The sequence below is a fragment of the Sphaeramia orbicularis genome, chromosome 21 (assembly GCF_902148855.1).
Source record: "Sphaeramia orbicularis chromosome 21, fSphaOr1.1, whole genome shotgun sequence".
Taxonomy (NCBI): domain Eukaryota; kingdom Metazoa; phylum Chordata; class Actinopteri; order Kurtiformes; family Apogonidae; genus Sphaeramia; species Sphaeramia orbicularis.
The window spans coordinates 49,905,787-50,015,893 of NC_043977.1; the positions used below are offsets into that span (position 1 = coordinate 49,905,787).

General features: G+C 37.6%; 2 protein-coding genes across 2 annotated transcripts; one reads left to right on the plus strand and one right to left on the minus strand.

Moving 5' to 3' along the window:
* The first annotated feature begins 6,581 nt into the window (after positions 1 to 6,581).
* LOC115412195 (G-protein coupled receptor 39) lies at positions 6,582 to 65,955 on the plus strand. Its single transcript, XM_030124545.1, has 2 exons — positions 6,582 to 7,731; positions 63,611 to 65,955. The coding sequence occupies exons 1-2, from the start codon at positions 6,948 to 6,950 to the stop codon at positions 64,111 to 64,113; spliced, it is 1,287 nt and encodes a 428-aa protein (XP_029980405.1). The 5' UTR covers positions 6,582 to 6,947; the 3' UTR covers positions 64,114 to 65,955.
* Positions 64,321 to 94,306, minus strand: LOC115412196 (ly6/PLAUR domain-containing protein 1). The gene is made up of 3 exons (XM_030124546.1): positions 94,136 to 94,306; positions 92,628 to 92,759; positions 64,321 to 67,294 (listed from the first exon to the last, which is right to left on the minus strand). Exons 1-3 carry the CDS (start codon positions 94,182 to 94,184, stop codon positions 67,050 to 67,052), a joined length of 426 nt encoding a protein of 141 aa, XP_029980406.1. The 5' UTR covers positions 94,185 to 94,306; the 3' UTR covers positions 64,321 to 67,049.
* Positions 94,307 to 110,107: the final 15,801 nt, after the last annotated feature.

Sequence of the window (110,107 nt, forward strand, 5' to 3'; positions counted from 1 at the left end):
TAAATAGAATTAATTGTTCTAGAAGACATTCCCTCATTCTGTGTTTTGATTATTATTGTCGACATCCAAAATCTGTAGGTCTTCAGTTGGATTGTGACCTTTTGACTGTAGGACATAGTGTTGTTGTGTTGACTGAAAGCTAATGGATAATTGGAGAAATGTTCAAGGAGATTTTCAGCTGGGTGAAACCAGTCACATGTCAGGTATTTGGCTATTTACACCCATAAGCACATACACTAAAAATGAACCAAAAAAACCCACTCAAAAATGACTATTATAACAAGGGTGAATGGGGCAAACACTTAAAGTATAAAACAGAGTTTTACTGCTGCTTTGTACCCAAAACTAATTAGCTAGGTATAGGAAAAGATCATGGTTTGACTTAACGTAGACCCTTTCATGACATTTACATTTCTCTCAGTTTTGCTCTTTGGTACAGCTACAATATTAAATGACATCAAATATTATCTGTCATCAGCTGATAAATGTTTACGTCAACTCAATATCTACATTTCAAACACAGTCTTGACCAAAGAAACCCGTTCAGTAGGAATACGTAACACTAAATTTACAACTAACACAATAAAAATGTAACTTTGATTTCTAATACATTTTTCTTGGCCTTATTTTAGGCTAAGTAACTGAAGTAAATAGTCAAAAAAAGCCTGATTTTCCCTTTCTCTTTAATATTATTTAACAAAGGCAATGGTGACAGAAGTCTTTGAGGCTTTTGGAAATACACCCAGAATATTCCTTTTAAATAACCTGTAGAAATTATGACAGAGCTCCTTTTCAATTTAGCCTAAAATGTCAGAGAGCAAGGGAATTCTCAAAACCACAAAGGAGACGTGTTTGACCTGATCACTACGTACGACTACGTATGAAGAAGTTTCATAAAATATATAGTACTGTTGAGTGGTATGAGATGTAACAGTAGAGATCAGTTGAATTCCTGCACACACTGAAAGCCTTGCAATGACTTTTTAAACTCCATTAAACACCACTAACATTATAGAACATAAAAAATATATTTTCAAACACTTCTTGAATTTGTCCTTTTTAATGTTTTCAGTAGGGACTTTAGTGAATTGGCCATTGATTGAAATGATAGAATTTGCTTAAATATGAGTTCTTTAAACTCTATTCATAAAAAGCTCTTCTGTAGAGGCCCATGTCCTTGTCAGATGGCTCAATGGTTGATCTTCTAATATAAATAGTAAGACATGATTGTAGCTACATAAAACATTTTTGCATTTGTAGGATCGTGCAGATTCTATATTAACCAGCTGTAGGTGGTTAATAGTGTAAAATATATAGAATAACTCTGCCCGTGAAGTGTTTCAAAGTCACAAAGACAATTTCAAGCAATTTCCTTCTTACAGGAACATCTGACAGCTGATTACACACACTCATCCACATATAACAACAGATGACTCAGATGAGTCTAAAGATATACATTCAGAGTTCAAGAATTATAATGAACAATCAATCTTAATTGTACTGCCTCCACTCTGTCAGCTAACATCTGGCTGATAATGTGATGCCATGTAGTGTGTAACTGGCTTTATCAGAGAATATTCAATCACAGTGAGAGGGCACTAAGAGCTTTCATGTAATCTGGTTCAGCCCATCTGTATCGACTCAGCTCTGTCTCTGTTGAGAATGTGCCTTAGGAAGTCAGAGGAGAAGGGTCTCCTCTAAGAATGACAAGTGGGTGCTTTTAGGATTACAGCTAATGTTTCCCTCTGTGTTTTAAAAAATGGTGATGTAAAATCAATTACTGATTATCTTTAAAATACAATGAAACCCCTCTCTAAGGGCTCTTGGAGTGTTATTATCACCCAGATGATGCCAAGTGTCAGTTTGACCTGCAGCGACTGCTCTTAAACTGATATATTTTTAAGTGACTCACATACTGGTTTTACAGCTGGCCTCATCTGCAGTGCCACAATAGCCTCTGTACCAGTACTCTACGTGCTTCTCCATAATGGGGCCATGCTGACCATGATCTATTGTAGGGAATACACCGACTATGGATAAGTACCTCATACAGGCCCATTTCAAATATTTCGCACTATCCCCTTAATGGTCCCATTTTAACACATGTGGTTGTGTCTCATAAAGACTTCTATTCAAGTGCTTTCTTGATTTCCCCCACTTTTCTAGAGACTTCTCTCAATGTATGTCATTCAGATTTCGCTGAGTTTTTTTTGCACACTGCTCTGCCCTAACAACAGCCTCGCAGCCACTCTTACTTTTGCTCACTTATTCCACCAGTTTACTGTTAGCTGTACACTGCTGCCAAAACACGAGTGATACCTGTAATCGTCTTTGGTACAGCTGTCTGTCCTCATATAATGTTAAAATGTTCACACGTAGTCAAGATGTCATGCACACTCCCACAGGGCTACCAATCGCTCTAGGAGGAACATAGTAGGTGTAGCTACGTAAATATGTATTTTAAATTTTTAACTTTAATTTAATGATTATTGGTTATTTGGTTTTGGTATAGAAATTGGATCCAATTGTTAGTGCTTGTAACACTTGGAGGCAATGTCACTGAGGGGAGCCTAAACTAATGGCAGGTGTATGGAAATTCAGATTGGCTTTAAATTATCAGCTCCACCTTATAAAATAAGGGAGGAATTCAGAGAAAAGCTGCTGCACCGCCACATCTAGAGAAACCAGTTGACGTGGTCTGGGCATCTGGTCAGGATGCCTCCTTGATGGTTTTCTGGTGAAGTGTTCTGGATGTGTCTACCTGGGAGGACACCCAGGACACACTGGAGGGACTACATCTGTCGGCTGGTCTGGGAACACCTCTGTGTCCCCCTGGAGCCGGTGGAGGTGGATGGGAGAGGGAGACCTGGGCTTCTATCACCAAATAAAGACCTAGTGTTGCTTTTGTGTCATTTCCCAGATGAATTTTTCTCTGTATTTAACCTTTCTTAAGTTACTTATCACTATTTATTATAATATTATCCTCTGTATTTTGCATTTTTCAGTGTAAATCATATATTTTTTCTTGTATTTAATTCACTGATCATACAGATGATCAAGAAAACTCAAAGCAAATTCAAAGGTTATTATTTTACAGCAGGGAAAATTGAAGAAAAAGGGACTTTTTCAGCAAACATGTCAACTGAACATAAAAACATGCAACTCTATCTGCTGTCATGTATCAAACTCCATGGGTTTTTCTGGTGAATCAATGTTGCAGAAGATGACGGTGTTTCCACGTTCACTATGGAGCCTCTGAGTGTCCAAATGGGTCATATCTGATGACCATGAAAACACTGACAAACTGCATTTCCACCAATTATTTACATGTATTGATATGATTAGTGGATCAACAGGTATTAAACGTTAGAGATGAGTAGATGCTTTTGGTCACTGTTTGGGCCTTTATGGGATAAGCCAGTGTTTTTCGACCTTGGGGATCGGGACCCCACGTGGGGTTGCCTGGAATTCAAATCGGGTCGCCTGAAATTTCTAGTAATTGATAAAAAAAAAAACCAACAACTTACAAATAAAAATATATGGTGAGTTGACAGAGACAATCCCAATACATAAAAGACATAACAAACTCTGAAGCTGAAACTGAAGCACTGTGGTACTGTTTATGTTTCAAATGTTCATTGTGGAAGATGCTGCAGCTCTTTCATAATTCATTGTTTGAGTTATTGTTTGTTCAGTATTAATTGTCAGCCTTGTAAATACAAGCTGGACTGACTGTACATATCCTAACCCAGGAAAATAAAATTCTCAGTTTGTGCAGTAATCTACACCTGGCTTTTCTGCCTCCGTCCATAACAACATGATTTAGCCTAAACGTTGTTTAAAATTAACATTTATTTGCAACATAGTATAGCAAACTATTACATGATCAAAAACAAATACATTTTAGCAAAAAAAAATTGTCTCTGTTTTGAATGTCTGGGGTCGTCAGAAATATGTGATGTTAAAATGGGGTCACAAGCCAAAAAAACCTGGGAACCACTGGGTAAGGCTGTGGCTGATGTGGCCTGCAACCAGATGATGGATGGATGGACAGACGGACGGATGGTTATTTTATGACTCCATTTCAAAGTTCATATCTGTCTTCATCCATGTTAACAGTGTACGCTGATTTTTATGTAAGCAAGAAAACCTTTTCTGTAAAACTCCTTGTGTTTGCACCCATGTACTTTATTACATTCTCTTTTCCTGCTCTGCAGCCATTACGATGTGCAAATCTACCTACTGTTATCCTGAAATAAAAACTAAATTTTGTCCATCCTGAAAACAGCACCACCACTCCCTCACTCAGTCTCACTCACTCTGGCAGTTAACCATTAATAAGTCACACAGCAGTTGAAACAGATCTGAATGAGATTTTTATTTCTACAGCAGGGGTGTGAAACTCATTTTAGTTCAGGGGCTGCATTCAGCCCAATATGATCTAAAGTGGGCCAGAGTAAAATAATAACCAAAAAAGTCACATTTAAGTAAAAGTTACATTATGAAAATATTTAAATCTACAATGTTTCCTTAAAAATGTGAATAGTATGAACAACTTGAAATGTCTTAAGAAAAATAAGCTCAAGTTTAACAATATTATGCCTCAGTTTATCATTTCTACATGTGCATTACAATTTACAGATCACAGTGGATCTACAAATACACAAAACATTTAGATACAGATATATTGTCAAAATTGCATTTCCTTCTCTTAAGACTTTTCAGGTTGTTCATATTTGTTCAGGTTATTCAATTTTTTTGTGAAAGGATAGTTTATAAAATCAAATATTTTAACATAATTGTACTTTATATATATATATATATATATATATATATATATGTTTACTTATAGGTGTTACTCACCAGGTCCTATCCCAGCAGCAGTCATCGGTGTGGCCATTAGTAGGGCCAAATGTCTAATCTGTGCATCAGTACCTGCGGACTCGACAGGTGTGTATGTGGCCTGGAAGGACGCTGGCATGACATCAGGTAAGTAAACCAGGCTGATGAGTGCCTAAAAAACAAACAGATTTAGGTTGAACTGAACAAATAGTGTCAAACAGAGAGCAAAGGTGTAAGCTATTCTAACGGGATCTGAGAACCACCATGCAACACAGACCCAAAGATTATGGTCTATATCAGGGGGCTGGGTCAGTAAAATAATTACACAGTAGCCCACAAACCTACAAATAATGTCAACTGAAAAAAAATGTATACACTTTATGATATATACTGTGTGTGTATATCATAAAGTGTGAAGTATGCACACACACACACACACACACACACACACACACACACACACATTTTACTATACATTATGAAAAAAGTTTACATATACAAACTATCTTCGAAAAAATAAAAAAAAGTTAAAATAAGAGCCACCTGAAATTTCTAAAGAAAAATAAGAGCAATTTTAACAATACCATGCCTCAGGTTATCATTTACACGTGTGTTACAACTTACAGATTACAGTGGATCTACAAATATACAAAACATTCAGTAACAGATGGAATATTGTTAAATTTCCACTTATTTTTCTTAAGACTTTTCAGGTTGGTCTTATTTGTTCAGGTTATTTACATTTTTTGTGAAAGGATAGTTTGTTAATGTAAATATTTTCACATAATTGTACTTTTTTGCACTAAAACAAAGAGAAAAATTTGGGGTTGTCATTAATTATAGGTTGTTATGATAGTATTTTACTGGTCTGACCCACTTCAGATTAAATTGTGTATGTGGAAACTGAAATAAAATGATTTTGACAGTGTAACTTTTGCATTTCACAAATTCATCCTATGAGCCAGATTGGACACTTTGCCGGGCTGGTTTTGAACCACAGGCCGTATGTTTGACACCTGTGTTCTACAGGAAGGATGTTCAGTTTTCTACTGATAACAAAATCATATTCTTCACCACATAATGATATCTAATCATCATTACTTGTGTTCTGGTAAGACCTTTTTCCTCATATGATCACTATCTCCTGCAGGCCTGGTGAGTGTGGAAAATATGTTCACAACATCCATTTAGCTACGCCTGGCTTATTTCAGTGCAGTCCTGTTCCTGTTTGTTTAGACTACAGCTTCCCTTATAATCAAAAGCTTCCTTGTCCATTTTTATTTAATGTGGACTTCATTGTCTTCCTAAATGGTTATTCCTTGATTTAACATCTTAAGTTTACTTTATGAGGTGATAGTCACATTCTTATCAACATTATTAACATTAACGCTAAACCAGAATTACTACATCTTATTACATGAGGCCATTACATCCTATTCATATGTTTTCTCTCTTATTCCTGTTCAGTTCCCATCATAGAGCTTTTAAATAGGATTTTTAAACATACCGCTTATCTGTCCAAGAAACCGAAGTAAGACAAATGCCTCTATGAAAGGGCGGCACATGCTGATAAGAAATGAAACCAAACCAAGCAGTCATGCAGCCTCCCTTTGCTGTTTAATGTTTAACTACCCTGCCGTCACAAAAGGGAGGAGGAAACTTGTATGAGCTGACTGTTGGCTGACAGTTGACTCAGACTGTGGTGAAACTACATGACTCTGGACGAGGAACCTGTGAGAACGCTTCAGGATTTCCTAGGGATCCTAAGAAATGGGAAAGGATGGACCAGTCTCAGCGGCTTAGATGTATCTGTGAGGTTAAGATTCTGAATGCTTAATAATAATTTTTAGAGCATAGTATTCTTTACAGGTGTCCTCAAACTTTTCACTTTGAAGTGTAACTCACTGTTAAACATACTGTGAGTTGCAAATCTCTTGGATGCTCCTTAAGATTTCAGACAAAGGAAAATCTTCAATATATGCTGTTACCTCGGGGAAACGCTCACCACCAGATCTTGGTTCTAATCACAGACTGCGCCCAGTACTGCTGATAAGCTGAAGGACAAAATCAATACCTGGAAAATCTGTGCTCACCACTCAGCCACCATGAGTGAGGAAATAGAGATAGGAGATGAAAAAGACTGGAGTCAGCTTGAACCAAACTATCCGATCAAAATATTCCTGACAGTCTTTTACAGTCTAATCCTAGTGACGGGTATTGTGGGTAATGCAGTCACTATCCGAGTGACCCAAGTTCTGAAGCGCAATGGCTACCTGCAGAAAAATGTGACTGACCATATGGTTAGCCTGGCCTGCTCAGACCTCCTTGTGCTTCTAATCGGCATGCCAGTGGAGCTCTACAGCGCCATCTGGTTCCCATTCACATCTGAATCTGGCAATGTCGCCTGCAAAATCTACAACTTCTTGTTTGAAGCTTGCAGCTATGCTACCATCCTCAACGTAGCAACACTCAGTTTTGAGCGCTACATCGCCATCTGTCACCCCTTTCGTTTCAAGGCTTTGGGTGGGAAGCGAACCTCTGGCCTCATCACCTTCGCTTGGCTCGTGTCTGTGCTTGTGGCCCTGCCATTGCTGGTTGCCACAGGAACACAGGGCCACATTCCCTTCCTACAAGATACACCTGTCCAGAATCTAACTTTCTGTACAAACCTGAGGGAACACTGGGTGATGTACAGGGTCAGCATTTTTGTAACTTTTATTGTCTACATGATTGTATTGATCTGTGTGGTCTTCATGTGCCGGGCTATGATACTGGTCTTGAAGAAACCCTTGGGTGATGTGGATAGAGGGACCAAAGAAACACAACTATCACCAAGGCATGAAAGTTCCAAGATCAAGACAGCAAGGAAGCAGACCATCATATTTCTTGGTAAGTCATTTGAAGAACCTTAAAATCCATCAGGTAGAGTTAGATTTGAGCCATGATTGAACTGATGTAGTTTGGTTGTGTTTTTGCTACATGCTAAACATAGAAACTAGAAGTTTGGTACATTTTGACCAAAACCTTAACCTGAACCCAAATCAAAGGAACACATTATGTTTGATCTTACACTCATAGGCCTAACCCAGTGGTTCCCAACCTTTTTTGGCTTGTGACCCCATTTAAACATCACATATTTCTGGCAACCCCAGATATTCAAAACAGAGATGTTTTTCTAAATAAGATTAATTGGTTTTTTACCACGTAATATTTTGCTATACTATGCTGCAAATAAACAAAAATTTTAGATGACATTTAGTCTATATAATGTATTTTTTAATTATTATGGATGGAGGCAGAAAAGCCAGGTATAGATTACTGCACAAAGTGAGAATTTAATTTTCCTTGGTCAGGTTATGTACAGTCAGTCCAGCTTGTATTTACAAGGCTGACAATTAATACTGAACAAACACAAACTCAAACTATGAATTATGAAAGAGCTACAGCATCTTCAACTGGCCACAAAGAACATTTGAAAGATAAACAGTACCATAGTGCTTCAGTTTCACCTTCAGAGTTTGTCATGTCTTTTATGTATTGGGATTGTCTCTCTCAACTTACCATATATATATATATATATATATATATATATATATATATATATATATATATATATATATATATATATATATATTTTTTTTTTTTTTTTAATTTATTTATTTATTTTTTTTTTCTTTTTTATCAATTACTAGAAATTTCAGACGACCCCATTTGAATTTCAGGGGATCCTATGTGGGGTCCCAACCCCAAGATTGAAAAACACTGGCCTAACCCAAACCCTAATCCTGAGTAAAAGTTCCATGTTCTTTCACATGAGGTTTGGTTTCCATGAAAAACATTAATGTTTGAATGTTCATTACTCCCCAAAACCACTTAGAGTTGTGTGCGTCTGTCTATGTTGTGTATAGTACGATCATGTGGCCACGTGGAAGCAGAGGCATGAATGTGAATGTTACGGGGAAGAGTGTATGGTGTTACCTGGGATACTGTTTTATTACCACCACTGCCCAGATGTGTCAGACAGCTCTAAAACACCACTATAACTTTGTGTCACAAGTAGAGGTGAGAAAACACCATTCCAGACTGTTTCCACTGTTATGACCATTTGATGATTGATTTTACACATAGACACACACATGCTGCTTTTGTTTAGGGTGTGCCCTTGAACTAAAAGAAACAGTACAAATTCATGTTTAAACTTGTTTACCTAACATTTAACCTTGATGGTTAATTCATTCCAGCTGTCAGCCAGAACTGAGTAAGAATATCTGAAGCGTCTCCATGTTACAGAGCAGGGCTGGGAAAATGCTTGTGCTAAAGCTCACAAAATTTTTATAAAGTCATTTTCAAATATTGCAATTTAAATGGTTAATGTGCGTATTATATGCTACACCTGTGAGCTAAATAAATGCAAAAATAATATACCAGACGTATAAATATATATATATATGTATATATATATATATGTGTGTGTGTGTATGTGTGTATATATATATATATATATATATATATATATATATATATATATATATATATATATATATATGTAAAGTACACTGACTCTAAAGTAATATTAATACATTGCATGTGGGAGTGCAGAAAAATATAAATATTTTGGAGGGAGATTAAGAATATAATCGCAAAAATTATTTCCAAGTGGATTACATTGGGCCTCAAGTTATTTTTATTAGCCATTTGCCCAGAAACTATAGTAAAATAAGGCTAAAGACGTTCATTTTGTCTTCTGTTTATGTAAATATAATCTTTTCTTTTGTTCAGACAAGGAATAGTTTTTAGTTTTTAGATGTTACCTGCTTGACAGTTTCGACTGTGACTCCAGTCTTCCTCAGAAACACGTCGGATGACGCTTCTGAGGAAGACTGGAGTCTTCACATGCACTCAGTCTTGGTAAGCAGATTCTGATTTTCATTTAACTGAATTACCTCTGTTAAAAAAAAAAAGAAAAGAGAAGCTTGATTTAATGTTCTATTTTTTTGTGACGTTACCATTATTTTTGTTTTAATCAAAATGATACAGTTATGTAAATGAGCGTAAAATATTATTGATATGAATGCTGTACATTCATGGCTATAAACCTCAATATAATCATTCTGGCAAAAAAGAATATCTGAAACATCAGTAACATCCTCAGTGCTTAAAGAGAACTAATTCAAACAACCTTTTAAAGGAGCAATTTATAATGTATGCACACACTGATTTAGCAAAAATGAATCACTCATAACAATGCTTGCTGTGAGAAAAAAATCCTAGTGGGGAGGGTTTTTTTTCATAGCTCACTGCTAAATACTTTTCATTGAAGTGATTCACCCTCCAGTGGTACAGAAACTCAAGCAGAGAATGTGCTCTATGTTACTTTTTTTTTTTTTTTTTACCTCTGGTATTGGAGGTATTGTGATCACCTTGCGTTGTGTGTTTGCGTGCGTGTTTGTTTGTTGTTAGCAAGATGACTCAAAAAGTTATGGACGGATTTTCATGAAATTTTCAGGAAATGTTGATACTGTCACAAGGAAGAAATTATTAAATCTTGGTGGTGATTGGGGGGGGGGGTCTGTCTTGGCGAAGGTCTGTGCTCTCCAAGTGCTGTTCTTGTTTTAAATGTATTTTTGAATAACCAGGGCAGTTTTGAAGTAGCATCAAAGTTAGCTTGATAATCAGATAACCCTGGCATATAACATCTGAACTTGAACTTAAAAAAAAACCCCATAAACCTAATATAATGTTGCATTGCAACAGAAACGTTTAACCAAACTATCTTTCTGCCATTTTAGCTTAAAAGTATTTCTTTAAAAGCGCGAGTTATGTTTCTTATATAGTCTCTGTGACTATACTTTTTACTGCTGTGAATGTCTCTTACCAAATGATAATTTTCCTGACTACCATCACCACCCAAAGGCATTAAGAAACTGCATTTAGATAATAAGAAAAACAATAGTCAGTTATAGAATCAGAAAGAGTGTTTCTCTCAGTTTGGTATTGAGTCTGCAAGAATTATTTTCAAAGATAGTTATATAAGAAAAGCTTATAAAGATAGCTAATTATCTACAATTGCTAACACGTTCATATTATTGCTAAGTTATCTGCTTGCTGAGACACTATTCAGCAAGTTATCTACCGTTGTCACAAATTTCCTATATAATTCTGGTGGCTTTGTTGACAGTATTGATCTTAGAAATTGCCCCTTTGAGGTAAAAGGGAGAATTCAGACATATTTCTCTTCCTGGCAGGTCTGCGTAAGATCAAACAGAACTAAAAATCTGAATAATAAAATGGGAAATAACAAAACCATTCTGGTCTAGTGGACATCATCTAGCACTGGGTATGACAAGGCACGGGTCCAGAGTGTTGACAGGTGCTGATATAGCCAAGTGTAGGGAGACAAAAATGAAAACAGATAGGGGACACATCAATATATACTGGAGACAAACTCCCAAGATCCCTAGGCCATACAGCAGTCAGCAGCCGCCACAGATAGCAGCCACATGGATGAACACCACATTGTCAGGAAGCAGGACACAAATGAAATTTTTGAAAATTGGAAAGGAAGCTGAATCATATAAACAGAACCATGTTTTTACAAAGCTGTCAGAGAAAACACATACAGTTTAGACTATCAATATTTCTTATTCTGGAGATTTTTTTTCTTTTATAATTCAGATGATATTTATGGGCTGTAAAGTGTTTGAGCATCTTCAGCTCATTGTTCATTCCACAGTTGAAGCCCATTATCACCCTTCTTATCAAGCTCATTTCCATCTGCGGCAGCAGACAGTTGTTGATGACTAGTAAGTACCTGGTGAAGAGAATTTAACAAGTCAAATACTTCCCTCAGGAGTGAGCAGAGGTCAAACCAGATGCAAAGCAGAATCAAGATTGGACATTTAACAGTTGACTAGTGGCACAACAAATAAATACTAATAATTAATAAATAAATACTAATTTTTGCTAGAAGTTTCAAGAGGACCTATCACATTCATTTCCAGGTCCATTTTTCTTTCTTTTTTTTTTTTATGCAATATTTACAATTTATAATAAAATATACTGACCTTTTCTGACACACAGGAGGTAGTCTATTGGATTAAACATACCATTGGCCAATTATATCAGTCTACACCCTCCTTTGTTTGAGCTATCTGTATGAAATTTGTTATAAAAGCCCCCCCCTTGCTACAACCTAGCAACTACACTCAAAAAGGCCAAGTTCTATAAAGATCAGGATTATTAAAGGATTATTATCACGTATAATACTAGCAGTTCCATCAGGTAACTTGTGTCCTTGCCCGTTGTCAAGTACACGTAAGTACTAAGTCACTGCTCTGTCATCCAGGCATGGTCAGAGACATGTTGTCTCCTTCACAGGCTGTTTCAGCACCGGTAGTGATGAAGCCTTGCTGATTTGTCCAATTACCTGGGCTGTAATGGACTGGTCACTGACCCCATGCAGCAGACACCAGTCTAAGATGACACATTATCGAACGGTGCTGGGTTGCGTCTCTAGGACAATGGTGGAGTGCAAAGCTTACAGCTGCACAAACAGCAAGCGCGAACACATGTTTTTCACTCAGTCTGCTCACTGACTACTGCTTGCTTACTTGCACTCCATCACCCTTGCTAATACACAAGGCACAATTAATGTGGTAAGCATTACTACTACAGGTACACTTTAAGGCAGGCCTGCTTGGTTCTTAGTGGTAGGTCAGGGCCAGTGCTGGTGCTGGTGTCTAAAGGTCAAATCTCTGATTGATTTGATAAGATGGAGCCTACTTGAAAACTTGTCCCTAGTGTTATCGGAGATGTGTTACCACTTTAGCTGCTGTCATTAACAGGTAGCTGGTGTCTAGCAGGACAATCCACATACCTCACCGGCTGTCAACTTACAAGACCCAATTGGTCAAAGTTGGTTTTACTACTGTGAGAACAGCTTTATTTTGGCAAATGATTTTGAAATAATGTCGCTGGCTCTTATTAGACTGTGGTGATCAGCAGCATCTGTCCCACTCTGAGCTCAGCTTTATCATGATAGGTTCTGTTGAAATGTATGTCATGTGACTTTTCTGTGTGAACACTTTCTGCATCAACTCTATGTCTATACTGGTCTTTTCTTGTTTAAGATTATCCCCTTGAAGACCCAAACATCCACTGCTGACCAAAAGCATCTACTGATCTAAAATGTTTAATAACTATCAGGCCTGTAATGGTACATGTACCGAACTGAACTGTTTCGGTACACACCTGTTTGGTTCGGTACACAGCTGTACCGAAACGGCACAGTATGATGAGAAAAAGAAAAAGGAACTAAAGACGTCGGTTGATGTGGAACTTTAAATCCGCGCAAGTTTTACACGGACATATGGAACTAGCGCACAACGACCCGAAATATGAAATAGCAGCTGATATAAGGTTAAAAAAACAACAAATATGATGTGAACCTGGAAGGAAGAGACTGAAGACCCTCCACCATCATTACAGTCCAGTTTAGGATCACATCAAGTCCCGGTGAAAGACAATAACGAGGAAAGAGACGCTGATAAGACGAATGCTGTTTGGCCCCTATGAACTACGGTAGTTGTAAAACACACTAGCTCTGTCTGTCTGTCTGTCTGTCTGTCTCACACACCCACACACACACACACACACACACACACACACGCTGTATAACATGTAAAGTATGTAAAGTTTCACTTTCGTTTCACGCCAGCGTTAGTTACGTTGGTCATGGACCATATCCTCCCTTGGCTCCGACAACCCCACCGCCGTGTTTCTGATGAATCGCACCCTGCACACGCAGACACAAGTACACAAAGTGGCCTAAACAGTTTGTTCAATGTCTTAAAATAAATAATTTGGTTAATTTTGTTGTCAATGTAGCTCTTCAGTGTGTTCAAAGAGAATATGAGTTTGTCCTCTTGTTAATATTGCACTTCATGTGGAATTTTTTTATTTTTATGCAGAATGTGAACTGACAGAACTGTGATTAGATTTTTGTTGTTTGTTCAAAACTACCTTTCAGGGAAAAGTGCAATACTAATGTTTAAAATACATTTAGTAATATTTTATTTATTTTATTTTCTATTTGATTCATAGGAGCAGAATTATATTATTCCTGTTTTTCTATATTCTATTGTCTCCAAAAATTTTGGGAAAAATGTTCAAAAATTCATAAATGCATTAAAGACATTTTGAGGGGTTTTCTTTCTTCCCCTACTGAACCGAAAAAAAAAAAAAAAAAACGAACTGTGGCTTTCAAAACCGAAAACGTACCAAACCAAAAATTTTGTGTACCGTTACAGGCCTAATAACTATTAATTCACTAATCTTATCAATACATGTAAATAATTTGTATAAAATACAGTTTGTCATCTTTTCATGATCCTCTATATTATAAAAGCCAAGTTGCCTCTGTGTATATGTGTGTGTGTCTGGGGATTGACACAAAATCCGGAAAGAGCTGACTGCTGTATATGGCACATGTATATATTTTTGGTCAGGGAAGACAGTAGCAAAAACAGCAAGTTGATAGGACCAATATTTTGGGAGATATTAGTAATTTTGGAAGACAGTAGCCTTACAATCACATTGCTATGGCCAGAATGCTTTGGCAGTGACTGATGGACAAATGCAGTAGGCTACAGCATGCACGAATACATAACAACATAAAAACTACCACATCTAGAACCTGTGGATCCCCATGGATCAATGCGCTAGTCAGATATGACCCATTTGGAAGTTCAGAGACTCTGTAGTAAATGTGGAAACACCGTCATCTTCTACAACATTGATTCAACAGTAAAACCCATTCCAATTCCATATTCTGTCTCTGATTTTGTCTAATAACCTTATAATTTACTCTGAGCTTTAATGAATATCTTCAGTATCAGTAAATTAAATATAAGAAAGTACATGATTTTCACTGAATAATACAAAATGCAGATAATGCTATAATGAATGGGAACTTACTTGGGAAAGACAAAAGAAAACCATGTGGACATTGTGACAAAAATAGTTGTGGTCTTCAAAGGTTGCATCAGCCCTGAACTAGCCCTGGAACCACTTCAGTAGAAAAGGAGCTTTTGACATGTGAAATGACTAACCTCACCATGTGGAAGGGTTCCATCTAAACAGGCTCCCCCCAGAATTCATTGAAAAGCCACTGATGCTCTATCCTTGTCTTAGCACCAGCCAAGGTGAGTGTAATTGGTTTAGAGAAATACAATCATCATTTAGACCATGGATGATAATGGGCTCAGCCAGACCTTTCTACAGCACTGGCACATCACTAAAATGAAGTGTGGTGGTGTGGCTATGCAAGACTAACACTGGTCTAATGTGCAGCCTGTCATCTCAGAAAGAAACCAATTTAGCTCCAGCATGTGCTATTAAAGGCTTTATGATCTGTGAGGGAGGGAAAAAAAGTTTTATCTCAGAAAAACTTTATACTCTGCTGTTAACCCACTTTTTACCCACTTACTATAAGCTTGAATATTTGGATATACTTGAATATATTTCTTTTTTTCTTTTTCATGTTAATTCTTATCTTAAAGGGGATCTATGCAGTATTACAACTTTCAAACAGTAACAAAATGACTGTAAAATATTAATTGAGTGTTTATGATAAAGTGCTCTGTAGTTATGCTAAAGATGCCATCAATGTATTGGATTGTAGAGACATGCACCTAAAATATTTATAGTGACGGGGGATTTATGTGACCACTAAAGGAAGTAGTGAGTTATTCTGCCATTTTCCTATGGTGAAGTAAGCAGCCTTTGACCAAAGCACCAGAAAGTGACCGAGCATAATAGCAATAATAATAATAATAATAATGATAAATTCTATTCATAGGCGCCTTTCTTGGCACTCAAGGACACCGTACAGTAAAACAGGAGAGTATAACTGACTATAATTGACTTTTAAAGTCAAAGAAAGGGATGAAGTGATCAAATTTAGCATTGTTGTTTTCACCACTGGACACAGCTCTAAATGAAAAGAATGGAGTTTAATGCTAAAATGGCACCATTTATGTAGATTTTCTCTTACTATATTGTTTTTTTAATCCGTTATGCAAGGTCTCTCCCTCACATTTCACATGATCTGTCTGACGTTTACCTTTATGAACTCTTTCAGAGAACATCAATCTACTATTTTAAGAAAATGAATTTGCATGTCATGTTATTGTTATCTATTTTTTTTTGCCACCCAATAAAATTTAAAATAAAAAATTTTGGGTAATGACCCTTAGTCAGTTAGAAAGGCAGAATTAGTTCAGTTTTCAATGGTATGGTATATTATGTTCAAACAGAGAAGAGAACAGATTTTGAAGAGTCTTTACTTAGTCTGATTCATAATATGAGAAAAAATACCCATAATAAAAAGCAGAAAACCTGCTATATTGCATGTTTTTGTGTGACATCTCAAAATACATTCTTATTGATTTACATGTTTATGTGGTGTGGATGGCCTTAAAAAGTTGTAAAAGAAACATCTTTGCTACTTAAATGCAGTTTTTTTCTGCTGGTAAAATCTATTGCTGATGTGAAAATGTCAACTGACAAGAGTCTTAACATTCAGGCCTCAAGAATGTGAATGTATTTATATCATTTAAGTTTTCAATAAAGTTTGTAAAGGTTTTCATCCAGCAAAATTTTAAACTAATGATTGATACATGCAGGCTTACTGTTTATCTTTTAATAAAGTTCCCTGAACTGTACTCCAATTCCATCCATTAGACATCAAACATCTGCTTGTATATTTTTCAGTTTTCTTCGCTACAGAATGACAACACTGTGGTTCTTCATTTGTTCTGTGATTCAATTATCAGTCAAATGTAAATCATCACTGGTTTAATTATGTATTTAGTAATGGACAGCGTGAGAATCAGATTGAGTTTCCCTGCTCTGATGACCTCAGATAGATTGGAATCTGAGGTATCAGCTGCATTACAACCAGTGCTTCAAATGGGATTTTATCCATTTGTCACACTCACTATGTAGCTTAATTGCTTGGTTTAACATGATTGTGTTGTGCTGTAAGGATGTAAATTCATACCTGATTACATAGATTCATCCTGATTGTTTTTCACTCAAGAGTCTGGAGAAATACTTGAGATGATGGATAAATTACACATTAGTGCTTTTAAGTGTGCCTGTTCTGGTCATGCTTACGACATTAATTATGCTTTGTGTATTATTTACTTACTTATTGAGTGGAAAGCACGTGTTCGCAAATGTTGTGTGTGCATTTGTAAGCTTTGCATTACGCTATTGTCCTAGAGACGTGAGCCAGTGCTGGCCGATAATTGGTCATCTTAGACTGGTGTCTGCTACATGGGGTCGGTGACCAGTCCATTGCAGCCCCGGTAATTGGACAATACAACAAGACTGCATCACTAACAATGCTGGAACAGCCTGTGAAGAAGGCAACATGTTGCTGACCATGACTGACTGACAGAGCAGTGACTTAGTACTAGTGCGTACTTCATAAGAACTTGGCTTTTTTGAGTGTAGTTGCTAACTTGTAGCAAGGGGGGACTTTTATAGGTACCCTTTAATTACAGTATAAAGTAATATTATTAGATTTATTTCATTTGGATACTTAAAAACATTTAAAAGGTTTTAAAAGGTTTTTAAAGGCAAGGCAAGTTTATTTGTATAGCACAATCCATCAGGGGCGTAGAATTGCATAGAGATGCTAGGGGCATGTCCCTACCAATATCCATCCACTACGGTGTTGTTCCTACCAATCCAACCACTGTCTGTGGTGTTTAGTCAATGATTATGGCACACAAAGGGTTAATAGTTGGTCTCTGCTAGAAGTCCTGCCTCTAACCTAATTATCACTCTCTGATTGGCTCTGCTGTTTTGCTATCGTACATGTGATTCGCTGTCCCCGCTGTTACTCCATCTACTTGTAAACGCTACAGTTATCCGCTAGTTGGACAGGACAGGACAGGACAGGAAAAAAAAAAAAAGTTGGAGGCAGTCCATATCTCCAACCACTAAGCGTAAGTTGTCAACATGTTTGCATTTGTTCTGCCTGGGTCACGTCAGCTAGACGGATTTGATTATCAGAGGTGTCATTTACGTTTACATTTGTACATGTGTCTGTGCGTGCATGCCTATGCGTGCCAGTGCGTGCAGGGCCAGTTTGTGGCATAGGCTGATAACTGATAATATGATAATTTCTCATTAATTGTCTTAAAAATAAAGAAATGACAGTTAAAAAACCAACCAACCAACCCCCCCCCCATAATTTCTCAGGTAAACTCTCCCAGACCAGTGCTCACTGTGTGTGTGAGTGACAGAGACAGAGCAGAGCTGAATGACAGTCAGACAGGTGTTGAACTAAACATCCAGGTAAAGGTTGGAGAGTTTATCACCATGAAAAGGCCTTCCAAGGCCTTAGCTGCACAGTTTAGAAGCAGAGAAAAGAGGAGGCAGAAAAGTAATCCAATTATAGAGGAATGTAACCTTTTATAATGTTAAAAAACATTTTATGTTGCTAGCAACAGCTAGCTGAACTGAAATGAAGCAAAGTTGGCAAATAATGGAACTGTGGATGATTAAGATATGAGATATCTGCTAAGGTGTGTGGTTTACTGCTGCTGAACTGGTTTATATACAGGGGTTGGACAAAATAATGGAAACACCTTAAAAAATCAACAAAATATAATTTAATATGGTGTAGGTCTGCCTTTTGCGGCAGTTACAGCCTCAATTCTCCGAGGTATTGATTCATACAACTTGTGAATTGTTTCCAAAGGAATTTTAAGCCATTCTTCAGTTAGAATACCCTCCAACTCTTTTAGAGACGATGGCGGTGGAAATCGACGTCTTACTTGAATCTCTAAAACTGACCATAAATGCTCAATAATGTTGAGGTCTGGGGACTGTGCCGGCCATACGAGATGCTCAACTTCATTAGAATGTTCCTTATGCCATTCTTTAACAATTCTAGCTGTATGGATTGGGGCATTATCATCTTGAGGTGAAGGTGTTTCCATTATTTTGTCCAACCCCTGTATGTTTCTATGTGGTTTATCTCTGTTTTTATGTGGTTTATATATGTTTCTCTCTGGTTTACTGCTGGTTGGCTGATTTACATGTGTTTCTATTTGGTTTATAAATGTTTCTACCTGGTTTATATATGTTTCTATGTGGTTTACTGCTAGTTGGCTGTTTGATATATGTTTCTATGTGGTTTATAAATGTTTCTATCTGATGTATTTATGTTTCTATGTGGTTTACTGCTGGCTGCTTTGTGCACGTCCTCTCATGCTTCATGTATCTCCTCTCCGTGCCCCCCCCCCCATATGTATGTGTGTGTGTTTGTGTGTATGTGTGTGTTTTTTAAGGGGGGGGCCCACCAAATTTATATCTCGCCTAGGGTGCCAAAATGGCTAGAACCGACTGACTATGATTGTTTGCTTGTTTGATCAGCTCTACATGACGTGAAATTATGATTGCAAATGCAAAAAACATCAACTTTCAGGAGTGCTGCCTTGGAGCACTTTTGTGTCCCCACCAATGTCAGAATCAAACCTACTCCCTTGCAATTCATACACAGGGCAATTCACAGCGCTTTACAAAAATGAAAAAGAGACAAGTTAAAAACACACAATTACAATTAAAACATAATCAATAAAACATAAATAATAATCAATTAAAATAAAGTAAAAGAGAAGAGTGCAGATAGAATCCTCTCAGTTGTTCTATGGACAGTTGAATAGAGCCATTTTCAACCTGGACTTAAACATTGTCAGAGTAGATGCCTGTCTCACATCATCAGGAAGACTGTTCCAGAGTTTAGCTGCATGGAACTGAAATGCAGCTCCACTGTGTTTAGTCCTGACTCTGGGCACCAGCAAAAAAACAGTCCTTTAGGTTCTCAGGGTCCGAGTTGGTTCATATGAGGCCAACATGTCACAGATGTACTTTGGTGCTAGACCATGGACAGACTTACACACAAGCAGAGCTGTTTTAAAGTGTATTCTCTGAGTGACAGGAAGCCAGTGCAGAGATCTGAGCACAGGACTAATATGGTCGTACTTCCTGGTTCAAGTCAGGACCCAATCAGCAGCGGTCTGGATGTACTGCAGCTGTCCTACAGTTTGTTTAGAGAGTCCAGTGAGAAGTACAGATGAGGGAGTTACTTTTAGTAATATTTTTCTTTGCAGAGGAGGAATAATGTCATGTGGTCTGATGAGTTGAGACTGATCCTGTTCCACAGTAATGGGTGCAACAGCACTGCCCATTAGGCCTAGTGTCATACCTACAGTCTTCTGCAGTGAACACAGTAGCAATGAGAATTTGCCGATTTAACTGACAAGGCACTTTTTTCACACTGACATTTACTGCAATTAGTGCTAATATGAACATCATCTGAAATCATAGTTATGAGACAGAACAAACAAACCATTCCCCACAAGAATGCTGATGCTGCTATAAAAAGGTTTTAAATAGATTAAGATGTTTACATAGGCAGGAAGGTTGATTAAATGAATAAATCCCTCCAGTAACTGAAGATATTTTACCTTTGAATTACACAGTATAGGCATTAGAGAGGAGATCAGTGTATTGAGTTTGATGCTCCCTGGTTTCATTAGAAATACAGTTAGCAAAACATTCCAACATCATCCTGTTGAAGCTGTCATTTACTTTTAAGACACATGATCTTAAACACACCTACAGTATCAGAGCAAAATTAGCATATAAGTATTTCCAGAACATATTAAATATTGTTGTGGGCTTTTCTACTATTTTTCATCTTTTCATTGCATATGTTCTAATATTTATTCCAGTCATTCATTACACATGTTAAGGACACCTTAAACTGTACTGAAACACTGCTATTAAAATAAAGTAATAAAAAAAAACATGCTACCTGATCCAGATGAAAAATGAATGTTGATTATCTGCAACCTCTACACCAGAGGCGATTTCACATAGACTGCAAGGGAAGCTCGGCTTCCCCTAAAATTACGAAAATTAAATGTTCAAATATGTACGGTTGTGTTGACATTTCATTGACTACAAATGTGTTAGAACATGTTCATCTCACAGATGAGTTCGTTCAGAATCAGCCTTATCACAAATCAACGGACTCGATGTAACTTCTCATACATTCCCGTTGTGCTGTTTTCTCATACGATCTCTGCTCAGTGCATTTGCCTGTAGAAGCCTGGCATCCATGTACCTCAATGGGACTTCATGGAACAGTTTTTTTTCATTGCCTCAAAACTGGACGGTAACTGGATAAATGCCACGATGTTGTCCCGCCCCCTGGGGGTGAATGGAGCTGTGGGGCCTCGGCTGGGCTGGATGCCAGGCTTCCACGTGCTGATTGGAGGATCAGTCGAAACACTGAATCCCATTTGATTGACAGCTGTTTTGAGATATACTCCTTCACTTGACAGAGTTCAGTTTAATACCATTGTGCATTCTGCTATGAAATTGAGAGAGAAACCACAACGAAATTACTTGTTCATTTCTTGCACTGTAAGTAAAACACACTCATTGTACTTCCTTGTTTCAATTTAACATAATTTCAATGTTTTCTTGTTTAGTTGGTATGATAAGGTCACTGGCCATTTTCTTAAAAAGGAACAGAGGGCTGAATTTATGTTTAAATAGCTTGGCTTTTTTTTTTTTTAATGTAAGCCGACAATGAGCTTCCCCTCTCTGAAAGATGAGCAGCTGCCACTGCTCTACACCTGTCACTCAGATACCTGTTACTGCTACATAGAGCAGCTGGTTGTGCTGTTGTTGACATTGGCACTGTTATCTCATCTACACTTCTGCAAACTATGACTGCACATCAGCCTGGCATCTTTGTTTTACTGTATTAGGAATTGAACAAGTAAAAGGAAAAATATGATCTTTTCATAATAATTACGTTTGTTTTTACTATTTTTATTTAAAGTGAAAAAATACTGTGTGGCTCTAACGACATATTTTTTCTGAGTGGTACCATCATTGCCTGTCAGATCATGTCAGTGTGTCAAATGGGACAAATGTCTCCAATAACAATACATGATCTGCATTATATAATATTGTGAGAAAAAAGGTAAGGTCCACACACAAGATTGTTTTCATGTATGAAACATTTCAATCATGAAAGACTCAAAACAGAATAAAGAGAAGCATTATGTGCATATTGAATTATTATGACCATGGCAGGAAGATCAACGTGAAGTGATCATATGAATGAAGAGCTACAGTTATGGAGAAAACTCCTCCAGAGCCTAGAGGTTGGGGGTGGGGATGATGGAGATGGATAGAGTTGTGGATGTAATACATTTGAGAATTAAACCAGGACCAGGTGATAGAGCAGAGGTGATGATGGGATGGAGAAAAGAGGAAGAAGTAACACCTGAATGAGAGCAGTGTGAGGGATAACATATGTTATTGAGTAACAGGGAAGGTGTCAGGTTGCGATTGAACGAAGACACAAATCAGCTGATTGAGTTTCATGATCGTGGGAAACTCCAGTTATGATACTTTTCTAATTCCTTGGATGAAAACTTCTCTATAGATGATTTGCACTTTATATTCAATGTCACCACCTACAGATAGTTTGCACCCGTCCAAAGGATAATGACTGCAGTGATTAATATGTTTCAACTGCGACAAGTTCTTTAACCCTGTAACTGATGCAGTGAGTAGCTTCTCAGTTCCGAAACCATCAGTTTGATAGAAAGCATAAAGATTGGACTGCATTTCAGTAGAACAAGGTCATGTGGTCAGATGAGTCCCAGTGAGAATCTTGGGGATGTGATGGAGACATTACACAGCGGTCTGACTCTCCATCATCAATACAAGATCTTGTCCAAAAATGAATGCAACTATGGACAGAAATAAATGTTGAGACATTTATTGTTACATTGCATAAGCATTGTGTGGCACAAACATTGCCAAGGCAAATGTGTCCTTAAATGACAAGATGAAGGTGATACAACCCAGTATTTCATGTAACTGTTTTATGGCCAGGCAGTACATGTAAATCCATATTTTTGGTCACATTTGTGCTTCTTGCCTGTGACTACCAACCTAATTTTCTTCCTCTTCCTCATCAAACTCATCAAAGCTTACAGCACATCTTTCACAAACATCTGTTGGAAAAGTTCACACTTGTTCAGAATGAGTTGACAACCTCCCTTATGCATCACAATCCACCAGCTGGGAAAGGCGGTACTACAGTGAAGGTGAACATATAGTGCTGCATGTGTGGATAATACATGGAAGTTTTCAAAATAAATCTCAGACCAACTAATGGAAACACTGACTGATTTATAATGAGCTGAAGACATTCCTCACTGTTCATAGTCTTTTATGCAAACAATTGCTTGTCTCAGCTCCGGCTGTGTGCTGTGTGTACATATCTCATCCCCACTCCCCTTCACTCTGGATTTATTGTTCTATGTATAACAGCAGATGAGAATATTAATAAATATTAATGAGAATGTAAAGTGACGTGTATGATTCTTGAGCATGTCACAGTGTGTGCCTTATTGTACGCAAAGTTGAAAATATGTGAAGTCATTGTAAAATATTAAAGAAGTTTTTGGTCGAACAGAACTAGTGAATATGCACAATAGAAGTTATTACTCTTCAGGAACAATGTGTTCATCACGTCTCACCTGCCCTTTCCTCTTCACTCCACTGCAATCATCATGTCTGTCGGAGCTACTTCAAAATTCATAAGAGGTCAGCACTCATAAACACAAACTCAAATAATAACACTCTGCAAAATGGAATTAATCATCTTCATAATGGAATATTATAGTTTTACTGAATATTACTTGGGGGTCACAGCACAGTCTGCTGGCATCAACAGTATTCAGTCACATTCTTATTGAACTGCACGAATAATCCGAGATTGAATTTGAATATCAATTGGATTGTTATTGCTTTTGGCAGTCACAATGTCCTCGTGCACATATCTCTGAGTTCCACTCTAATGCATGTTGAAAAACAGTGCTGCTTCCTGTTGTAATCAGTTATCTCTCAAGTGGCCACCTTTCTGTCTCTGCTTCACTTTACCTTGAAATAACTTTTAATCCCGGTTGGGCTCTGTGACTTTGGAGAGTAATTAAAAGCCCAGAACATCCTTGTTAAGTTGGCCACACATCACGAACAGGACAGAAGGTTAATTGCTTTATATAGTTTTTTCAGTCACTGCAAGCCAACATTTGTGAAGAGAATATTAATTTTGTTTTTCTGCCTTCAGCCTTGGCTTGTGACCTTTGACTTTAGTGGGCCAGTTGTGAAGGCAGCCCTCAGTGAGGCTGAATTATTGCAACAAGAAGTCGAGTGGAGTCAGAAGTATAATTATTATTCATCAATACTTTTATGACAAGATGTCTGCCCTGCTGATCTAATCTGAATCTGTGGTATCACTGCTGAGTGTAAAGAAACACAAAAAATGGTTGTGGTACCTAGAACTCTGAATGAGCAGTTGTGGAACCATATTAATGCATTGTACAATTAATGCAATTTAGAGATATTTTCACTAAGTATATTCTTTACCACAAAACACTTTAAATAGGGATGCTGATTGCTGATGCCAATACCAATGCTTCTTTCTTTATTTTATGACCCCGCCCCCTGGAGGGGAGGCAAGGGGTATTGTTTTTGGTTTGGTTTATTTGTTTCTTTGTTAATACTTTAGCAGTAAAACTATTGGTTGAATTCATACCAAATTGGGTTTAAAGATTGCCCGTGACCCAGAATAGATCTCATTACATTTTGAGAACAGTAGGTCAAAGTTAAAATTTTTGATTAATTTTTTAAATCTCTTTTTTTTTTTTTTTAACCCCATTTACTTATAATGGGCAAAATTTCAAATGTCTGTAGCAGCAAAACTATTGGTTAAATTAATACCAAATTAGGTTTATAGGCTGCCAAGGATACAAAATAGATATCATTACATTTTGGGTAAAGTTGGTCAAAGTTAAAATTTTTTATGAATTTTTAAATTTTTCTTTGTCTTCCCTCATTTACTTATGGGCGAAATTTCAAATGGCTATAAAAACATCAATTTTGTTTCAATTTACTTCAACCTTGACACGCATGTAGAGGCAATTGATATGCTGAAGTCAGCACATGCACAGACATGATGACATCAGCTGGATCGATGCCATAATAAGCTGCAATATGTGCAAGGGTGGGGTTTGTTGTGCCTGGCACCACTTGTTGAGCAGTTGAAATGAAATGCTAAAAACAGTTTCTAAAATGGTCAGTAGAGGGTGTCTCTAAAAGTGACTCAATTGCTATAGACTTCACAGCAGAAATAAGGTTCAATATTTAATTATAAATAAATAAATAAACTAGAAAAGCACTCGGAGAGCGCAGACTTCCGCCAAGGCCAATCAGCACCCACCCCCACCCCAATCACCACCAAAATGTAATCATTTGTTCCTTGTGTCAGTATCAACATTTCCTGGAAATTTCATCCAAATCCGTCCATAACTTTTTGAGTTATCTTGCTAACAAATAAACATGCAAACCCTGATGAAAACATGACCTCTGCTGTTCCTTGGCAGAGGTAATAAGCATGTTAACAGCCATGTACAAAAAGGGTTTTGGTCTATATAACTAATTTCACCACTTGTGATAATTATATGGGAAGTGAAGTTTTATATTATTCACTCAGTCACACAAATCTTAAAGTTACATGCAATTTAAGGCAGCTTTATTTGACAGATGAGTGCCATGTGTGTCTGCTGTGGGCTTTGATTGACAGCTGAGCGGTTAAGTGGGAAAGTCAGAGCTTCTGTTTATTCAGTAAAACTTTTTTTCCTGCCAGATGGCTCTGCTGCACTTCTATCATGAAGTTTGCTAGTACTAAATGACAATATGTCGTCTACTAGGGTGGCGCAGGGGTGTGGTGGTTAACACTGGCACCTTAAAGCCAGAGGGTCCTGAGTTCAATTCCAACATTGGAGTTTGGATGTTCTCAAAGTGTCTGCGTGGGTTCTCTTTGGGTACTCCAGCTTCCATCCACCATCCAAAGACACGCACCTTAATAGGATAACTGGTCAGTCTAAATCACATGTAGGTGGCCTGAAGGACCTGTGAATGTGGGGGTGAATGATTGTTGGTCTGTATGTCAGCCCTGTGAAAAACTGGTGACATGTCCAGGGTATACCTGCCTTTGCCTGTTGGTAACAGGGATACGTTCCAATGAATTAATGAATGAATCTGGCCTGCTGGTGTAACTTTGGTACATGAGCTAATAATAGCATTAATATGGTTCTGCGCTGACCTACATAGTTGATCAGCTAGCCTACCAATAAGACGAGCCAGTGCTAGGTAGTTTGTTTATACAGTAGTAGTAGTAGTAGTAGTAGTAGACATTACTGTTAACAATTATTGTTAACAATTATAAAAAAACAAACAAACTGGAATCACATACTGATTTTTAACATTGACAACAGTGTAGTCTGTGGTCAGTGTTTTCAGTTAGCTAGCAGGAAGTTAAATTTTCCCAGCTTCACCTTGTCCTAATAAAGAGCCAAAGTTCTGCCTCTTCCACTGTGTCCCATGGGACCTAACTTAGGAAAAAAAAAAAAGAATGCCAGTCAGTGGAGAGAGACAAATTTTTGACTGTGTTTGAACAGTTTCACCATTTACATATATGATGCATGGCATTTTAAAATCTAATTTTATACACCAAGAAAGTCAGTCAGTGAAAAACATCAAGTTTTGTCAGTCCAGGGTATATGGCAGTATACAGCATATACCTACTTATTTTTCTGTCAGCATTGTGTATACCCACTTCTAAATCCTCCTGATGCACCATTCAGTAGTATCTGCGAGCCAAATTGCTTATTTTTTCTCCTAGGATGGTGAAGCCATGGCCCGCCCTACTCTGCTTCTAATTGGCTAGTACTTGCTGCTTTCACTGATTAGATTGGTTAACTTCATGCATGAGGACTGATAAGCCAATCAGAGGCAGAGTAGGGTGGGTCGGACACCTCAGGTGCCAGTGCCACCCCCAGTTGAGTGACAGGTCACTTTGTGTCTCTTTGAAAGATGCGCGATTATTGGAAGTGTGAACAAGAAAGGCAGAATAAACATCTTTCAAATGAGTGACACATATTGAGAGAACCTACTTTCATGGAATACATAATTCTGTGGTAACTTTTAAGGTGGTTTCCGAATGTGTCACTGTATTAAACTACTGGCCGTATGACTGCACATTTAGAGGAGAGATTTTGTCACCAACAGTTCAACTATCCGTGGAGACTAATGCTATGAAAGGTTAACGTTATCCTATGTTTGCCTCATGTTGAATACATTTACATTCATGCAGGCTGCTCTGACCAGTAATACCTATAAACTGCTCCTGATCAAGTCTTGATAATTTTATAATAGTGAGCAAATACTACTGACAGATTTTTGGGTCAACTAAACAGAGTAGTTTTACACGTCACTGTTTCTAAAACAGGGCGTTTTTTCTGGACTACTTAAAAAAAAAAAAAAAAAAAGGAAAAAATTCTGAGTATACCCACTTCTCCAGGGACCAGTACACTACTGAGATTTGTGTTAAACAGGTCAATAAACTCCATCTTACATTGCATGTGATACATGTCATCAACAATGAAACCAAAACACTAAAACAAGGACTGCTTGAGCACATTTATTTAGTTTTAGAAGAGGTTTATTTATTTATTTAGTTTTTCATGTATTGTGAGATTATAAACAGTTTCTTCAGAAGTTGAAAGGATTAAAGGTAGGATTAAAGAATGCATGTTATCAAATATGTTTATGCAAAGCCACATCACTGACAGTGTATTAGGAAAAGGGTGGTTAGATTTTACCTGTTGTGACAGAACGTGCACAGTCTGTCACAGTTTGACATAAGTACAAACACTGAAGTTTGGGTTTACCTGTGTCTTCGTGGTTGTGTCCAGCGGGCAAATCGGGATGCAGGGAGAGAAACTTTTTCATATGTGCAATGCGTGCACTTCAAATGGGAGTGCTAATTAAAGCAGGGAGGTTTGATTGTTCTAAGTTTTATTTCTTACATACACTGTTAAGGACTAAATTTTGTGCTATTAGGTTATGGAGAGATAGCAGGGCATGCAATAGTATTTCCTCATAATGTATTTGTGGGAGTTAAGGGATTTGTGTGGGATTTCAACAACTATAGTGCAGACACACATGAGCCGGGAGAGACTTTTGTTTTGCTCAGCCTATGAGACACCTCTGGTGAGAGAGGATGGTCTACTCAATAGCAAAGGGTTAGAAGCAACAGCCTAGCATTTTGGGCCTTGACCCTGTGTGGGGTTTTTTTTGGGTTGAAAGTGTTTTTTTTTTTTTTTTTTTTTTTTATTTGATTTGATTTTTTTATTTGTTTGTTTATTTTTTGGATCAGTCAATATCTGTGTCTACTGTATCTAACCCTGTCGGCAGCCTAAAAAAAAAATTCTAAATATTTTTGCAACCTCCATCTGTCACCTGCCTATGCTTGGCACACTCTATTACACCTGTACTTCTGTTTCAGTTTAGCACAGGTTTCATTCTTCAGTGTTCTTTTTCTGTACATTTTGTGTGTTTTTGAAAACTGTAATTTTTATTTTTATTTCAACTAACAAAATGACTTTTCATTGCTAGTTTTAGTCTTAGTTTTACATTGAAAGTTTATTATGTAAAATTGGCACATGCTTGTATCTGTGAAGTTTGTGTTGGAGTCTGTTATTCTGGGAGCCAGCTGTTTGTTGTTTGTCCATTTCTAAACTGTTTTAGTTTTTGATACAGACTTGATATTGATTTCTGTACAGAGGATTATGCAGTACAGTTTTTTTTTTCTATGAACATCCTTATGCCAGTTCCTGATTATTTCAATGCTCATTGTTTATTGTACGATGGCAACGGTGTGTAACATTACAGTCACAGCCAATAGCACTGTCAGTGACACAAAATGATACTTCCCATAAATGTGATTTATTTGCCAGTAAATGTCTCTGAAGCTTAAGTGTTATTACTATATAATCAGTTTCTCTTCAGTGTACCTCAGAAACATATGGAAAAAAGTCTAAATGGAAATAGAATCAGTTGATGTCAAGGTTTCCACCACAACACAAACTCCAACACAAACTGAGCCATAAGTATCTACAAATCTCACACATTGACCCCTTTCACTACAGTAAGGCCTGATGATTTAAACCATCAACATTTCAAGTGTAAGCCTTCAAGTGTGTGTCAAGTGCTGTATCTATTTTTCTTAAAGGAATTCATAAAGTCTGCAGCCTTTCACTGTCTTACCTGTTCCCTTCAGCTGCACCCATCAGCCTCCTAGAGCATGGCCATAGCTCTCAAACTGCAGCGACAGCCCAATTGCCTCCCATGAACCTCTCTCCTTCTGATCGATGGGGGCTTATTTATTATGTTTGACTCAAGATCGTGACTCCCCATCAGACTATTTTTGCTGCATGGGTGGCCTCTTCCAAACCTTTTTACTATCAAATATAAAACAAACCTCGGGGGGATTTGTTGAATGTCTTCCGGCAATACGTCTCACCGTCCCTCCTCTCTTACCCCTCGGCATCTCTCGGCATCCACTCTGCAATGAGTGACAGCTGCATAGTTTAGTAATAAGCTCCAGAGCCCTCTGGCCCCTTGGCAGCTAATACAGCTAACGGCAAGCTTTCCTACGAATGACAGCGGGCACTTATCAAGTCACCAGGGAGACGACCCTGCAGATGGTTGAGAAGGTGACTGAGTAGCTTCATGGCGTGTTAGCGCTCAGGGGGAAATCGCAGGTTACACTGTGTGGGTGTGTGTACTGAACTGCCTTACAGTGCTGTACAGTACAGTACAAACATTAGAAAAAGTTGATCTTGATTTTACAAGATGATGAAACTGACATGAACTTTTTATTTTTAGATGCATCCACGCATTTTTAGAAGAAGCTTTGTCCCTCGGTCAGTTTCAAGATGATTAATATTACTGTTTCAAGTTTCAGATTATTTGAGATGCTATTGATACAAAGATATTAGCTGTATTTTCCATTGTGTAAGATTTAAATGATCAAGGATTTAAGAGGATCTTATTACAGAAATTAAATATATTCATATATATATGTATTCTCAGTAGTTTCATGTAAATATCAAAAATTGTGTTTTTGTCCACCATGTTTCCATGCCATAACTTCATCTTTTTCCATTTTTCTAGTGGGTGGTATCCACTGGTAAGGTCCATTAATGTGTATATTGCAAATCCACCAACTTCAACTTAGAGGAAAGGGAAAAAGAAGATTTGAATATTGAAAAATGCAAATATGACTTTTTGGTATATACTTAGCTCATAAAAATCAATATTTAACACAGGGACATGGCAATACAACTTAGGAAATGTTTTTCACAATTTTGTTGCTAATTTATTGACTTTTATGTGCTTGGAGGCAGCAAAGTGAGCTGTAAAAAACATTACTGTATAAGCAGTTAGCAAGTAAGTTAAACATGTTAACAGTTGCTGTCACGTCTCCTTTTGGTTGTTTTTAGTTACTAAATGCAACACTATTTCTTTTCAAGTAAGTTACCCTTGTCTGCCATTTGCCTACAGACTATTAGACGACTGTGTGGTGAAGAATGCTGATTGGCAGAACACACTTGCAGCATTCTACACTTACATTCACCCACTATAGCAGGTGTGTCTGCAAACTTGTTTATTACATTTATACAGGCTTCAATTCATTTGTGTTTTGATCATTTGTAAAATGGAGCAAAAGAAGAGAAGCTGCAAGAAGTGGATGAATGACAGTCCATTTGCTGAATACACTTTTTCAGCAGTACATAAGCACACTTTAAGACTTGGTTACTTATGGGTTAAAACTACTCTGTCATTTGGGTCAGTGATAGCAGTAATGTTCACAGCCTCAACACAGCATGCAGCATTAAAACCATGAGCAGAAATTAGATATATGACTTACTAATTTGCCCTCGTTCACTTGCTCTACTGAATTCACACTGCAGGTGGCTCATCAGACTTCAACATTGTTTTAAGTGCTGTAATTAGTATTTCATGACATTCTGAGGCATTTCATGACATATTAATAATGCTCTTTGGTTTTTCTAGGCAAGCACATGAGGATGTCTTAAGGAAAGACAATAATGACAAATGACAGTTAAACCACAGGTCTGTGATGATGGAGAGACATTGGATAATCACCTAATAGATCAACTAAAAACAAAATCCAAGTTCAACTTGTGTTAATTGCCAATATTTCAGTTATGAGGATGAATAAAACAGTGTCTCTACAGAATATGAATTAACTATATTTCCTCCGGTATTTAAGAGCTGCAGTCAAACAGCATTTTACACTGTTCCTTTTCCTTATAATGTTTTGATGTCTAAACAAGCTGAATCATTCTATATTCCTGTAGAACACCATTAACAAATGATGAAGCCACTGTGGTTTCATGTATAATGTATAAGGCAACTGAGAATTAACAAGTCCTCCTGCTGAAAACATGTCCACAGGCCATTTAAACAACATGATCCATATTTACGTCCTGCTGTTCAGCAGCATTTACTAATTGTAACCTCAAATAGTCATACTGTATCTGTATATTTGACAACCATGATGACAACATTATTATTGTATCCATGTTTCTATTGTTGCAGTGATTTTTTCCCAACCATAACCAAGTGCATATTTTAATATGTCTTGCAACTTGCCCCAAAAGATATCTCTATTGTATATTTGGAGCTTAAACTTTGGAGTTTATTTAAGTTATTATTATTAAGTTCAACTCAGCAGTCTAGCCAGCTGTCAATCAAAGTCAAACGTAAGAACTTTCTACTCACACTAAAATCACATTGACAGAGAAATAATTTATGAAAGAACCACCAGTACATTAATTGACTTACTATGTCCAGAGAAAAGTGGCCAGTTTTGTGAGACAGCATCTACTGGCTGTCAGTGGCATCAAATTGTATTAGTTGTTTCAGTGTCTGTTTCTATAAATACAAATTTCTAAAATTTTCTAAAATTTCTAAAAAATTCTTGCTGCCTACTCGGTGTCGATGCCATGGATACCATCATGTAGATACCCATGTAAATCATACAAGGGTGTCAGGATGGTCCTAGAGATCTGATGTAGTTGTGACAAATATAAAGAACTCCAGTTGGCTTGTTTCAGGCCTGGCAATCAGAAAAGGGACTGCATGCATTTTCACACTGAATGTTTTAAATCTGATAATAGAAAAAGGCTCTAGACATTATCCCCTTTACTTATCACAAGTCATGCATAAAATGTATAATTTATACTTTACATTTGTGGCCTGATGAGGAAATGTATTGATGAGAATTAGAAAAGAGAGGAAAGCGTAACGCATAAAAGAAAGGTTTTGGGCCTTGAGATCCAGATCAGACTTAAACATCACTGCACTTCCTGCCTTCAGGATTCAGAGCAGCACAGTTGGAGTTGGAAAATTGCTTTCTTCTCTAACGAGAGGCCTTTGTCATGTTGGATGTTGCTGAGGGTGAGCCTGTGGGCACATGAGGGAGCAGGTGGAGTTGGAGAAGTTTTCCACTGCGCTGCAGGACCAAACACTTGAAGGAGCGATGCCGTTTGCAATTAAAAAGCAGGAGATGAGAGCAGAGGATGTACTCCTGTAGGATGACTGATAAACCACCATAACATGTCACACCGCTAAAGGACTATTTTTGTAATCTCTTTCTTGTTCCAGCATGTTGCCATGATGAATTAGTACTGCTGCTAATCCACAATTTAACATGCATACACTTACCCAGAATTTAAATATACAGTAAAGTTAGATCAGATAAGCTGAAACAACAAAACTTTTAACTCATATCTACCATCTCAGTCAGTGACTACCTAATGCTGCAGAGTCTTATTTTTAAGATCATTGCTTTCAATTTCAGTACAAGAGTCTTGTCAACTCCAGTAGCTCTGCCTAAACCTTGAAACACACTGTGCGCAGGTATAGCAGACACAACAGGGCTGTCTTCTAAGTATGTGTTGTCAGAAAGGTTGAGAACATTATGTGGACATATGAAAATAAATTAATACGTGCGATAATAATCCACTAGTATCACAGTTGCTGTTGTTTTTTGTGGACTAGTGACTAATATTGATCATATTATCATAGCATTCATTTTATGTTCCCACTAAATTTTTATCTCTTTCAATTAAGATTTTTCTTGGGAGGTGTCAATGTCATTTTAATGTCAGAGTACATATGACATCGTTGGGAAATGGGTCCAATATTTGTTTGGATGAGTTTTAGGGCGGTGCTTGTCTCCTGTAGGGGCAATGGAGAAACCATGTGACACTGAAATAGGAAGTTATTTTCCAGTAAACTGTCTTTTTTGAAAGGGTCTTTGAAACATCCACAATAACTGCCTGTTTACTGCTTTATATGTAAAGGGTCTTCAGTTCCTCCTTTCTTCCTTTACCACAGCAGCATTGTGCAACACTAGCTTGCAATGGCTTAGAAATGGAGTTAGCTAAAATCAGCAAGTGACTGACCAAAAACAAAAAGAAGAGAGGTATTGTAGAACTTAGCAATGAACAAGCATTTCTCCAACAACCTGAGTCCTCTATATGGAAATCAGTGCACAAACTGTTATCATGGATGTATTTTTGATAACATCAACAAAGGACCAGTTCCAACACAACACTGTCTCCAGCACAAACCTACTGTAAGCACAGCAGTTTGCATGAATTTGATGTTGAAGTTTTGCAAATCAGCTGCAGCGTAGTCAGTTCCAATGCACCTGAAACTGACTGCAATGACTAAAACACTGAGGCAACAGAAACATAGTTTATGTTGCTCTTCCTGTCTGCTCTTAGAGGAGGAAGACCAGAAATATCATTGAACTGGGATCGTTGCCATGTTTCTTCTTTTCCGTCTTGTTTTTCATCTCAGACTGCTGAAAATAAAGATCTGTCCATTCCCAAACCCATTGTTTGTGTGCTAAAACCCCCAGAGGAGCTGGCTTTCACTGGATTTATGAACAATGAGAGGAAAACAGAGCCATTGTGTTCAGCCTGCACCCTGTTTCTCCACTCAGCCAATAAATGAAGTAGTTAAAGGACACCTCCATTTAATCAGCATAAAACCAACATCTGCTTCAGGCTAGTCTCCAACACCGGTGTGATTGATGCAGGCCCATGTGAGATGAAGTGACTGGGGATGTGATGCTAGAAAGAGAATTTGTATTGCCCCTTTTTTTTTATTCTTTATTCATTTTTTTTATTTCAATTACTTTCTGCCAGGTGTTATTCAGACCTTAAGTATAGCCAATCTGTTCTTGAGTTTGGATTCAGATCCTTTCTTTCATTTTGACTGAAGTGTAATGAAATTGGTTTGTATTGATAATTAAATAAGTTTGTATAAAAGTCCTGAAAAACCTGTAGGCCATTAAAGGGATGGTTGATTAGGGATCTGGTTTGGATTCAAGATTCAGGACCTTTATTTGGGGCCATTCTTTCTTCCCCAGTAGCAATTAAAAAACAAAAAAACAACAATGACAATAACACAGTAAGACACAAGACGACAATCACTTAAAAACTGGTGGTGCAATAAGAACACATACAAAATAAAATCTACACTAATGATAATGCTACCTGTGCTGTACAGAGTTGAGCACAGAGATGACTGAGGGTATGATGGAAAATTTGTATCAGTTGGTTTTGGTTGGTGGTTGTTTGAGGCAGGAACTTAAATTCAGAGCGCAGAGGGTGAGTGCTGTTGGACAGAATGGAGTTTGTCTTCTTTGACCCTGGTTATGCGCATGGTTCTGAAAGAGGTTTTTTTGTTGAGTGCCAGTGATTTTACTGCTGATTTTAATTATCCTGGTTAATGAGTTTTTTTGTTTCAGATTGATAGATGCAAACCAGCAAATGAAAGAGACTGTGATAATGGACTCAGTAAAAGATCCATAAAACAAAGTCATCAGGGATCTGTCAACCTGAACTTAACTAGTCTCCTCAGGCCAAACAGACGCTGCTGACTTTTCTTGACCAACATTTCAGTATTGTTGTTAAATGACAATTTGCCATCAGTTATGGTGCCCAGAAACAGCCTCGTCATTGATTTTGGTATTTGCAGGTTCAATGCACATGTCCTTGGTTTTTAGTGACAATTGACTGTACAAAGGCTTCAGTGCACCAGTTTAAAAGTAAAGGAAAGTAAAGACTGTGATTTTGCTGACATATTAATAACTACATTTATAGTCATTTTACATGTCTTTGTGAACCTTTTATCTGTTGTACTACACCAGGGTTTTGCATCTTACCCTCATGAGGTGTTGCCAGTGTCTAACCATAACTGTAAAAGCTTAATAATGCTTTAATTAAACCATGAAATACTGAATAATAATAGCATTGGATTAGATTTCTATCGCGCTTTTCAAGGTTACATTATTGATCCATTATTCATTCACACTCTGGTGGTAGTAAACTACGTTTGTAGCTACAGCTGCCCTGGGACTGGCTGACGAAAGCTTGGCTGCCAATCTGTGCCAAACAGCCCCTCCAACCACCGCCAAACATTCATATGCATTTATACACCATTGTGAGTGACACTGGAGGCAAGGTGGGTGAAGTGTCTTGCGCAAGAACAAAACAACACATGACTAGGACAGAGCGGGATTTGAACCACCAACTTTTCGGTTATTGGACAACCTGCTCTGCCTGAGCCACAGCCACCCCAAAGAACAAAGATGGACAAAATCCATACATTTGCATTATCTATAAGTATTTTCCTGTTAATTTAAAGGTGCAGCTTGTAAATGTTGCATGTGTTTATTTTGTGTTTTCATTTATTGGCATTAATCAAGTGCAAAAGGTGGCAAGTACTGCTGCTGTAGACGAGCAGAAGAGACACCGAACAACCCACTTGTGAGCATAAGAATTTCTTCATAACCCCCCCACCCCACCCAAAAACAACAACAACAACAACAACAACCCCAGTATACAGGCTGTTGTCATTGATGTGATGAGACAATTGCCGGTTTCAAAATAGTGTCACTGTGAATGCACATGACCACTAGAGGGAGTAATGATTCTGCCAGTCTCCCGTGACATTGAAAACTAACACCAAAGAAAGGTCATCTGTGGTTTTAGTGTGGCTGTGTTATGTATAAAACCAGAGCTGAGCCAATAATGATAAAAGACAGGTTTTGAATATCAATATTACACCGAACCCCATAAAGTTATGTTTTTTTTTGTATTTTTCATTTGGAAATTAGGTTGATTGACACAATAAGAATAAATTCAGGATGGGTTGTCATGTTTTTGTGATATATTGCAGATGATGAGACATATCTTAAGCAGGTTATATACTGTATCTGAAAAACAATGTTTCCATAAAATTTAAAACAAATGAAAATTTAAAGCTTGCTTCTGAAAAGTTGTAGTATTTTGGAAAGATTAAATGAGTCTTAATGTTGTCAGGAGGCCCTATGGACTATGTTACCCATGATGTCTATAAACAGAATGGAAGAGGCCGAGCATTGATCAGTCATCTTCTGAACTGCTTTTTCCTCAAGAGGGTCATGGGGGTGCTGAAGCCTCTCCCAGCTACCTATGGGTGAAGGCCAGGGCTGACATGTAGAGACAAATGGGCAGCTATGGACAACTTTAGGCTGACCAGTTAACCCATTAGTGCATGTCTTTGGATGGTGGGAGGAGGCTTGAGTAATTGTTAGCTATGTCAGAATTCATTTAAAAAACGTAAAACTTCTGAATATGTGTTAAAACAGTTTTGAGAAATGCAAAAACCTTTTTTTCTTTGATTTCCACTGCCCATTATAGCAGAAATTAGTCTAAGGAATTAGTCCTTAGCTTCTTATTGCATGTTTGGAGTAAAAGAAGTTTTTGTTAGATGTCAATCTGACAGAGTTGCCTAGGATTCCTCCCTACCCACAAAATCTTCCAAATATGTCATTATTATATTGTGATCAGTGCAACAATTGAAAAACTTTGAAAACTGTAATCTTTGCATTCATTTTGATTTTTAACTCAGGTCATTTCAGACATCTCTTTTATCACCTCTTCTCGTTCCCTCTTGTGGATAACCATAACTTTTTGTTTTTAAAAAAACAAGGTTATGCTTGATTTTGTTGTGAACATTTCTCTTGCTATCTTTGGCTCTACATTGTGTCTGATCACAGTGTTACATGAAGATTAGCTTGTGCATGTTGGAGGGATTAATTGGGGGGTTTTGGTTTACAGAACATCTATATACACGTGAAAGTCCTTGACCCCTCAATATGAGGGTGTATTCATAATAAAAGTTAATAGCTGCAAATAAAACTCTGGTAAACACAATATGTTCTCTTCCAAGCTTTCAAATGTATACTACACAATGAACACATATGTACAATAAGAGCAGTAGACATATTAGAAAAGATGATGCCAGTGCAGTACATGTCAAAGTCCAAGTGCAATGGACCTGCATTATCAGCAGGCAATTTATTATACTGTGGATAATAATACAAGATATGTGACCTCAGTGTGTACTTGAAGAACATCTGCATTCATGTTCTGAGGCTGGAACATACTGGGAGCTGATAGTGAACAGCTGCTATAAAGCTGCTTAGCAAAGAGAAAACAACTGCATACATTAAAGGATTAATTATGTGATTAGAAAAAAACAAAGAAAACAAACGCAATTGTTGCCCTAACAAGTAAAACACATACGGACACTGACATGAATGAGTCTATTGTGCACATATAGTTTGTGATGGATGTTTTATCCAATGATAGATTTCAAATTGAAAAAAAGAAAGGTTTTTGGGCATGAAGACGTTACTTTGTACAAACAGCTGTTACCATTTTTGATTATTTCTCATATTTTCCAAATAAGACAAATTATTGGTCAGATTATGAACAAAATGTGACAAATTGAAAGTATCTGTTTTAGTTTACATTGTACCACAGTATATTGGACAGTTAAGGTCCATCACTTTTATCACACCTATAACAATAAAATGTATAAGAATAACAGTTATTTTAATCAAATGAACATTTCCCATAGGGAAACTTATAGATTAGTCTGTCTTACATACATAGGACTTATTAATGATTACCCGTCCATACCCTAGTTAGCCATTAACTAACCATGCTTGGATCTACAGTCTCAACAGTAAAAAAAAATCGCCATGTAAATTTCTGAACATGAAGAACAGGGTGTTAAAATATCAAAGGAAAAAGATGAAAGAAGTACAAAACATGAAAGAAACCTCATGGAGGAGATACCAAACACCAACATTTCAAATTTCAAATGAATTTCAAACATTAAAGATATTCCAAACCTGAAAAAAAAATTAAAAATAAAAAAATAGACATCGAAGTTTAATAAAGAAAAAAGATGAAAGAAGTACAAAACATGAAAGAAATCACACGGAGATACCAAACATCAAAATTCCAAATTTAAAATTAATTTGAACCATCAAAGAAGTTCCAAACATCTACATTCCAAATTTCAAATGAATTTCAGACAGTAAAGAAATTTTAAACTTTGACATTCCATGTTCAAAATTAATTCCAAACATCAATTTATTAAGATGACTTAAAATATTAAAGGAAAAAGATGAAAGAACAACTCCACATGAAAAACTCCTCATCAAAGAGATACCTAACAACAGAATTTTAAATGAACTTCAAACAAGACGTTCCAAACACCAAGCATCAAAGTAAATGTAAATGATCAAAACGAAAAAGATAAAAGAAAAACCATGAAAGGAAACACATGAAAGGCATACCAAACATGAAAATTCCAAATTTCACATGAATTTCAAATATCAAACAAAATTAATAAGCAAATAAAACGTTTTTTTTTATTTTTAATCTTGGTAAAATCCTTATTAACCCATAAAGACCCAAACAGCCACTGGCGAACAAAAGCATTTACTGATCGAAACTGTTTAATATCTATTGATCCACTAATCCTAAAAATTTATGTAAATAATTGAGGTAATATGCAGTTTCTCATCTTTAAATCACATTCAGATATGACCCATCTGGACTTTCATCTTCTACAACATTGATTCACCAGTAAAACCCATGGAGTTGGATCAGTGACAGTGGATGGACACACTGGGTTTATGTTCAGTTAGTGATATCTTTGCTGAAAAAGTCACTCTTTCTTCAGTTTTTTTCTGTTTCTGGTATAATAACCTTTAATTTTACTCTACGTTTTCATGAACATATACACCTGTTTAGTGAATTAGATATAAGAAAATACATGATTTACATTGAAAAATGCAAAATACAGAGAATAATATTATCATAAATGGCGGCAAATCACTTAAACTGTTATATAGAGAAGAAAATTAACTTGGGAACTGCCATAAACGTAGCACTGGGTCTTTATGGGTTAAAAGGGGACACGATTGCCCCATAGGAAGAAAGTCCTAGGGTTGATTCCAGTTCTGACCTTTCTGTGTGGACTTTACATGACCTCCCCATGTCTGCATGGGTTCTTTCCAGGTACTCCTGTGTTTCATCCAACTGTCCACATGCATGATAGGTCGATCTAAAGGTGTGAATGTGGGAGTGAATGGTTGTTTGTATATGCCATGTGCTGACCTCGTGACATGTCCAGAGTGTACCCCGCCTTCATCCATAGCTGGACATACAACTCTCTTGAGGGCTAAACAATTTGGACAATGAATGAATGAAAGTCCTTATTGACATTATTATGTGCTGATAAATCAATTTAAGTATTAAAATTAGCATCATTAAATTAGTCATTGTGTTTTTTAAGACACATGATTACATCTAATAATAAAGTTAACAGTTTTATAGACTACTTAAGCCTTATGAATATTGTGTAATTGTTTTGTAATACCATCACAAACAACATTGTGTTTGTTTATTAAGATAAATACTTAATACTTTATAACAGTTAACAGTGAGCTTGTAGACCACCTGCTTTACCTCATATGCAGTCAATTTAATGAAGGATTTATCAAAGATTTATTTCTAAAACTATTTTAAACAATTATATAACAACCTTTTGTATTAACTTGTGGAAGAAGTGCTCATAGACCTCATGCATCTTGAGGAATTGTAAGGACCTTATTACCTATTAATTAACACTCGTTACAAACACCTACATATATAGCTGCATATATATTTGTTTCTGGAAACAGTACTATTTGTTTGTCCAGCAAATGTGATGAATATGACCTGCTTGACTGTAACAGCACAGCTCTGTTCAGTTACATCTGTACAAGTTGAAAAGCATCTCAGAAACAAACAAGGATCCTTAAAACTGGATTATCTATCAACAGGCACTGACATCACCATGAGAAAATCTCACATAAGATGATGAGATTAGTTCCATTACGGATGATATTCCCCTGAGACTTGCTGAAGTTGTTCAAGTGGTTTAATGAGTAAGGATCTTCTGTTAGCCTTCAAATTAATTCACTCACACTCTTTGTGGATTTTCAGCCCAACATTACTTAGACTTTTTTCTCCTTTTTTCGGACAGGAGAAAATCACTCTATTTGTGCTCGACAGACTCATAAATGACTTGAGGTTTTTCCAGTGTGAGAAGCTTTTGTGGATAAGAATTAATGAATTCAGTGCAGTTGTCAGAGAGCATGAAGAAACCTTAATTGACCTTTGTCAAAAACTATTTGCAATTACTCATCATGGTTTAAATTAACCTTCCAGGGAAAACAGAAAGTTTAAGGATTCATTAGACAGTCTTTGACTATATAAAATTAAGAATGTTTCTAGGTGATTTATGTATACCTGCCGCTGTCTGAGTAGGCCTTCTAGTTAAAGCCAGATATCTGGTAATGCAAATTCTCATTATTGTGGGATTGATGCGCCAAAAATCCAATCTACAAAAGGCTTCTATGGACTGTCTGTGGTGTAAATCATCCTCAGTGTTTCAGACTGCTTTCTTCTCATTGTGTATGTGGGTTCAAGGGATATGTGCTGTCACTGTCACACACTTTGATCCTACTTTCTTTCATCACTGGCTAATTCTCCCAAAGGACAGAGTTTGAATACAACTCTACCCAACATCCAAAGAGAAAATCGAACCATATCATTAAGACTGTGGCTCAATTATTTACTTGTGTGCATCTCCATGGCATTTATTTCCATTCCCTTCATGACACAACTGGTTTGTATTAATGAGCACAGTCACTCTAATGTAAAGTGATGCCAAACAGGGGGAGAACTACTCATCTTAATAAGACATGAGCTCCCTTGAAACCATGATGGGTAACATTCAGAGAGGTATGTAAAATATTGACACAGGCTGATTGTGCCACACATTCGACTGATTGATTGATTAATTGATTGATTGATTCATTTATTTTCTGAACCCTTTAATCTTCTAAAGGTTTGGGGTGAGGTGAGGTGGGGTAGGGGTGGTGAACAATCATTCATTCTTAAGGCCCACGCATGCACACTTTACGTACATAAATAGGTTTTTTAAACTGTGTAACTGCCTTCATACTTAGATCCGTCCATTGTGTTGGAATGAACGTTTATCAATTGATCAACCAGACGGCACTGCTCTTTGTTAACATACTGGCCCATTCCCTTGGATGGTGGGAGAAAGCTGCAGAGAACCCACACAGACATGGGTAAAACATTAAAACCATCTTGACATGAAGCAAGAAGGTCCAGTGTCTGTTATTTTCCTGCAGCTGTCAGTACCTGAAAGATTACCTGTCAGATCTTTGAGGGATTGTATCCACTCATCTCTCAAAATAGAAAAAATTCTGGACTATGATATATATATATATCATCGTCATTAATTCAGTTGTTTAATTAAGTTGTTTTTAGAACATGCTAAGCAATGTGTGTTTTTCTCCTTATTAATTCACCATTATTAATTATTATTAATTCACCATTAATTCAATGTGTGCAGTGCTACAATCATTAGTTTCCCCAGTGCACCCTATTAATTTCTCTACTTATTTCTACATATTCTACAAACAACAGAACTACTCCAGGAGTACACAGGAGAAATTCTTGACCCTCTTGATTTTTTTTTTTTTAATGTATTTGTAATTTTAATAAATATCAGTACCTTGCGATCACTGTCCTCATTCATGTTTTAGGATGCCAGGGAATGTCAGGCCGAGGGTTTTCAAGTACGCGTACGTTATGTTTTACTATTGAAATGGTACTCTGATCGATGCCAAACAGTAAGACTGGGAACTTTGCTTATAGAGTCTCAGCTGCATTTACCCTGAACACTCTATGACATACATTCAATCTTACATGAAAATTATAATTTAAAGTAATAAGGTAGTATCCTCAGAGAGGCCATTACCATATTCTCTTCCGTCATTCCCTGAACTCCATATTAATGTTGACTGAAATAAGCAGCTTCAGACGGTTGCACATAAGTTGCCCAATTTGAGGAAACTTTCTCCTCATCATGAAAATCTGATGATTTCATCACACACTTATCTCCTTCTTCATAAAGACTTCTTTTTGACAATTTTATAGATTTGACATGTGCTCTAAATCAATATGCAACCAAAAGCATCGCACAGTGGCAGCTGCAGCTACCGGACTAATTCAGGCTTCAGTCATCCATAACATTCGCAGGAAATATTTCACTTCTCTTGATTATTCAGCTTGAGTCTAGAGAGACATTTCCAATCATGGAAATGAAGGGCTTCAATGATGTGCTGATGCCCTCTATTTTAAAAGCTCCTCCAAGAGTTATGAAAGAAATTCCTCATTGAAAAAAAACATGCAGGTGAAGATTTATTCAACAGCTCTAGTTAGGCAGGCAAGACATACTTCTAGAACAGATGTTCAAAGAGTCTACTAAATGAATTGATACAAAACTAATAGTGTTTGCTATTTGTTATCATCAGAGGACATTTATTGTAATTATTATGTTTGCTGCCTGATTTTTTGAGTTTTTTGGGCTGAAGTTGAACAATGCTATAAAACATTCTGAATCTTCAGAACTGCCATACTACACTTTCAAAATCCTCACAGTAAAAGTCCTACCTTTAACTAGACAATCACAGATTGAAGACCTCTTACACTTAAGGTCATCTTCATCCCCATTTTATCAATCAGAAACTGATCACATTGATAGATAGATGCAGTGTGTGTGATTTAATTTTCAATCAAAGCATGAATTTTCTTCATTTCACAAAAATGTCAGAAACAGTCCTATCTCCAGATCTGTATCTGAATCACCTTTAAAGAGTACTAAAATATATAACATATAGTCTCTGAGTTACAAGTACATACAGAGTCCAGACTGTTGTAATGAAATGGAAGAACAGAAGAACTGTCAGTAAAAACATAGATAGTCTTTTCTGATACAATATCAATCTGTAAACAACACAGTAATACCCAAGGTCATGGAGGCTATTCTGCTGTTTATATTGTGGAATAGGATAAGACTACATGATATAAGATCATCTAACCCATTTTTATACCTAAACCACAGAATAGGCTGATTATCAATGAACCACAAACTGTATTTCTGTAAAATCTGAAGACACGGTTTAGGTGGAGGTATAAAACCCTTTTGGTTATGGGCCAAAAAAGATCCAGAAAAAGAGTCCACAGTATTTGTTGTTGAGGTTGAGTTAGATTAAGTGGTGAATCAATTTTGAAATTAGGACAGCAACTATTTTAACTATCAATGAAATCCAGATGTTTATGTTTTATTCACATAATATTAAGAACATTATAAGTGATTTTTTTTTAAAAAAAGTTCTAAATCCCTTAAATATACTCATTTTATAAACAACCATCTATTATCTGAACTGCCTTGCCCTCGTTGGGGTGGTGGGGGTGCCAGAGCAGAGGCCTGATCCTGGCCACCAACAGTGGCAGTATGGTGGTGCAGTGGATAGCACTGTCTCACAGCAAGAAGGTACTGAGTTCACTTCCAACACCAAGAACCTGTCTGTGTGGAATTCGCATGTTCTCCCCCTGTTTGTGTGGGTTCTCTCTGGGTACTCCAGCTTCCAACTGCCATTCTAGCAAGTTAATTGGTTAATCTGATTGGTTTGAGTGAATGATTGTTCATCTCTATATGTCCTGGTTTTTAATGAAAATGAGAATCACTTCTAAACTAATTTACCTGGTTAAATAAATAAACGGGTGAAGGTGGGGTACACCCTGGACATGTCACCAAGCTGGAGTACAAGGACAGAACCCATGCAGTCACTGGGAAAATATGCTCACTTTACACAAACAAAAGCTCATACCAGGACCCAGGACCACCTCTGTAGTGAAAGTACTAACCTCTGCATCACTGTGCCCCATATTTTACCTAGAATACATACAATACAACTGAGAGACAGGATGGAGTGCTCAAAAACAGTCATTCATTCATTCATCCTTTTTAGGCTATCCCAGCTAAAAAGGGTGAAGGTGGTGGGAGCCGGAGTACCCGGAGAGAACTTGGGCGGGTACTTGAAAATAAATGAGCAGACGCAGTGCAGTTGTATAATTTCTCAGGTTAACATAAATGAATCAATGTGTTTGGTTACTTTCTCTGTCTGAAACATGTCAATTGGGCTGAATTGAAATATTAACCCTTTCATGCATGAATTATGAGAACCTTAGTCAATATTTTTTTCTTGAGTGTTTTTATTCCTCTTTAGGCATGAAAAAAACAGTGCAAATGAAGTGACATACTGTATAAAAACTATGAAATAAAAACATTTTTAATGCCGCTAGTTGCTAAATCGTTAATGTTTTCTCACATTTTATCATACTCTAATATTAGTTGTTACTCATTTCATGGAGATAATATCCTCCTGAGACCCAGAAATTTGACAGTTTTAGCTTTTTTACATTAAAAAAATTGTCTTGATTGGAAACTGCATAATGCAACAGTTTTTTTAGATACATTTTTAAAATAATTTGTATTGATTGATTGATTTTTTTAATGGAATTTCCTGTGTAATGCACAACATTTTTTTAAGTAAAACTGTCAAACTTTTGTCCCCTACAGAGGACAAAATGCATTGCTGGGTCTCAAGAGGATATACAAAAAAACAAAACACTTTTTGTTTCAGAAAGCTGTTAATTACAGTCTAATAACAATTAGCAACTGATTTCCACTAAAACATGTTACTGCAGATCAGGTTTATCATGAGCAGCAAAGTTACAATAATTGTATGAACTGCAGTGTATGGGATGATGCATAAGCATCCACTATGTTGGCTGATATGGAACTAAAACAACAAAACCCATGAATATACAAGAGAACAGCTGTAGAATAACTGTCCACTGTAGTGACCACTATGCATGAAAGGGTTAAAATGGATCTTTTCAGCAGAACTGGGTTTAAAAGAAACAAGGAAGCATAAATTATTAAATACAGAATTTTTGTGATAGTTTAAGACACATTCCTGTGTAATATTTTACATGTAAAAGTGCCATTTGGTGTGTTGTTAGCACACTACCAATGGAAGCTCACACTAGCCTGCTCTCCCCTACTGTGAGCTGCAACCAGTCAACCACTCCATCAAACACACTCCAATTACAGCAAAGACAGGGAATTAATAGTTCCAATAATAAGCTTTAATTACATTCTAATTAGCAGGCAGTTATGTTTTGCCAGTGGCAGGCAGACAGTGGATGTATTTGTGTGTTTGTGTGAGTCAGTGTATCCTCACTGATGACACTGTTAGTTTAGATTGCAGCTATCAGGTGCATTCAGCATGACAAAAGAGGAATAATAATAACAATAGACAGGATGTGAATGTTTCACACAAACCAAGACACAGACTTAGACAGTTTAAGCTGCACATACGGCTCTTTGATTGGACCTTCCTGATCCTGTGCTCAAGCAATGGCAATTTTATATATGAATGCCAAGCAGATATTGCATTCAACAAAAAAAAAAGAAAGAAAAAAGAAACATTTAAGGAGAAGAGCGACGCTGCCATTTCATACTGACACTTAACTGCATTACATGTGTCACCTTAATCAGATTTAAACCACATTTAGAAAAGGCAGTCTTTCTGACTAATCTAAAACTAATTAAATCATCCTTCTAAGTTGCATCTCTTTAAGCATTTAACTTAAGTACATGCTGGCATACTGCAGATATATCATGTTTAATGTACTATAGACATTAAACCCTCACCGGGACAGCTAGCAACATTTATGAGCATCTTTGTAATAATGTGTATCCATCAGTCTGCCCCCACTACATTAAAAAATATGATATCTCATGAACATACTGACAGACTGTTCAAGACTGTCAAATTTGGCATAAACATGTGACAAAATGCATTTTTGCCCATATCTCTAGAATTCATTAATATGACTCAGTATTACTCTACAATTATTTTTTAATTATCAAAAAGTTGCAGGAAAATCTATGATAATAAGCATTCAGTCATAGATAGTACAGCTATGAGAGAGCTGCATGAACAGATTATGAGGGACTGTATTTGCTTGTTTGCTTCTGAATGACCCACTGTTGGATAGATTTTTTTATGAGTGTATTTAGCAAACAAACACTTCTGTCATTCACTGTATTTGAAACAAGGGTGTATGGGATGGATGGAAGTTACAGGATGCAGGACTACAGAGATTAAAAGAGCATTCCAGTTGTGTCTGTTACTCCTTTTCCACTACTATTAGTTTTGAAATGGTTGTAGTTCTGGTTCAAAGTTGGTTTGATTCATTAATCTTGTAAAAACCAGTTGGAATCCTTTAGCTAGAAACTCCCTTCAGCCACATCAGTACATAAATGGCAATTTCACATTGTAGAAAGACACATGCTATTGTTACCAAGCTGGCTAGCAATGACTTGTAATTTCTGAAATCCTGTTGTTGGGTCATGGAATAGATTATTTCAAGGGGGGAATGCAGTGCATTGGTTGTTCAGTTGTTTAATTGATTGGCTGGCCTCCATTATTTTTAGAATGCTATATTTCAGGACAAATTTGACAGAATATTGAATACTGACAGAAAACATTTTAGCATAAACATTTGCTTGGGTGCAAGGATGAACTGAAATTATCTTGGTGCCTCAATTTCTCTGACCACATATCTGCTCATTATTATAAACACAATATCTTATAAACTCTTCATATTTCTTCAGATTTGGTAAAAATGTTCATTTGGTCTCAAGAATGAGCAGCCTTGACCTTTGACATTTTAGTGGTCAAAGGTCAAAGCTGCTGTGACCTCATGTCTGTTCAATCTTATGAATGAATGCAACATGTCATTAATGCCTTGAAGTTTCTTTCTTTCTTTTTTTTTTTCTAATTTGGCATAAATATTAACTTGATGTCAAAGATGAACTGATTCCATTTTGGAGGTCAAAGGTCAAAGTTGTTGCAACCTCACAGAACACTTTTTAGTCCATAACTGATTATGATTCCAGAATAGTGACCACATCTGATTGAATATGTGAGTCTTGTTTAACTGTCAGATTTGTGAATGAAGCAGGCATATGTGGCAAAAACCAATTAACACAACTGAGTTGAAATCATTAATCAGTTAAACTATTAATCAATTCGCAGGAAAGTAATTGCAAACCATTATTAGTACAACCACAAATCATTTTAACCACTTTTCCTGCAAATATTACATTTCTGGGTTTTCTTTACTCTATTTTGAAAGGAATAGATCTAACTAGTGTTAACCAGACATTACAAATAATTTGTAAATGACCCCAGTAGATTAATGGTATCCATCAGCTCCTGGGATAAATAGTTACACATCCACTCACTCACCGGCTGATGGTTCTTTATGTCGTAGGTTTTATACCTTACTCTGAGCTTTTTCTGTGGAAATGCTTAAATTTAGACTGACAAAAGAGATACAACGAAAACATATTTCTTCTGGGTGCAAAAGTTGAACTAGAGATAGGTTAAAAGCTGTATGAAGCTGCAGGGAGGGAGTAGATTCAAAGTAGGATCAGTTACAGAACCCCCACTTATACTGTAATAACTCAGATCATTCTTTATACCTCCAGTCCCATCTATGGTTGTAAAATGCTAAAATGCTCACATTTACAGTATGTCAGACTATTAGATTATCATTTGTCCCATTTAAAACTTGAAGTTTATCTTTTTCAAAGGGACAGTGCATATTAATAAACATAATATATGCCAATACACAAGATTATAGCCAAGGCTAATTTCCATCTTTAGTCCCTACATAAAACAACATAGCTCATATAAAACAGTCCTGTCCATTTTATTCTTTCAACAGACAAGTAAAACTATCATGCATTTATCCTGAAGCGCACACAAACATGCACACACAATTAGAGAGTGCCAGATAACTTTTTATCAGATTATAACTGAAAACACATATGTGATATGTGTTATATTACTACTTCGTCAGTGTTGCCTGCAGATAAATCATCTTTTAAGGTTCAGTACGTAGGAATTGCATGTGCTCAAGTGTACTTTATGTTGGAGTCTGTTTAGTTTTGATATTACCCGTCTCAAGCTAAACTAATGGCTGTTATGTATATCCAAGATCACAGCCTGGATGCTGACTTCACATTCAGTTCATAGGTTCATGCATCAACTCCTCTACAGTGGAAAGAGTACACCGTACTAGCTACCATTAGCTTAGAGTTAGAGATTGCTCATTTCGACAAATGACTGGCTCACAGAATAAAATTGACTCCAACACAAACATATAAGCACACTCTGGCTCTGCAACTTTTTTTCACTCTGATAGTCATGTATAATTTATGCACAATGGAAATATTGATCACAATTACAGTCAAGACACAGCAGACAATGGCCTAAAATCATATTAATGGAGGAACATTTTGAAGGGCGTTAGCGGCGGCGGTGTGGACTGATCATATAGTAGGTTTTTTTAGGCAGGTAGGGGAGTATAACTGTGATATTTTGGCTTTACTTTCCCACAGCAGCAAGAACAAATGTTTATTTATCCATTGGATTTGTACAGAGATGACAAACCTGCTGAAGGATGGTGGATGATTTCTTCCATTTGAATTTTTAGCACTTCATTCAATGCACTGAAGAACAACCATTTAGATCCTTGTATTTTTCATTCACATTTATAGTACTACTATTTGTATACTAGTCACATGTAGCTTCTAAGATCACAGTGGGTGACCAGATAATACCTGGGGTTTCTAAAAATGTCACTGAAAAAAAAACAAAAAACATTTTGATACTTGAACGTACTCCCTTCAAACGTGTCTTTAATTATTTACTGAATCAAAGCTTCAGGGAAAATGAGGCTGAGCAAAACTGATTAAAGTGGTCTTTATCACACACAGCCTGCATCTCTGCTCTCCTTTGTCATTCATTTCTCTCCACGCCTTCTGAAACTCATCTGTATTCAAGACGCATTTATTTTTAGATTTTGCTCTTTTCTCCTCTTCATAATTCACTATCATCTCAATTTTCCCATACTTGCTCCATCTTTGTACTTCCCTCTTTTCCCATCTTTATTGTCCTCCCAAACTTTAGACTTCGGTCAAGCTGAATGACAGACTACTCTAATCTTCAATTATCATATTATTCACTGGGAGTTGAGTACAAGCAGCCTCAATTAATGACACAATGCATTTCTGTATCAATCAATTCTTTTGTGTCTGACATTTCTATTCACTATGTTTAGTGGGTATGAGTAGAATGGCATTAGTTATTTTAAAGGTTCAATGTGTAGTTTTTAATGGCATCTTGGGTAAAGTTGAAGTTTGCAACTTCTTTCTTACTTAAAGGTGGAGTAGGAGATCTTAGAAAAACGGTTCGAGCAAGCGACATTTTGAAAATACAGAATTCAAAAGTCCAAACCCTTTTCTTCAGACATCCTCCCTGAAGCCACGCCTCCAGAGTACTGGCACGCGCAGTGCTTGTTCCTGAGGGTTCACAAGTGCTGTACAGCATCAATTCATTCTGGCCCCAGCTCCGACCCCGACCCTGGCTCTGGTTCGCGGATCCATGTGTATCTCATTCAGTCTCCTCCAACACCCCCACTCTTACAGAACAGCCCCAATTCATGCCTATCTGGCTAACGTTACATTTTCTAGTGATTTATGTTAGTAACAAAACAGTTTGCCGGTGAACCTTCCATCCTAATATAACTAATATAGCCAAGCTCTGGCTCTGGCTTTGTTTCCTGAACAAGTGCTCCAAGCCTCTGAGAACACATGATTCATGCACGAAGAGGGGTATGGACGGAGGGGGGATGGATAAATGGGAGTTGAGTTTGATAGACATATCACCCTTCTATCATTTTGATGGGCCGCTTAAAATGATTGGATGGTGTTTTTTCAGTCCTGTCCTTTCCACAAGTGTCTACACTTTTAGGTTACCGGCCGACAGGCTGTAAGCTATTGTCGTCATGTGCCGTCCGTCTTTGTTGTCTGTCCTTGTCTGTCGTTGTCCGTTACAAAAATTTCAATTGTCTTCTTCTCTGAAACAACAATTCCGATTGACTTCAAACTTGGTATACAGCTTCTATGCTTCTTATGATGATGTCAAAAAGTGAAATTATTTGGATCTGGATCTGATTCTGGATTTGGTGCGACTTTGAAAAATTTCCCCATTATAAGAGCTAGGAAGTGGATTGATGCAATAACTCAGTAAATATAAATGATATCAAGTGTAAATTTCAACAGTACAGCCCTGATGGGGAAATGACCCAAACATAATGGTCACATGCTGATCAGGATCTTCTTCTGGATCCGGGAACTTATGGAAAATTTAACATGGGCTCTTATGTGGAAAGCATTTCAATCGTCTTCTTCTACAAAACTACAGTTCTGATTGACTTCAAAGTTGATATACAGCTTCTTTATGATGATGTCAACACAAGGTATTGAAATTATTTCAATTCGGATCTGATTCTGAATTTGGTGCAACTTTGAAAAATGTTCCCATTTTAAGAGATACAAGTGGATTGAAACAATTCATCAATGATATCAAGTTGGAATTTGACTTGTTTACAGATCTAACTGGAATATGACCAAAACATGGCCTATTTCTGTAATATAATAAATACACATAACTGGGTGATAATAAATGGCATCTGGATACATTTCCCAAAGCTTTTAATTTGGCCGGTAAACTACAGGGCCATTGGTCCTATTTTTTTAATTTTTGTGTTAGAGCATTTAATTAATTGGTTGTAATCAGGGTGTGAATGACATTTTAAGCAATATAGTAAAAAATACTCCAGGAAAACATCTTCTGCCCCACCTTTAAGGAAATGTTAACTCTACAAGCACACTATGTGAGGGTTAAAACTGTAAGAGAAGAGAAGAGCTGGTCCTTTTAGAGCTGTTATAGAAACATCATGGCACAACATGGTGTCTACCTGGTGCTTTTGTAGAAATAAACAGCCCACTGTAAGGTAGTCAAAACATAACTATTCTGATTTTAGGATGAGTCTGCAAATGCAAAAAATAACCATGAATTAAATGTACCAGATCCTTTGCAAACACCCTAAATCTTACACACTCAACGTCAAGTGTCAACTTCATATCACGCTCATGCTTCTTTTCTAACAGCATTTAAGACCTCAGGGCAGTACCAACAACATTTTCAATATGTGATACATTAACTGTGTTTTGAAGGTGTGTGAACATTTTTAATCAGTTCTTTTGAAAACTGTCAGAATCCAGTGCTGATAAAATAGACTGAGAATTTTCATGCATTTGTCTGATTTTCATACTTCTCATAATGATACAGGTGACTTCAAGCAGGTGATAGCAGATGTTCAGGCATATGTGGACTGATACTTTTTCAAAAAGGGATTATAATAGTCATAATACATTGGTAACATAGCCATAGACAATAAATAAGAAGTGTTCGTTTGAAGTACTGTTTCAACATCATGGGCTTACATACCATTTATTAATACATGAGCCCTGGTGATGGCTGACGTACTCCAGCCCACTGAAATGGTAAAATACAATGACACAATTTCCCACTGGGACTAATTAAATATTCTGACTCAGAGTCTGAAAATGCTAAAATTTATCCAGTCTTGTTCAGTTTAACTTATTAAACACAACTACAGCAGAGTTGTCTCTCAAGATTTTTTTTTTTTTTTCCAGTAAGCAGAAAATCTGAAAGTCTGACTGAGCAAGTGAATGAGGTGTTATCAAAACCCAACATGTCAGACACCAGAGCCTTGTATTAGCCGTAAACCATCACTTCATTTCAACACCACACCACTTAAAAGTTAGGGCAGGACAAAATAAAAGAAATAAGACCAGAATGACTCTGGGAATGATGTAGGGACCACAGATGCAAATGAACTTATGGTTAACTCTGGCTCAACAGATGAGCTGTGTATGGCTTCTGTTAAATAAAATAACAAGCCAAACTAATTTGAAAACAATGTTTGCCCTTGGCACTATTCTCAGCCCCAGTAAAGATAAAGGAAATAGTTGATAGCATATATTATTAGAAAGTGAAATAGCCTCACTTTGCACCACTTTGCACCACTACTACAAATACAAGTATTAATAGTGGATGTACTACCACTATAAATACAAGTATTAACAGTTGATGTAGTATTATTACAAATACAAGTATTAATAGTGGATGTACTACTACTATAAATACAAGTATTAACAGTTGATGTACTATTATTACAAATACAAGTATTAACAGTAGATGTACTACTACTACTACAAATACAAGTATTAACAGTGGATGTACTACTACTACTACTACTACTACAAATATAAGTATTAACAGTGGATGTGCCACTACTACAAATACAAGTATTAACAGTGGATGTACTACTACTACTACTACTACTACAAATACAAGTATTAAACAGTGGATGTACTGAGAAGCGAGAACCTACCTTAGTTAATCGCTGAAATGGATGCCACTTGGCAATGAGGCAAATCTGAGCCTGCTGGAATGAAGATTTATGATAGTAAAAACTTCCTACAGTCTGTAATTAAAAGGGTAATCATGCTTCTGGATGGTAAAACCCACTGAGCTGATATTTGAATGAATTGAACCAGTAATAAAGTATGATATATTTTTCTGCTTAAATTTCTTGACTGGACTGGGCCCAGTTTCCAAAGGTTAGAACAGCAGTAGTAGTCAAATTACAGTGTCTTATATCCACTCAGACGTGCCTCCGTACTTCATTCTAACCATAGACTGCTGCGCCATTGGAGAGGCTGTTATTACAGTCATGAAAAGCACAGAGGAGCATTTTAGACTGTTTTTTTTGTTTGTTTGTTTTGTTTTTTTAGTTAAGTGTCAGTCTAAAATGAAGCTGTACTGCTGTATATTTTAATCTGAAGGCTGATAACTTTGGAAATACAACACTTAGTGGTTAGCCATGGCTATCCCCACCGACACTACTGCACCCATTCAATCTGTGGTCTTCATACAGTATTAGCCATATCTTTAACATGGCACTCTACTGCCCCTCTGCTAACAGTGACTGGCCTTGAGCCTCCCATTCTGATATGTTAATGTGTAAATGTGTAGGATTGGTTGTTCTGTTGTCCTTTATTTCTCTTCATTTTTTGATTAAATGCAGGTAGTTATGTATTTTTTGACCCTGATGAAGGCCACAAGGCAAAATGTATTGGTCTAGGTTTAATGATGTTCTTTATTACAGGTTCTGCTGGACTTCTTGAGCTTCTTACACTATATCACCAGAATTTCCATCCAAAACAAAGGGCCTTGAAAAGAAGCACATGCAGAAGTATAGTATCATAGTGTATTATCATGCCATTGATAGTCTTTGGATTTGTTCATTCTACCATCTGTGATTCATAATCATTGGGACGGTATGACCCCTGAGAATGAGGTGGATTCACTATATGGACAAAAGTACTGGGACATGTTGAATTCAGGTGTTTCTTTTCCAGTGTTGTATAAAGTACTGGAAAGTCACACTTGAGTGGAAGTACAGGTACCCTACCAAAAAATTACTTTGGCAGAAGTTCAACTCAAACTGAAATGCTACTTGAGCTAAAGTCTTTAACTATCTAGTATGTACCACTGTACTTAAGTATATCAAGTAATCTACAATTAAATGTACTCAAGTAATGAAAACAAAAGTACAAATACATGTTAATAACAACCAAAGGCAATCAGAATTTGGAATATTATAATACTTTTATTGTAATTATAATATAACACAGTAAAGTAATAGAAAAGCAGTCAAAGTATTGAAAATGACGCATATATCATGTACTTCCTAAACAAGTTTTCAAATACCTGAATACTGCTGTTATTAGAAATGTCAGAATTAAAAAGAAAGAAAGAAAGAAAGAAAGAAAGAAAGAAAGAAAGAAAGAAAGAAAGAAAGAAAGAAAGAAAGAAAGAAAGAAAGAAAACTTTGAAGCTTATGTGGCACCTCCAAACATGGAGCCTACATTACACTTCTTAAACAAGGAATCCAAAGTCTAAATAGTTTAGGTCCGATGACAAATCAGCTTCCTGACTTTGTTACAGTCCATGGTAATCTCAGTGATGAAAACACCAAATTTCCTTTAATTTACTTTTTGTAACAAGTAACAATACTGTGCATTAAAAATGTATGGGAGTAGAAGTATGCAATTGAGTTAGGAAATGTAGTGACGTAAAAGTGAAAGTAAACAGAATGAAAAATACTCAGTAAAGTACAAATTCTCCTAAAACATACTTGAGTACAGTAGTGAAGTATTATTACTTTGTTACTATACAACACTGCTCTTTTCTAATGTGGGTCTGGGCTACAAAACAATAATGACAAATGTCATAATATACATTTGTTTTATTTTGTGATTAAATTGTTATCTTTGCTTCAAAAATGCCTCAGAGATGGCTTTTTTCTCTCAACATTGATTTTTTTTTTTTTATCCATAACTATAATTTTAAATGCTCTACCTCTAAATTTCTAAAATATTTTTTGTGCTCTGACTGAAAATAACAATTTTTGACCACAACTAATCATTTACTATTTCTATGTTTATTAACTACATGGACAAAGATATTGGGACACATGGTTACAGTTCGTATGATGTTCAGTTCATCCTGATTTGACATATAAACATCAATAATTCCTTAAAGTTTAATGGGAGATTTTTCTTCCTAAGTGACTTGTGAATAGAATAGATATCCATATAGTATTGGTCTTTGGTTATTAACTGCTGTTCAGTACATAAAATAGTGCTTGTAGTTGAGATACACTACCGTCAGTATGTGTTCAGTACTGTCAGTAGTGAAGCTGCCACCAGTAGTGGCTGATATAAAGCCTCTTAATTGGAATAACTGACTCTGATGGAAAACAATAGCTAAACTAGAAAAGCACTCGGAGAGCGCAGACCTCCGCCAAGGCAGATCAGTTGCCCCCCCCCATCACCATCAAACTTTAATCATTTGTTCCTTGTGCAAGTATCAACATTTCATGTGAAAATGTCATCCAAATCTGTCCATAACTTTTTGAGTTATCTTGCACACGGACAGACAGACAAACAAACAAACCAATGCCGGCAAAAACATAACCTCCTTGGCGGAGGTAAGAAAGAGTAAAAAAAAACACTCCCAGCCAGAGTTTTTATGGTTAGTTTGACATTCAGCTCTACCTTTATTATATTGTTGTTGTTTTTCTTCTTTTCTGAACTTTTAAACTTACACTTCAGGAAAGATGTGAAAGTAATTTCAGCTACAGAACAGCCAAAGCAGGTGTGTTTCTGTTTGGGATATGATTTGTTTGTTTAAATGTGTTACTTTGCAAGTGGAACGCTGCAACTAAGTGAGCGTAAGTATGCTAATTTCAACCTACAATGCACAGCCTCTATTAGACAGTGAGAATATGCAATAACTGATTACCCATGTGTTATTACTTATTTACTTACTTATTTTGCACATTGAAAATGTTTAAAATGATGACCTTTGTCATTTAGTTTTTATTTGGTCTTGTTGGTATTGTTAAAAGCGATGTGATGTCTAGTGTGAGTGACCCCGTTAGGCTCAGACATACATCACTTTGGTAACAGCCGATGATGTTTTTCTAACTGTTAGTGGCCTCTACTCACATCAGCCAGCTAATGGACCAGCCTCTGGCCCTGCAGTGAAGCTGTGTTTGCACATGTTCAGACCTGTCATGTGGTTTTGGTGCTTTATGAAAAATGATACTCATAGCAGGTGGTGGACAGTGAAAATTGTGCAGCGGAAAAAGGACATCTGCCCTGACTTCTTTTTTTGCAGCCTTTTCGGCTTTAAAATAGAAGATACACATCTCTTCATTAAAGCAACTACAGTAAACATTTTTTGTAGTCTATGTTGACTAAAACGAATTTAGTCCAAAGAGTGTTGGCTTCAGCCTTAAAAACATCGCTAAACTTCACTGTGGTTTTTATCTCTGTCTGTTCTTTTGTTATTTTTCTGTTTGAGAAACAGCCATCTTGAACAACAAATTATAGATAAATGTGTTGATATAAGTGTGTCACAGCAGGAAATCATGTCTCAAGCCAGATACATTCCTGAATGTTGAGAGGCTGTTAATAGGAAGCCTGCAGAAAAATGAATAAACACCAGATGAGAGAACGCGGATGTGATAGCCCTCCCAAAGCGAACAAACATGAATCAGACATGATGGATGAGATAAGTCAGCGGTCTGGCTCATTCTGTGGCTCGAGGTCAACACTGCTTTCCTCAAAGAGTTTGTTAAAATCAGTCTTCAGGTTTGCATCCAAATGAATAGCATAGTGCAACTGAATTTTTATTTGTGAATTTGTAAATGAAAATGCTGATTTTATATATTTCCATCCTTTTATTATATGAATACTAGGCGATGGTTCATTGTTACGTGCATATTAGTAGTAGTAGCATATTGTCAATTTAAATAAAAGGCTGGGGCAATAGCAATAATGGTTACTGACCACCTGTCTGAAGATGTTTGATTCATCATTACCTTAATGGAGTGCAAAATAAGTAAAGCTCTTTAAATTTTAAAGTTGTATCCTGAAGTATTTCATTCATACTGTATGAGCTGCTGAATGATGAGCCAGTAAATTAAACCAGAAGTCTTTGACCTGCACTTTCATCCATTTGTCAAAAACAGAAAGTGGCATTAAATTTTGGGTATCTGCTACTTTTTGCATGTGTATAATATTATTTCAAACTCTTCCACCATTTGTTGAAGCCTCTGTCTAATATTTGTGTCTGAAGGTCATCATATCATAGTGTGTTGATATTTTGATCTACAATTTAATCAATATTTCTGCCTGGTTAGAATTCTAGGAACATTGCTATCTCCTCATCAGTCCACACATGCATTTAAGATAAGACAAGATCAGATAAGATAAGACTTTATTTATCTCACCATGGGGAAATTTCACAGTTCACAGCAGCAACATACAACAAGCAATTGCAGAGAGAAAGACTGCATGAGTGAAAATGAAAAATATAAAGAGAAAAATAAAAAATTTGGAATTTATATACATATTTATACAAATAAAGAATTTGACTTAAAAATTAAAAATTAAATATTTACATATTTACATTGTCATGGCTGCACATGTACATGGTGTGACATTGGGGGGACCTGCGGAAGTGCTCCTTCTTGCACAGGGGATGTAAGGCCATGTCCATGAAACTGTACCTTTTCCTATCCGATCTTTCTCTTTGTCATTTTCAAAAAAGTGCTTTGCAAACACGGAGTCATTTCAGGAAATATCTGCATCCACATGAAACCACTGAAAACCACTGAAAAGGATGTAGTACAAATGCTAGGCCTGTATGTGGCGTTATAATGCTCTTGCAAAAAACGGAGAAGGGGACGTAAAGCATGCACATAAAGCTTTCTTGGCTCTACAAGGTCTGATCCAATAATTCCTCCTGGTTGCCCCTCTCCGTGGTAGATCCAAGAGCATGTAGTGAATATTGTTTGCTATGGTTGTTTGTTGCTCATTGTAATGAAAGAGTAGCCGAAGATTTTGATTCAATATTTCCAATAAGCTCAATACCTGTTGTAGCACGGGCACTATTCTGTAGTCCACCATTCTTGTTGTTGTTGTTGTGAAGTGGTGTCTAGTTTCCAGGATGAAAGGTTAGAGAGGTGTTAAGACAGATTGTACGAGTACTGGACCCAGATGCAAGACCCTCAGGCAGGAGTACAATTAAAAGGGATTTATTAGAGATAATCAGAGTAACAGGTTCACACAGAGTGGTAATGAATATATCTTCAGCTGGACTGAGATGGGGAATCGTCTCGGCTTCGGATTTTAAGTGAACCACGTTACGGCCCAGGTCGGGAGCACACGAGGGGAACCCGACTAGGAGAGAGCAAAGGAGAATCAGAGGGCAGACCAGATCATACACGGGCAGACTATCAGACAGGCAAACGTACATAGGGTCAGGCAGGCTCACGTACCAATAGTCCAGGCAGGGGTCAAAACCAGGAAAAGGCACCAAGGCGGAGGAACAGACAGGGATCAGGCGTATTCTCAGGTGTGATGGACAAACCAGGTCGAAGACAGACGAGCAGGCAGACGAGGAACAGGCAGAGTCGGAGGTCGATGGGCAAAAACAGGTCACAACAGGCAGGCAGGATCAAAAAACGCTGGTAAGTTATCACACCAAGGGTTGAAAACGAACTGGCAACGAACAGGGGGAAACACAGGGTTTAAATACACAAGAGGGCGGGAAGACAATTGGACACAGGTGGAGACAATCAGGGAGGAGGCAGGTAATCAGGGCAAAGGTGAACACAAAGAGGAAGTAAAGACACCAGACAAGACACATGAGGGAAACTAACAAAATAAAACAGGAAACAACACACAAAACAAACAAAACAAGAAAAAGTCCAGGGACTGATATGACAAGAGGTGGGGCTATGGCGTCATCATTACAGAAAAGTTGGTCGTTTGGTCGTACAGACGAAGACACGAAACCAGCATTTTCAAATTTCTCCACTCTGGGACCCAGTTTCAAACAGTTGCGGTTTCAGTGACTGAAAACACCGTTTACATGTGGATGAAAGGCCTATATGATACAAAACTTTTGCGGATAAGACCGAACCCATCTTTGTAATGACAGGGCCTAAGAGTCTGGTGCTAAAGAAGCTGCTCAGGGCCTCTACAGTGTGATGCAGGGAGTGGGAGGGGTTATCCATGATGGATGTCAGCTTTGCTAGCATCCCTCTGTCCGCTACCTCAGTGGAGTTCAGCAGGCAGCCTAAGACAGAGCGGGCTCTCTTTATAACTTTATTGAGACTCTTCCTGTCTCTGTATTGCCTGCTCCCGAGAACATGATGCCAAGGAGGACTGCAGAGGCCACTACAGTGTCAAAAAAAATCTGAAGGACAGCCGTGTTCACTCCAAAGGTCCACAGTCTCTTCAGCAGATGGAGGCGACTCTGGCCCCTCTTGAACAGGGCGTCTGTGTTGTCTGTCCAGTCCAGTTTATTGTTGAGGTGATCACCCAGGTAATTAATAGAATCCACCATCTAAATGTCCAAGCCCCGTATGTTCACCTGTGTGTGTGTTGTGAGGGTGACCTGTGAAAGTCAGTCCCAATCTCCTTCATTTTCCCAGTGTTGAGGAGCAGGTGGTTTTGCTCACACTACTCCAGCAAGTGTGTGATGATCCCCCTGTATTCCTGTACCTTCCCTTCAGACACACAGCCAACAATGGTGGTGTCATCCAAGAACTTCTGAAGATGACAGTGTGTGGAGTTGTGTGTAAAGTCGGCTACGTATAGAGTGAACAGGAACGGTGAGAGCACCGTCTCCTGTGGGGCCCCCGTGCTGAAGACTACCACATCTGACACACAGTTGTGTAGCCTCACATACTTTGGTTTGTCAGCGAGGGCGTTTGAATCTGTTTGACTCCAAAGTCTGCTTAATTTTATCAATGTGAATGCAAACACTCCATGCGGGAGTACCATACCCGAGTCCAGCCGAGATGATAGTCCTGGGTACGAACTGCGTGGACTCCAGTATGGTATGTTGCAGTGTGAAAGCAATTCATGCCCGAGAACGGATGTGACCTAATCACCACCCCAACAATGGAAGTGACTTAATCACTGTGAGACCATAAACAGTCTCCCGTTGTCTCCTGAAAAAACCTTGGATCTGCGCGGCACAGGCTCGCCTTATCTATCGAACCACTCAGTGATATATCAGAGATAATGAAGGTCGCTCTTCTTCTCTTTGCCTCAGACATGCTAAGAGATAGAAAAGTATTGCCGCCATTGTAGACAAATGAACAGAAGAGTTGCTCAGTTGATGATGTAAGGGCTTGTCTTCTTCTGACTTCCATGTTTGTTGGATAGCGTCAGAATTCCTTCCACACCACCACCTACTGTTTTGGCCCTGTAACACCCACTTGTACTCGGGCATGGGCCGCAGTATGTGATTGTGAATGCAACATGTGTGGTAGGCAAACTGCATAGGGTCCAGCGCAGAGCTCACCTGGGAGCGGAGGTGGTGGGGGATGATCCTCTCCATGGTCTTCATGAGGTGGGAGGTCAAGGCAACAGGTCTGTAGTGGTTAATTTCCCTGGGCTTCGGGGGGCTGAAAGGAGGAGGGACGTGAAAGGGTGGGGCTGGAGCCGGGACAGAGAGGTGTGAGTGGAGCTGAGGTGTCAATGGTAACAGCAGGGGGGAGGTCACAACACTGGAAAGGTGTGAAGAGGGACCTGGATGGGTGGGGTTTTGAGTCAGGACAGAGTCAAACTTGTTGAAATGCAAATTCAGCTTCTTTGCCCAGTCCTGATTTCTATTTATCAATACAGCAGCTTTTAAAGCCCTGTCAGGCATATGAACTTTGGGTAATTCAAGATTGTAGAAAAGCAAATTGAAGCAAGCATAAGATAACATAGTCAAAAAGGTGGGGGGTGGGTAATTTCTGCAGCGTCTGCAGCACAATTGGTAGACTGGGGAGAAATGACAAGCCAAATTTCAGTCACGTTCAATGAAATCAGCCTGTCTCATGCTCTCTCAGCACTAAGAGTGATGCAAAACACACCTCTGGCAGACCAGTCTGGAGGGATTTGCTGTGAAATCTTTCAGAAGAGTCTGGTTTCAACCAGCTCTATATGTAAAGTGTCATGAGATAACTTTTGTTATGATTTGGCGCTATATAAATACAATTTGATTGATTGAAGGAGTGTTGTGAAGAAGGTTCTGTTCATTTCCCCAAATCAAATGTTGTTTCCTTTCACCATGACAGCTTCTTCAGTGCAAGTGTCTTAATCATTACAGCCATGACAACGCAGGTCTTTGAACCCTAAGGAAACAGGACCACTTATATGAACACCAAACCGGACAAATCCTCTAAAGGAAAACAACTTGTCTTTGGTCGTAAACCTAACCAAACCTTTAAAACAGCCTTTTTAATCATAAATGTAACTGTGTATTTCAACATTTAATGTTATCCATGGTATTTTATGCCATTTCTCCTGCTCCCCAAAGAGACAATAATTGATTTGTCTTCTTCTGTGGGTCTAATAAGTTGATAAGGCCAAACAGGCAGTGTGGTCCTCCAGCTTTGGAGACTTTCTGTCACTACTCAACAACAAGAACTCATTGTGCTGGAGTTTTCGGTAGGTATCCATCCAGCTGCTTTAATGCACATTTTCAATTTATGCAGAAAAACACTGTGAAAAATCCTTAAAATCTCAAAAAAAAAAAAAAAAAAAACCTCTTAATGTATACCAAAACATTTTTTGATGCCTGAAAAAGGTTGAAAATGCATTTCAGTAAACTGTAAATACAAATAAGTGCAGATTGTGAATGATCTGTGTCTGTGTTTACATTATGGACTGATTTACTAAAAGACTGAAACAGACGACCAAATTAATACAACAAACAAGAATAGTTACCATATCAGATGGAAAACAGCAATGAGATGCTGCTATATATGAAGAGAGAGAAATATTAGTCAAAAAATGTGACATTCTGTATCACTATTTGATCTAGACCAGTGGTTTGGTTCAACAGCTGTCAGCTCTCTTGAAGTACACACGGGCCTTATGCCTGTCAACTCCTCAATCATTAGCTCAGGTAGTGAACTGAGTGAAATGCTACTTTTCACAGGCACGATGATGATGATGAAAAATCAGCTCTTAATATTCACATAACAGTAGTGGACTATTCTTCTCTGAATTCCTTACAATTAAATTCTTGTGCATTATAAGCTTTGCATAATGCATAAACTCAGATCATTGATTTAATGATTCTGGAGAAAATCAGTGGAGAAAGTCACCTTTAATGGGTGTTCAGTGGGGTACACACATAAGGATTTTTCAAATCTGAAGAGATTTTTTTATATGTTGCAGACCCCACACATGAAGATAAAAAATCAGGCATTGAGCAGTTTTGATTGTACTGTGTGTTGCGTGCTCCGATACTTTCAACACAGCACACCGCACACGACGATTCTGTCCCACCACCGATCTAGAATCTAGAACCTAGAACCTCCATGCCAGAAATGTCACGTGATCAAACGTGATCTAACAAAAACAAAGAAGAAGAAACATAGCAACACCTGGAAAACACAACATGTCGTTTCAGTTGTGGTACAACTTGGCAGAGACGTTGAATAGACATTCTCGGGCTTCCCACAGCTCCACGAGTTGGTTCTCCATTTCTGAGGTCCACCAAACTTTATTTACACCTGCTTCCTTGTTCCTCAGTCAGCTCACTTCTTGATTGGCTACATTCTGTTCCATGTCAAAATTCACAGAGTCATGACTTGGGAGTCATCGGCTTTCCCCACACATGAAGGTTTGTGGTCATAAATATTGATCAAGTTTAATATTTATGAAGACATAAGATAATCTGGTGTTTGCTGTCTGTGGTCAAGAAGGGGGGAATCGAGACAAAAGGAACTCAGTTATCTTTATGTGTGTACCCTGCTTTAGGTGGAACCAGGACTACATAGAGTTTGGGGTTTTGAAGTCATAGTGACCATTAGTTCATCAAGGTGTACTTGTTTCCCCCTGGTACCACTGCTGAAATCCCCACCACTGAAACGTTTTGACATTTGTAGAGTTACCATGAGGTAGCATGTGATAGCCAGTATTTTTTCTTTTTATCTTTAACTTTTATTTAACCAGGAAAAACAGATCCCACTGAGATTATGAACCTCTTTTTCAAGGGAGTCCTGGCCAAGAGGCAGCATGAAATACGACACACAGTTAAAACATTCAAAAATTTACAGGACAAGTCAAACTATGAAAAACAAGTACAAGTCATTGAGTTAGGCTCTAGCACTTTGAGTTTGGATTTAAAAGCATTCAAGGAGATCAATTCAGTCAATTTCCAGTCTTTTAGCAACATATTCCCATGTGCAAGGAGCAGAGCAGACGAATGCCCTTTTACCCAGCTCTGTACAGGCGAATGGCACAGAGAGGAACAACTGATCATTTGATTCATTTTACATTCACTGCACAGCTGTTATTTTCTGCTGTAATATTTTCATGGTGATTAAAGCAAACATTTGATCAAATAAGTTGGTATATCATTACTTTTTAAAAAGATTGGGGATAACATATCAGGATCCATTGTTTGTTTTTTTTTTAGTTGTGGTTTTCTTTTTGTAGACAAATTCTATATCCATGCTAAAATGTATGTCAGAACAACTCACTAGAATGTATGATACCATTTATGACACTTTTCTTCATCAATATCTTTACCGTGTGTCAAGAATAACGTACTGAGTATCCAGTTGAAATATCAACTGTAATGCTTCCATGGCAATGTGGTAAAATAGTGCATAATCTCTTAAGCATGTGTACACCAGTATCTCACACTACATTGTTTCCTTTCTGTCTATATTTGTTTTTTGTTCCTGAATATCTTCCTGTTTCTTTTCCTCAGGTCTCATTGTGGGGTCCCTGATGGTTTGCTGGCTCCCCAACCAGATTCGGCGACTTATGATGGCAGCTGTCCCCAAATCCCGCTGGACTGCCTCCTACTTCCATAGCTACATCACCCTCCATCCTGTGGCTGACACATTCTTCTACCTCAGCTCTGTCCTCAACCCATTCCTTTACAATCTATCCTCCAGACAGTTCCGGGAGGTCTTTGTGCAGGTGCTGCGGTGCCACCTAACCATCGAACACATCAACAAGCGTACGGTGCAAAGCTCCCGTGCTGCTTCTGCTCGCTCCCTACAGCCTTTGCTCTTCAAGTCAATACGTCGCAACAGGGCGGACTGCTCCACTGTGGCAAAAAACAACCCCCCCACCACCTTCACAACTTTTCAACAGCAAAGTGACTCAGGAGTGGCTTCAAATTCGCAGGTGACCCTCAGCAAAACTGAAGAGTCTGATTTCATTCTCCAACCAAAGACAGATACACCGTCAGAGACTGAAGTGTAATGTGCTATACAATTTAATGCAACACAGTAAACAGTAAAAACAAACTGCTTCGTTCAAGGACGCTTGTGCTGTGCCATAACAAACAAATATAGAGATTTTTTTTCATACACGGTAAACACATTACAAGGAAGTTAACAACCTCTATGACACATCAGACTCTGCTCATGATTTGGCAAGAAACATTTAATGTAAAGGACAGGTTAGGAATGTACAGGTTAGGAAATCATTCTATAAAAGCTCATATATTAAAATAAGCCTTATGACCCCACAGAGTGAGTTAAAATTAAATACACCAGGGGGTGTTTTTCACCTGCAGCAACACCAACGAGTCTCCCCCAAATGTGTTGGTCCTTGTTTTCTTTTTTATTGTTTGACTAAACATGTATCAACTGTACAGGATAAAATCATTTCGATGTACAGCAAGTGAACTGACTGTGAGTTTGTTGACAGTTGGTGGTAGAAGGACAACTGGCTAGGCACAAAAAATATACAATATGCAACAACCTCTGATTTCATGCTTTTCTACTGCTTCTTTTAAGAGTGTGAAAACAGTATGAAAAAGATGTCCTTCACTGAAAGCCAAAAAACTACTAAGAACAGACATACAGAATACAGAATGCAGTGGACAGAATACAGAATGCAGTGGAGAACTGTGTTGTGCACAGATTGTCTAATATACAGTATTATAAAATGCTTCTCCTGTGTTGTGGAACATTTGTAAGGCTGATTTGCAGTCCATCATTTTATTTGCTTTATATTTATATTTAATAGCTTATTGTCCTTCTGTGCTTTTTCTGTAGCACATCACACACATGTTGACATGGTAACACCTGTTGATCAGTGGAGTTGTGTGAGTCCATGTATCATCTGCATGCAAACTCGTCCATATATGTATACGTTCTTATGGAGACCATCTCATGCTCAATCATAGGAAAAGCTTTGTAGTGCTATGGTCTAAACCTCCACCACGTGCGTTTACTGTCAGTCATCAGAAAATCCAATAAAAATCTGCCAAGTCCTTTGAAAGAAGTTCAACATTTCAACTTGTGTCTGTAATGGGAAAGACAGTGTCTGTAATGGGACAGACAGGATTCAAATCTGGTGTTTTTCTCACTTTGTGGGAATGTGTAACTAGAGCTGACAAAACTGTTTTTCTGGCAATCCATGGGTTCATTAAATACTAACATTCTTTCAAAGGTATATTGCATCTTCCATTGACTGGTTCATGGACAAATATAAATTTACATTAAAAAAAAAAATCATAGCTGTTTATTGTAGAAGATGACAGATGATTATGATCTCATCTTTTCTTCCATATGTCTCATTAAACCTTGTATAGTAGTAATTACATAATGACTGATGCTGGAAAGGAGCGAGAGTTGCTCTGCTCAGCTGTGATTGGTTCTTGAGATACTACTCTTTTGGGATATGTGCTAATACAGCTCTATGATAATGCTACTATAATGCGTTTGTATCTCAGTTAAAAACCTAATATGATAAAGCAGTGCAAAAATACACACAAAGCCTTTACCTTCTTTAGGTTATAAAATATCTGTTACTCATTGTTTGCTAAATGTCCATGCAGTGTAGATGTATATTTCAGAGGTGGATTTGGTTGAGATGCTTATTGAGTGTTTTCTTCTCTGGCTGCTGACTGGTAGCCTAAATAAGTTTCACACAATTGAAGATAATTGTGATTCTGTTATCCAAATTGAACACATGAATGATTTAAGTAGATTCCTTTGTCTAAGCGTTTTGAAGAAATTCACAAAATACTTTCAAAGCTCAAAGTGTAACTATCTCAACACTGCTTTGTCCAGCCAACAAAATAAAAACAGCAAATAACTGAATGGAAAGGCAGCAAAGTCTGAAAGATGGGAGAACAAAACTCTTATATTTTCACATCAAAAAAGAGTTTATAATGGATAAAGTATTTCAACTTTACATATCATAGAATCTTTGACAAAACAACAGTGTTTCACGTGGATGTCAAAATGTTAAATGTTTAGTGTGTAATCTATACTGACATCTAAAGGTGAAGTTGCAGATTGGAACTGTCCAAAATGTCTGTAAAGTGGCTGCAAAAATGTGAAACATGCAAAAACTGACTTTAACAAGCAAGCCCCTTGTAAGAACCAATGTTTACTCTGTCCAGTCTGTTTTTCAGTCAAGGGGATATTAATTAAGTCTACTGTACAAAGAAACTAGGTAGGTGATCTTAACACTAAACACCACTCTATGAAATGGGAAAAAGGAACTATGTCCAGTCTGAGCTGTTGCCGAAACATGGAGGTACAAAAGAGAGGACTCATTTTAAGGCAATGAGGATTATACACTAATGATTTTTATTGCTTTTCTGTAACTAGATCATCCCAAATCCCTTGAAATCTTAGACATGGAACAGTTAATTTGACAAAAAGCTAGTGGCTAAAACTGAACTATAAAAAAAATTACACTGCTTTCCTCTGGGATAGAACATTTGATTTGCTGGGGAGCAACCCTCTTTCAACAGCTCTGGATACATAAGATTAATATTTTCATTAGCATTCGCCTTTAACTGTAGCAGCAAACAACAACCAATCACAGTAGGTAAGTCCCTAAAGCAGATCTGTTCTAGCATCAGCCAATTAAAGTGGCCTATCGGCTGTCCATTATCACTATAACACACCTCACCTTAACCAGCGTCTTTGACAAAACTATATTTGCAATACCACACATGCGGAAAAAAGATGGATCCCAGTGGTGTGTAGTCTTTTTTAATCTTATGATTTGGAGGCAAGGTGTGACAAAAAAGCCATAAGCCAAAGAGAACAAAGACTATACAGAGCTTCTTAATGGTTCAAGGAATCTACATATTAAGGAGTGTTTTCTATACTGTGTCAGTTCATGTCTTCACTGTCAGAGGTGGAACATTTTCAAACCCACATCTGTTTCTGTCAGCACAGTGATGAAGACAGGAGGAAAATGAAGGTGCAGAGGGAGAACATCAGCGGCTGTGGGAGGGCCAGGGTCATGGCAGCAGACGGCTGGGGTCTTTTCTTCTGCCGTGGGCCGTTGCACAGCGGTGTGTTACAGCATGTGATACACACTGAGTTGAGCTTGCCTGTACAAAACTGCTGGTAGCCAGAAGAAGCAATGAGACAAGCTCCGGATGAAGCACAGGCTTTCCGGTAGTGGATCCCTGTAACGTACGCAAAAGGGAGAATGAAACAAAGAGAAAAACAATTACAGCACTGCAAAGGCCATAATAATCATTCATTTGATAGAAAAAAGGGTTAATTATACTTAAAATATACAGTCATGAGTTATTTCTGTGTGCAATAATGTAAAACTATGATTTTGGCAGAACCAAGCTTATACAAAACACCCAGGGCTTCTCACAAGAATGCTCATTTCAGTCTACATTCTTCAGTCATTCATACTCTCTGTAGGTTCCATTTAAACAGTAAAGACATCATAACAATTATGAATTCCTAGTTGAAAATTTCAACTGAAACACCTTCTGGTACTAGATTTCTGGCTCAGAAAGTTAGATCAATAACTCATACTCATGGTGTTGTCAATATGTTGCTGTTTGTGTTTGCAAAATACAATGTCATATGTAACTGGTATTGTCATCAGAGGTTAATAGTGGCTACCCCCCCCCCCCAAAAAAAAAAACAACAACAAAAAAAAAAAAAAAAAAAAACAAAACAGTGGCTAGAACTGGTATTGATGTTAACTGTATGAGTTGTTCTACAGCAACGCAGTGACATTTCCAGGTCCAACCTCCAAGGTAGATGGGACACAGCATTAGCTCATGGGTTTTGTGATGGTGATATAAAAAGCTGTCTGTTGATACTATGGAGTTTATTTCCTAATTAACAGTGACCCTGTTCATACTTTATTACATATATATCTGTCTTTTATGCACTCCAGTCACCAAAACAAGTGGTGACAGGCACAACAAACCCCGCCCCACGCATTCATTATAGCTTATTTTGGCATTGATCGTGCTGATGTCAGCATATCTGGGCATGTCCTGATGTCTATATACATGTACGTATGGTGATGTCAGCATGTATATATATGTGCTGATGTCAGCATTTGAACCAGAAAAGTGTTAACATTGAGATTGCTTAAAGAAAGACTTTGTGTTGTTTCAGCTATATACAATTTATGCCTTGGCTTTATGTCGGAGTGATATATAACAATTGCCTCTTTATATGTGCCAAGTTTGAAGTAATTTGAAACGAAATTGATATTTTTACAGAAATTTCAGCCATTATAAGAAAATGGGGAAAAAGCAGATTTTAAAAATTCATAAAAAAAATTGAACTACTTTTCCCAAAATGTAATCACATCTATTCTGGGTCACTGGCAATCTATAAACCCAATATGGTATGAATTCAACCAATAGTTTTGCTGCTAAAGCATTCACAAACAAACAAACAAACTGAACTAAAAATAATGCCCCTTTCCTCCCCTTGAGGTAATAAATGTTATGCTAGAACTTTCTGTCAAACCACTCGTGTACAATCTCAATGTTTCTAAATACATATTCGCAGGTTTGGGTTAAGGAAGGTTCTGTAGTCAAAGCCAAGGATTTTCTAAAATGACCACCCACCCCAACCACCTCCGCACCATTGATGAAAGTAAATGATGAAGGTAAAAGTTAGTAGTGGATCTAAACACGCCAGAATACAAAGACACCTTGGTATTCTGGAAATTGGGTTGCTTTTACCAGTCATTTCTGAATTATTCTCTACATATTTATGTGTGAACCTTTCTATCCTTTAAAAGTACTATGGCATATTTTATTGTGCCCTTCTGTAGCCATGAAAAGTTCTGAAACCTTGAATCTGAATTGTTGTTTTTTAAATAAAATAAACAAAAACATACAAATAAATATATAAAGACCTAATCTATCTATCTATCTATCTATCTATCTATCTATCTATCTATCTATCTATCTATCTATCTATCTATCTATCTATCTATCTATCTATCTATGCACGCACACACACATTTGTGGCACTTATGACTTTTTCACTTAAAAGTTAAAAATCCATTATCTGTCAATATTCAAAGCTACCTGGATAGGCTGAAAAAAGAGTGACCTTGCTTCCTCTCTACTCTACAAAATCAAAGACCAAAAAGTAAAATGTTGAAAATAATTCTTTGTGCTGTTATCCTTTTAGTTTGCTGTGGACTGGGTGAGCAGCCTTAAAAGGGCCCAACAAAATCCAAGTATAAGTGTATGTTTGAAAAGAACATTTTCACCATTTACTTGGTTTTCATCAGAAAAACTGAAGCAAGTTCTCTTCAAAGCCATTGAACTTTCTCATCAAAAACAGTCATTTTTGTGGCACATGAGAGTTGTTGGTCTACCCCAGCTCTGATTGTTTGATTTTGTTAGTTTGCTTTGATCACGCAAAGTAAAATAACTGGTTTTGTTAAGAGCGTCAGTTTCCCAGTAGATAGTAATGCTAACACGACAAGGTAAGGTAAAGTTAAGGCCAAGGTAAAGTTTAAGATGGCTGCTGCTCCTGTCCACAGCACCCCAGTGCTTTATTGCTGTTACTCCTGTGTGCTGCTCCAAAATGTGGTTGACTATGGTTTACTGTGGCATACACAATAAATAAGATGTAGATTCAACAACTATGGTGGTAGCTGTGACATAATTATTTTTGAGCCACTCTTTTGAAGCAAGTAGTTTGCATTTAGTCATCGGCATCTTGCCTCTTGGTGTCACACTTTGAGATACTTTGACCTTGGTCTTTGAGTTTGGAGTCCCTTTAGTATAGATAAATGATGCTCCAGATATTCCAAATCAACCTGAAGTTTGTGTCTATATTGTGCTGGGAGCTAATTGTTTGTTGCCAGTAGTTAACTCCAGGTCTAATCTAAGGGCGTTTTCACACAGTGTACTAGAGTCCATATCTGAATATGCTGGACCCCAAAGTCCGCTTAATTTTATCCATGTGAATGCAACCATTCCATGAAGGTAGTCCTGGGTACAGACTGCCCATACTCCAGCACAGTATATTGCTGTGTGAATGCGATCTGTGCCCAAGAACGGAAGTGACAAAATCACCACTCCGACAACGCACGTGACTTAATCAACATGAGACCATAGACGGCGCGCCTGTTGTCTCCTGAAAAAGCCTCGGATCCGCGCGGCCCAGGATTGTTTTATCAACTGAACCACTCGGTGATATATCAAGGACAATGAAGGTCACTCTGCTTCTCTTTGCCTCAAACAGGCTAACAGATAGGTCAGGGTTTGTCTTTTTCTGACTTCCGCGTTTGTTGGATAGCAACAGAATTCCTTCCACACTGCCACTTACTGTTTCGGCCCTGTAACACCCACTCGTACTTGGGCACGGGCCACAGTACGCGCTTGTGAATGCAACATCTGCAGGAAAGGAATGAATGTATCCAAGTATGGTATGGACTCAAGTACACTGTGTGAAAGTGCTGTAAGGATATCGCAGTTATCTACATCCATAAGAGTGTTCTGTAAACGTATTACTATGTGAACAAATCACATCTATATTTCTGCAAAATTATCACATTGCTCCCAAATATTTCACCGCTGTTCTTCTGCTCTTTAACAGAGATGACACTGTGAAACATTAGCTGCCATTACTGTAGAAATGGAGGTGGCATCATCAAACAACAACCTTCCCGCACAAGACAGACTCCTACGCTAACACTTACTTCATATAAGCGTATGTAAATTTTACAGATTGAACCTTTAAACTGTAAATTTATAACAGAATACACTTTTCTAAAACTGAAGTTGACTTTTTCACATAAGAGCACAAGAATTCACAAATCAAAGGACAAGGTAGAACAGGTTGCTTATCATTGACATTTCATGACAAATAAAGCAATCAGTCCATTAGTTGTAATGTTCCACTAATTCCTGTCTGTGCCATTGCTTAATAAGATAAGACTTTATTAATCCCTCCATGGGGAAATTTCAGAGTTGACAGCAAAAAACATAAAAATAAAGAGCAGGGAAGGCAGGCTAAAAGTAGTATTTGTATAAATTTAGGTTTAAATATACACTTAAATATTATACATATCTACAATATACAGTATAATGCTAGGAATTGTAATGAGTGAGAGCACAAAGCAACATTAAATGGAAAAGCAAACCACAGGTATGTCAATTTCAGCCGTCAGCATCTATTTTTCCAGTCTTATTCATAAATTCTCCACTTTGACCTTGCTGGAACATAAACGTGTTTGTGAGGTTACTAGAGGGTGATTTAATATTTGGTTGACAATATTTTGTTTACCGTACCAAACTGAGATGTAAGCACATGAACATTACTTTCACATGAGTAAAATAGTTACAGGCAAAAAGCAATTATGGCCTGACAGCCACATGTTCATTTAGAAGCGTTCATACTCCCACATCTTATATGATTTAAATATCACTGGATGCTCAAGAAAGTGTTGGTGAAATCTAGTGCTAATGTGAAATGTTCCGGAAGGAAACGTACTGACACATCACACAACCTGCATATTAAAACATGTCTCGTAACGTTTATGTCTCTAATTTTAGATGTCATGCAACTGCTAGATAACATGCACATCAGTGGAAGATGATTTGGATTTGGTTTGCTTAATCCTTGTGAACATTTTTATTCAGATTTTAAACCTACTTCCCCATGGTGACATCTTAAAAAGTTAACCACAAACTTGTGAAACATAAAACTGAAATATTTCAAATAACAAGTTCCAGTGACTTTAAGTGGCTGTGTAAGCTGTTTGGTTTTTATCTCAAGCAATAATTAGAAAAGAGCAAAAAACACTGATAACAGTTGCAGTGAGTGGAAAATGAGGTTCAATAAAAGTAGGAATTGACACTAGGAATGCTGATTTGAAGGTTTCTCTCACCTCAAACTTCAACTGGTATCATGTCAGGCTTTTGTTTATGTATGTGTGCTATCATAGTTGTATTGTTACAAGCCGTTCTTTATACGTAAAGCTACTACCTCAAACATGTAGAGCCTAATATGTGACATGTCATTTAAAAGAATAAAGTATAGTGAACAACAGAGTCCACCAGGAGAAAGAGGAGCAGACTCGGGCCAATTAGTTTTCACTGCAAACAACTGTGTGAAAAAAGAACAAGCAGCCTCTGGGCCAATGCATTTACAGCAACATATCTGGGTAATTACCTCCGCCAGGAGGTATTGTGATCGCTGTGCTTTGTGTGTTTGTTTGCGTGTTTGTTTGTTTGTTAGCAAGTTAACTCAAAGTTATGGATGGATTTTCATGAAATTTTCAGGAAATGTTGATACTGGCACAAGGAAGAAATGATTAAATTTTGGTGGTGATCGGGGGGGACAGATCTGTCTTGGCGGAGGTCTGCGCTCTCCGAGTGCTTTTCTTGTTTTTTATGTTATTTATTTTTATTTTTGTTTTATATTCTATCCAAAGTTGCATTCAGGCCAAAAACAAGCACTGAAAAACACTTCAAGATGGTACAATGATTAGGATCCATGATAAAAAGTAGGGGTCTGAGTCTGTTTTGTTCTGGGCACTGGTCTGGTCATTTTTACATTAGATGACTCAATTTCTAACCTAAATACAAAGCTTGGATGCCTACTTTCATGACAACAGCCTGTACCCTGACTCTAGCCACTTTTACACAGAGACCCTGGAAAAAAGGTGAGATGGTGATCCCACCTTTTTGCCACCATTGACTGATTTCCACAGCCAAGCCAAAGGAGTAACAGAGGTGAGACAGGCTGGACTTTTACACACCGGACTCAAAGGGGCAGTGACGCAGCGCAGCGTATAGTCTGACGTATAACTTGCGAGTCGGAAATATCCTGAGCATAGCGATGTTGGCTCTCGAAACAACAATAGAGGACAAACAATGTTAGCATGAATAGAGTCCTCTGCCTGAAGTGAAAACAGCTTGTGGATCTCGGCGTCTCCCCAGTTTGACATCTTTCTGGTTGCGTTGATATCTTTGTTTACTGTACACGGCCCGTGCCCAATTTTAATATCCCCCCCAGCATGGGGGTTGCACACACAATACGTCATCAGTACATCACACCTTGGTTATGGAACGAGAGGTGTTCCTTTTACATAGCGTGCCAGAATCATGATTCCACCTTTATCACGGCTCTGTTTCTACCTTCAGAGGTATTACAGAGCCGTGACAGAGGTGGGACCAAATGATCCATTATTTCGTTAACAGAGACGTCATTCCGGAATAAAGGTGAAATATTCCCGGAACAGAAGTGCTGTGTAAAAGTGGCTTCTGAGTGACTCCATGAAAATCCTTAGACGTGGTCCAAATTTCTTCAGTCTCTCTTTGGCTCATCTACAGCAGCAACAGTGTTTAACACTCACTTACAAATGATAGCTACTGTCAAAAACACACACTTCCTATTCCAACACAAACTGCATTTAAGGACATGTAGCTTGCAGTTTGATTAAAAACCTATCATTTTAAAATAAATAATTGGTTGCTTCCATAATAAAAATTAAAAAAAGGACTCAAGAACTCCAAATAGTGCCAAGAAGCAACACTCTAACACCAAAGTGAAACATCACTTTCACTGCACGTCTGCAAATAGAGCAGGCTGCTCCAGCGGATAACTGTATCCAGTCACTGCAGTACTTTAAATACAATGTTAAACCTGAGAAAAGTCAACAACTCAGCTCTTAGTTACTGGAGAGAAAATGTCTTTGTTTCTGTTTTTCTGTTGATACAACTGCACCACATAGTTTTACTGTTATTTATTGTGATCACAACAGTGGTCAACAAAAAACAAAAATATCAGACAACCTCACTGACCTAACTAGAGACCTGTGAGACAAAATAATTAGATAATAATGGTGAGTGTGTCATTATTTACTGTGCAATGGAGTGGCACTGCAATTACTGCATTATTTCCCTCTCTTAATGCCATTATTTTACCTTGTAATGGAAATTTGATTCAGCTTTTTAATTGGTACATTTATGAAGTGTAGCATTTCATGGGCATTGTTTTTCAAAACTGTATGAGCTGATGCTTAATGGGAAAGTCAAATATTTGCATAGGAAAATTATTTGATGCCTTGTTAGAGGGTCATTCGACAGTCTAAATAAAGTGAATGAGACCTGAAAGAACTCTGGAAATAACTCTTAAAAAATGCTAACTAAATATTTGCCTTCTAAGATAACAAAGATGTAACAATTCACTTTTTCAAGTGGTTATATAGTAATGAAAACATAAGTCTTAACACTATATTCAGTTTCTGCAATTAGTTCCTCCAAAATCTTATACACTGGACTTTTAAATAGGTCCCTGGCAGATGTAAAGAGGCTTAAAGTAACTGTCATAACATTCCATACACAGCAGTTATGTGCAGGGAGATTTAGGAATGGTAATCAATAAAAATTTAACGATTCCGATTCTATTATCAATTTTGCTTGTCGATCCAATTCTCTTATCGATTCTCTCATCGATTCTCATTGGGTGAAGGAATAAAAGAGTACAAATGAGTGTGTTTGCATCAACTGTATTTTATATGTATACTCTCTGCAAAGAAAATACAACATACAGTATGCACAAATAATAATAACACATGATGCCGGGCCTGGTTGAGGGGGGGGGGGGGGGCACCATACAGTGAAACTTAAACTTAAGATGGTTTACAAATTCCTCTATGCCTCCTGTTGTTGTGGACCTCACTTCCTTTTCCCTTCCTTCAGAAACTTTGATTTGAGGGGGCAGGACGTTTGTTGCCCACACCAGAACCGGGACAAGCATCGCTAAGTAGTGTATCAAATATGTGACATTCCTGTAAATGAATCAAATGCTGTGTTGACAAATGTTTGAGCATATTGGAGGGATTTCACCCTTTTGAAGAAGTGGAAGCTTTGCAAGTGTTACAGGTGGCCCTGGTGTCATCTTTTTGGAGCATTGCTGCGTTAAAGCCATGTTGGCTACATTCTGACCAAAAGAATGCAGCGTGCGCGTGACGTCATCACGCATACGCAATGAAGGCGGAATCAATAAGCAGAATCGTTAAGCAGGCAGGCAAACAGTTCCAAGGAATTCAGCTACTGGGAACTGGTTCTCAAAAAGAACCAGTTCTCGATTCCCATCCCTAGGGAGATTTTATGCTATGACATGACATTTGTATGTAAACATACACTGTATTGCCAAAAGTATTTGCTCACCCATCCAAATAATCAGAATCAGGTGTTCCAATCACTTCCATGGCCACAGGTGTATAAAATCAAGCACCTAGGCATGCAGACTGCTTTTACAAACATTTGTGAAAGAATGGGTCGCTCTCAGGAGCTCAGTGAATTCCAGCGTGGAACTGTGACAGGATGCCACCTGTGCAACAAATCCAGTCGTGAAATTTCCTTGCTCCTAAATATTCCACAGTCAACTGTCAGCTGTATTATAAGAAAGTGGAAGTGTTTGGGAACAACAGCAACTCAGCCACGAAGTGGTAGGCCATGTAAACTGACAGAGCGGGGTCAGCAGATGCTGAGGCGCATAGTGCGAAGAGGTCACCAACTTTCTGCAGAGTCAATCGCTACAGACCTCCAAACTTCACGTGGCCTTCAGATTAGCTCAAGAACAGTGCGCAGAGAGCTTCATGGAATGAGTTTCCATGGCCGAGCAGCTGCATCCAAGCCATACATCACCAAGTGCAATGCAGAGCGCCGGATGCAGTGGTGTAAAGCACGCCGCCACTGGACTCTAGAGCAGTGGAGGCGCGTTCTCTGGAGTGACCAATCACGCTTCTCCATCTGGCAATCTGATGAACGGGTCTGGGTTTGGCGGTCGCCAGGAGAACGATACTTGTCGGACCGCACTGTGCCAAGTGTAAAGTTTGGTGGAGGGGGGATTATGGTGTGGGGTCATTTTTCAGGAGCTGGGCTTGGCCCCTTAGTTCCAGTGAAAGGAACTGTGAATGCTTCAGCATACCAAGACATTTTGGACAATTCCATGCTCCCAACTTTGTGGGAACAGTTTGGAGCTGGCCCCTTCCTCTTCCAACATGACTGCGCACCAGTGCACAAAGCAAGGTCCATAAAGACATGGATGACAGAGTCTGGTGTGGATGAACTGGACTGGCCTGCACAGAGTCCTGACCTCAACCCAACAGAACACCTTTGGGATGAATTAGAGCGGAGACTGAGAGCCAGGCCTTCTGTCCAACATCAGTGTGTGACCTCACAAATCCGCTTCTGGAAGAATGGTCAAAAATTCCCATGAACACACTCCTAGACCTTGTGGACAGCCTTCCCAGAAGAGTTGAAGCTGTTATAGCTGCAAAGGGTGGACCCACGTCATATTGAACCCCATAGACTAGGAATGGGATGTCACTTAAATTCATATGCGAGTCAAGGCAGGTGAGCAAATACTTTTGGCAATATAGTGTAAATCTGAGACAGAACAACAGGGAGAATTCCCATTTCTAATGTCAGAGGAAGGGTGTCATTTCATTTGACCATTGTTACATTCAACACTTCAGTCCGGTGGAGTTAATTTATGGGGAAACTACTCATCAACTGAGAGATGGAGCAAGATTTAGTCTAAGGAGAATCAACATAGGTCGGCTGCACTGGTAGGAGGGAGCAGTGCAACATGTTCTAATGTCCGCAGAGAACCCTCAGTTACTCTTCCTAATGAGATTTTGGCCGAATAAATCAGGCAGTCACTTAAATTAGTAAGATCTGACAAAAGCACAGAATGGGGTCATGTTGATGACACCTGTGAAATGTAACCACCTCATCTACATTGTAGACAATATTCAGACTTGACACTGATGTTTGCTCAACACTTCTTCAGGGGTTTTTCTTAACCAGGGAACAGGGCCGCTGCGCCCTCATACTTTCGGCTAGTGACCCCTTACCTTACTTGGAGCATTTTTGTGTCCCCACCAATGTCAGAATCAAACCTACTCCCTTGACTAGATATCCATATAATTATTTACAGATGGAACACAGTAGGTGGTCCAACAGGAGGACGTGGTCCAGCCAAGGAAAGGCCAGAAATCTACAGTATTTAGTGAATGTGTTTCTTTTTTTTTCTTGAAAATTAGGAATATTGAACTGTTTATATCAAAAAGCTAAACTAATATGTGGAAGACTCATAATTGATGTATGTAAATGTGTAACGTTTATAAGGAACCTGGTGCTTTAGAAGATGTTTTGTCTAAAGTTTGGTGTGGATTCCCCTAACATTTTGTGGAATGATGGGATATCTTAGAGCTGTTTGTTATGAGAGAGCTGTAATGACTTTGCAAAATTCTTTACAGAAAAAATCCAAAATATTAGACAAGTAGTTGGTTCATCAGCAGCAGGTTCAGGACATATACCATGTCCACCCAAAACCAGTTCAAACACCATGACACAGTTTTATCCCATTAATAACAAAATTCTGCAGGACATCTTACGTCAACTGAACTCCTCCTCCTGCTGTTTGGACATCCTACAGGTTTTCTTAAAAAGGTCTCAAAGACTTTGGAGTCAGATCTGTTACAGATTGTGAACTCATCTTTAATGTCAGGTGTTTTCCCAGAGCCATTGAAAACAGCTGTAATTAAACCTCTGCTAAAAAGAGACAGTCTAGACAAGACACAAATTAACAACTACAGGCCAATCTCCAATCTCCCAATTTTAAGTAAGATAATTGAAAAAGCTGTTTTTCACCAACTAAATGACTTTTTAACACAACACAGCTGCTATGATGTCTTCCAGTCAGGTTTTAGACAGCACCACAGCACTGAGACTGCGCTGACCAAAGTGATGAATGACATCTGTTTGAATACAGACAATGGAAACATGTCAGTGTTAGTTTTACTGGACCTCAGTGCTGTGTTTGATACAGTCGACCACATTATATTACTGAAACGACTGGAGAACTGGGTGGGTCTGTCTGGCCCTGTACTAAACTGGTTCAAGACATACTTAGAGAACAGGAAGTACTTTGTGTCATTAGGTAAATTTACATCTGAGCAGACAAGAATTACATGTGGGGTTCCCCAAGGCTCCATCCTGGGGCCTCTTCTGTTTAACATCTACATGCTCCCACTGGCACAGGTTATAAAGAACTATTAGCTACCATAGCTACACAGATGACACACAGATCTATGTCACAATGTCACCTGGAGAACAAGGCCCTGTACAGGCTCTCGGTAAATGCATTGAGGAGATTAATGACTGGATGTGCCACAACTTTCTTCAGCTGAACAAACACAAAACTGAGGTAAGTATCTTTGGGGCCAAAGAGAAACAACTGCAGGTCACCATAGAGCTTCAGTCTATAGACCTAAAAACCACCAACCAGGCCAGAAATCTGGGTGTAGTGATGGGCTCAGACCTAAATTTTGAAAAACACATCAAGGCAGTCACAAAATCAGCCTACTATCACCTTAAGAACATTTCAAGGATAAAAGATCTGATGTCTCAGCAGGACCTGGAAAAACTAGTCCATGCATTCATGTTCAGTCGGCTCAATTATTGTAACAGTGTCTTCACAGATCTACCTAAAAAATTCATTAGACAACTGCAGCTCATTCAGAACTCTGCTGCTAGAGTCCTCACTAAGACCAGAAAAGTGGACTACATTAGTCCAACTCTGAGGTCCTTACACTGGCTGCCTGTCCGTCAGAGGATAGACTTTAAAGTTCTGTTGCTGGTCTATAAAGCTCTGAATGGTTTAGAACCAAAATACATCAGTGACCTCCTGACCCAGTATGAACCCACCAGACCCCTCAGGTCATCTGGATCCGGTCTGTTGTCAGTTCCCAGAGTCAGAACCAGACATGGAGAAGCTGCGTTCAGCTTCTATGCTCCACATGTCTGGAACAAACTTCCAGAAAACCTCAGATCAGCTGAAACACTCAGTTTATTTAAATCCAGGTTAAAGACCCACCTGTTCACAGCTGCATTTGAACAGAGTTTTTATTCATCAGTTCAGATCTGCACTGTTCCTTTTGAGCTAAAAGTTTTTATCTGTTTTATCTGCTTGTCTCTTTTATTTGTTTATCTGTTTTACCTATTTATCTGATTTTTGCTTGTTTGTTTTTCTCATACCTTCTGCTGTAATGCTTTTAATGTTTTATGTAAAGCACTTTGAATTGTCTTGTACATGAAATGTCCTATATAAATAAAGCTGCCTTGCCTTATTATTATTGTTGTCATTATTATTTTATTTTGTGATTTTGAATACAGTGTTACTGTTTGTAAATAAGAAAGAGTAAAAAATGTAAATAGGAAATCAGTTTTATCTTGAGAATTAATATCTTTGAAAAAAAAACCAACACAATTTTCTCAGTTTTTTGCTCAAAATTCATTTTTTTCCTGAAAATGACAAATATTCAAATGTTTACATCTCATGAATGAATGAAGATAGAATAAAATTGATCTTTGTCTCTACAAGTTGAAGCTCTGTTCTTTCTTCTGATGTATTCAGTGTTCACATACTCCTAACACATCATTTTCAGCGAGCCTTCAAAGATTAGTGAATATGACCAATCAAAAATAAGGTCAAGTGGTCCGGGCTCAAGGAAACTGATAGAAATGTCGATTTTCTGTCGCAGTACGTCTGGAAGACAAGCAAACCAGGTTTGTTACTCATTGAAGTCATTCAGAAAAGTTCAGGGTTTTTTTTCTTTCCTCACTGTCATCACTAACTTATAGATACATGCAACACAGTACTTACACAACATGCAATCTTTCCAAAAATGATCTTTTCCCGGCGAAACTACCACAGTAACAACACATGACAACATGCCTGGTCATCAAAAATGATATAATTATTCCAAAACTATCGTAAACCTAGTAGGTAGACCGTCTGATGGTTCAAAATGACACAAATTGGTGTCTTTTCAGACCGCGGTGCCATCTTGTTTCCCTTCCTTTCTCGTGACAGTTTCCCTCACCTACCTGTGCTCCCGCTTACTAATTTTTTCTAGAAAAACCCCTGCTTCTTCATTCTTTTTTTTTTTTTTTTTTTTTATTCTGCTTTGGATAGCAGTGACTACGCTGTCCGCAGAACAGAGTTAGACATGCATCTGTTCCGCTCTGGGCTTTATTATCAATCTAAATCAGACTTCACTCAGCAGTGAATTCGGATGGCAGTTGTTATATGAGCTAATTTAATGTCATCAAGATTAATAGTCAACAGAGGGTGATAAAATAGATAGCACATATTTTTGGGGTGATAAAAGCTGAAATTACACCAAGAAATAAAAGTTCTGTAACAGCTTTCAAGCTCTTTCAGTATATTAAATATCAATGCACCAGGCGCTGTGCACCAAATGAATAATAATTTCTATGTTCACCTTTATTTAATCAGGATATTCTCCCAGTCTAAACATGCTTTTGCAAAAGCTTAACCAAATAGGAGAGGCACAGTGATAGAAGGAAAAGCCATTAAAACCAATGCTTAGCAGTTGAGTTGGACATTCAAGATAAGATAAATCTTTATTGTCATTGCACAGGCATACTAAGTACATGGTACAATGAATTTGGAGTACTGCTCCTCATGGTGCTAAAAAAGAAGACACACAACAATATAAACAGAACAAGATACAGTATATACACAGGTTACAGATTCTATGTGTGCAAAAATATGCATGTGTACAAGAATATTTAAGCAATTGAATACAGTGTGTAAAGGTGTAAAAATTAAAAAAGTATTGCTGATGGCCTATAGTCAGAAGAAAAGCGGCTAGTCATGTCCAAACACAGTTTGTTCATTGATTAGGGCTATTGCACTGTTGTAAAAACTGTCCCTGAGTCTGTTTGTCCGTGAACACAACGTCCTGAACCTCCTGCCAGAGGGCAGCAGCTTAGAGCTTTATTTGTTTGAAAAAAACTTGCACTAACAAGACCATCAGAGTGTTCTATCATTAAGTTTACTGGTACTTAATTACAATAACTGGTATAACTTAGCTGCACTAGGTGATAGTAACATTAAAATGTAATGAATCATATGATCTGTCAGCTAGCTGCTAATTAGCTCAGGTAGCCATTACAAGTTTGAATATACATTGCATGACTTCTACATTATTGTTACCAGGCTCAACAGTATGTGTGAACATTTATCAATAAGCTGAAATTAAATAACGCTCTGTCATTACACTGTTAACTGATGTGGTCTGTGTTTTCAGTAAATTCTGGTTTTATCCTTCGCTCTTCTCCAACTCCACCCACTTGTTTCAATAAAACCAAAATGGTTTCAGCACTGCAGATCTTAAACCAATGGGTGCTGCTGTGGAAGGTTCATCCATTACATTGTTTATATACAGTCTATACAGTACATACAGTCTATGAGTAGAGCCATCAGCCGGTAAGCAGAGCCTTGAATTAAAAAGGAAAGAGTAAAAGCTCCTTTACTTACACAAACCCATTTTAATAGTAACCAACCACTGCAATAGCCTACAAGTATGTTAAAACAAGTGAGAACATAATGGCTTTTTTTTTTTATCTCTTGGTAATTAGAAAGAAAGCCCCTGTGTAAGATTAAAAAAATAAATACTGAGACCATGACCCCACTGTGCTCATTATTTACCGTTCTGGTTTCAGCGATAAGCAAAACCTTGAGCACTCAAAGCTATCTAAAGTCTTCTGAACCAATCATGTATAGAAACACAATGTTACTAATCACAATCACCCTAAAAACCATTAGTAGACATTCACAGTCCCTCTGTTTAACTAGATGCATGTAAACTTCTGTGACCAACCACATTCTCATTTTCTTTTGCCTGATACAGTAAATTAACTTTTGTAAATTGCAAAAAACTAATTTAGATAAGCCATAAAATTGGCCGTACACAGCTGTAGTCACTGTGTCTTTATCATTCTCTCTGTTTGTGCTCTCTGTCTTCTGATGAGTGGGTGATCGGCAAGGTAACAGGAGCAGCAGCATCACCTGGACCTGGTCTCATGTGTAACGGCTGGAACTGGGCTCATAATGACTAATAATTATTCTGAATGAATCATGGCCTATTTTAAGATGTCTGAATGAAATGGATTCAGGGCTGAAAAATATTGGCACCATGGATGTTTTAGGAGAAATGGAAGAATGTCTGCAAGCTTGTATCCAGTAGTAATAATGCATCCATGGATTTTGACTTAGACTCACATGGCAGATTCTTCTGATCCCAGATCGATAGTTGCTCAGTGGGAGTTAGGTGAGCTGCTGCAGTTAGAGCTGGTGAAATCAAGCTCAAGCACTTAGGCCCTGTCCATACGAAGATGGTTTCAATCATATCCACAAAAGTTTTGTATCAGATAAGCCTATCGTCCACACGAAACCAAAGATTCAACTAGTGTCACCGGATTATGTGATGTGCTAAATTACATTTCATACCATCATCACATAATATTTTATATAAATCTGAAACTGTATTTCATAAAAAAATCACACAGTCATGATGAGTACGGTACATTTCTTAAATCTAGCGAGAAAAATGCTAAGTTGGCAGTACATGACAATTAAGAGTTTAAGACATGTGTCTTCAAGTATTTTATGAGTCATCTTCCATCATCTTCACCTCTATCACTTCATTCTACAACACACCATCCCTTTATTCTTCTTGTCTACCAAGTCAACCACAGTAAGGGTTAGTGTTAGGGTTACATCTGAGCCATGAACTGATGTAGCTCAGATTGTTTTAATGTGTTAAACAAGAAACAAGATGCTATTCCCTTTCAAATGAACTCTAATGCATGCATTTTGTCTTTATACTTCTCTTACAAGTCTTTTCATTAAAAGGGTGGATATTAAATGGTTAAGCTTTAAAACCTCTACACTTGCAGTTATTTGCTCATAACCAGAACCCTACGTCTAACAGAACCAACAAGAAGTTTTTTTTTTTCTCAAAACCAATATGAAAATGTATGTTCTGATGTAACCAGAATGAGTCATACTTTCTAAATATTGAAAGAGTTGTTAAATTGTTAAAAAAAATTATTACTTTAAATAATACATTACCATTGTCTGTACTAACACATACCAGTGTCTCTCTGTGTCTGTCAGTTAATGTGCATTTGAGCAAAGCAGGAAACATGATCTATGACTGGACTGGCCTCACTGACCTGTCACAAACTATATATTTACTGCTTGTTAACAGCCTTCATTAATTCGCAACTCGTGAGAGTGAGAAACAGTTGTTCTCAGGATTGCAGAGTTCATGTAAAGCAAAAGATGAATCTGCAAATGACTATGACCATTTCCAAGCCATTATATAATAGTATATTTGCTTTAAATGTGCATTCCTAATATGTATGTAATGGATATATTTCTTAAATGGAAATTCAATATATGTACATATATTAGTCTGTATCTGTGAATGGGAACTCTCAACAGTAGAGCAAATAACTGTTTTTGCAGCCTGCAGCTCAGCAGTTAACATATTTCCAGTTGCAACAGACAGCAGTTTACCGGCAGCACGAAAGTGCTGATAAACTCTTTGTGCAGTAGGCTACCTGCCGTCAGTAGCCAAGTAAGTAAAAGTTTGATTCAAGAGATGAAAGACACAACTAAAGGCAGAGTAAATATTGAATTTGTCAAATAATCAGTCAGATTACTCTATTTATTGAGCCCACATCCTGAAGTCACATGTGGACTAGCCTCTGCTCATCAACGTCAATGAAAATTGTTTTTACAGATACTTTTGACACAATGAAACATGTTCTTGGCATTTACTGATCATACTCAAGAATGAGCTGAATCAGCTGATGCATTGCTTTACAATAACACTTTACAAGTTAAGCAATCATGAATTTAAAATAGTTAATTGTGAATCTTAAGGAAAACTACAGCTCCTTTCAAAAATGATTTCGGTAGACCACCATGTTAAAATGTCCAACAACAGAAAATAAACATGCTTACAACCTGGCATGAAAACTGGTTTAAGGCTGTACAATTATTTCCCTCTTTGACAACTGTACAGAGGATTAATATTCATATAACTAACTAACTAAATTACACTTGGATATTTGGAGTTGAACTGTTGTCAGTAGGCAGTGCTGTTGTAGATGTGTTTAAGGAGTTCTATTACCTATGCTGTCAGAGGATTATATCAGTTTACTGGTATTTAAAAAATAATTACAATAACCAGAGTAACTTAGGTGCATTTGCTGATATTAGAATAAATTCATATTGAAATATAAGGTCTGTCAGCTAGCCTGCAAATGATCTCAGATGGCTATTATTAATGTGTTTATATATTAAATTTCATAACTTTCACATTACAGCACATGCACAAATGTATGTGTTATCATTTATTAAGTATTACTTTGCATTAAATATTACACTCTTAGTCGATGTTGACAGGTTTCTCAGTACATTATGGTTTCATCCATCACTATGCTCCAACTCCATGCTCTTAATCCAAATTTCGACACTTTACAAAAAAAGAACATGGCAACATTAGTTTTCATTTGAAATGGTATCTGGCCTCATGACAAATGTGTTCATTATTAACTCTTTTTAATGTAACTTTGTTTTTCTCTTCACCAACTTCTGTAAAAAATATACTTCAAGTTGGTTAACACTTAAATACTCTATGTTGAACAGGTGCTTACTGTGTGTGTCTGTTGCGCTCTACAGATGTTGTTTAACATTACACACATTCTGGCTGATATATGGTTGAATGCACACCCTTGAAGCATTGCTTGTGCAGATGGCTATGCCATAGGTTTTGATTTACAGTTGCTAGTTGGATTCATTCCCCCCTGCTAAAGGCTTATATGCTAGAATAGAGTCATATTTTGCTGGATATCTTCACCACAGCTGCTGTTTTTAGTGACTAATGAAGAACCTGAACACGTACTCATAGAATGGGGATGGCATCTAATAACCTGATTTCTCCATGTTTTGCAAAAATAATAGGTGTAGAGTTGCTTTGTTTATGTTGTTTTATTCATTTTCATACAGCTGAAACCTGCAGAGCGCTGATTTTTACATGTGACTTACAAGAAGATAATATTAACATCATCTATTTCAGCAATATCTTCTATGTTTTTATCCCAATGAACAGAAAAAATCAAATAACCAATCTTACTTCCTACATCACCCATGTGGTATCTCTGTGGACATGTAGATTAGGGATGTTATCACCCACGCCATAGCCCCTGACACAGAAATGTAACCCAATCTATCATTTGAGCAAAAAACAAATATTTATAAGTAAATTTTTTCTGACATTAATTAAAATATTCATTTTAATTAAATTTAGTGCTTTAGCCTAAATCATTTATCACAACTCCATGTTATGTTGGTGTTTTTGTCTGCATGTATTATTAGATAATTAGATGAAAATGGCACAGTTCCTTGGAAACTGCCCCTGACACACTGCAGACTCCTACGGCAACTTAGTAAAAACATAAAAACAGCAGAGCACATAGAGATTAAAGCTGGGTTGTGAGAGAAGAGTGTTTCAGTAAAGCTAAAGGAGACTCTTTTATCATTCCTCAAGACATAATCGGTGGGGAATAATGATGATGATTATGATAGTAATAGAAGATGGACTTGGCTAGGAAGCCAGGCTTGTCTCATTGTGCCCAACAGAAAAATCGTCATGGCTTGAATAGAGTGTCTTTTGTGTGCCTCTGATCTATGTGTATGTGACAGAAGATACCTTTGCCCACCAGCGTCTTTCTTCTCAAACACTAGATGGACTATAAAGCATCCTATGGATAGAGAGGGACCAATCTGTCAGACGGGACAGAAAATAGCCCAGCTGAGGACGTACTTTAGCTCCTCTTTACATCTATATGATATAGCTGCATGACTTGACAGGCTTATAGAGGCAATCACAAGGCAAGTGTACTTAGGAGGGATCCGACAGCCTCACTTTTTGATATTCTCGAGCACACAGCACTGACATAGCACTGCAATTGTAAATGTATCTGTGCCATTTTAAATAACGATAAGGTGCGGTCAGTTTAATTTCTAAACCCTCCTTTTCATGCAGAGGAGCAATAATGATAACACTGGGTGATAAAGGCTTGGATGTACGCAAGCATTCATGCAGAAATTTTCTTATTAAAGAACTGTCGACTCTGGTGTGTCTGCCTTTCAGATTGGGAACCACGTTTATAAAGACAGGAGCTTATTGACTCAGCTCATCAGCAGTGGGAAAAAAAATTAGACCCCAATTTCTCTGGGTGTGAAAATGAAGCAGATCTTGGGTGAGAAGAGTGACCTTTTAATGTCTAACCTCCTGCAACAGAGCATGACATGACTTATGACTAAAGAGGCACCAAAAACAGTTGTATAACCATGCTTAAATGTCACTGAACATCATCGAACTGCAATTTTACATGTAATGGCAATCCAAACATGACTAAATTAGACAAAGCTACTGTACTCTTGTTAATGAATCAGTCTGATCTGTGGTCTAACGTGTGCTAAATTTTTCCTGTGGCTGATTTCAAAATGTTTCCAAATATGTCTTCATTTGGCTCCCTCATATACTATAAGAATGCAATATTAGAGTTAAGATTTAATGTGTAAGATTCATTTAAGCTGTTTTGGAGTCTCTGTTTTGGGTTAGGAGGTTGCTATTTTTTAATGTTAACAATGTTAACAAGAAAAGCACCCGGAGAGCGCAGACCTCCTCCAAGACAGATCTGCCCCCCCCCCCCCCCCCCCCCCCCCCGTTTCTTCGTTTGTTAGGAAGATAACTCAAAAATTTATGGACAGATTTTCATGAAATTTTCAGGAAATGTTGATACTGGCACAAGGAAGAAATGATTAAATTTTGGTGGTGATCGGGGGTGGGGGTGCCCACGGGAGGGCCCCACTGATCGGTCTTGGTGGAGGTCCGCGCTCTTCAAGTACTTTTCTAGAAAAGACAGCGCAAGCTAACAAACAAACAAACATGCACGCACACAAAGCAAAGCAATCACAATACTTCCTGGCAGAGGTAACAACAAATGAAAACCTTTTAAGCTAATGGTACCTGGACAATGCTACTACTGTAGAGGAGCAAAAGAGATGCATTGAACAACTCTGGAATTAATGGAAGGATTTTCATGGAAAATCATAGAAATACCATAGAAACCATAAAAATAGGACCAATGGCCCTGTAGCTTACCAGCCAAATAAAAAGCTTTGGGAAATGTATCCAGATGTCATTTATTATCACCCAGTTATGTGTATGTATTATATTACAGAAGTAGCCCATGTTTTGGTCATACTCCAATCAGATCTGTAAAAAATTTAAATTCCAAGTTGATATCATTGATACTTACTGATTTATTGTATCAATCCACTTCCTATCCCTTATAAAGGGAAAATTTTTCAAAGTCGCACCAAATCCAGAATCAGATACGGATCGAAATAATTTCCATACCTTGTGTTGACATCATCATAAAGAAGCTGTATACCAAGTTTGAAGTCAATCGGAATTGTAGTTTCAGAGAAGAAGACGATTGAAAGTTTTGTAACGGATGACAGACAACGACAGACAACAGACGACGACAACAGATGACAACAGATGCCGATGACGCCGAACGCCGCATGACGACAATAGCTTATAATAGCTAATAAAAACTGAGTTTTCTTAACATCAAGAAACAACTGTCCTCCTACTGTAAAGGTCATAATTTGTAGCTTCTTTGCATTTTAAAGGTGTGGCACCTCTAGTCATTGTTTTCATGTCATATCATGAACTCATATGCCCATCTGGACACCAGTTATTTTAGTAGTCCCCAAATCTCGGACCACACACTACAGGAACAGCTTTGTTCCTGCTGCTATTTCTCTTTTAAATGAGCCTTAATGCACTTCACTTTATTTTAATTCATGGGTTCTAACTTATTTTAACGTGGTCTTAACTTATTTATCATTTATTTATTTATTGTCCCTTGTATTATAGCATTATATCATGCTTTTATGTTTTTAATCATGCTTTCAACAGGTTTTATACTGGCATTTTAGTCATATATGATGACTTTTATTTATTTTAGTCTGTTTTTTATCCATTTATTTCTAGTCTGTTTTAACCATGATCAGTGAGCTGCTGGGAGTACCTGTCCATGTCTTTTGTCTGTGCTGTTTTTAATCTGTCCCCTGTATGTGTCCTGTGGTTTTAATGTTTTTTTTGTGTATAACATTTGAGATGCCCTCTCCAAACAGCAGAACAAATTTACCTATGGGTATTAATAAAGTCACCTTGAACCTTAAGCTTTATTTCATTAAATTGTGTTTTTGTTCAGGTTGGCGCAGAAATAGACAAGCAGCAGAGCCTGAGTCATGCTTCTACAGAATGCCACCTGAGAAAGAAAGCTCAGACACATAACAATATACATATACTCAAGTCTACTGACATGCAAGTGAATGCAAATTGCCCCAGTCCATCGTCAGCATCAGCAGTCTGTCAATGGAGATTCATTTGGAGACATGTGTAGGTTAGATTTATTATAAAATATTGTTTTAATCTAAGAACAATTGTTGTTACACACACACACACACACACACACACACACACACACACACACACACACACACACACACACACAGTAGGCCTATATATGCTGTATATATGATAAGTATGTTTTGTTCAGTTCCATCCAGCGGCAGTGTTGAAAGAGGGATTCTGTGTAGGTACAGCAACTATATGTACACGTCTATAATGAGCTGCTCTGGCATTCACCTCTGCTGTTTTTAGACATTTTAGTTGCATATATTTGTTATGATTCTTTTGAGAGGTGGTGTAATTATTCTAGGCTAGAATCAGATGTTAAATTAGACAGGGCTTCGGTATCTGTTCTTGTCACCTGATGTGACACCATCTTCGTCTTGCAGACTCACACAGTCAGTAGGAAGCTTCGTACCACTGGTGGTCATATGTGATACTGACTGTGAAATTCCATTTTGCATTTACACATCAGTAATTACATGATGATTACAATCATTACATGACCTATAACTGTCTTGATTTGTGTTTGTGAATTGATTACTCAAAAAACATTTACACAAAGTTCTACTTTTTGGTCCTTATTGTCAATAATCCATCATTTTATCTCTCTCGTTCTCTTTAACCTTCTCTCTTTAACCCCAACTGGTCAAGGCAGATGACCATCCTCCAGGAGTCGGGGTCTGCTTGAGGTTTCTGCCTGCAAAAAGGACGTTTTTCCTCACCACTGTCACCAAGTGTTTGCTCCTGGAGAATTCTGTTGGGTGTCCGTAAACTGGACTATGAGTCTGGTTTCAACCTCCTCTATATGAAAAGTATGAGATAGGAGATAACTTTTGTAATGATGTGGCGCTATATAAATAAAATTTGATTGATTGATTGATTGATTGATTGTTTGTTTGACTGATTAATTAATTGATTGGTCATTGACTGTGGGTTTTTAATGTCTTTTAGTATGGGTCGTTATATCCAGAAAACCTGGCAACATGGGGAAAATTCTGTAGGCAGGTAACAACCTTTAGTGGGAGGCAGATGAGATAGTTACAGCAAAACACCAAAGTATGGGGACTTGGACATAGGAGACCATGTTTCTTTGTTTTGCCTGATTCATGTGTGACTTATTTTTGCATTTTTTCTCTTATTTTAGCAATTCCCCAGAACCTTTTGTCAAAACTCTTCCCAAACTATAAAAATGACCTCTGTGCAGACAACTTTCACAACGTTCACAAGATGTCGTCAACTAAAAAATGGCACTGCACAAAGCAGACTCCAACACAAACTTCATGTTAACATTGAAATGTTGCAAATTAGGTTGTAAAGCTCATCAAGCATTAAAGGTACATAATAACAGAAAATGCACTTGGCAGGATATTCAGAGAGTTAAATTTTTAGGGCCATATTGTAGCTACATGTCAACCAACTGAAAAAAGCTGAAAAATAACACAAAACAACATGCAAATAATGAATCTTCAGTGTTAAACTCCTACTGATATATAAGTATTGTAATGAGATTCTTCAATTAGATCCTCCCCAACTCTTCTTATGCCCGACCAGATGGGATAAAACAGAATCAAAGACTTTCAAATTTGCTTTTAATATAAAACTTTTAACATCAGGCTTAGAACTTCTGCACCTCCACTGGACTTAGGCTGCAGAAAAGCTGCACCATGAAGTAAGACTGAAAAGATTTTGATTCATCTGTTGCTTTTAGCGTGGCTGTCAATATGGATTGACAGTAGTTTATCAGTTAAGATTCTGTCAGATGTGAGTCTATTGCTCCACTCTGTGGCTTGACAGGTAAGTAATATGGTAGCTCCCACAACTGTGACATTTTGACTTCACTTTCCCACAGTAGCATGAGTCAGGCACAGACCATAAATGTGAATGAAAAACAATGACAAGATACTGGTTACTGTTCCTGCACTTTACATTCTAATCATATAACAGGTACATTACATTTTCAGTAAACATGAGCACCTACAAGGGGATACAACCGTCTTTATGAGGAACCTAAAACATTTCCTTTGCACTATTTATCTACATTTTGTTGTTATGATGTATTTCAATATATATTTACTGGCTCTAAGCAAACGTCATCTTTCAATGTCTGATTCGTCAGTCAGGTGTTGCTATTTAGTACTTTGCAGTAAAACATTCATGACATCAGGTTTTCAGAAAGATTTGGATACACATGTAGGACACACCTCCTACTGTACCCACAGTCTGAACTGAAACACTCTGTGCCCCTCAAACGGAAATGAAACAGTTTTTTATCAATGGCTTCCATTATAAGTACTGACTGACAGATAAGACTTTCATCCTTTAATGACAGCTTAAGTGAACTCCAGGGCCTTTCCTTGCTGATCCCAGATCGATTCTATTTCTGCTCACAGCAGAGAATCGGGCTTCTGGCTGGGCATTCTGACAAACCCTCTGCCTTTGTTAAGTCCTTGTCATCAAGGAAACTCTGAACATGTAAGTAATGCAAACACTGCTTGGCAGCATTTTAAGACATGTTTGTGGAGAAGCAGACAAACATATCCATCAATTCAGAACACATATTTGTCTGAACACACACACAGAGCATCCAGATTCCTGATGCTTTGGGAGTTCACCAAGAAAACAACACTGGTCTGTTTTTAAAGATTAAGAGCAGTAGTGTTTACGTACCTCTTGCAATTGTTTGATGCGCTGTTGTTGTAATATGGATAAGTGCATGTAAAAAGTGTGACATGACCAAGTGATGTTAAATAAAAAACGTTCTTAAGACAGAGGTGTTTGGAGATGGAAATGGCAGAAGAGCACATTCTGTGGACGTGATGAGCGTGATCTAAAGTGATATTGATTTTTCTTTTGTCTTTTATGAAAACTTTCCAAGATTTACACAATATTTTAATATTTTGTTGTTTTTCTTGACTTCCCTCATGCATTTTTCATTATTGAATAAACATTTCAACTCCTGTGAATTTTCAAAGTATGACGGTCTTACTTTAGTCCTTGCTATGATCTTTTCCTTAGTTTGTTTTTATCACCCAGCCCATGCTACAGTAAAAAAAAAAAAATGTCACAATGTCAGAATGGGATTAAGATACAATTTATGTCAACATCAGTGATGACCTTTTGACATTTACATGAAATGGGCAGATTTAACAGCCTATCAAACAGAAGATGTGGGTACAGTTTCCACTTGTATAACACAAAGATATTTTTCTTAGTTTGTGTATTTTCTGCCTTGGTGGGTATTCTGTCTATAGGCTGCTACAATGTAAAAATGACAACAAATTGGTACAAATAATTAGACAAACCACTGTTTCTGATGGACTTCAAGCTGTGAACACCATGGATAATTTTGCACGTAGCAGATGCAGAAGCCATGAAGTTGAGAAGCAGCAACAAGTTCAATTCTAAACTTAAGTTACCTTAAGTGTTATTTGGGATTGTGGAAGTGTGTCTTTACATGTTGTGGATCTGGCCATAACACCAGTTCAGTCTGTCTGCCAAAGGTAACCATGCTGACCTTGATCTACTGCAGGTCATACACTGATTTATAAACCTGGATTTTATGTTTTAGGTGTAGCTTCATTACACAAAGCAATAATAGACATGATCAAAGTAGGGTGTGGCACTATTGTTTTCCAAACTCTCCATTTTATCTGTCTACTTTGTAAAGCATTTTCAAAAATCCCAAACATGGGAAAAAAATATCCATTTGGCAAAATATCCACATTAGTGTGCAAAGAGCATGAGAAGATAAAAATGCTTCTCTGTGTTAACATTCTATGAATGTCCTCAGGCTCCAGGCATGATCAGGACACTCCTCCAACAGAAAACATATTCCAAATATATTGACAAGTACATGTTTATCAATATGGAAAACATAACTGTAACAACAGTAACTTTCTTATTTTAGGTCTCACCACAATTTTTTACACTATCAATGGTATTTCAATCATTCATCATGTTTTGAGAATGTTTGGAAAATCAACCTCTCTGTGATTTAAGCATGAGGATGTGTTTGGAAGCATGAGGATGAGCATGAGGATGCCCAAATTAAAGCGCAATCAACAGACACAAAAAAAGTATGTTGGAAGTCCGCAGAAAGTGAGACTTACCATCATCCTTCACCAGAACCTCCTTTTGGCACGTGTCTTGTACATTCACAGTGCAATTGACAATAAACTCTGGTGTGGAGCAGTCGTGTGTCATCTCCTCACACTGGTAGCACTGAATCTGCAGAGCCAGCCCTGCAACACAAGCACACTCCATTATCTATCTATCTATCTATCTATCTATCTATCTATCTATCTATCTATCTATCTATCTATCTATCTATCTATCTATCTATCTATCCATCTATCCATCCATCCATCCATCCATCCATCCATCTATACTTGACTCAACTATCACCTCATCCCCTAAAAACATCTACTCCACTTTCTCCACATCCGAAATTCAGATTGTTTCCTCTGAAAATGTAAAACAGTTCCATTTCGAGGACTATATGCTTAAAAAAAAAAAAATTTCAACCGACGTGGCACACATATTTGGTTATTCAGCTGCATTTCAGCTGCTGCTGATTTCTTTTTTCACTCTTTTTTTTCTTGCAGCTGCAAAGTGGTGCAACATTTCATCATGCCTTGCTTCATTTTTTTGTTTTGTTAGTACCATGGTAAATATTCATTTATTCAGAGGCGGTAAACAGTTTTGTGGATGTCTAGGATTTTGCACTTGCTGTCAACATTTGACAATACTCTGCTCAGAAGCAATACCAAAGTTAAATATTTCTGTCTTTTAATGTACTTTCCTAATATTTGACAACTAATTTACAGCAGAAATTTGTATGATTTTTTTTTGGAATGAAAAATCAGATCTAAGCAACGTTATTCATTTCAAAACAATAAATGAGTGACGATATGTAAGCTTCTGTGCTTAAATTCAACTTTGAGGTACTTCAGACTTTTCCTTCCTTGTGTTATTTCATATGTTTACAGTATATACTAAAAGAGAAAATGTTGTGAATTTAACATTTGCAGTTTTCACCCAAAGAATGTAGGCCAATCATTATTATGTTTTCAGAGTTTTAATATCGGTGCTTTTAAAGAAAAAAAATATTTTTTTCTGCCTATTATCTATTAATTTTTGCAAAAACATGATAAAATGAGAGGATTTGTGCGACATATGTTAAAACACCAATATTCACCATGCCAGTAAAACTGCAGCGGACTAAAAACAAGAATGCGTAAAAATCTGGAAGTTTATAGGCTCTACGATCTGTAAAACAGCCAAACTTACCTGCATCCTTTATGACACATAGAGGCACAAGAAAAGCCTAAAGGTGTGAAATATTTACTTATTTAAATCTAAATTTTCCATCTCAGTGTGAAATTGAGCTTACTTTCCGTAAACCACAAGTGGATCGGCGCGCATCCTCCCCAGCCGTGCGTCTCCCCACAAAGCCGTGCGTTTACCCACAAAACCTACATCTTCCCGTTCGTCCGTCAACGCGCTTCTTCTCCAGGAGTAAAGTTTAACCCGAGAGCCTACACTGATGCACCCTTTAAGTTCCATGTAAAACAAAAAAAAGGCGTAAAAAAAATGAGAGAAGCACCGGATCCATTACCTGAGCTGACGGAGAACAGGAGGAAAGTTGTGAGGGTGAGCAGCCGCATCGTGCGCTTATTGTGGCGCCGAACACGAACATGAGAAACGGATGTTCTCCGGGTCTGAGGCGCACAGACGGAGCAGCTGGCAGCCTGGCATGGTGAGCATGACACCTCCTGCGATACTTCACCTCTCTTATCCCAACACCCAGCGCGCGCACACACACACACACACACACACACACACACGCGCGCGCCTGTGTTGTGCACCACGTGACGCATAGGTACGGGGTTTCACCAGTGGTTCCTTCAACCTGCCTTCTATTAAAACACTGTTTATAACACGGGCTTTATACGATGAAAACCACACATATTTTCATAATATACCCATCGGCATTTCTCTTATTCACAACATTTCATGTGACACAAATCAGACACTTTTAATGATGTTACATCTGAAGTGTCCAGTCAAATGTCATTATTTGCATACTGCTGCTGCTGTAAATAGATTGCATGTACGCTATAGATTATATTATAGTGTACTCTTTATACCACGTATTTATTCTTATTTTATTTTTATCTTTTAAAAAATGCGTGCCATTTATCCCATAAAGACCCAAATATCCACCGGTGACCAAAAGCATCTGCTGATGTAAACTGTTTAATACCTGTTGATCCACTAATTCTGTAAATCCACGTAAATAATTGGTGTAAAATGCAGTTTGTCCTCTTTTCACGTTCATCAGATATGACCTATTTGAGGCTCTGTAGTGAATGTGGAAACACCCTCATCTTCTACAACTTTGATTCACCAGTAAAATGGAGTTGGATCAATGACATTGGATGGACACACTGGGTTTATGTTCAGTTAATTATAGATTTACTGAAAAAGTCACCTTTTCTTCAGTTTATCTGTGTTTGGTATAATAATCCTTAAAATGTAGTCTCAGCATGATGATTAAAGTACATGATCAGTAGACTAAATATAAGAAAAGACCTGATTGTCATTGAAGAAATGCAAAAAAAAAGAGAGGATAATATTGTGATAAATAGCCATAGATCATTTAAGAAAGGTTAAATAGAGAGGAAGAATCATTTGGGAACTACCACAAAGTAGCACTGGGTCTTTATGGGTTAACAAGGTGAGAGAGAAATGGTGAATCAATTCTCTGTATATCCTGTGCATCCAATGAATGACAGTGAAAAAAATATCTTTGAATCTTGAGATTTTAACAGTTACCACATCTTAATGTAATCTCCATTTTCAACTTTTATTCACAAGTAATTTCGAAACCAAGATGGGAACTTTCATTTTTTTCATGCAGTAGTAAGAGCTACTGTGATGCCACCCATTGGTGTGTGAACTGATGTTAAGAAGTGAAACCAGAAGTTTGTGTTTTGACCATCTTCACTCTTTGGAGTCAGAATTGACCATATTTATACAAAAGGGCTGGGGGAGCACATGGCCATGGGGTGGTGGGTGAGCTAATGCTAAACTTACTTGCGTCTGTAGTTTACTGACACAGAAAAATAGTGAATTTCATCAAACGTGTAACAAATTCATTTGATGGTTTTGTTAGCGTTACTACAGTCAAGATGAAAAAGAATGTTTTATTCAGTAAACATTTCTGAGTGAAACTCAACTCAACTTAGATCACTAATTAGAGGGCCCAGATGAAACGAAAGAGACCAGAATGACCCAGAATGACTTAGTATTTTTAGAGTGAAGTTCAGTGTAACTCTGGAGGAGCGAGACTTTTTTGGACCTTGTCTCTAATGGCCAGAAATGGCATTACACTTCAAGATCTGCTTCACTTTTGAGATGTGCTTCTTGTCCTTGGTGTAAAGTAGTAAAACAGCAATACTACACAATTGAAAGATTCAATATATGATTCACTTGTGCTTATATGCTGTTGTGAAGTTTGTGACTGACTTTGTGCTGGAATTCAGTCATCTGTTGACTAAATGACTCCATATATAAGACAATGGCCCAATCCCAATTCACCCCTTGGCGATTCCCCTTACCCCTCCCCCTTGGCCCTTGCATTGGTACTACCCCTTGAAATGGAGTTGCAAGGGGTAGGGGTTGAAACGTTCCCCTATGAAATGGGACAACGCTTCGAGACCTGTTAAGTCATCAGCAGTCATCGATGCCGCTATAAACAGATGCAACAACTTTGTTTCTGAAAGTATTCATGACGTCGTCAGCAGCTGTAACCATTTCTGTTCCATGGGCTTTGGTCATCTTTTTGCGGCTATCAAATGCAAACCTAGAAATGGGGTCTATAAGTCATTGAAACAGCATTAAACGGATGGTCACATGATTAAGTTGTGTATGAAGAAAATATGTAAATTTGTGTGTCTCTTTTTACCTCCATCTTGCCGATGATTCAAACAGAATTATGAGGGATTTCTCCAACCCCTCTGTTTGTAGTGTAGTCTTGAAAAATCTCTGTTTCGAGGGCCAAACAGCCCTCCTCCTTAGTCCTTCCCCTCCGACTGATTGAAAATCGGGACACCCCTACCCCTTCATCTGAACGCACAAAATGGAGGGGGAGGGGCCAAGGGATGAATTGGGATTGGGTCACTGTTTCTCAGTTATCTACATCCATGACAACAGCAGCCTGTACACTGATTTCTTGAGTATGGAACAATAGAAAACTTTGTTTTTAGATAACTCTATAAACTATTTTTTTCTATGTCTTGTCATATAGAGAAAGATGTGATTTGTGTTTTGTCAGTTTGTATGTGTTTTACATTTGTGTGTAACATTTGTGTTTACTTTACATTTGTGTTGGATTCTGTGTTATTGGGAGCCAGTCATTTTCTAGCAATAGTTATATGGATTTCTAAGATAAATGTAGCCAAAATAAAAAGCACAAGCAGGTATAATAGGACAGATAATAGATAGTTACACCCAGATAGTGGCCAGGGTGTGTTTGGTTAACAGCGCTCCAGAATAACCACACATTTCAAACCCAATATCAGAGAGTTTACACAAAAAACAGTGACAATAATAAGAATTTGGATTGAAACGACTTAAAACTAATCTATTACTTGTGTGTTGTGTCATGCTTATTGTTATACACTTTATAAGACCTTAAATTGCATATTTAGAATGCTATTGCATAGGTCATTTTGGTTTGATTTAGTAGAAAGCTGACCATATTAAACTGAAATTGTCTGCCCATTGTAAGCACACTGAAACAATATTTTTTATGTTTTCATCTGGGTTTGTCTGTCTGCCTGTTTGTCTGTCCGTTTGTCTGTTAGCAAGATAACTCAAAAAGTTATGGAAGGATTTTGATGAAAATTTCAGGAAATGTTGATTCTGGAACAAGGAACAAATAATTAAATTTGGTGGTGATGGGGGTGGTGGTGGGGGGGGGGGACTGATTTGTCAGGTCTCTCTGATTTCTCTGAGTGCTTTTCTAGTTTAGTCGGGTTTTTATTCTGAAACTCTGTACATCAATTTAAACACCAAAACCCATGAATTAGTCTTCACCTTAATGTTCTCCTTTCCTTCCACTGACTGCACTGGAGCTCTCAGCCCCAACCTCACTGGTCCCCACTGATGATGTAAATTTTTAAAAACAGACTATAAATATAGACTATACTTTAACTTTCAGAACTCTTACTGCTGTGCATTTGCTTTGTTAAGGATGTATCCACTTGAACTACTGTGCATGTGGAAAATGGCAAGAACTCCGATGTGACAGTGTTTTTAATAGTTTAATGGAGCTTTCTGGCACTTAGGAATAACAGTAATACATATTTTAGCTTCATCCTTGAAATCAAAATTAACACAGTGATGGAGTGAGAGCCTTGTTCATAGGAGGCAGTATATTATAGTACAGAGATGTCAAACTCATTTTTCAGGGGCCACATTAAGGCCAGTTTGATCTCATGTGGGCTCGACCAGTACAGTAATAGCATAGTAGCCTATAAATAATGACAAGTCTTTATGTTAGGGCCAAAAATTAACATTAAATTCTGACAATATTTACATTTACAAACTATCCAAATGAAAAAGATGCGAATAACCTGAAAAAACTGAAATTTCTGAAAATGCAATTTTAACAATATTGTCCCTCAACTTATCATTTATGCATGTGCATTATGGACTGGTGCTACAAAGGCATAAAACATATAGTAACAGACAGAATATTGTTAAAACTGCACTTAATTTTCTTCAGACATTTCAGGTTGTCCATATTTGTTCAGGTTATTCACATTTTATTGTTAAAGGATAGTTTGTTAATGTACATAAATATTTTCGGAATTAAATGTTATTGTTTTGCCCTAAACCAAGAAAAAAATTTGTAGTCATTATTATGCAATTATTTTACTTGAGATCACAATTGGTCTGTGTGTGGAGCCTGAACTGAATTGACTTCAGCACCCATGACTGTTTATATCTTCAGTGTAATTTTTGCGCTTAGCAAATTCATCCCGTGGGCAGGATCGGAACCTTTGGTGGGCTGGTTTTGGCCACATATTTGACACCTCTGTTATAGTATAGTTTTGCTTCATCATACACAAAAGTCAGAAAAACAGTTGAGATCCCTCCACTGGATAATTACTACAGTGATGAATATATTTGAGATTTAACAAGTTCTTTGAGCCTTACTAGTACAGTGAGTAGATTTTCATTTCTTAAACAACCATCACTTTCGTAGGGAGCAAAAGGATGGAACAATACCAGGATTCATCAGGATCATATTGTGAGAGAGTGGTTCAGGGAGCATGAGACATCATTATCAGAGTCCAGACCTGAACCACAGAGTCAAGACCTGAACCACAGAGTCGGGATTTGAACCTCAGAGTCCAGACCTGAACGTTAGTGACAATCTTTGGGACATGATGGAGAAGAGCGATCCAGTTTACATAACAACACAGACTTTCAGTCATGAATACAAGAAGTTAGAATGGAAATAAATGTTTTGACATTTATTGTGATATTGCATAAGCAGGGGTCACCAACCCTGGTCCTCAAGATCTACTGTCCTGCATGTTTTAGATGTTTCCCTCTTCGATCACATCTGATGGTCATTATCAGGCTTCTGCAGAGCTTGATGATAGGCTTATCATTTGAATCAGGTGTGTTGGAAGAGGGATACATCTAAAACATGCAACATTTATGAAAACATTTATGGCAGGATATTAAAAAGTGAAATTTGGTGTTTATACATTTTAAAACATGGAGAATTCAGTAATACTAGTGACCTCGTTCAGAAAAAATATGCCTTGGTGTAACTTCATATATATCTGGAATGTATTAACCTGTTTGTTTTCATGTTATTGTGGCTTCCGTGATACAGTATGAAATTTTACACTTACATTTATATTTATATTTATATTTATATTTATATTTATATTTATGCATTTGGCAGACACTTTTTTCTAAAGCAATTTACAGGAGAAGATTAACAATTAAGCTCTCTCTCTCTCTCTACTTCTTTTGTAAAGCACCTTAAAACAACCACAGTGGACCAAAGTGCTGTACAGAAGAATAAATAAAAACCAAAATAAAAGAATAAAAAGCAAGACTAGGTTAAAAACATAAAACAGCTGTACGATTAAAAGCTGTCGTACAGAAGAGGAAAAAAAGCAAAATGATAGAATAAAATACAAGAATAGATTAAAAAGACATAAAAACAGCTGTACAATTAAAAACAGTAAAAATAAAAATACCAAATAAAACAATAGAATAAACATAATAATACATTTAAAATGGAATCTTTGAAAGTGCAAGGACAGGAGGTGCTCTCTGAAGACCTGGGTCTTCAAGAGCTCCTTGAAGATAGGCAGGGACGCCCCTGTTCTGGTAGTGCTCAGTAGATCATTCCACCAATGTGGAACGACCCATGAAAAGAGCATGGATTGTCTTCTGCAAGGTTTCAGAACTGCCAGACGACATTCCCCTGACAAGTGGAGTCGTGGGGCAACACTTAAAATTTTCTGGAAATTATTGTCACAGGAATTGACAATCTGGCAGACAAGGCAACAACAATCAAATGGAAAGGAAAGGACTGCCCACATCCACCATGGCAGGTACACAGGTCAGTGCACTGGAGCTGTGCAGCACCTTCCAACCCTTCTTGCATCCCTAGTGTATCAGCTCATATGATTATGTGGATACTTCAGGAAGGCCTGACCAGAATGGCCTCCAAATAAAATCAACTAATGTCCATCCCCATTCTGAGAGATCAGGCAGGGCAGGTTTAGTCACAAGGCACTGTCTCCAAACATACCCAACCTGGTATGTAGCCCTTTTGATGTGCTGCAGAAGAGCAGCCTGTGTAGGTGGTATGTTCTCCATGGACTTTGACCCATGGCCAAACAGTTCTTTCCTTGCCTTATTGACCTCATGGAGAGTGCTAGTCTTGTTGTACATAACAACAACAAAGTGTTCAATTTGCTGAAGGACATCATCTGCCACTGAATCAGGCATTTGAGACAGTTCAAGAAAAGCATTTGTCACCTCTGGGCAGAGCTCCCAGGCTGTTTTCATTCCTTTGCCAAACATGAAAGATGACACATCACAACCAGTCACACTATGAAAAACATAGTTCAAACAAAATTCAATCCTCCTGGCCATTGTGTAGCATGCATACAGACCACCAATCTACACTACTGTATACAGCACACCACCACCACTTGTGAATATGGGTTTAATTGAAATATAATTTGTAGGATACTGCTGGTGCAATTGATATGTTGCCTTTGCTCCCTTTAAAAAAAACAACAACAAAAAATATACTGTCTATATTACAGTAATAAGGTACCGATCTTTGTGTTAACTGGTTAATTTGTCTTCACTCAACAAGCTTTTAAGGCTAACATATCAATTCCACCAACAGTAAAAGATTAGTTTAAGATTTTGAAACTAATGTGGATCATGGCAGATGCAAGATATTTGAAAGGGAATCACCAAATTAGAAAATATTAAGAGAAAATCAGAAAAGACTCACTAAAAAAATAAAACAAAAATAAGAGGCAATAATGATTTGTTTGAACTCAGATGCTCTGGCTCCACCAGGAAGCCAACAATGTCAAGCACTTGGCCCCCAGACCCCCATGATTTATCAACCTGACATTTTAATGGCATGAGAGTAATTTCTGTTGAACATATTTGAGGAATAATGTTTTTTTCTATTAAAGTGCATTATTTACATGAAGTGGCTACTGACACAGTACTGTGGCACAAAATATCAGTTTGTCTATTACCACAGAGCCAATCAGCGCCCCCGTTATATCATGTGTAGACTGGTAACATACATCCCAAAAAAGTACCAAGGCAATCAGATAACGAATAGGTCAACCTGAGTTACAACAGATATTTAGCTCACTCTGTAATGTATCGGACTGCGAAGTGGAAGACTTGGGTTCAACTACCGGTTGGAGTAGCATTTCCTTTTCTTTTTTTTTTTTTAATCAGCCACTGGGACAACATTCAGACTGCAGACTTCCACAGGACCACAGCACTCAATACACTGAACTGACACGGAACTGAAGTCACACAGCATACCACTGCATCTAACATGTAGCTCCGCCCACCTTCTCCAGCCTCCAGAGCAAAGAACACCATAAAAACAACATATGTAGTATTTAGAACAATAATTCCTATTCTTTACTGTATACTATCACCAATTTGTCATTTCATCCATCAATTCCCACAGTACTGTGGTAGCAAAATGCACAAAAGAATGCACTGAAGTATATGCCTTATATCACCACAGTACTGTGGCAACAAGAGGATAAGGAGTTCATGGAACAGTATCCATGATGGGCTCTAGTACAAATGCTAACATTTGATTGGTCTGTGGCAATAGACAAACTGACATTTTGTGCCACAGTACTGTGGCAATAGCCATTGCCTTATTTATAGCACTGTTTGCATGAAATAAGCAATTTCAATAGGCGTTTTTGCCAAAATATCTATCACTTAAATATCCCGTTTAAAAAGTGGGATCCACTCATCAGATTTTGTGGCTACCAGTCTCATTTTAAAGCTAAGACCCTGGGGATCATTTTCTGAAAATTTGGTGCTTTTGTCACAAAATGCAAGATTTTGCTAGAATGCTACCCTTAGCTGCTGGACTATTACTATCCTGCATGTTTTAGACGTTTCCCTCTTCCAGCACACCTGACGGTCATTGTCAGGCTTCTGCAGAGCTTGATGATAGGCTTATCGAGTGTGTTGGAAGAGGGATACATTTAAAACATACAGGATAGTTGCTCTCGAGGACCAGGATTTGTGACCCCTGAGTTAACCTAAGAACATAGAGAGAGCCCACACAGACATGGGGAGAACATGCAGACTTCACACAGAAAGTCTCATGACAGCAATGGGATTGAACCCACAACCTTCTTTCTGTGAGGTGACAGTGAAAGCCACTGAATTTTTGTACTGCCAATCAAACAGTTTTCATTTACTAATTCAACTTTAACCAGTGGAATAAGCTCCAAACACTGTGTTCATCATTTTTTATGTAATATAGTAAAACCTCGTTGTACAAGTGCACCATTGTACGAGTTATTCACTTTATGAGCCATGGCTTGAAAGTATTTTTGGCTTGAAATAACAGGGGAAATCCACTGTATGAGCGAGCTTCATGCTTGCTGCTGCTAGTCAGCACTGAGATAACTCTTTGAGGTAACATCACGAGATGCAACAATGCAGACAGTGAAGAAAGTGAGGCCAAAAACCCCAAACTAAATGAAATAAGAGAGAAAAATGCCAGAAATTGTTGTACCTGATGTTTTAATGGAAGGAGATTCACCTTTCAAACAATAACCAAAAGTCAAAACTGTCAAGCAGGTAACATATAAAAACTATACCTTGTCTGAACAAAAGAAAAAAGAAAAGTATAATAACCCTCCTCCTCCTCCCTGCTCTACCAATTTCCTCATGAACAGATCATCTCATCTTTAAAGTAAATAAGTTCATAAAACTAGTTCATTTTTGCATTCTCTTGTTATTTTCTTTCTAACTGCACTTTTCTGTTTTAAAAACCATAAAAAAAAGGATTTTTGGGTGGTTTTTGGAGGCTGCAATGGATTAATTATATTTCAGTTAATTTAAATGGGGAATATTAATTTGTAAAATGTGTGAATCACAAAACGAGCTTGACCTTTGATCGAAATAAACTCGTACTGTGAGGTTCTACTGTGTTTTCAATGTTTGTGATGCTGTAAATAATAGATTTTCCAAATAATTTAGGTTGAAAGTAACTGAGCTGCTGCAGCTGAAGAGAAGACAGCTGACTGTGTCCATAGTGTGTGTGAGTTAATGTTCTGATCACTGTCATGTCATTAAGACACAAGTCCATCACACTCTAATTACTATTGTCTTCTGTTAAATTAACAAGGTGCTTAGATGTAGTCTTGAAAATCCCAGACAAGCTTTACATGGTGTGGGGGCGACTTAACAACAAATAGGCCTGTTCTCAGTCCTCATGATCACATTCTGCCACGTTGTTTTCAACATCCCAGTACCCCTAGAATGTCCATTTTTGATGTGCAGCTACCAGATAGAAGTCACTGTAAGTGTAGTCAAGTGTAAGATGTTGGAACTTGACAACATGGGCCAGGCAATGTATTTAAGTAACAAAAACCTACAAACCCAGGAGACCAGGGTTCATGTCCTTTTTTCTGCTGTATTCATTTGTGGGTCTTTTCTCTCTTTTTTTTTTTTTTTTTTTTTTTTTTTTTTAGCCCTTTAGTTCTTATGCCCTAACTCACCAAAACCATACCCATGGCATTGTCTAGACATTTTTCAGACTACCCCAACTGTTCAAGGTTATAATATTAATTTACTAATTTGTTAATTTATTAATATGATTAAGTTCCTGATTTTAGTGCTCAGACTTTTTTTTAGGATGATTTGCTATAGCACAATATAAAGGAAAAGGCTGTAGACAGACAAGATCTTTCAGTTTTGGATATCAAGTATCATGGGTTTTAAATGGAGTATTTAGTGCTTAGCATTCAGCTCCACTAACATTCATTTTAAATTGTCTGTTTACCATTGTAGTTACAGTATTTAATAGAGAGCATTGCATTTACCTTTGAGTTTGTAGCTAATGTGCATGTTGCTAGGATAGTGATTTTTTTTTTTTTGTTTCTTTGTGGTGGTAGTTTTGCATGTGTTCACACTAAAGTGTTTGGATTTAATCCATGGTAATGGGGGGGTCATGTAACATGTTGTTTGGCTGCTGCTGAGGAAAGACCTTCAGCTGCAGGCTGAAACCTGTAGTGGGATAGATTAGTCCAGTCTTGGGAATGAATGGAAACCCTGCAGCTTTATGTACAGGAAAAGGGTGAGGATTAGTGTTTACTTTCTCTAGATGTTGTCAGTATTAAAATAGTGTAAATCTAAAGTTATGCAAATATGGAGAATTTCTAATCAGATACAACAACAATAAGCCATCAAACACAAGTCTCCTGAAACCAGAGAAAACTAGACGAGAACTTAGTTTGAGGGTTTGTTTGTAACTCAGCTGCATTTAAGAGGTATGAAAAATTGTGATTCAGAGTCTATTCCAAAAGATTGTCATATGATCTTTTGGCCAGATCACATAATCCTAAATCTACCTTATTTTTGCAGTTTTATAAAATTTGAAAATGCATATGTACCTTTTAAACCCTAATGACTCATCATCAGTTAATGAACTTAGACCATCTTTCCAAATTTATGTATGTTATTATTAATATACTAAATAAACCAATTCAAAATCCATTATGAACATTATTTGTTGTCAAACCTGTACCCTTTATTGACCCACCCAAATACCCACTCATTTAACCCTTTCCGCTCCCCCTTGAGGAAGTGTGCTAGTTATGATATAATAAACAATAGTGGATTTACCTACTGGCGCCCCTGGTGCCCTTACTGAGCTATCCGTGCACGTGTAGCTCATGATGCAAATTTATGCACCCTCCTATAGCTTGAATTGGCGGGGGGGTCTACTGCGTACAGGCCACTTATTACAAGAGTCTATATGGTAAAGGGAGTTAAATCTAAACTACACTAAAGTTTCATCATGAAGAGACAACTGTCTATTCAAGCAGCATTTGGGTCTGCATGCCGGAAAAACAACTGGAAGGCTACAGAAGGTATGTAATGTATTATTATACAGTGGGAACTATAGAACTGCGTGGCCTGAATATTAAACATCTTTGAGTTGCAGCAGCACACAGCCAGTGATTGAGTGAATTACACAAAGTTGTCAAATGTAGGCCTATACCTCTACTGTATTCTGTTGTTTCTCATTTTAAAAAAATACATTTTTATGTGATTTGAAGTATTTATAATGTTAATTTTTCGTTGCTTCGCCCCCTTGAACCCCCACTGGGGCTCCGACCCTGGACCCCACCATTGTCTTGTGCCCCCCTCTTCCATTTTATCTAGATCTGCCACTGAATAAAGCATATATTAAGGGGGATTACAGCATGTATACACTCATAACTTTGACATCAGTTTCAAGGAAATGAGGTCAGATTCTTGACAAATGTAATCAGAGGATATTAGTGACAATCAAACTTTTCTGTTGATCCTAAAAGGGAAAAAACTAAAAAAAACAAAAAAAAAACATGGTTTCACACAGCCATGAAACAATAACACAACAATAACCAAAGTTCATGACAAGCTATTTGAGAGGTAATTGAGACTGTATTTGTTACATGTTGTAGATCATTCTTGCCAGCTTCAGGTATAATAAATAGTGTATATCAGTCTGTGAGGATGGTTTGATAACTTGTCTTATTGTTTCTGAAGGTTTGAATATGACTAAAACAGATGAGTGAGATCACAAGGAGTCTAAAAGCATCTGTTAAAAGTATCAGCCAATTTCTTAACAAGTCTGTAATAAGCAGTGTGGTATGACTGTAAATTGTCAGGTAAAATAAGCTTTAACTCTCAGACTTCTATGAATCAGAAACACATGGCTGCTAGTATTTGAATAAGCCAAAATTCATTCTTTGTAGTTTTAACCTGACAACCTAGTTTGGCTTCCATTTTGGAATTCAGTACCAGTTTGAAACACTGGTCCACTGCCTGTGACATGTTATTTAGCATTCTGTGGGTTATCTGTTTTGACTTTTGCTTGATGTTGTCACAGAGTGGGGGAATTGACTTGAAACGCCTGTGTAGTAATGTTTCTTTTGTTTTATACTAGCATGCACAGCTTGGATTTGAGGCTGGAGTGGACACTCAAACTGGACTGTGTCCACTGGAGCCCATATCTGAGCCAATAGAGCTGAGGCCAGGCAGTCAAAAACACATGGAAAGACAAGGCAACGTAATGTTAGGGATTTCGATCTTATAGTGTTCACATACAACACTACCCACTAGTGTTGCACATGAATAGTTGATAACACTGAACACCATGTTTGTTTAATATTAACGACATAAAGAGTCATTGCTTTCTATCCTGTTGTTAAACATCACTTCCTACTTCTTGGTCAAAACCTGTTCATTTCTCTGTAGTATTCAGCCTGCTGCAGTACTGTGTTTGTCAGCCCTTCATCTGTGCTGTCTAGTTCTGGGTACGGTGATTAAGGCCCTGTCCATATGAAAATGGCTTTGGGTGTATCTGCAAATCTTTTGTATCGTATAGGCCTTTCATCCACACAAAACCAGAGTTTTCAGTCACTGAAGCAACAACTTTTTGAAACCAGAATGTCCCAGAGTGGATACATTTGAAAACGCCGGTTTTTGCATTTTCATCTGTATGAAAAAAACGCAACTTTTCTAAAATGACAATGTCATAGCCCCACCTCTCTAACCTTTCACCCCGGAAGCAAGATGCTATTTCACAATAACAACAATGTTAGTGGACTACAAAGTCGTGCCTGTGCTACAACAGATGTTGAGTTTATTGGAAATATTAAATCAAAATCTTCAGCTACTCTTTCATTACAATGAGCAACAAACAACCATAGATAGTTCAAAAAAAAAAAAAAAAATAGAAATAGAAAAAGAAACCAAACAAAACATAGAAAACAATATTCACTACATGCTCTTTGATCTACCACGGGAAGGGGTGTAATGGAATTTTCTGATTCCCTTCTTTGTTTCCATATCCATTCCTGACTACCCTTCCCCACTACATGCTACCTTTCCCAAATATCCCCCATTGCATGCTAATTTTCCCGTATTCTTACCCAAATGCCCTACTGTATGTGTAAATTTTCTTGCAAGGTAATAAAAGGTGACTGATTGTTAAAGCCGTGAGTTCATCATTCAATCAAAAGGCCCTTTGAGGAGACTGGAGGTGTCACTTGCAAATGTGATTCACCCTATAAAAGGTGGACCTTGTGAGAAGCTCTTGGTCTTTTCTTCACAATCGCCGCTCGTGTGCAGAACTGACCTTTCTTGACAAAGAAATAAAATATTGTCGGCCGGCAGATGTCTGTATTTCATTATTCACCAGCAGTAGAGAAAAACTTCCATAACAGGGGCAACCAGGAGGAAATATTGGATTAGACCCGATTGAACCAAGGAAGCTTTATGTGCATGCTCCACATTTTCATCTCCGTTTTTGCAAGAGCATTACAACGCCACATACAGGCCTGGCATTTGTACTACACCATTTTCAGTAGTTTCGTATGGATGCAGATATTTCCTGAAATGACACCGTGTTTATAGAGCACTTTTTGGAAACGACAAAGAAAAAGATCGGATAGGAAAAGATGCAGTTTCGTGTGGACATGGCCTAAATGACTGATGTCAACACAGCCTCATTTAGTGGATAGACACAGATGAACAGGAAGTGAAGTGATGCACTGATGTAAATGGACCTGGAACTGAAACTGTATTTGAGATACTTAAAGTCACAGTCTACTCCAGGTAAAAAAAAAGCTGCTATGGACAGTTACACTAATCAGTGCATTTGATTTGAGTAAATGAATTTAGCCCCTCCTGAATGCTAACTGGTGCCTCATTAAAGAGGCTTAGTAAAACAGCTTACAGGATCCATTATTGTAGTCTCTTTGGACCTGGAAATTAGTTTTATGGCACTGTGATGTCAGGATTAACAAATGGATTTGTGTTAAATGAACTCTGGGATGTAGACAGACATGACATGACATGTTAAAATGAAACTGACAGTGTGAATTTGGCTGATTTTGCAGCAGGGGTTTAGGTTTTAACCTTTAAAGGTTTTCTACTTTGGAGGACACAATAATACTCTGGACGTTTTAGTGTCGTAACAGAATAGCCAACACTAGAAATACAATTTTCAAGAATCTAAAAGTATAAAGTAGCAGTCAGCATTTGCAACATACACTAGTTTAACTTTATATATATTTTTATTGTACTTACGTGTTTTATATTTTTTTATTAAGTATAAGTGATTCTGAAAAAATGCCTTGTACAGAGAGGATGTACAATAAAACAGCAGTTGTATGAGGCCACTCTTTGAATATCTGTTGCTACAATAGACAGTAAATTATATTGTTGTATGTTGTTGTAAAATCTTGCTCCATATGCCCCTCTTATAAATTTGAGCATCTGCCCCCTGAAGAAGGGGCAGATGCTTTACAATTTCTGTAAAGCCCTGTGAGGTGACTTTCTTGTGATATTGGGTTCTATAAATAAAATTGTATTGAACTGAATTGAATTGAATTCAACTGAACTGAAGGTCTGTGAATGTCCCTGTAAAGCAGCAACCACAGGCTGTGACAGAGGGAGTGTAAGGCCAAAATGCATGTGTAAGACTTCATTTGAAAGGAAACATCTTGTAGTATCTGTGGCTTTAACAAATGACTGAAACACAGCTTTAACAACATCAGTCTAAATATGGTTCTCTAAACAGAACCCTATCCTAGGGGTAGGTTCAGGGATAGGGCAGACGTAGCAGCCTTTTCAGTCTCAAATGTAACTCTAACCCTGAGCTGTGGCTGCATGAAAAGAGCAGACGTTAAAAGGTTAAATTAAACACATTTTATAGTCTTATACAAGGGACTCAAAAACAGGATGGAGAATTGGATGAGTAAACAAAACTGTATTGACTCTAAAATCATAAAAAGAGACTTAAAACAACATGGGCCTGAAGAAACTATCATAGTCAGTGAAATGCATCATAAGTTTGTGTAGGGTGAAACAGAGGAGAGCTGCAGCAGAGGCCAAGTGATAAGGGTTTATACAGGATTGAAAGGCTTTCCAAAAACTAATAACACTGTCTCCAACACTTGGGGGGTAAAAACCACTTGGATACTCTTTCACACATTCAAAAGATGGATTAGTCTCTTCAGCTCTTTGCAGTGTTGGCTAATATTTCATATAGGGCTCAAACCTGGCTGAACAATTTCTCTGCTTCACATTTTTGGTCTTCAGTGCTGAGGCCGACACCATATCACCCCGCTCTTTCCAGACCCCAAACTAATTTATACTGTATATGCCTCAGTACACCTACAAGCACACTGCTGCATAAAGAGTAAGAGGATTTCAGCACAGAACAAACTGGAGAAGAGGGCAAACTGCTGACCTGCAGCAAAGGACGCTCACGTTGTGCTTTGTCATTGTTTACCGGCCTCAAGAGAGGCAGATTTAGTCTCTTTCAATCCTCTAGAACCAAATGGCAACAGTTTGAATCAGTCGTCATGATCAACCTGTTTTAATTAGTGGATCAAACTGTGTGTCAGCGCTGCGTCGAGGGGCTGTCAAGATGCTGATTTACTGCACTAATCAGCTTAATAGGAAGTTGGATAATTAGAAATTAAGACACATTAAATGTTATGAATCCCCGCTCCAGTCAAACTTTAAATTAGCTTACAGTCGTCTGTATTACATTTTAGGCAATTAGAAGAAATGTGGCAGTCAAGAATATTCAGCTCATGAGAAGAAAACTGAAGTGAAAGTCCTCTGAAAGTAAAACACAGAATGGTCTATTAAAGCTGTCAGATCATTAAAAGATGGGTTGAGATTTGAAGTGAAACATGTTCCATCTGACTGCTTAAATTAAATAATTTGGCGGTTTTACTTA

Excerpts from the sequence above, each read along its gene's own strand:
- LOC115412195 (XM_030124545.1), top strand. The coding sequence starts at position 6,948 with ATGAGTGAGGAAATAGAGATAGGAGATGAAAAAGACTGGAGTCAGCTT. Across the intron at positions 7,732-63,610 it reads GCAGACCATCATATTTCTTG|GTCTCATTGTGGGGTCCCTG; the intron begins GTAAGTCATTTG and ends TCTTTTCCTCAG.
- LOC115412196 (XM_030124546.1), bottom strand. The coding sequence starts at position 94,184 with ATGCGGCTGCTCACCCTCACAACTTTCCTCCTGTTCTCCGTCAGCTCA. Across the intron at positions 92,760-94,135 it reads CCTGTTCTCCGTCAGCTCAG|GGCTGGCTCTGCAGATTCAG; the intron begins GTAATGGATCCG and ends CTTGTGTTGCAG. Across the intron at positions 67,295-92,627 it reads GGTTCTGGTGAAGGATGATG|GGATCCACTACCGGAAAGCC; the intron begins GTAAGTCTCACT and ends CGTACGTTACAG.